Below are 121,201 nucleotides of genomic sequence, written 5' to 3'. Positions count from 1 at the left end.
AATTGTCTGTTCATTTTTGCAATTAAGCATTACATTTATTTACTTTTATTTACTAGGTTTACACAAAAATCGTGAACTCAATCCTTTTTTTTTACAGTTAAAGGGATAGTTCTCCCAAAAATTAAAATTCTGTCATAATTTACTCGCACTGCATTTGTTCCAAACCTGTAGGATTTTTTTCTTTCTCTTTTTTTTTCTGCTGAGCACAAAGGAAGATATTTTGAAGAATATGGGTAACCAAACAGGCCCAGGGCCCCATTGACTTCCATAGGATGGAACGATATAGCCTCATAATATATATATATATATATATATATATATATATATATATATATATATATATATATATATATATATATATAATACACACGGAGGTCAATGGGGTCCATAAACTGTTTGGTTTCCGACCTTCTTTAAAATCTTATCTTTTGTGTTCAGCAGAGGAAAGAAACTCATACAGGTATGAAAAAACTTGAGGTGATAGAATTTTCATTTTTGTGTGAACTCTCTCTTTAAAATAGAATACTGAAAAATATGAACATAAAAGCTGATTAAAAATAAATACTATAATAAATAATACTAAAATGACACATTAAAGAAAACTTTAGCAAGAGCCTGGCATTGAGGCAGTGGGTTTTACACTGCTCTCTTTTAGTTCAGAATTCACTTTAAACCGTTGAAAAGAAGTAGACAACATAATTCCTAAAATTGATCATTTATAAGAAAGTATGGTTTGGGTTGAATATAAACTTTTCCCTTCTAATTTTTTTCTTTCATGACTGATGTGTATTTATGTGGTTTGTAGAAATGTTATTTTAGATCTTCTTGGCCTAAAGTCATCATTGAGGCTGTTTGACAAAAATACTGCGTGAATGTTAACTTTTAACTTTAACTTTAAAGGGATAGTTCTCCCAAAAATCTGTCAATTATGCACCCACGCGTAATTCCAGACCAGCACGCTTCCTTCTCTGGAACACAAAAAGAAGATATTTTGAATTGTCACAGTGACTTTTTTTTTCGTACAATGCAAGTCAATGGGGTCCAATGTTGCTTGTACCCACTGACATTCAAATATCTGCATTTCACTGAAGAAAGGAAGTCCTGCAGATTCTTTTTGTTTTTCCTTTTTATTTTGGGGTGAACTATCTGTTTATAGCGATCCATCTCACAGTCTTGGAAATGCTTATTGCAGTAGGATTTTGGATTACATTTCTTGTCATGATTCTTCCAGTGTTGTGTAATGTGGAGTATCTGATGTTAAACATTATAATGTGAAGCGATTTCAAGAATCTTCACATCATTTGACATTTCCCATAAATAATCTTAATATCGCAAGCCAAAACATATAAAATTCTACTTGTGTCCAGTAACGATTCCTTGATCTTAGGCATTCACTGACCGACATGTGACAATGACAACTCCCAGAAGAGAAAAGAGGCCGCAATATGCAGTTGGGAACACAAATTGGAGCTTTGAAAAATAGCAGAACCGCTGTCAGTACCGGGCCTAATGAGCCCAAACCGGTTTATTCTGTAGATAAGCAATGCCTTAACTCAGTCTGCCATACTGGACACATGGTTTCAATCTAATTTGGCCCTTATTAGTTGGAAACTGTAAAATAGTGTAATTAGTGCTTGTGGGGTAAAAGAGTAGTCTGTAGACCATTAGATGTACTGGACTCCTAAAATACCCAGAAAGTGTCCCCTGAGAGACATAACAAAGGCCTATCTCTTTGAGTTTTTCTTTTTCTTCTCCTCTCTTGGCCATTGCTTACTTTCAATGTGAACCAGCTGTGACCTCTGGAACCTTTAGTGTCACCCTGTGTGTGCGTGTTTGTATGTTTCTGAATGTGTGTTTTATTACCTGTTGGATCGATAATTATTTAAGGTGTTTGCAACTGGTGTCCTTACACTTTGATCTTGCTTTGCTTAATCAGTTGTCTTTAAAGCAAGACCTTGTAAGTACCTAGTTGCGTTATATTTTAATTTTATACTGGGTACAGTATATCCAGTGGTGTGCCATGCTATACGTCATTTAAAACTATTTAAACAGCAATTTGATAGTTCTGTTTATGCATGCAGCTTATTAAATATGAGACTACATCGAACATAGCCAACATTGTTATTTTAAACGACTATTTAAAATATATATTTCACTCTAACAGGCACAAATCACAAATAAGTGAATGAAGTAGTGAAAAAAAATGGTACTCACCTAAATCTTTATATAAAATCATATGTAAATGTATGATTACAGCTTTTTTTTTTTTTTTTTTTTAAATCTTAGTCTTTGTTCTGTCACGGGGGTCTTACTGGGGCAAGTTGTCACATAATTTGCAAAGCGTGCAAAGGCAATTTCATGAATTAAATTTGATAGACAAAATAAAAATGTTTTATTTTTCCTTTTTAATCTATAATGTCATTTATGATTTTTTTTACAATTAAAAAGCGCAATATTCTGCTACGTTCATCAGTTTATAACTGGGCATATTGGATAACGTTAGGCCTATTGACCCTGATTATTTCATTATTTGAATCAAGATAATGAAATAGACATTGCATCCACAATTTATACGAATATACAGAAATGTGCCGTGTTTAAAATCGTCCCAATAAGTACTATCCTAATCTAGTTCGCCTTTCAACAAAAATATTCCACATTAGCCTACATTAGCGTTAGCCTACAACCTATTATACACAGACAGCTCGCTATTATTGCAATCTGTTTTTGCTTTCTTTACAAAAATTTGGGATCTTATTTTAAGCTCTCTGAATCTTTCGTTTAATTTATTTTTGTTGTAATTTATTTATTAATGAGTGGTGGCGGTTGAAGTAACTTAAACGCGACAAAACTATTTTGGTGGTGATTTTTGTTGTTGTTGTTGTTGTTGTTTTAGTGCACGTATAGCAGCTCAAACCGGTTACGGGTGCTTTAAGTTTTTTTTGTTTTGTTTTTCCATAAAGTGCTTACAACACAAAGTGTTCATACAAACATTAATAATTATTTTCATTAACGTGAACCTTTTAAAATACGTTTATAAGTAATTAAAAGTTCACTTTGGTAATCACCCAGGTGGCTCTGCTTTACTCCCAGGCGCTTCTGACGAGCTGACGGTTTATCAGGCCTCGATATCTCCGAGAATTCGGATCGCGTTCATGATTAGGCTATATGATGGGAGTGCATGGATAATCGGTTGTCATAATCCCACAGGGTTTTATAAACAAGCCTTTAAGATAGGGACAGTCACATGATCATCCGGATCATGATGGCTCCTGTCAGAGAGTGTTCAGCATTTCGGGTATCCCATGCGGCAGTAGCAGACCGTCTTGAAGAGGCGGCAGTGGCAGAAGGCGCACTGATCGCAACACACCGAGCTCGGGGTCTTACAGCTGCTCCACAGCGGCACACAGTTCGGCGGCGGAGGAGGTCTCTTTATTCGGTTACTTAATTTCTGAAAAGTATACAATTAAAACATGCATTTAAATGTGCTGCTTCAGCTTCGGACAAATTATGTACCAGGGTTATAACATAAAAATAAAGAGGAACCCATTCAATAGCCTATTTATGATGAAAATTATTTGCATTAAAAAGTTACAAATTACGACCCCTGGTATGGCGTCTATTAGCTAGGCTACTCCATGACCAACGAAACGAATGCGCCTCTAAATAAACTTTGTTAGGAGACAGAAGTGTCAGAGAAGAGCTTGACATGTGGCGTGTGAAGAAAAGCAAAAAACATCCAGGTAAATATCAAGCTGTCATTTTGACATTTTATGAAAATAGTAGCCTATGTAAGTGTGTAAATTTCCAGCTATGAAATTAGCCTCAGCAAAACAAAGGAGTCGACCATATTTTATTTCCGTAATGTTCAAAATGTAGGCTAATTTTCACCACAGACTGTCAATAAACAATAGGCCTACATTCGAAATCTATTTAAAATATTTTAATAAACATAGGCTGTATAATGAATAAAAGGTGAACAGTTTATATAGACTAAATTTGTTTTCATCACAAATATTTAATTAGACATTTTTATTATCAGCATATTATCAACTTAAACATTTTAAATCTCTATGAACTGAATTAAACATCCTTATGCATTATTGTATGGGTCAATGCATTAAAGCTGTTTATATATATCAGTTAATTGAATATATAACAATTTATTACAAACCTTTTTTGGTTTCTTTTCCAGTTTCTTGTTCTTCTTAGGTGTTTTTGAAAGCCCTTCGATAATGGAAAATACAAATCAATTTGAAAGTTGAAGTTTTAAGTTTCTAAATGAGTAACAAAGAAGTGTTAAACAGAGAATGATTTATTCCGATGTGAATTTTAATTTGTACAATTTGTAGCAATTTATTTACTACTTGATTAATAATGGTGATCATTTGTTTTGTATATTATTTTCACAACTTGTGTGTTCGAGAAAGAAGCCTTACCGACTATGAGCACAGGAGGTGCATCTGTTCGGTTATTGACTTGTAAGCTGATGCTTGTTTGGTTGGAGCTGTATTGTTCCTCCATAAGCATGTGTGTGTGTACCGTGACACAGCAGGCTAAACAGAGCAGCAAACAGCACAGCAACAATGACGGACTCATATTAGGACTTCACCCTGCACAAAACAATAGTTTAAAAACAGAATCAGAAACAAAAAAGTGCTGATTCCGTGATGATCACACACACATGCACACACACAAACAGAATTAGATCAGGATGTTTAAACTTTGTATAAATATTTAAAGTCTTTAAATTCTTGCCTTGCAATTTTAAAGCCCAAAACAAATCATAAAAGTAAACACGAGAGAGAACTAGCCCGTATGAATTTGCTTTCAAATTTGTCCAAACTGAAGCTCAAATGGTTGTGAGATGTTAGACATACAGCAAACATATTCATTTGTCATCATGCACAACATCAGAACATTTACACACTATAAGAAGCAGTTTAATGCTATAGTTAGAATTATAACCTCTAGATTTTGCACAAAACCACAGCAGAGTCATTTCTATATAGGCCAAATAGCAAGTAAAACTAGGACTGTTATATTCCTGTGTTCAATATTAGTTCCTACAACCGAGAACAGTTTTCACAAAAATCACACACTCAGTTCGAATATAAAATTTGCTTACAGTGTACAGTATTTCTAATGGCATTTGATCACAGTTTATCATTTCTCACCATGTTTAACCTCCTTTTTCTGACAATCTCCTGTTTTTTTTTTATATCCTCTTTCACAGTGCATTCAAAACCGATACCCAAGGTAATCTTCAGGAGTCGGCGTTTACAAACTGACCTGTCCTGGTGAGTAATGGGACACCCCGTTTTCCCTTTTTGTGGCTGGCTTGAGATATTCCCCGCTCCCCTGCTGAGACTGAGAGAGAAATGTCAGACAGACTTTTTAGTCAGGAAATTCAGAAAGGGGCGAAATGATAAAAATTAAGCAGGGGCGGATCCTACGTCCAGACGGAGCAGAGGGAGAGAGAGAGAGAGGGTGAGGGCTAAGTGTATGTGTATATAGTGGGCTGAATAAGTGTTTGCACTAAAAAAAAGTTGCTTATAAATGTGTGAATGTCATAAACACTTTTGTCTGAATGAAAATGAGTAAACTGTGGATATACAGTTCAAATTAAAGCATTTGTCAGACTTTATTGGAACATGTTCATATTTAATGTGATGAACTACCTGTGTGAAATTCGAACACCAATGAAAATGTAAAGTCACCATGGAATCAAAATTTACAAATCTTATTTTTTATGAAATATTGCAGGATTTATCCATGCACATCATTATTTATTTATTTTATTCAGTGCCTTGTTATCTTTAACCCTCTGGACCTCTTTGGTCCTCTTTGGAGTTGACCAAAAAAATGTACGTTTTGAATTTATTTATTTTTTTGTTTCAACAGAATGGGATGACACTTGGTGACTTTTGTCGCATTAGCTATGTGAACTCACAAAAAAATCATGGACATGATTCAGATATGTTAAAGGGTCGAAAAATAAAAAGTAAAACTTGGTACCTTGCAGTCAAAATGAACCGACATTGGAAATGAATATGAAAAACATAAAAAATATGAATACGAATCTTTTGGTGGTACCTTGCAAGACCTTGCAAATGTGTGAAATAAAATCAACAATTCAACCCCAATGCAGAATGCACAGACAAAAATTACATTAATTACAAAATGTTTGTATGAAGTGTTTAGAATTATCGCTATCCATTCCTTATTTTGTTAGGTTTTTTAATTATCAATCAAATATTGAGTAACAAAAATGCTTTTCATGTGTTCCCTTTCTAACTAAATTTTAATGTTTGATTGCAACCATAATGCAAAACCTGATGCATATCTAACAAAAAATATCCTAACCTTGACAAAAATGTATAAATATACAGTATATCTAAATGCAAAAAAATATATAAGTAAGACATTATGTCTAAAAAACAACTCTTTATATATTTATAGGGAGCTAGGTGGTTACACCATGACATTACACAAGTTTTAATTGTTTTAACGCCTCCAGATGCCACTACTCTCACTTAAAAAAAATGATTTTAAAGGCCTTCGCTCTATTTTAATCTGAAATATTGCATCTATTGAAAAATAATTAATCAAAAGAACTTCCTCTCTTTCTGGCAGCAACATCTCTTCTCTGATGACGTGTGTAACTGGCGTGAGAGCGGGGCATCCTTACTCACATGAGATGCACCAATAGAAAACCACAACCAACAATAATTATACACAGAAAACCACAAGCTGAGGTAATTTACTGTTTTTCCTCTTAGGGGATGTATGATTGCTGCAAGATCATCTGAGCAAATTATCAAAAGAACATGCATTTGGATGTTCATTTGAAATGGATTTGTTGTATGCATGCATTTTCAACACAATGGCACTATTCAGGCGTTTCACGACACTTTCAACAACAGTTTCTGCCCAGTATCTTAAGTTGTAGTAACATCTCACCTTCTGACCTTGGAAGCAAATGTTCATAACAAAATCACGTATTTGCAAACCTTGTTCTCCAAAGATTTTTCCTAAGAGAATGCCCAGATGTTACAAATAGATTCAATGTGAACTGTTTACTTTAAATGATATAATCGGATGTATAAAAGGAATCAATCACTCATCAATCCATTCATCACATTTATTTCTATAGCACATTTGAAAACAACACATGTTGGCCAAAGTGCTTTACAAACCGGGACCTAATATATTCATACAACCCGCATGAGACCCAGTCCAAAACAAATACAAAAATGACTAAATTAAATCCAGTTGAGTGCAAGTGTGAGCAAGTAGTCATTAAGTGAGATTTAAAAACACCAAGAGAGGTACGGGATCAGGATCTAATCATGTCAGTATTGTTTTTTGTATTGTTTTTTTGGCTGGTTCAATGGTGGTGACATTACGTTCACATATTTAATGCCAAAGTATGCAGTTCATTAGGAATAAGTCTGTTGTTTGCTCATCTGGACGTTGTCAGAGGCTTGGAAACTTTTGTAAAATCAAAGCCATGGAACTGCAAGTGGGGAAAGTCAACCAAGTGAGTGCCGAACATTGCTCTCAGGGGATTTTGGAAACCTTTGAATTGTCCAGAATGAAGAGATGCCGTAAATGTGGGTTTGACAGGGTCTGGACAAGCTAAGAAAGCATGTGTTTCTCAGCCACTTATTTTCTGTCATTAACACCAGTTTTCTGGGGTGCAATTATCAGAACTTGTGCGAGACTGAAAATTGTGCCAGCTGGGTGCAAAAGCATACGATCCAAACCAAAACAAAACATAACTGTAAAGGCCTGTGATTCTAATAACAAAAAGTAGTACGGTTTCACCGTCTGTTCTATAGAATATATTCTCTGAAAACAAATCTTAGTATCCTATCCTATTTTTGAAACCTTCTTTTATTATGAAAATGTTATTTTCCATACAACAAAAATGCACGGTGATCACTGGGTATCATGTTGGTAGTGATTTTGCCTTTTTTAATTACATTATTATTATTATTATTTTTAAGAGATCAAGTTTTAAACCGTGTTTCCTTTGCACGCTAGCTAAACATTAACATCTCTCACATCTATCTCGATGTGATTCACGAATGGCTCATGTTTTATAAGCTTGGTGATAAACTGGTTGCAGTCAGTTTGATTTAGTTGCTAAAGAAAGTTGTATAATAAATGACATTATAAAACTATAATTCTCTTGATATGAAGTGATTTAATATGAACAGATTTTCAGATCTTGCCTATTTAAAATTATTTGCAGAATTTGTGATCTTTTCTTAATGCTTTGTTCTCTGTAACACTTCAAATAATTCATTCTTGTTCCTTATTTAAGGTGATTTTAACTGCATATTCAATAGATGTGACTTTTCTTTTATTCATGCAAATTTATTTTGTATATTTTTAATATGTCTATATTCAAAAAATGTGCTGTGCACACGTATGATTTTGAAAAACGCAAAATTAGTTAAATATGTATTTAAGTTTTATAGCACAGTGAAATCAGGGTCCAAGAGAATAAAAAAAACTAAGTGTTTTGTTTGATTCAGGACTTTGGTTTGATAAACAAATTCTGTTGTTAAATCATGTTTCTTCTATTTATGACACCTTAGAAAAAGTTCAATCTTTTCTCTCTTTGAAGAACTTTGAAATATTTATTCATGCATTCATTGCTTTGAGTCTTGATTATGGCAATTCACTTGAAGTTAACCATTCATCCATTGAGCGTCTACAAACGGTTCAGAATGCTGTGGCTCGGCTGTTGACCGGTAGTCGAATATTTGATCACATTACTCCTATTTTAATTTCTTTGCACTGGCTACCCGTTAAATTGAGAATAGAATGTAAAATTATAGTTTTCGTTTTTAAATCAATAAAAGGCCTAGCACCAGGTGATCTTTCTGACATGCTACGTTCTCACAGCCCATCTAGGTCACTTCGGTCCGGGGATCTTGGATCGCTCTCTGTCCGCACGTCTATAGGCTAAAACATATGGGACCGAGCTTTTGCGATAGCAGGCCCTAAACTTTGGAATAGCTTCTACCGGTATGGATCCGATCTGTGTCATCTCTCTCTATTTTCAAATCAAAGCTTAAAACTCACTTATTTACTGTGGCTTTTACTATTTGATGAATTATTTAGTTTTGTGTACTTAATTCTGTTTGCTCTTATTGATTATAAAGCTCTGTACAGCACTTTGTTTTTTTTTTTTTGGTTTTTTTAAATGTGCTTTTTAAATAAACAATGAATGAATAAAAAAATTCATCACAAACTCACAAACATTTTAATGAATAAGAATTTGTTTGTTGGTATAATAAATGAAATAAGCAATAATAATAAAAAAGCATTTTAATTTGGCCAATTTCTGGCCATGTTACACATTATTACACATTAAGTCACACGTTATTTTTGTAAGTCACACATTTTCAGTGAAATACGAGATTTTATAAATGGACGTATTTTTTACTAGTTTTCCTTTACCGTTTATAAGATAAAAGAATAAACTAAAACAGTATTCAATTCTAAGTATGAAGTGATATAAAACAGAAATGCCCACATAACGGAAAAGACATGGGATAATTCAGTAAGAACTGACACCAAATATACTGTGATGCGTGACTCGACATGTGTTTCCATTTGTTGAAGCTATTATGTAGTTTGGTAGTACCATGGGTAGAGAAACCTTTGATTTCAACATATACATTTAGTTTCAAAGCCATATTCCTATCCAGTTTCCGAAATCACAGAATCTCTGAGATCAGTGAAAAACTGCATCATGCATTTAAGTGCCCACAGATTCGAAATAGTTCGCTATCTGTCAACCTAATTTAAGGTTTTCTCGCTATTCTCCGATGCCTGTGACACGTGTATATTTTCAGTTTCAGTGTTAATGCTATACATATAAACTTGAAATGGGCCTATAATGAAAATAAGACGTCTCGGCATAGCTTCAGTGTTTTGATTAGTAATGTTTATAGTCTAAAAACAAGGCCGAACCTCTACGAGAACTAAAGTAACAGAGATTTATTACATTAAAAATGACAGAAATACATAGGCTACCTAGTATAATACACAATAAAAGTAATGATCCGGTTTTGTGAACATATAGCCTAGACATTTTTCTGGCTGTTAAAAAGCCCAAAAGAGGACCTCATGTAACCTTCATGATAAAGGCAACACAAATGAAGACAGAGAGAGACACAAAAGAGAGAGAAAGAGTCAGAGGGAAGGAATAAGACACATTTTACCTTCTGCACATATTGGATTTTCTTGTCTGGATTTCCCTCCCATGCTCAAAAAGCATAAACTACTTATTTCCTATAAGCAGATTTACACATGAATACATTTTCTTTCACTTCACAGCTTGCGGTAAGAGCGCTCTTTTACCGGGAAAATCGAGCTGCTCAGAGCAAATGTAGTATGGAGAATGCATACATTAGCGGTGATCCACCCCATACACCCTGAAAAATACCACTGCTGACCTCTTTAGCATCTATACTGTCATGATATATTACATTTAGGGGTTCAAGCTGCGACTCTTCCTCTTGAGACACACGCTTTAAAGCCTTAAGCTGCACAACAGAAACCAAACATTAAACACCACATTATTAGACTTTCAGCAAAGGGTTTGAGTTAAAAATATCTTAATTTTAGAGAGTTTTGAACTATAGGTCTAGGTGTTTTTAACCCTTTTAAAACCCTTTATACCGTTAGACAATAGATAGAAAATAATCTCATATATAATAATTATATATTTTTATACAACATCACATATAAAAATAAATATAAAGAAATGTTACAATTCATAACAGGTGTTTAGGAAAGTAATGTGGTGGTTACTGTTGCTATAGGCCTAATAAATGGAACAGACCTTTTTACCTCAGGGGCTGTATTTGATCTAAAAAAAAAGTGAAAAGTTCACATTTATGTGCTCTATGATTGCATGTAACATTGTAACATGACATTGTTATTAAGAAGCAGACAGGAAAGGATGAAGCAAGGGTTTAGCTCTCTGGGAGCCAGGAATCCCACCGCAATTTTAAACAGATTAGAGGAATAAAATGGTTTGCAAGCCAGTATGTACATAAAGAACAAAAGTACCCAGGTTCAACTCTGGAGCAGGGGTCTGAAGATAAGATATTGTAGTGTAGATTCATAGAATGTGAAACCCCAGATACCTCCTCAAGCCATGCAGTTAGAAACCAATGTGAGCATTATTTCCCAAGATTTACTTAACTCTTAAGAGTCTTTCTTCCAGCTCACTCATTTGTTCATGTAAACACTCTCAAGCTTGTGTCAGCATGAAGGGTTTTGGTTCATGAGCTCCAAATAATCTGCCCAAACAAGACATGAAGGGACTGGGGAGTTCTGTAATCCCCAACTGTCGAAGTCACATTTCTGTGTGAAAACATCTCTGTGCCACAACTGTTTTAGTTAAATATAGTCATTTTAAAGTTTAAGTAACAAACGTTGAGAAAAATGGGCTATATGTCACTCTGGTCTTCCCTACGTAGATTTGCAGGCCAAAACTACAACTTCCATCATGCAATGCGCCTAGGCCAATCTAACGCGCATGCGTACGGAGCTCCGCCCGGACTGTCGCGAGCCACTCGCATTTCGAGGAAAGGTGTACCGTGAAGAATAGTCTATTATAACGCTTATTTTCTTCTTCTTGGGTTTTCACAACAACCCGAAACCATGTCAGGAGACGAGGTTAGTAAACAATCGTTGTTTTAGAAAGATTATCTGTTAATTTATGTTTAATTAATTAGACATTCAAAAGAGAAGGACAATCGGGCCTACTAGTAAAGGCTGCGAGGAAGCATGTGCACAGCTCGTCTTTTCTAGATCATTTTGTCATTTGTCAGCTAGTTAGATATAAATATCTTACGCTTCTTTAACAGTCTTGCCATTTTATTGACAAAAGGTAATATTGTACCACCATGGAAAATTAGACATGATAACGTTTTTTTGTGTGGGTTTTTTTACATTTAACTTACCGTAGTAATACAGGCTAGCGTTAGTTCGACAGGTATTGGGGTACTATCGTGTTTGTTTGGACGAGGTAATAACATGTTATTTTGGACGAGTACTGTGTTTTATTAGTCCTCATAATACAACCATGTTTTTTAGATATTTACTGTGGCACTACCATGTATTGTAGACGTTTCTCGGTAATTCTTGTTTTGTGGTACCATTGTTTCTACAACGTTACTGTGTTTTCAGACACATATCATGGTATTCCTGAATAATCATACAAATACCATGCTATATAAATATGGTAATTATTCAATAAACAGCGTTCCATACAAACAAGTGTAGTAAAGTACCAAGTAGCATCATTTCCACCGGAAGAACATTCCCTCAGGAACTAGTGACTGGGGTGGTATCGTTACTCAGCTTCGACTTTAGGGACCAGGGAAGTTCTGGGTAAATATGTTCTCCTCAGATAGTCCTAGTGTTGCCAACTCTAGCAAGACAAATAAGCAATCGCAGCTTCAAAAACAAGCCCAATATTATTTATTATCATCAATATTATTTATCAATATAATTTTTTTATCAATAAATGAGCCTGCAACATATTAAACTGAAACCACTCTGAGTTTTAAATCATTTGAATTTTACAAAAATCATTAAATTGCAACAAAGCAGGAAGGCATGCATATCCTCCGATCACGTGAGCAGAATGGGTTTGGAGATGGAAAAGGAGAAAAAGTGACATAAACCCATCCAAGTTAGTACACACACATTAGGAGTAGTGAACACACATACACACGGCACCGTGTTAAAGGCAAGAGCACGCTGCAATATAGACACACATCCTCCTGGGACCCAGGAATAGACTTTTGTCCACTGTAGTGGACATTATATTTTAGTGAATTTCTCTGACACCATACATGTCACAACCTGGATGTCCTGTAAAGAGCACATTCAGGACTTTCCAGAGACACCAAATGTTTGGAGGTTTCACCATGAAAACAACTTCTCCTTGGTCTTTAAAAATGTCTGACATTAATTTAGTGATCAAATGTAGGAAATATGATAATATATTGTAATTATAATTTAAATCGGACTACTTTTCAAATTGTATTTCATAAACCAACATCTCAGGAAAATGTTATGGGGTTTCAAATAAAAAAAATTTACATTCTGTTACAAAACAGGGCATTGATTTTATACATGTCCACTGTAGGGGACATCAGGACTTAAATCATGTTTATCAGGCATTTTGGGAGACACAAGAAGTGAATATGGAAATAAATTATACATCAATATTCCTATGAAATATTAGATGTTATTAAAATGTTGCCAATTATTACTCAAATTATTACACTTCTTTTTCCATTAAATGTTGCTCCAAGAACACATTAATGTGCAAATTAGATACGGTGTATAGATACATTGCATTGAATGGGAATATTAATTTATGGGAATCACCTTTATACATATTTTGGTTAAAAAAAATCCTGAAACCCCAAAATTTATTGGTGATTGAAAAAAAAATCCCATTGTTTTTGCCTATACATATAATTTCATGTCATTTTATTTTTTAAACAACTTAGTCCTGGTGTCGACTACAGAGGACATAGCATAACATGAATAAAATATTATTTTTCAAAAATTTTTTTTTTTACCATTTGTTTCTTGTGCTCTAAACAATGATGACATGAAAAAAAAACTAAATTCAAAAAATGTTTTTTTTTCTGGGTCTCAGGAGGATATTATAATAAAATAAATTCAAACCATAGACCTACCTACTGATAGCATTAGTATACTTGTTTTTTTGTTAGCCTATAGCCTGTAATGAAAAATACATTGAAAAAAATATTTTTAAATTACATGCCTCTCCTCCTTGCACCATCCATCAGCTCGCATGTTTCCTCTCCAGCTCTGTTCAGCTCTGTTCATCTCTGTTCATCTCTGTTGGTGGCATTGTTTGTTAAAGGGTTAGTTCACCCCAAAATGAAAATTCAGTCATTAATTACTCACCCTTATGTCGTTCCAATCCTGTAAGACCTTCGTTCATCTTTGGAACACAAATTAAGATATTTTTGATGAAATTCGAGAGCTTTCTGTCCATCCATACACTGCAACTTATTACCAATTTCAGGGTCGAGAAAGGTAGTAAATGTAAGGAAAATGTAAAGAAAAAAAGTTGCTTGTCATATTTTCCTAACAAGCAACCACATTTTTTAAAATAAGCCCAAAAACCTGTGATTATTATTATTTATTTTTTACCCCAAAAAATTATAATTAATAGAGTGGATTATTGACGGACTTGACCGCTATGGAAAGTCCCTGCTCGTGAGGTAGTACTTTTTCAATGTTCTGGAACTTTTGGGATTGGGAACTGGACATGATGATTGGTTGACTCTGCAGCATTTTATTTCAACCACCAATTTTAAAAATCTGTTGCGGTGCATGCAGTAAGAGTTGTTTGCTGTTCGAATCAGCAACAGGTCATGGGGAAAATAAGTTCCTGGGACAAACTGTTCCAGGACACGTGGCTTTTGAGGACTATGTGAATGTACATTTCTGCACCATGGTATATATCAAAGTAGTGTAGTATTACCATGTGATTCCCGTCCAGAGAATTTTCACATTTATTGTCTTGTAATTCCTCTGTGATCACATTTGAACTGTTCATTATTCAGATGCTGTAAATGACAACTTCAGTTTTTTTACTCGGATAATTAAATAAGCTTTAGTATGATTAGTAGGATTAGTTCTGATTAGTTCTCATTAGGACATGTCTTTTGACAGCCTGTGTTCAATGTTGTGTCATTATTAAACTCCTATTATCATCCTTCCAGATGATATTTGATCCCACTATGACCAAGAAGAAGAAGAAAAAGAAGAAGCCTTTCATGCTGGAGGAAGATGGTGGTGAGGGAGAAGAAGGCCAACAATTGGAAACAAAAGAGACTGAGGCTGACGGGGGCGAGGAGAAAGAGTTCGATCTTGATGATGATGATGGGGGGAGGAAGAGAGGTGAAACACATGCCGTTCTATTGTGCATTAGTGCTGTTGCTTTTTTTTTCACTGCCTACTTAACCATAGTAGTATGAGGGGTATACAGGATAGAAGCTTGTTTGTGGGATAAAATCTTGCAATTCTGACTTTTTTCTCAATTGCAAGTTATAAAGGCAGAATACTGAGATATATTATCTTGCAATTGCGAGAGAGAAAAAATTAAGAATTGTGAAATAGTCACAACCTGTTTTAATTTTTTGTTTCGTGGTGGAAACAAGCTTCCATAATATAGAGTAGTGAACACAAATCAGTATTATTATGGGCTTTTCACACCTGCCATTATTTATGGATAGTGAATGAATGCCTAATTTTCCCTAGCATTTCCTACAAGCCATTTTGATTTTTACAATTTAAATCCAATAAAAATAAAACGCTGTATATATAAACTTGAACAATCACTCCAAGGCAGTTTTAAGAGGCCAAAAAAGATCAGCTCTCTTTGCATTTACAACAACAACAAGTAACAAATTACAAATAACCCAAAAAGTGAACTTAAATCTTTTTTGATCAATAATCAAGGTATGTTTTCCAAGCTGACTCACTTCTTGTCAGCTTGGCTTCTTCGCTTCCACTTTTGACTCGCATTACTCACTTTTACAACATGAAACAACACAAATATTTTTTTGCATCAATATAACAATGAATTGTAATAAACAGCAGTATTTGATTCTCGATTTTAAATCAGATTTCGATTTGATGTATGAATAGATTTGATTCTAGTTTACTGTTTTGTTACTTTTCTTATTTGACTGCAGTAGACAGTTTAATAGATCTTGAAGAAAACATCTCACTGAATTAAATGTAAACCTTGAAATGTATTGTTTATTCTACTCCATTTTAGTCAACCCAATATTATAAAACAAAAATCATTACACTTGGCTTGCAGTCTTCTTTAATAAAACAAGGCAACCCTGAGACAAAAAGAAAAACTACTTAGTACATAAATACAATGAATTGATACAAAAATAAAAACTTTTGCAAATATAAAACTGGTAAATAAATGAAAATAAATAAACAATAGGACAATAAACAATAGAAAAAAAATCAGGTACAGTAGCCTAGTTTTATTTAACATGTCTTAAGAAATTCTATAGAAATTGAATAATTAAATGTATTAAATTGACTCTTCACTGTTGAATATAAATCGATTCATAATGAAGATACCAGTGATTTAGTCAAAAGCAGAAAGGGATTTTCTTCTTTTTTTTTTAATTAACATTAATGAAACGGATGGCAACATATTAGGCTGCTGTCCCTTTAAGAACAAATGCATGGATCTAATATGTTACACATCTGATTTATTCCCAACTGTTTATGTTTGTGTAGAACTTAACAGACTGTGTTGTGAGATGTGAATACTTCACACAATGTGCATTTTTACATAATTGTGTGTGTATTTCACCATTCAAGCACAATAAGCTGTGAAAGAAACCTGAATTCGGGATTGCATGCATCTGAGAGACAGTATCTGTGCCACATTGAGTCTTTTTATGCAGCTTATTGTGATTTTAATAACACTGTCTCAATAACTTTTAGTACTGCAAAGTTAAAGACGTAACACTTTATATTTGAAATTTGTGATTCGTTACGAATCGACGGAACATATAATTCATATGTGAATTGATCCCCCCCCACCCCTAGCATTTGCCTGTTACCTGACACACTTCTATGTTGATTCAATGAAATTAGCTAAAAAAAAAAAATTCCAGTGTAAAATTGGCTAAAGAAATGTAATAGCCACATAAAAAGTGTTCGATTCTAACATTGACAAAAGAATAATATGCAATATTGTTATTAAATATTTATTGCAAAAATCCAATATATTCCTAATCGTTGCTTTGCACACTGAATGTTGATTGCTTCTCAGTGAAATCTTGTGTAATCCAAAAGGTGTGGTTTGTTAATTATTTCTTTTGGTGATGATCCAGAAACATCAGATGACCTGGATGACTTAAACTTCTTCAACCAGAAGAAAAAGAAAAAGAAGTCCAAAAAAGAGAAGATTTTTGATGCCGAGCTTGAGGAAGGAATGAAGGTCAGTTGATTGTTGCATATGTATAGTTGTTAAACTGTTGATTGTTTTCATTGCCGTAATTGCTTGTCAGTGAAAGATGTTTTGATCATGAACGCGCTACCTTTCTTGTAGACTTGGTTTCCTTTAAAATATAAATTGATAACTGAGCAATCACATCAGAGTCTTTGCATTTGGAGCCCACCGACAGCTGTTGTCATGCATCGTCGTGGACTAACTAAATTGCAAATTTCCAAAAGGAGCTGAAGATCGAAACAGAGCCATCAGAAACACAAGAGGATGATGACTTAATGCTGCCTAAGAAGAAGAAACATAGAAAAGTCCGAGATTTTCAAGAGGACACAGACAGTCAAAGCAAAGATGATAGTAAGTACATGACTTCAGTGGAGCGCTTTTTGTAAATAACTGCAATCTAATCCCTGCAAAGCTGCAATACGAAACAAACTGTTGTATAAAGTGCTATACAAATAAAGCTGACTTAACTTGAATGTTTGTGTGTAAGGTGTCGAAGATGACGACAGTAAAACCATCGATGATATCACGTTCAGCTCACAGACAGGCCCTGCCTGGGCAGGATCGGAGAGAGACTACACATACGATGAGGTGAATGGGAGCTTTTACTTCCAAGCTTGCGGAACATGTGTGCACGTTTTAGGTGATAACTTGATGAAGGACCTGAGACTGCTGCCATCTGGTGCTTTTCTTGGCAGAACAGCTTTTCTCTGCTAACTTCTCTTTTATGCGACATGTTTGGAATTACTACAGCTGGTGTCAAGATGAGTTTTAGTGGATGTATGAAGTTGGTTCTCATCAAGTTCACACAGGTGTAGATCATCACGTTAACTCAAACGTTTGACAACCAGAACCTGTCACAATACTTTTACACAATGTCTTTGTTTTAAACAATGTTGCTATTTTGTTATCTCATGCAAAGACAGCCATATATTAAGGATAGCATAATTGTCCAAGTACTTTTTGGGACTGCTCTACATTTAATACAATTATGTAAACAGAACTTACTATTATAGCATATGCTCTTGAAAACTTTTAACTAAATAATCATTGCCATAGAGTTTGTACACTATGTTCTGTAGACAATGACTGCTCTCAATTAAAACTGACTGAAAATATCACATTATTTTAGCTTTTGAATAGAGTCTTTAACATCATGCGGGAAAAAAATCCAGACATGGTGGCAGGAGAAAAGAGAAAGTTTGTGATGAAGCCGCCTCAAGTTGTCAGGGTCGGCACAAAGAAGACCTCCTTCGTAAACTTCACAGACATCTGCAAACTGTGAGTCAAAACTCAAAATTGTCAAGCTGTTTTATAGAGTTGTAATTCAACTTTTTGTTTATGATACTGAGTTTGATTTTCTCTGAACAACTGGAAAGTGAGCCATTATTTTTGCCTTTCTGTTGGGCATTTCAATAGCTGCCAATCAAAAATATTAATATCACATATTTGCAAATGCAATCTTTATTTTGTATGGTTCTTAACAGTACTTTTTTTTTCTTTTTTTTTTGTCAGGTTGCATCGACAGCCAAAACATCTTTTGGCGTTTTTGCTAGCTGAGTTAGGTACAAGGTGAGTTTATTTTATATTGTTATTGGCTCTTCCCGTGAAAGGCTACAACTTGGTGTCTTGGGCACAAATCCCATGATTTCATTACTAGATATTCAACTATTAGATATGTTTGGTAAAATGTTATCTAGCATAAAACTAACATGGCATGACAAGTAGCTAGTTTCCTGCACCTTAAAATGGTGGGGGGTTTTTTGTTTGTTTTTTATATATATATTTTTTAGGCAACCATTAAAACATTTGACTTCGGACAGCTTGACTTCGATACTGGTTCCTGAATTATACTTTTTCGATACCAATTTTATGAAATCAGTTTTAACAAGATTACATTACAGATTGCCTAAAAACACCTTTGATTTATTATTTTCAGTTTGGTGACTTTTTTATTTTATTTTATTTTTTAACATACTCAGACTCATATAGGCCACTGGGGGGCCGAATATACGCCTCACGCTCAAGCTTGCCGCAAAGCACTGGCAAAAGTAGCCTAATGATTATGAATGTGTCAGAAAAAAATAGCAAGGAGACATTTTAATTGTTTATTAATAAACTAGTGTCAGTGTTGGCCTCAAAGATGAAGGTGACATTCAGTGACTCATCAACTCTCCAGTTAATGTCACGATACCAAAATTCCAGTAGTCGGTACTCGGTACCAATACCATTAAAATTTTATGGTTCTCGGTACCAATTTTGGTACCACAGCAAAATCTGGTGGAACTATTTTCCGACGTAATTTTCAAAAAATCATTAATTGTAATCAAGGTTAAAAAATTTTTTTTTAGTTCATATCGTCCAGCCCTAGATTTCGATTTGAATTGGTTAGTTTAAAAGTAGACATTTCAGGCTTTGTATAGATATATTTCTCATGTGTGTGAGGAAAGTAGCCTGTTCTCTGAGTTTCGGTTAAAGGGATAGTTCACCCAAAAATGAAAATGCTGTCATCATTTACTCTTCCTCAAGTTGTTCCAAACCTGTATGACTTTCTTTCTTCTGCTGAACACAAAAGAAGATATTTTGAAGAAAGTCAGTAACCAAACGACTGATGGACCCCATTGACTTCCATAGTAGGAAAAAAAAAATACTATGGAAGTCAACGGGGACCAGCAACTGTTTAATTACCAACCTTCTTTAAAATATCTTCTTTTGTGTTCAGCAGAAGAAAGAAAGTCATACAGGTTTGGAACAACTTGAGGAAGAGTAAATGATGACAGCATATTTTATTTTTGGGTGAACTATCCCTTTAATTTATGTGACTCGCTCTAGTTGTTCTTGCAGTCCAAGACGGAGCAACTTTCTGCTAAGTTTATTCCGTGCACTGTCAAGTGCTTCATCAGATTTGTCGTGTTGCTGGTCTCGTCGCAAATATTGCATCGTGCGCTTTTGGCAAAGTGGTTCCTCTCACTAACTATTTGCTGCAAAAGAGTTTCTGGCACCGTTTTGTACCATGTTCATGGAAAGAGTCTATTGTGATGTTCTGTCCTTATGCAATCTGAAAGTGAATTATTATTCTGTTTTATGGAGAGCACCACTAAACCAATGTTTTTTCTTTGTCAGTGATCATTAACCTTGCAAAATATCGTACTGGTGTCTGGCAAGCTCTCGGTTTATTTTTCCAGTGTCTCTGTGCGACTGAAACCCTCCGTCAGAACACTTCATTTTCACTTTTTGCTGGAGGCGTTTCACATAATGTCAGAGAAACCTGAATCATTTGAGAAAGGCATTGCTGCTCTAAAGGGAGCGACTGACCTTGTGAACGTTTCAAAAGGCATTATTAAAAGATTTCCAGGCTGATTTCAGTGCTCAACGCTCATTTCAGCACCTCGTTGTGTCCACTGACATGCATCTCAGATGACACGTGAAACGAAATCCATCGATTTTGCCTCCTGGATATTTACAGATGATTGTAGTTTTGAAAGAGATCAGTCTTACACTTGTAGAATTCTTCTTTCTGTTTCTGGAAACTGGAAGTTTGCGATTTGGAAAGAATATTGAAAATAATTGGTGGTGTTTTTAACCTAAAAGAAGCCTTTTTTATTTTAGAAATGCACTAAACACTGTATTCACTTTTCAGCGGGTCCATAGATGGAAACAATCAGCTCGTCATCAAAGGCAGATTCCAGCAGAAACAGATAGAGAATGTCTTAAGAAGATATATAAGTGAGTTTTATTTGACTGTTCTTAAACGTACAGTAGTTGTGACTCGTAACAAGCCCATAATATTTTTCATGCTTAGTATATTATAATCAATATTTATAGAAATATTTTTTATCTTAAGTGTGTGTGTCTATATATAGACTTTGGAAACATTACATGTTAATGTTTTAATGTTTTACCAAGGCTGCATTTATTTCATTAAAAGAAATCCAGTAAAAAGTAATATTGCAAAAAATTCTTACAAATAAAAAGAGACTGTTTTCTATTTGAATATACTTTAAAATGTAATTTATTCCTGTGACACAAAGCTACATTTTCAGCATCGTTGCTGATTTGCTGCTCAACAAAAATGTCTTATTATTATTATTATTATTATTACTATTATTATCAATATTGAAAAGTTTTTGCTGCTTAACATTTTTGTTGAAACTGGGATACCATTCAAACATTTGTGGGATGATTATTCATCAAGGATGCGTTAAACTGGTAAAAAGTGACAGTAAAGACATTTATAATGTTCTAAGAGATTTCTGTTTAATAAATGCTTTAATAAATGTAATAAATAAACTTAAATGCAAATAAATGCTGTTCATTGATCTATTCATCAAAAAATCCTGATGAAACATCACCATTTCCACAAAAATATGCAGCACAACTATTTTCAACATTGATGATGAAGATTATAAATGTTTCTTGAGCAACAAATCAGAATGTTAGAATGATTTCTGAAGGATCATGTGACTGATGCGAAGCTGAATTTTCAGCATCATTACTCCAGTCTTCAAAGGAAAAACGTACATTTTAAAATATATTCAAATAGAAAAGTTTATTTTAATTTGTAATAATATTTAGCAATTTTGATCAAATAAATGCTGCCTTGGTGAGCATGAGAGACTTCTTTCAATAAGTTGCTGCTCTGCATTACATGAGGAAAAAACAACGAACTGATTTTGTTTTGCAGAGGAGTATGTGACATGCCACACGTGTCGGTCTCCTGACACAATCTTGCAGAAGGACACACGTCTTTATTTCCTGCAGTGCGAGACGTGTCACTCCCGCTGTTCCGTTGCCAGCATCAAGACCGGATTCCAGGCGGTGACGGGCAAGAGAGCGCAGATGCGTGCCAAAGCCAACTAACGCCTGTCCCTCGACCATCACACACCTTATACGGCCCATCTGAACACCTGCACTCCACGGCCAAACTCAACACATCCACTCACACGCGGGTTCCTACGGAATCTCTGCGCTGTTCAGGAAGTCTGAAATTTCTAACCGAGATCTCGGCCATCTCAAGTACAACACTTAATTTCCTTCGGCTCCAAATTGCCTTGTATGCACATGGAGGGAGGTTTGATTTGTTGGGTCTGGCTGTGGAGCAGTGCTGTGAGATGTGAACAGAGAACACGGAGCCTGGAGGATTTTATGAATGAACTGTTGGTGAAATTTGTTGTTGCTGTATTAACCTGCAGAGAAACAATTTAAATAAAATGCATACCAGCTGGGCAAACATGTGCAGTCTATGTTTCTGTGAAGAAGTACGTCTTGTCTAGAGAGACTGGACGTGATCAAGAAAGGAGCATTTATTTGCTTGAAATGTACTGTATCTTTTATTATGATTCTGTAAACAGACACTTCTATTCAGCCTCCTACGTTTTTCTGTACTTTAAAGGGATGAATGTTGATTAAACATCTCTTAAAAGAACTGGAATAACACTTATTTTTTTAAATGAATATGAAAAATATGAGTTAGCCTGGATCATTCTCTATATGCAATGTTTTTTCTGCTCCTGGTGAAAATTATTGAATTTAAAGTGTTGCTGCGCAGTTGTCATAGAATAGTAAAATATTACAATAATGTTAATAAAGGGTATTGTGGGTGTTTTATACTTAAAATGTTAGCGTGATAGTTACTCTGAAAAATGTGATGTAAATTTGGTCTTTTTAAGAAAGTTGTGGCTGTAGTCTTTTCTTCTGTCCAAATGAATCCACCAGGCCTGTTTAAGCTCCAAAGAGCCTCAAAATCCCACTGACATAAATCAAGGAAAGTTATTTCGACACCGAGCATTCCAGTGTATTCCTAAACATGTGATACTTTTACACAAATACCCTCAGGGCAGTGGGCCTCTTTGTGAACCAACACAATTGTTTATGTGACTGCTCAAAGTATGACAGCTGAGTAAGTGTTTGATATGTCAGTCAGTCGTCCTGGAGCAAAACGCATAGGGGAAAAAAATAAATATGAAACACGACCCTCAGTGTGCACGATCTGGACAGATCAGTTTTTTTGCACCACATTAGATATGTTGAAGAATGCAGTGTGAATTTCTTTTTCTTATGTTACTTCCTTTACAAAAGGCTCATGGCACAGACTGTATTGGCACTGAAAATGAAGCTTAAGGAGAAATCACTAGCACTGGTCAAATTGCTTCCTAATGCAAGATCTGTATTAATTGCCACATGTTTTAGACCTGGCTATTTTCAATTTTTTGTTTTGCGTGTTAAAGTAGTTCCATTCAACCAGCATGTGTGCTTGGACCTTGATTAAAGTCATTACCAGCTCCAGGGACTAGACTGGTTAACATCCTCGATCACTCACACAAGGTTACAGGGATGAATAATGAGCATGGTTTTGACTGGCCCGGACATGGCTGTCTCTGCTGCGTGGGAGGACACGTGTTGGAGTGCAATACAAGTAAGTCCGTCGGGCCGCTATTCTTTGAGTGTTGTGCACCTAAAACTGAACTTATCTCGATAGCGGATGCCAGAGCGTTTAAGTGGCATTTAGTTGTTAATCTAATGCCATATGTTTCAGTTTGACATGCTTAATACCTTAAACTGATTGCTAAATTTCTTTGCATCGTGTCATTATCTTTAATTATGGGGTCCATGTCTCACAGCTTGGACGTCAGATACTATAAATCACATGCAGAACTTACTTGGATGGTCCTGAATCCTAACCTCTACTACTTGCATATCCTTATATAACTCATTATATCTCTCAATTTTCCCCCTCTAAATTCAAAAGCCAGTTGCATGAACAGCTGTTATATCAATACTGTTAAAGGGATATAGCTTAACAACTAGCCTAGCAGTTACCAAAGTGATCAGTCTAATTTTTAAGTTCTCAAACCAAACCTTTTTATGGAACTGACTTATGGCCAGCCTTTAAATTATTATAATTTTTTTCCCCGAAGAGCTTGTCATTGGGTGTTTGTTAGATTCTTGAGGATCTTTATAAAAAGTTTTTAAAAAATAATAATGATCATAATAAAAAAAAATGTCTAACAGGACAATCTGAGGTCTGTGTTACTTCTACTGAATTTAGCTACATTATCCATAAATAATTAGAAGACTAACAAAGTGCAGTAAATGTTAAAACTATTTTAGCACATTGTTAGCGTGAATTATCATGCTGCTAGCATGTTTTCGCACATTGCTAACATGAATTAGCATGTTGCTATATTTTTTTTAACAAGTTGCATGCTGGTTGCATGTTTCAGCATGTTGTTAACATGATTTAGCACCTCGCTAACATGTTTTAACATGTTGCTGCTAACATGTTTTAGCATATTGCTAGCATGACTTATCACATTGTCCTAGGATAGTCAGTACGCTTTGTTGGTGATAGACAGCTTCAATACCCTATAATTCGTATTGTACTAAAGTTTTAACTACCTCATTGAAATCAGATTTTTTGTAGATTTACGAAAACCTCAAGTCTGATTCAGTTAGAAAAGATATAGCATACAAAGTCAGAACGGTCAGAAGGCCTGACCCGAGTTTGGTGGTTGGAGCTTGAAAACTCTTGGAGATACTGTTTAAAATTTAGTCTTAGAAGAAGCAGCTTAAATAGTAGATCAGTATGCTGGCATTGTCAAGCCAACATAATAATATAACAACAAATACCAGTTTTGAGCTAGAGATGGTGTGGAGGTGCACTAAAATCAAGCCCCGTCCCCTTTTCAATATTCGCTTCGATGCGCTTTCCAGGTCACAGACTTAAAAACAAGGTACGGGATGGTATGTGATTCCCATTCACCCCTGTAGCAGTTTCCTGGCTGTACATTCTAGCCTGCACAGTCCAGTTGAGCTGTTACCTGCGATAGCTGGAACTCCAGAAAGTCCTACAACTGAGAATAAAATTTTGATGAAATAGATAGGACAGATCTTTTCTTCAGTATTGCGACATGCATCAAGAGTGTGATGGATTATCGAAAAAGAAAATATAAAGGGTTGGTACTTGGTTCTATTAAACGATTTTGAAATGTGCACTCAAATAGTGGAGGCAGATGAACACGCGCTTACAGGGGCGGGGTTTAACTGGACAGTGATTGGAGGAGTCCCGCATACATCATCATAGAGACGTCTGTCGTTTTCACTGCATAGTTAAGACATTTTGAGTAAACATTAAAAGGTCATTGTTTTTAAATGAAACATGCATGGATGAATTATTATAATATAATACCTCTATAATATGCCTTTAGATGTTATAGCCTGAAGGAAGTAAAACTTCACAAATCGTATTGACAGCGTCCACTGGATCAAATCTTTTAAATAAGGCAATTGTGTTTTTTCTCTAAACTTTTTGGACCTCTGCTTGTGGAGGAGTTGCGATATAGCGCGCTTCCCTGTACAGAGATTGCATTTACTGAAAGTTCTCTCCCATCCAGACCTCACAGGTTTCAGAAAGTAGAGACTTCTTTAATCCTCGTATTGGCATATCTAATGGAGTGAGAATACATCTCTTGTCTTAAAGGTAAAGATTAGACAAGGTGCTGAGGATTACTCGATGCATCTGCATTCAAACAGGTGTTTCACAAGTCATCATAGTTTATTTACATCTGTAAATATCTCTTGCAGTCTCGAAAGTGCAAGCAGAAGAAATATGCACATGTAATTAAAAATAGCCAACCTTTCTGATTCCGACTGGCATATAAATAAAACGAAAAACATTTCTGGAAAAGCACAAACAGACAGGAAAGAAGGGAGGACAGAAACAGAATGAGGGTATTTACATATGAGGCGCCCAGATGTATAGAAAAAAAAAGCATGTTAATTGTGTTTTCTGGGGAGCATGAGTGCAGAATGTCTGTGAAATTGATCCTCTTTTGATGTCACGTGTGTGTGTGTGTGATGTTGTTGCTCTCAGGAACTGTGGCCTGTTTGTGATGGATTCCTCGGGGACGTCATCCCCGTCTCCCTCCTACCAAACAGCTAGTTTAGCTGTCCGTCTCATTGACAGCTGATGCTGGAGTTTGACGGCGCCTGTTGGTTTCAGTGTCTTCCCGCTGAGTCTGTGGTATTAAAAAAGTTTCCAGTCGACAGTGTTTTCCAACTCCCTGCTGTAATAAATACAAGAAAAGGAAGACAAGCATTAAGATGTGCTAGTGAAGAAAAACAGATACAAGAGCCTTGTACAAAGCAGGGGAGATGAAATAAAGAGAGCTTGCTGGATCTCGGTCAATTCGCTCATGTGGTTTTATTCTTCCTTAATTCCCTTTAAAGCTAAAAAAAAAAAACATTTATAAAAGTATTTTCTGCTGAATTATAAGGACAACTAAAGCAGCAAACATAAAAAACACACACTCAGAAATCAATATATCAGATTAAATGTACAGAACTACAACCTAAATGCTCTTTTGAAAGTCTATGCATGTTTGTACCAATTACCATTCAGAGAGTGTGAAATCGATCGAGATTTTCTAAACAGCTAACCTGAAGTTCTCTATGGTCCAGGACTTTCAAGATGAATTAGTTCACTCGTGCACTCAGAACCTCAAAGCCATGTGGATCAATCTCACAAAATCGGTCAAGAACATGCTTGGGTCATACATCTTTTATTATTATTATTATTTGTGTAATAAAAATGATACAAAATACTTAAAGAAACGATTAATTATTAATTTCCATTTTTTTCATTGAAACTATTTTTGACGTGACAATTAAGCACATTCCCCCTCACAATTCTCTATATTTATATTTGTTAAATATTTTATTTCTTATATATTGAATACCTGACTCCTGTGCTGAGGTTTTTTACGGTTTAACTAAAATTACCCAATGGATTCAAACACACACACGTTGTGTTTTCATGTTTTATGGGGACTTTCCATAGCCATAGACATGATTTTTATACTGTACAAACTGTATATTCTATCCCACTACACTAACCCTACCCCAAAACGGACCCTGCATTCTGCATTTTTACATTTTCAAAAAACATCACATGGAGTCTGTGCGCATTCAGGTTGAAGTCCCAACTGGGATAGAAAAACAAGTGCACGCACACACACATACACACATACAAATGTGTTTTACGGATTCAAATATATATATTTTTAACTTAATACAGTTCATTATTACACAGTGCGGGCAGAAAAATGTGCTTGATGGTCATAAAAGTAATGTAATAATACAAAAATAAAATAAATGTATGCTTTATTTTCTAAATGCAAAAATATAATTTATTACTCGGGTAAAATATGACCTGGGAGTTTTTTTTGTGTGTGTGTGAGATTCAACCACAGCTAACATAAACTTCCTCTGAAAGGCTTCTAATGCCGATCATTTCATCGAGGGAAGCGCGACCAATTGCTAATTTGTGGCCAATATGATGGTAACTTTGAATTGACCTTTCAGGGCAACTGCAGTGGTTAGAATAAGAGGAGGCGGAAGCCGTGTTACTGGTGCAATAAGATTGTGGTCACGCACATTAGTCAGACAAACAGAGCGTTGATCCACAAACAACACACAGAAGGATCAGGTGGAAGCAGCCATCAGATTCCACACTGTCCCGTGCGTTCGTGTAGCCAAACATATGGCAAAGTTTAGAGCGAAACAGAAGTTGAGCCGCTACACCTTGAAAACAGATTAGTAAGAATAACCACAGCTATTTCCCTTCATTTTGATAAACTTTATGCTCATAGGTCACAGACGCTGTATCCAAGCAAGTATGTGAAGCTCGCTCAGACCACCGAAGACGGACCTGATAGAGCAACGGCAACCAAATTACTCCAAGCAGAATGAAACCCTTATGACATTTACTTGGCAAACACCAAGCAGCATTTTCTGTCTGCCTAAAAACATAAGAGATATTTGACCTCTGGAGAATGTACAAAAATGTATTTTGGGATGTAGAACTCATCTTTTGGATGCTGTCTGGAGTTCTTTTGCCAGTGAATTTAGAAATACATTCATAAGCCAACACTGTAAATCTGACTCGAATTTTAACAGTTTAACATTATCCAGTGAATTCCAGTTTAATTTTTTTTTTAAAGTCCTAAATTAATGAATTACAATTTAATTATTTTGAATAAAAATAAAAGTGGATCGTCAATATATTTGTTCAAAAAAAAAAAAAAATTGGGGTCAATAAGATTTATTGTTTAAAAGAAGTTACTTTTATTCAACATGGAACAATTTAATTGAGCAAGACATTCATAATGTTACAAAGGATTCCTATTATTTAACTATTTTGAACTCTCTATTTATCAAAGAATCCTGAAATAAAAACACGTATTATGGTTTCCACAAAAATAGTCCACAAAATCATCTAAAGCATCAAATCATCATATTAGAACGATTTCTGAAGGATCACGTGACACTGAAGACTGGAGGAATGATGCTGAAAATTCAGCTTTGCATCACTGGAATAAATTACATTTTAAAATATATTAGAAAACAGCTATTTTAAATTGTAATAATATTTCACAATATTATGGTTTTTACTGTATTTGGTGAGCAGAAGACTTGCAAAAACATTAAAAAAAAATCTTACAGACCCCAAAATTTATACATATGAAATATTGTTAAACGTTTTAAATCCTCTCTTTGTGAGATGTTTAGCTTGAAAAGTTAGCTTTTTGTCAGGAACAAAACCCTAATAATTTCCTGCTGTCATGCTTAATGGATCTTTAGTGACTCCAATTTGAGCTCAAATTACTCCATGAAAGCAGATTTAGTGGTTTGTACTCACTAACTTCAATTTTACAATCTGTTTTCTGCATGATGAGCAATCTTGGTTAGATCTTGAAAGTCAAGCCTGGAAACTTGTAAAACATCTCATGGTTTGAATTATCACTGATCCAAGAATCCACTGTCCCAGCATTGAGTTCTTGCCTTTTATTGAAGAACTGAATCCATTTCAGATATGTGATTGTTTTCCTGAAGAGAGGAGAGATAAGAAATCATATTTAGGAGACTGTTAAACTTTAATGTGTGAGTGTTTGATGATTTATAAACTGATACATCTCCATTGTTTTTGCACTGTTTTTTAAGCACACCCTCCTCTTTTTATAGTTATTTTCTCCAGAACAATATCATTTCCATTCCCCATATACTGTACATGTCTTCCTCCCTCTATCCATACATGATGTATCTCACCATGTCCTCGTCGCACTCCTCGTGTGTGTGGTCCTCGCTCTCCTCCACATCACTGTTCTGCAGGTCCTCTGACTCGGAGCCCGACTCGTCCTGGGACAGTTCGCTCTTCACCTCATCTGCCTTCTGCAACTCTGCACACGGGAACGTTTAAAAACGAACATCACATTTTTGGAAATGGAACCTTTACACAAAACCAGAAAAGTTTTTTTTTGTTGAGTATTATATTTGATACATCAGGCTTTTATGGCTCATATACTACGATTTAGTGAGAATATGGAGCTCATGTTGAGGAGGAAAGAAATGTGCAATTTGGTGCAGTTGCTGATATTTACAGTGGTGGACAGAATTAATGGCACCCCTGGTAAATATGATCAAAAATGGCTGTAAAAAAATAAATCTGCATTGTTTATCCTTTTGATCTTTCATTCAAAATATTTGCAAAAATCTAACCTTTCATTGAAGTAAAAGAATTGAAAGTGGGGAGGAAATCACATTATGAAATAAATGATTGTTATGAATAAATTCGTCATATTTAAACTCCTGTGAAACAAGAAGTCATAGCTAGACAATTTCATGTTCCTAGTCACCTTGGTGTGCTAAAAAAAGGTAAATATTAATGGGAATATACTTCAGAGATATTTTACTCGTAAAAAATTCAAGGGGTGCCAATAATTGTGGATGACGTGTTTTGGAGAAAAACATTTATTTCATAATGTGATTTCCTCCCCACTTTCAATTCTTTTACTTCAATGAAAGGTTAGATTTTTGCCAATTTTTTGAATGAAAGATCAAAAGGATAAACAATGCAGATTTATTTTTTTACAGCCATTTTTGCATTTTTTCACACTATATCTCTCAATAATATGTTTTAGTAAAATTAGAGAGACATCAAATCAAAAAATTATTTATTGCTAATTCCCCATCTTATTAGGACACAAATAATACAATTTCATGTTTTTTTTTTTTTTAAACATGACTTATTTTTGATTTTAATATTTGTATCTCAGGATACGTCGCCCCTTTGGGGGTATGAATTCATTAAACAATAAATATATTGCCTATTTATGAATATATTAACCTACTGTATCATATTTAATATGCAAATTTCTAGGGCTTATAAATTATCAATATGACCAAACCTTTGCTTAAAAACCTGTTGTACACAATCTACTTTATGCCTTCTGATTGATAGTTCATACTTTTTTTTTTTGTTGTTGCTCTAAAATGTTTAATGGTTTTTATAAAGTAAAATGTTAGATAAACATTTACTGGACTGAAGCAACTTGGGTCTGCTTGATTATTTATACACCATTTTTTCTTTTTACATTTGAAATTCTTTTTACATTTTATCATGTTAATATCAAATATGACACAAAAGGCTTTTTGGCCTTGACATTTTAAATCGACATTTATTTGTCCATCTCTCTCTTTGCAATTAATTGCATATATAAGCCATAAAAGCCTGATGTATGAAATATGATACTCAACAAAAACACATGCAAATCTCTCTGTGTGTGTGTATATATATAAATATGTATATATATATATACACACACAGGTTTGCATGTGTTTTTTGTTGAGTATAATATTTCACACAAACACACACATATAAATATATGTATGTATGTGTATGTGTGTGTGAAATACGATACTAAAACAAACCCGCATGCAAACCTGTGTGTGTATGTGTGTGTGCGTGTGTGTGTGTGTGAGAATTCATCATCATATATATATATTTTTAAGTTGGAGGGCCTGTAGCTTCATTGGAGTGCGGCCCAAAGGATTGAACTGATTTTATAAAACAGGCCACAAAAAAATTATGAAGTCTATAGACCATAGAGTCTACTTCAAACCCCTAAAAGGGCGACGTGTCCCCTGAGATACAAACATTTACAGACAGATTATGACATTTTTTAACATAAACGTAATAAGCTAACGCTTACCAACAACTTTTTAAACATGCAAGTCCCTTGCAAATAGTTTTTACATATGTGAAATATATCAACTTTTATGAAGGGGAGTGGATTTCCCACTACAGGTGGTCACGTTGTTTTTAAATTCCCGAGAGATAAATAAAGAATGTATAAACCAGTAACCAGATCTAAATATTCACAACAAACACTCTTTCAACATGAAACCAAGAAATGAGACCTACACTTTTACTGCCTCTCCCCACAGCCTCTCAAATGTTTGTATCCCCCAGGATACAATAAACTTTATAGGGTTAATGAAGTGTCTTTGCAATGCTTAAACGCAGCGTCTGTGTCAGAATGCATTGGGGATTATCTGTTCTCTTCGTCATGAAGAATCACCATCCAAATTCTCACATCCAATAAACAACCAAGACATCTCTGTACAGACACAATTCCAGAGCAGTCATGTAAAAAAAAAAAAAAAAAAAAACTGGTTTACTATTGCCAAAGTGAAGAAAAACTTGGAGCTTGCTTTAATTTACAAAGTTCTGAGAATCCCAGAGTAAGTGCTAGTCGTCGTTCCACCCTTTAAACCGTCTCGTCCTCAACAGTCACAATGAGCTTGGCTGTGCACAGAGTGACATCATCATTGATTAGACTCGAGCCATTAGCCACATCATATCAACTCGTACACATACGAGGCAGGAGAACGAAGCTGGTTTCCGTGTGTAAATAAACACGAGAGGCACGTTACGTTCTGCCGTAATGCTTGTCAAATGCTGATGTGAAACAGAGGGACAAATCTGCGAAGTTTGATTGGAGCCACTGAGCCGTGAAAGTGTTGAGCCTGGTGTGACCCTGCAGTGCCGCGCTGAATCAGCGCTTTACACTCGCTCACTGCTGAGTGTGTTTGTGCGGACAGTAAAATGGGGTTTCCATATGATTAAAAAAGCCCTTTGAAAGCTTTTCTCAAAAAAGAATTACTGAGAGAAAGGTATAACTGGCAGAAAGAGGCATATTTTGATGAAATCGTTTCTAATAGAATACAATCTTGATTTATCACCAAACAACCACACTAGTATTGAACAGATTCTGTCCTACAGAATAATACAGTATTGTGTGCGTACAGTATAAATGCACATTTAAGTTTGGGGTGACTTTATTCAGCAAGGATGCCTTAAATTGAGTAAAGACTTTTACATTATTAAAAAAGAAATGTGCATAATATAAGAAACATAATAAGAAATAAGGCACATAATAAGAAATGTGTCTCGTCAAACTTTTTGTTCAAAAGAAAGTAAAAAAAAAGCTTTTTTTTTAAATAGTATTTTCTTGTAATAATGTGTGTTACAAAGGATTTCTACTATTTAAGTATTTAAACTCTCTATTTATCAAATAATCCTGAAATAAAAACATGTATTATGGTTTCCACAAAAAAAGTTGTTTCAACGGTTGTTTGTTTCTTCAACAGCAAATCAGCATATTAGAAGTGACACTGAAGACTGGAGTAATGATACTGAAAATTCAGCTCTGCATCACAGGAATACATTACATTTTCATCTTAAAATAACTGTTTTCTAATACATTTTAAATTGTAATAATATTTATTTATATAATACGTGTTTTACTGTATTTGTTGAGCAGAAACCCCCAAAATATATATATATATTTATATTTATATTATAACATCTCTCTTTGTGAGATGTTTAGCTTGAAAAGTTAGCTTTTCGTCAGAAAAAACCCTAATAATTTCCTGCTGTGATGCTTAATGGATCTTTAGTGACTCCAAATTGAGCTCAACAAATTGCTCCATGAAAGCAGATTTAGTGGTCAGTTTCCACTAAAATATGAAGCAGCACAACGGTTTTAAATATTGTCAATATTTTTGACAAATCGAAAGTTCAAAAGGATAGCATTTATTTGAAATATAATTTTATTGTAACAATGTACAAGGTTTGCTGTAACTTTTGATAAATTTAATGCATCCTTGCGGAATAAAAGTATCCATTTCTTTTTAATAAAAATCGTACTGACCTCAAACCTTTGAACGGTGAGTGTGTGTGTATAGGAGGTATATGACATGGCACCTGCGGTACAGCATTTGTCCTCTGTGATCTGGTCAAGACGTCCCAGCAACGCGTCGATGTTGGACTTGATCTGCGTCAGTTCTGATTTGATAGCTTGCAGCTCTGTAGATTTCACTGCTCACACGTACACACAAGATTAACAAGAGAACACAATGTTTTAGTTTAAATCAGGTTTATATATTGCCATAAAACCAAAAACAGAAATAAAAGCAGTGCACTAGTATTCTGACTCCCAAGACAAATGTTTTTTCTGCTGCTATATTGAAACATCCTAAATCCTAAACCTGACATGCTAATCGGTCAAATGGCTCAAAGGCCGGTTCAAGAGTTTATCCAGTCCATTAGTCATAAGTGAGTGCACTGGCTCTGAAGAAGAAGATAGAATCAAGATACAAATCTGGAATCCTGACCATGAACTCACTTAAAATACCAGTTGAACTCACACTTGTGTTTGACAGAGCTGTTGGGAAGGAGAGTGGATCTGGTCAGGAGCTTGACAGGTAATGACTTCACCCTGCGGACAACCGGCACTGCCACACGGGGGCGCTTTACTGGAACTGCTCTGGGCACTGGTGATACTCTGCCTCGGTACTCAAACAGTCTGGAGACAGAAAGACAGATATGAAGAAACTAACTGCTTCATGCAACTACATTACTATCTATGAGCATATCTGGGTCATGTTGTATTAGTGAAGTTATTTTTTTTTTTAAACCAATTAATTAAAAAAGGTTTACTGTGTTCAAGAAATCGTATTTTCCCAAAGTAAACAATAAAAACACCATAACCCCTCCATTTTCAATTTACATATGTGAGTTTGTTGATGACAGATTTGAAAAATATAACTGACAATCCAACATATGCATCATTAAAGTTCACCAATAAAGCACTGCATTATTTTTTAAAACATTTTTTTGCTCCCATCTTGTTAAATTCAAAAGGTTTGGGGGTCAGTGCAAAAAATGGCAAATTTTTCTTCCATATCTTTATGGTGTCATAGATATAAAAAACTATTTTGTGAAAAATGAATTCCAAAAATTCAGCATTTTGTCAGAATGTGAAAGTTCGAGTAAATGTGTGTGTATATATATACAAATATTTACATATACATATATATATATGTGTGTTTACACTTGAATATCATAATAATTCATTATAATTGCATATATCAAAGTACTACGGTATTAAATAGTGTTGTTATCATTAAACTAAAACTAAAATAATTTAAAATGTAAATTGAAATAAAGCTGAACTAAAACAAAATATAAATATTTGATGTTAAACTTAAACAAATTAGAAATGTTGCCTTAGCAACTACACTGTAAAAACAAACTTTTTGGTATAGTAATATATATTAAATTAACCATCATAATTTTTACTTTATAAAATTAAAATTCAATTAGAACTAGAATTTTCTAAGTAAAATTTTAAATATCTACACATTTAATTCATGTAATAAATTAACTGGTTGGAAAGAGTAAATCTTATTATATATTTGCTTGTAATATTTAAACATTTTATAGTCACTTCACATAAACATAGTAATTTTAAGTAAATTTTAATCGAAAAGTATAGCGCGTTTGAATCCGCACATGCGTCACGTCACGTGTTTGAACAAGACAGTCTAACTGCCACTTTGGGTCAGACGGATTGGCGAGCTGCTGCGTGGCTTCTTTTTGTCGTGTTTGAGGTAAGTTTGTCTTTCTTTTTTACATTTAATAAAACATGGGTCTGTGTGGATTTTGCTTGATTCTTGTTTACTTGACTCAATAAACATTAATGCTCATCTTATAACATGACCTCATATTCATATTAGTGTAACGCGTCTGGGTTATCCATAGTACATTAAGTTAGCTGCTAACGTTATAACCCTTACATTTCACTTCCTACATCGTATATTTAATCGGAGAAGTTTTCAATAGTTTTATAGATTCACAAAGCACTGTTTTTCGTGTAAAAAATTCTAACTGATTGGATACCATTGTAACTTCTAACGTTAGTAACGTTAGCTTGCTTACATTCGGCCTAAAAATTAACGTTAACCACTTTCCTGCTGAATTTTCTTTCTGAATATTGCCCAGGAAGGTCTACACATAAAGTTTAAAAAAATTCAATCTCACTAAATCGTGCATAAATGAGGTCTAAAAATAAGCAGGACTGCGTTTCTAAAAGCATCGTGCGGTAAGTTGATCGTAGAGATCATTGGTGGCAATCATGGGTCAAGTACACAGCAGCTAACGTTAATCATGTTAACGTTACTTGGGCATCGCCATGTTAGTATTATGTGTATGTGTTCATTCTGTTGTGATAATGAAGTCATTTTCTATTTTTGTTTCTCAAAATAATTTTTTTTTCTTCTAAACTATGCAGGAGGAAAGCTGCAGTGACATCATTCAGCACATCATTAATACTGGTTGTCCATGGTGCTGGTGGAGAAGATCCAATCGATGTATCCATCCTTCTTAAAGGACAAGTTCGGTATTTTACACTTAAAGCCCTGTTTTCAGATCATTTCTGATGAAATAGAATGGTTAAGATTGAAATTTGGACACATCTTGCTGGACCGAAAATTTTCGGTTTCTGTGGTAGCACCCCCCCACCTCCACAATGGCTGCATAGGTGCACTGGAACAATCCTTCCTAAAACGCATTAAACTTTTGTTTACAAAGACGTGAAACTCACCGAGTGGTCAGGGGTGTTCACTGATATGCTCACACAAAAGTCGCTGCAAAAGATGCTTTCCAACAGGTTTTATCGTAGTTTTTTTATCGTAACTCTATTGACTTGTATTGGATGTGCTGTGAGGTACGGTATTACTCTGCCAACGGAAATGGGGTTGTTTGTATTCTTTCTGTAGTCTTATGCACAACTCAACGGAAGAATGTACGGATGTGAGGCATTTGGTAAAATAGGTCCACAGTTTTACAACGAATGGTAAAGCACCTGTTGGAAAGCATCTTTTGCAGCGATTTTTGTGTGAGTATATCAGTGAACACCCCTGACCACTCGGTGAGTTTCACGTCTTTGTAAACGAAAGTTTAATGCGTTTTAGGATTGTTCCAGTGCACATATACAGCCATTGTGGAGGTGTGGGGGTGCTACTATTGAAACCTAAAATTCTCAGGACAGCAGCATGTGTCCAAATTTCAATCTTAACCGTTCTATTTCATCAGAAACGATCTGAAAACAGGGCTTTAAGTGTAAAATACCGAACTTGTCCTTTAAACTCTCCCCAAAAGTTCAAAGATTGAAGATGAAGTTGTATTAAAGGGTTGTTCACTTTGAAATAAAATTTTGGTATGTTTTAGCTTACCTCAAGGGCATCCAAGATGTAGGTGTCTTTGTTTCCGCAGTAGTTTCAATTTTGATATTTTTAGGTCAAACTGTTCTTGTCTGACAGTCATATCATGCAGGTACTATGGTCACTGTCTCAAAGAGCAAGCTCAGAGAAGTCCAAATTAAACAATTCCCCATCGTAAGTACACATTGATGGCCTAAGACACGGAACGAGCGGTTTGTGTGAGAAAACAAACAGTATTTATATCGTTTTTACCTCTTGTACACTTTTCGGCGCTTGCGCAGACTAAGCCAGAACGCGCGCACACGTCACACACCAGGAAGCGCGCGCGCCGTCAGATCACTCGGACGTGGTTGTGTACAAGAGGTAAAAACGATATAAATACTGTTCGTTTTCTCACACAAACCGCTCGTTTCGTGTCTTAGGCCATCAATGTGTACTTACGATGGGGAATCGTTTAATTTGGACTTCTCTGAGCTTGCTCTTTGAGACCGTGACCATAGTACCTGCATGATATGACTGTCAGACAAGAACAGTTTGACCTAAAAATATCAAAATTGAAACTACTGCGGAAAAAAAGACACCTACATCTTGGCTGCCCTTCAGGTAAGCTAAAACATACCAAAATTTAATTTCAAAGTGAACTATCCCTTTAAATGCTATAGTATGATAGAACCGTTTAAACATTTAGCTGTTGATGTTTTAGTACATAAAAGTTGTAATGGTATTCTTTAAAGTTCACTATTTCAGAGTGCTGTTTTGAATGTTTTGCATGATTTTTTTAAAATACATTTTTATGTTTAAAACAAGGGTTACAGTATAATTCTGAAGTTTTACTGAATGCACCTGTCAAGAGATGACTGTGAATGTCCATTTTTGTATGAAGAATATTTTTTGATGACTGAAAAATAAATAAACTGTTTAATTGTATTTTAATTGTGATTTGTGAAAAATATAGAGAAAATTTTAATTTATGTTCATGATTATTTATAAAAAGGAAATTAGGCAATGTTTACATAATTGTAGGGAGTATTATAATTTCATAAAACTAAGTAAATGAAAACAAAAAAAATTAAATAAAATCTACTTATCTACTTCATTAAATGGTAAGATTTACTTAATAATTTCATAAAAGCAAGCTTCCTAATTATAAAACAATAAATAAACTTTACTTAATTACTTTAAATAAATATAGCTTCTAAATGAAATGTAAATAGGTAATTTTTACTTAATTTCTTCATGAGCGTTACGTTCAATACTAAGTAGATTTTACTTGATAATGACACGTAAGTTGTACTTGATATTATAGCAGTAAAATTTACTTAAAATATACTTGTGCAAATTGTTACGAGGATTTTATTAAGTAAATCTTACAAGTAGTTTTTTTCAGTGTAACTGAAATAATTAAGTTTAAGTACAAAAATTACTAAAACGAAAACAGAAATAGAAATAAAACTAAATAAATACTAAGAAAAAGGACATAACAAAATGACTAAAACTTGAAGATATTAAAATAAAAAGTTAAATCAAAATATGAATAAATACTATAATAATATATAAATAATACTAAAGTAACACTGGTATTGTCATTAAATTTTTTGGGGGTAAATCCATGTTGTTAAAATATGCCTAGATAGAATTTTTATCCTTAAATAGTTTTGGGGAAAGTAAAAGCAAAGTGTGATCTTTGAGCAGAGCGTGTTTGAAGTTCTTCCGATCAGAGAATATCTGCTTTCATCCATCATCCATCGACTCTTCATGAACAGAACGAGAGATGTTTCTGACTCAGAGGAGCTCGCAGCTACATCTCGCATATACTGAGAGTGTTCGTCTCTGCATTGTGGCACGCAAGCCGAAATTTGGCCCAAAGTGAATCCAATCACTATCAAACATGAAGGAGGTGATGTGGCAAGAATAAAGTGGGAGAAGATACTTTTGCCTTCAAAGAGAAGAACGTCTGCTGCCCAGACAGGAACCTAAAAGCAACCAGCTGGCCTCCCACATGCAATCTATGCAGCTTTATTGACTGATCCGCAATCCAAGAGATTAAATTATTGGATGCGTTTGCTGAAAAATATCGACTGCAGTCAGTGTCGCCCTAAGACAGCTGTAAGTCAGGGAGCAGAGATCACAAGAGAGATATCAATAAACATGTCAGCTCATCATATGGACGCAATATCCCTTACATCTGCAAACAAGTACATCCAGCTGAGTCTCTCAGCAGGGTTTCCATAGCTACCGAAAAGGGACGCCGGCCAACCGTGCGCTCGCCAAGCCAAAGTTTGCTTAACGGGTCGTGGAGGGAGTTCTTGTGAAATGCATATTTTTTCTCTGTCTGTCTTTCTTTCTGCAGCTTACAGCTGTGTGTGAGTGTTTTTACGAGTTCCTTTAGATTCAGCCAAGTTGACATGAGAAAATGTATTATGACAGGAAGAGTCGTGCTAGGGAGAGAACTCTGTGCTTGACTTCATTATAAGTCACTGGGTCACTGCACTAAAAATGGTCCCACATAAAGCCTGGGTGCCGAGTTAAGAGTTCAGGTCAGCCTATTTTAGCGTGAGCAAAAAGTGCTTTTTGCACTCAATCAATCAAGCACTGGTTAAGCATCTTGGTTACACCCACTGAGCGGGAGAATGCTTTCAGCGAAAACACACAATGCATCTAAAACGGGAAAGAGCTTTGAGATTGACTGTACAAATTGATTCCAAGAAATCTGAGGAATATTTCATAGACTGAAGAAAGCTACAGAAAAGAGAAGCAATCGCTGCAGTTCACAGAAACAAAAAACTGGACTCCAGCGAAACGTGGATTGGCAGTTATCATTTTGTGTCAATATGTTGAATTTTGGGGTAAAATCATACCCTATATATTGTATTGTTATATATTGTATCTATTGACAACTCTATTTACCATCTTACTGTATATTCTGCATAATATTGGATGACAAAAAACACTGACACAAAAGTTTAAGAGCTGGATGATGTGATGTTCATTGTAGATTACCTACATTTCAACAAAAGCATTTGTGAAAAATCATGGACTCACCTGTCATAGAAGTCATCTCTGTAGTAATCATAGTCAAAATCATAACCACTGCAGGGATTAAAAACACAAAATGCATCATTTTGAATATAAGTGATAAGAAAATACATTTTCAACATAAAAGGGAGACTGAAGTTGTAACTGTAATTAGTCATTTTCAACTTAGATACTATGAAGTCTTCACTTGATATAAAGCTATTAAATATTTTCAGCATTATTGAAACTGAAAAAGATACACATTATGTGTCACACTATATGGGGCAAGTTGTCACAATGCTAACACACGTTAGAACGATTTATATACTTTTATTTGAAATGCTAAAATCTAAAATAAAAAGCAGTAAAACATAGTACTGTTCAACTTGTTTCTAATTTAATGTATTTTGAAATGTGATTTATTCCTGTGATGAATTTTCAGCATCATTACTCCAGTCTTCAGTGTCACATGATCCTTCAGAAATCATTCTAATGCTGATTTGCTGCTCAAGAAACATTACTTATAATCAATGTTGAAAACAGTTGCTTAATATTTTTGTGAAGACCGTGATACATTTTTTCAGGATTCTTCAATGAATATAAAGTTAAAAACAACAGTATTTTTTTTTTGTGTGTGTAATATTATAATTGTCTTTACTGTGACTTTTGATCAATATAATGTGTCCTTACAGAATAAAAGTAAATCTCTCTTTTTGCAAAATCTCAAAAAAACTTCCTGACCCCAAACTTTGAACGGTAGTGTATGTATATTTAAAAAGTAGACTATTCAAAAAACAAATATTTAAGCAATGAAACATTTATGAAACATAAATCATGCAAACTGGAAAAATACTGTATCAATCCATTTTTTGACCAACAAACTGTGATTAATGAAATGTGTAAAATTACAATTTATACAACACATATGACAAATTGCCCCGGTCTCTCCTATACAGTATCTAAATGTGTTTATGTGTGGTTTGTTGCTAAATATATTGTTGAGTTGGTTAATAATACACACTGTAATATTATATTAAATGTTCTGCAATCACCTGTATAATGTCGCTGCGGTCCTCTTTAGTCCTTTAGGCCTGTTGGGTTTGGGTTCACCTGCCATGTTAATATCTGTGAATATAAGCGGAAAACACACTTTCAGTCTAAAGTATCTATAATCGTCTTAAGAAATGCAGATTTTAAAAACTAATTATATAAAAATGATCACTGAGCAGACATACATAATCAAACAATGACAGATGGCAGAAGCCTTTCAAAATGACATCTGCAGCTATTTGATAATTGCAAGTTACCGGGGCACTTGGGGCTGTTATCTAATGACTCTGTAATTATCATGGTGCACTGACATCACGGACACTTGTCATTAAGTGGGAGTGCTCTGATTTGCATAACCACATGCTCGTTGTGTCCACCAGAGGGCACTCCACACCCACTCAACTAGCCTGGAATGATCCCGCGTCTCCGGCCACACTTCAGCCTCCTTGGCTTCCACTTTATAACAGCAATGACAGGATGAGAAGCAGAAAGAGAATAATGGATAGCTGCCTCTGAAGCAATGGAAGACATAGCTCTGTCACCACATTTCATATTTTGAGCACTCGAGTGAATAGAGAAGTGAGGTCTGAGACAGCGAGAGGTGCTTGTGTTTGAGGGAGAGCTGTCAGCTGCAGCTCCGGGACTGATTGGCCAGTGGAGAACGAGTGGGGCCGCATGAGTGACAGGTCACCGGGGCTGTCAAGCGGAAGCCAAAGGCTCCGTGGAGCGAGAAACAGCAGCTAATCTGACTGCCCAAAAAAACATGTATGTCATCAAGCAGCTGCGGAGGGCTGGAGGGCAAAAGAGAGACAGAGAAACAAAGATTGGAACAGAAGGAGACAGAGATCGAACTAAACAGACGGGATTGAGCAGGGACAAGAGAGAGATAGAGACGTGGAAGAAAGAAGCGAGCAAATGAACAACTGTCTGATGTCCTCGGCGTGACACGAACACCTGCCGCTGACACACCTGTCCTGTTCCTCATTTATCTGAGGGGGGCGGGGTCGGCCCATCGGTTGCCTGGATACCAGCCCAGCTGAGAAACCAATCAGTGTCTAGAGGTCACCTCGTAGAGGACACGCCATTACCGGCTGGCATGATGAGGCTTAAAACTACTTGATAACTGAAATAGCACTGCGATAAATAATATGACCCCCCCCATTGACTGCGCGTAATTCATTTGAAGGGTGGCACACGCTAAAGACACAGATATAGATTTCCCAGAATCTAGTGGGCTAAGTATGTACTGTATTGTAGGAATTGTTTATTATCTGTAATGAGTTGCTCCGAACACTGAGGCTATGTTTAAAACATACTGCAATACGACTCTTAACATTTCCAGTTGCATAATAGCGTATAATGTTTTTCTGTATGGAAAAATGTCAGGTATAGCCTACAGCAGTGCATACTGTACGGAATACTGTATCCCACAATGCAACTTTCCATTCCCAGAGTGATGATTGAACTATAATAACTAGGGGTGTGACGAGACGCTTACTCCACGAGACGAGACGAGACACGAGATTGGGTTCACGAGAACGAGACAAGACGAGATTTTTACACAATTTTTAAGAAATCCTCAATGATGAAATATATGAATGGAAAATAGTCTTTTATTCAACTGAAAATCACAAAATGCAAAACAATTTAGGTGCATTTTGAAATCAACTTGTAATGAATGTTATTTTACTTCTATTTTAATTAATTCTATGCAGTAAAGGACATGCAAACACTGCAAAATGTTTTGCTATAAACTCTACCGTCTGGCTTCTCCCCTGTACGATTTCATATGAGAAATCTAACTCCTTTCCACAAATCGAACATAAAAAAAAAATAAAACAGTATAAATAAAATAAATATAAATAACTGAAATAACACTTTAAATGCAAACAGTAAGTGTGTATCCATATTCAAAGTACTGCTCTCTCAAAACTACAAGTTCAAACAGAAACAATTTTTTTCTTCAAGCATGAAAAAGAGATAAATTAACTACACAGAACAGACTAAGATTATGGTCATGTTCTTTTTCAAGAATATAAGCATGTCGACGATTTCTGGCAGCAGTTGAGACCTTTGGGCAGTAACTAGGGCTGCACGATATGAGGAAAAGCTGCGATGTGCGATAACATTGTTTAATATTGCGATGTCGATATTGTGATATGTGAATGTTAGCTATACTGTTCCCATGTCTTAGTGCTTTAATAGGTTCTTTGCGCGATAGGTCAAATGTTTATTACCTGCCTGGTTCAGATTACACTATTTTAGCGCGATTTTGGCACGATCCGTTTCGTGGAGATTCGTAAAGGACAACGGGCGTCGGGACGCAAGATTCGATCGTTTCATTTCGTATAGTGTGTCATAGTGGGCGACAACCTACGCGTCTGCGATGCTTCAGGACATCACGACAGAAAGACTAGCATGTTTAATTTTAACGGTCCTCCACGACGGGTTGAGTGTGTGCGAGAGTGAGTGTGCGCGAGTGAGTGAGAGTGCGAGCAACAGTGAGTGTGCGCGCGCGGGAGTGAGCGTGTGTGTGTGTGCGTGCGCGAGTGAGTGAGTGAGCGAGGGACAGTGATTGTGTGTGTGTGCGCGGAGTGTGTGTGTGATTGGCCCGGCACACAAATGATTTAAAAGTGGCAGGGGCATCTTCAATATTTCACCCTCACGCTCCATCACGCTGACATCACAACAACTCACGAGACAATAAAGTTTCACCTCGACGAGAAGTCTCGTCGCGTTTTAATCTCGCGAGATCTCGTAACACGAGATCTCGTCACACCCCTAATAATAACAGTTGATTATTAACATCTCCTTCTGGACTTGCTATTTGATCAGACTGCTGTTTAATAAACATTTCTAACTAAATATTGTTTTAAATAAATAAATACAATTATTATTTTATTAATGTTTAATTAGGCTATTATTATCAGTAGTACTAGTAGCAGTGTTACTAGAGTATGTAAATATAACAAGAAAAAAAAAAATGTTTCTTCAATATAACTCCTGTTTTAAATATTTATCATTGCATACATATTTCACATACAATAAACAATAGTAGGCAGCATCCAGTAATCAGTATATTATACTATATAATCAGTACCAGTTCACAGTATATAAACATAACTCTCTCTATATATATAATTATAGTTATTATTATTTATTATATTAATGTTTCTGTTCTGTTTAAACTACTGTTTGAAATGTTTATCAATGCATACATATTTCACGTACAATAAAGAAATAGAAGGCAGTATCCATTAATTAGTGTATAATAGTAAATAATCAGTACTTAATAAATAAATATAAATTGTATTATTATTATTATTATTATATAATAAATAATTATTATTACAGTACATAAAAATAACAACTCTTCTCTCTATATACATATTTATATAAAATTATTATTATTATTTATTATATTCATGTTTCTGTTCTGTTTAAACTACTTCATACATCTTATTTTACATACTATAAAAAAGCAATAGGGAGTATCCAGTAATTTGTATGCTATTATTCCATTCCAAACAAATCCACACTGGCATAGTGTATGCTTACATATTTATCTCTTGTAAGTGCCTCACTTTTAAAATATGAATCAATACAAGCATTCGACAACTACATGAAAAAGTTCAGTGCAACCTCAGAATTGATGGAGGTCAAGTGCCCTGAAGAGTGGAGAATGATCCTGTCCCATTGGCCACCTTATAGCCTAATGCTGATCTACTTGCAGTGCACTATATTGACCTCCGTCTGACCCTCCACAGTGATGGCCACAGGAAACTGTCATCAATAGATATTAATCTTAACAGTGTCATGGGGCTCGCTCTTGGCAGCACTCATGGGGCTAACCAAACACTCTACAGGGTGATTAAAAAGTCAGCTTGCTCCGACAGCAGATGCTGTGCACTTTTTTTAACCTCGGAGAGATGTCATTCAAACAGGATATATAACTAGGGTAACCAGACGTCACGTTTTTCAGATCTATTTTTAGTGTCCCGACTCTATGAAAAAATCATGTTTTGTCCCGTATTTCATCTTTCCTAAACTTTCTTTATTTCTGAGTGATAGAGCGAGTAGTAATCTTGTGTCACGCAAGAATAGCCTAATCAAAGATAGCCAATAACGTCATAGTATATTTTGTAGAACAAATCATCCAATCACAGTTCTCTATCGATTAACTTGCAGTTAGTGAAGGCAGGATCCGGCATCAGTGTCAGTTATAGAAAGCGCAAGCGAGATCAATTCGGACGCGAAGACGCTGTGCTAATTATAGCACAAAAAAAAAAAACCCATCAGAGGGTATGTATAAAGAAACAGTATACACTGAAATGTGGACAGCTGACTCAGTGTAACAGCAATGAAGGCAATGCTTTTCGTTTTCGTTAGACTACATACATTTTTTATATACAGTAGTGGCCAAAAGTGATGTCTGAAGAGGATAATTTGATTGCACTTTATTTTAGTTATATTGTACTTAGCCAAATAAGTACTGATTAATTAACTACATGTACTTACTATAGAGGTACATTTAGGGTTAGCGTTTGGTTTAGGGTTAGTTACTTGTAATTATGCATAATTTACTGTTATTACTATAGTAAGTACTTGTAGTAATGCTTAACTACGTCACCTTAAATTAACTTTAGTGACCAAAATAAACAAACAACACAATGGAAGTAAAGCGGCAGCCCCTCATGAACGTCTGCACATATAAACCAAACCAAAACAACAACAACATCAGGGCTGGTCTTCTCTTGTCCTTCACTGTCATCGCTCCTCCTGTTATCCTCTGAGACCGGAGGAGTTAATGAGCTCATTAACACTCGCACCACCAGCCTTCCTCCATTTCCAAAGCTCTTTGCCCTGCCCTGCTTGCCACAATGTCCATTTTCCTAGGCCAGACATCATTTTTGGCCACTACTCTAGCTAACATTACTGTCATGTGTGCGGTGTGGCGGTGAGGGTGCCTGTCCGTCCCTTATACCACTCATCACCCTATACATAACACACCCATACGGTATACCAGCAGATTCATTTTATTGTCCAACTCACCGAGGGTCTGTCCAGCAAGCACACGTCCATTTTCTCCAATGACTGCTCCACGAGCGTGTCTCTCATTGGCGTATTGAATGAAGGCGTAGCCTTTGTGAACCGAGCAGCCCAAAACTCTGCCATATTTGGAGAAGATCGTCTCAACGTCGCTCTTTTTCACCACCGCTGTGTTCAGGTTGCCAATAAACACGCGCGAGTTGATAGATTTGGGGTCATTTTTGTTGGTAATGTTGCTCGTCTGGACTTTCAGTGACATCTTGGTTAAAATGTGAACAGCAGTCTGGGGAAGAAACAGATCATGAAAGTTTAGACCTTTTGCATACAGTGAAATGAACAAACCATATTCATGATTGGAACATACAGTACATAAAGCTCAATTTTGAAGATTTCTTAGAAAAGATGACTTAAAAATCAAGAAACGAGTGGTGTTACATTTACTTTTGTGGTGGTTAAACTTTCATTAAATGTGTAAAATCAAAGAAATAAGAAATATATCAATTAAAAACAAATAGTTAACTTTTAACCAATTCAAATTATAATAATTACAATTAATTAAATGTATTATTAATATGTATTATTTATAAAATAAATATTATTGATGATAATAATAATCAATAATTATTATTTTAACATTTTATCATCATTATCATTATAAAATAATAACCCATATTAGTTAACATAATATTAACATTATTATTATTAGTAGTAGTAGTAGTAGCAGCAGTAGCAATAATAATAATAGTAATAAATAATAATAAAAAAAGATAATAAAAAAACTCATTCCAGGCCCATCCATAGTGAGCCATAATAGATAGGCCTATATCTGAGGCTGTAAAGGTGCTGACTGTGACTGTGAGCAAACATGAATCAAGCTGATTATGGACACGCCCTGACCTATATATCGCTTAATTAATGAGGAAGTGATCAAAGCTCTCCTGACACCAGCACTGCACATCTGATGTACATTTCTCATGGGTGAGATTGGCTACACCCTACGCAGTGAAAGAAGACAGGACAGTAATTAGCTCACTGATCAAAGTGTTAATGATAGGCCATAAGAAAGAACAATCACACATGAGATCTCTGTAGTGTCTCAGTTGTTTCTCCTAGATTGCAATGGGATTCAACTGAGAGCAAAGGGAACTTTTGCTTAAGTCTCCTCTAGAGTTTCATAAAGATATCTCAATAATGACTCCATTTACTGTACATGCGATTATAATGAGATTTAGGTCATATTACGATTAAACTTTACGTTACGTAAACACAATACTTAGATCAAATTGATGCAATTAAGCTCATAATCGTAGTAACCATAATCATAAAATGTGACACAATAAACAGGCATGTAAACTCTTTAAGTCGTCATGCGCAGATTCGTTAACAAAGTGGTAAAGAATGCTTCACAATCTTTGTGATGCTGAAAAAACTGAGTTCATGTTGACAACGTTGCACGACATGAATGTAATGCAGTATATTGATGGTCAAAAACATACAGTAAATGAAGACAGTTTAGGCGCATCACCAAAAAAATCCAATACGTCCATAGAAACCACATTTCTTAATGAATAAACACAATGAAAATTGCATGTAAACAGGAGTTAAGAGGTTTGCTTTTGTCATCTAAATATCTCACTGCGGTTAAGTCTACCCTGATTATTGGAAATAAATCTCATGGGAAAACGTAAGTATTTTACGAGGTGTATGAATTTTGATTCGTACAAAAACGTTCGATTTTGAAAAAAGGAATCTCATTATGAAGGACCACCCCTAACCCCGCCACTGGGATTTAAACAGATTATACGAAAACGTACGAATGAGATCATACGAATTAGCCACCAATTCAGCAAAACGTAAAATAGTTATGCATTGCCGTGAGATTGTGCTGGAAAAATCACATTACTGATGCACATGCAAACATAGTCAATGTTTCAAACAATCCTTAGATTTACCAAGATATCAAAGTCTAGGGCGAATGAAATGCCTTATTTTGCTTAGGACACCAAAAGACCCAGAACCGCTACTCTTCATGACACCCACTATTCACAATCAAATCAATTCCCATTGGATACATTACAGTGAAGTAAAATGGACTGCGTTTCATGAGCTACAAAAGAGCAACCGCCAATCAATTAAGTTTTCCTCTGAGAAGACTTATGCTTCATAAGTTTCATAGTGAGGTGACATAAGAAGTTAAGAGTATTTGGAGCTTATTATGAGGACAGAAAAGAAGTCTGAGGTTGAAAGACGCGGTTCTTCTGAGTGGCCCATTGAGCTGCTGTTCCTTATTAGCAGCGTTGGAGTCCGACTGAATGTGAAATCAGGGGAGAGTGAAGACCAAACTGCAAGGTCAGAGTCAACTGACTGGTTCCCAGGTATGAGAGAAATAAGGTACTTTGAGGGCCGTTCAGTCCACAGCTTCCCTCCGACAGTGTCTGTTAATCACACAACATTCTCAGAGCAAGCGAACAGGAAGGTCATTTAGTGTGAAAGAGACGTTTCCCCTCTAATTACTTGCGCCTCTGTATATCTCGCATTGGTGAGGATTGTACAGGTCTTTGAAGCCTGTGCTGCCTTTCCTTTCTCCTTGTTATGAGGACTAAAGGTTTTTGAACTGTGCTTTTTACTGCACTCTATCATCCCGCTCGCAGAAATAACCAGGCAATTCGTTGCATTGCTCAGACTCGCCTTTAAAACCCTGCCTCCGTGGGACCCATTAACACCTGCTAAAGAGTTTTCTAAAGAGTCTGGTTGTTGAAAGTGTCAAATGGTTTAGGGATCGTGGAATGTAATTAAATGATCGATTAGACTGGGAAAATACTGGAGCAGATTCCTCCATCAAGCCGTTTTGGACAGCATCCTGACAGAAGCATTCATGCGGATGAAAGACTCACACTACCTCCGGCTAACTTAATGAGCTGTGGGTTTGCAGCACTTCCATTTTTCCTCATTATGTCATTCACACAATTAACCCATTCAAGCGTACTATTCTGCATGAGTCTTATCAAAGAACTAAAACAAGGATGCACCATTTTGGATATTTTTATCAGATAAAAAAACAAAAAAACAACAGCAGGCGGATACTGATACTGGAATTACACATTTAAATAAACACATAATATTATAATAATATATAAACAAACATGGTGTTCAAAAGTTTGGGGTTGATAATAATAAATCTCTTATGCTCACCAAGGCTCACCAGTTTTAAATCAAAATACATCAAAAACAGTAATATTTTGAAATATTATTACAATTAAAATAACTGCTTTCTATTTGAACATATTTTAAAAATGTAATTTATTCCTGTGATGTCAAAGCTGAATCACATGATCCTTCAGAAATTATTCTAATATGCTGATTTGCTGCTCAAGAAACATTTATTTTTATTATCAATGTTGAAAACAGTTGTGCTGCTTAATATATTTGTGAAAACCACGATAAAAAGATTTTTCAGGATTTAGAAAGTTCCAAAGAATTTATTGAAAAAGAAATTTTATTCCGACATAAATGTCTTTAATGTCACTTTTGATCACTTAATTTTGATTACGTTTGATCTATTATTTTATTCAAATAATAATAATATTTTCAGAAATATAAGAGTCTCTTATTTAATCTCTAAACAATAAACCCAGTTGTGGAACAGTGGAAAAACATAACATTATTACTATCAAAACGGCATGTAAACATTAAAGAATTTATAAAAAACTTAAGAACTTCAGTGAACTTAAAAGCATTCTCTTTTTACAGCAAAAATAAGCCTTTTGCTCTTTCACAGCTCAGTCTGTTTGATTTTGTATTGCATAAGACACAGCTGTGGTCCAAATGAATTAAGAAAAATTCTAGCCATGAAACACGTATTTTGCATTGTTTTATTAAAAATGTATTTGATAATAGAATTATTCATTTACTTTGGTCACTCACAGACTCCTGTGAGATGCAATACCTTTCACTCGTTTTGGTGATTTAATGCAAGTAATATATTGCATATGTCTCACCACATGACGTTAAGGGAAAAAAATACTTAAAGATAAATACTTCAGATAAAAGTTACTTTCACCAAAAAAAGAGGAGAACTGTGCATGTTATGCCATATCATTATGGCTATATCTTCACTATAAATATCACTATTCTTTTGATGATCAACAACATCCATCTAACTCATACTAGAAGCATCCAACATGCCTTTCATTTGCAGATTTCATTCATTTTCATTGATTAGATTATGAGTAGAAAAAAAACCTACACAATGCAATAAATGTATACCTCAAAGTATTAAAATTATTAATGGTTGATTATTAATATTCAGCAATTTTCATGCTTACAGACACTATGCTAATCGTTTTAATTCGATCAATAATTGTCTGATACATCAGTGCATCTCAACAAGTATAGCTGGCATATTTAACGTGGTGAGCACAGGGAACTGTTTTTAACAGTGTAATGGATGAAATGAACAGAGCAGAGATTGAATTGGATAGAGTCCAGGCCAAACAGAAAAGCGGTCTGTCAGGAATAGACACACATACACACACACACACACACACACACACACACACACACACACACACACCTCTCTCTCATACTGTACTGAGGTAAGCATGTGACTCTGGCACGCAAATGTTTGACTCTCCAGAGATTTGGCAGCGCTGTCCCACCACACGAGTGTCCCAGAAGCAGCCGCTTGCATTGCACAACACACTAATACCAGGTTATTAAAATGTCCGGGGGCTGGATGGATGATCATCTGCCTTTACTGCTGACCTGAAGCCTGTTCTGCATTAGTAACAGTCCAGGTTAAAGTGTATTAGAGGTTTGCATCTGAAACTCAACTCTCAGCACATTCAGCATACTGATAATGTGCTCACATTGATTTACTCATAATGGATTCAACAATTCTAAATAATATTAAAAGACTATGGATTCGGTCTACACTATAGAAAATATTAGTAATTTGGAAAATGCTCTACAAAACATGTTAAAGGAGAAGTTCACTTTTAAAATGAAAATTCTGTCATCATATAATCACCCTCATGTTTCAAACCTGTATGAATTTCTTTTTTCTGCTGAACAGAAAGGAAGAATGTCAGTAACCAGACAGTTTTTGGGTCCCATTGACTTCCATAGTATATTTTTTTCCTACTATGGAAGTCAATGGGACCCAAAAACTGCCTGGTTACTGATATTCTTCTAAATATCTTCCTTTCTGTTCAGCAGAAGAAAGAAATTCATACAGGTTTGAAACAACATGAGGGTGATTATATGATGACAGAATTTTCATTTTAAAAGTGAACTTCTCCTTTAATTGGTTAAAAGTAATATACAGTTAAATATTTTAACAAGACAATGCACTTTTGCATGCATATTTTTACTGATATTGTTTTATTAAATACACACACACACACACACACACACACACACACACACACACACACACACACACACACACACACACAGTAGTGAGTACTGCACATGGGTGCTAGGGATAATTTATATTCTATTTGAGCTTGTGCCAAAATCATCTCTGTCAGTAATGGTATTTTACAGACAGGCAAGTGTGTTTGGAGGTCACTTAATAGCTCGAAATGAGACCACCTGCCCCTCCCCGCACGTACAAACCACTGACATTGCCGAAACAAGCATGAAACTGTCTGGTACCTTTCCCTGAGATGTTGATAGCCCTGTGCTGGAATCAAACAGCATCAAATTCTGTTTGGAAGCAGCACTTTGGGAATTAGGTTCCCTCCACGGTTGCTTAAGGCAACTAAATGAGAGTCTGAGCATTGAGGAAAGCATCAATTCCTCAGCCAATCAGCTCCTCAGGTGCTTTGTATCGGGTGCAGAATGCACAATTGTGGTGTGAGCAGAGACATAAAGAGATTTTTGTTTCATTTGAGTGTTAAAGGAATAAACCCCAAAACAGTTACACAACTTGCATTTTGAGGAATGTACTGAGTGAGCTGCATTTCCCAAAAGTCATCATAAACAAAAGTAGATCGAAGCAACGACACTGGGAAAAAAACAAGGTGTAGAAACAATTTTCACTCCGAATTAAACATGTAGTTTTGAAGTAGAAAGACCGAAATAGCATCTTCTTGTATAAAGTACTCCAATAATCTTTGTTCTATCTACAACTTTGAAAAAATATTTTTTATTTGTATGAATGATCTTGCCCAAAGCATTGCACCTTAGGTAATGCTTGAAAATTGTTGTAGATCTACAGTGAGGAAAATAAGTATTTGAACACCCTGCTATTTTGCAAGTTCTCCCACTTGGAAATCATGGAGGGGTCTGAAATTGTCATCGTATGTGCATGTCCACTGTGAGAGACATAATCTAAAAAAAAATATCCAGAAATCACAATATATGATTTTATAAATATTTATTTGTATGATACAGCTGCAAATAAGTATTTGAACACCTGTCTATCAGCTAGAATTCTGACCCTCAAAGACCTGTTAGTCTGCCTTTAAAATGTCCACCTCCACTCCATTTATTATCCTAAATTAGATGCACCTGTTTGAGGTCGTTAGCTGCATAAAGACACCTGTCCACCCCATACAATCAGTAAGAATCCAACTACTAACATGGCCAAGACAAAAGAGCTGTCCAAAGACACTAGAGACAAAATTGTACACCTCCACAAGGCTGGAAAGGGCTACGGGGAAATTGCCAAGCAGCTTGGTGAAAAAAGGTCCACTGTTGGAGCAATCATTAGAAAATGGAAGAAGCTAAACATGACTGTCATTCTCCCTCGGACTGGGGCTCCATGCAAGATCTCACCTCGTGGGGTCTCAATGATCCTAAGAAAGGTGAGAAATCAGCCCAGAACTACACGGGAGGAGCTGGTCAATGACCTGAAAAGAGCTGGGACCACCGTTTCCAAGGTTACTGTTGGTAATACACTAAGACGTCATGGTTTGAAATCATGCATGGCACGGAAGGTTCCCCTGCTTAAACCAGCACATGTCAAGGCCCGTCTTAAGTTTGCCAATGACCATTTGGATGATCCAGAGGAGTCATAGGAGAAAGTCATGTGGTCAGATGAGACCAAAATAGAACTTTTTGGTCATAATTCCACTAAACGTGTTTGGAGGAAGAAGAATGATGAGTACCATCCCAAGAACACCATCCCTACTGTGAAGCATGGGGGTGGTAGCATCATGCTTTGGGGGTGTTTTTCTGCACATGGGACAGGGCGACTGCACTGTATTAAGGAGAGGATGACCGGGGCCATGTATTGCGAGATTTTGGGGAACAACCTCCTTCCCTCAGTTAGAGCATTGAAGATGGGTCGAGGCTGGGTCTTCCAACATGACAATGACCCGAAGCACACAGCCAGGATAACCAAGGAGTGGCTCTGTAAGAAGCATATCAAGGTTCTGGCGTGGCCTAGCCAGTCTCCAGACCTAAACCCAATAGAGAATCTTTGGAGGGAGCTCAAACTCTGTGTTTCTCAGCGACAGCCCAGAAACCTGACTGATCTAGAGAAGATCTGTGTGGAGGAGTGGGCCAAAATCCCTCCTGCAGTGTGTGCAAACCTGGTGAAAAACTACAGGAAACGTTTGACCTCTGTAATTGCAAACAAAGGCTACTGTACCAAATATTAACACTGATTTTCTCAGGTGTTCAAATACTTATTTGCAGCTGTATCACACAAATAAATAGTTAAAAAATCATACATTGTGATTTCTTTTTTTTTTTTTTTTTTTTGATTATGTCTCTCACAGTGGACATGCACCTACGATGACAATTTCAGACCCCTCCATGATTTCTAAGTGGGAGAACTTGCAAAATAGCAGGGTGTTCAAATACTTATTTTCCTCACTGTATGAAGTGACAAACCACAAAATTACACCTAAAATGGATGGTTCACCCAAAAATTGTGTCATTATTTATATATATACAGGTGCTGGTCATAAAATTAGAATATCATCAAAAAGTTGATTTATTTCAAGAATTCAACTTAACAGGTGAAACTAATATATTATATAGACTCATTACATGCAAAGTGAGATATTTCAAGCCTTTATTTGTTATAATTTTGATTATTATGTCTTCCAGCTTATGAAACCCACGAAATCAAAATCCCAGAAAATAAGAATATTACATGAAATCACACAGTAATTACACAGTAATACCATGGTCATTGAACCAGGTTTTGGTTCTTTTGGCAGTGTGGGCAGGTGCAAATCCTGCTGGAAAATGAAGGAAGCATGAAGTGCTCTGAAAATGTCCTGGTAGACGGCTGCGTTGACTCTGGATTTAATAAAGCACAGTGGACCAAAGTCCTCTTTTCTGATGAGAGCAAATTTTGCATCTCATTTGGAAACCAAGGTCCCAGAGTCTGGAGGAAGAATGGAGAGGCACACAATCCAAGATGCTTGAAGTCCAGTGTGAAGTTTCCACAGTCTGTGTTGGTTTGGGGAGCCATGTCATCGGCTGGTGTTGGTCCACTGTGCTGTCCACTCAACGCAGCCGTCTACCAGGACATTTTCAGAGCACTTCATGCTTCCTTCAGCAGACAAGCTTTATGGAGATGCTGACTTCATTTTCCAGCAGGATTTGCACCTGCCCATTTTTTCATTTTTGGGTGAACTTCCTTTAAAACAGTTTCTATGAGTTACACTTAATGCAGTGTCCAATGTAACTCATTAATATATTTTTTAAATCAATAATTCAAATAATATTCAATAAATGCATTAAATACATGAATATGTAAATAAACTAATTTGTGTTTGTACAAACGAAGTGGGGGCGGGACTGTTGCAGACAACTGTATAAATGAGATTCAGAGGAAAAACGGCCAAATATTGCACATCTTGACTTGTTTTTTTCCTCTTCCTTTCTGACACCCAAGGGTGTCAGTTGTGCAGCAGTGCTGTCACGGTTATCACTCCGGGGAGTAAAGAGCAGACCAGCGCTTGATTGGTGAATGTCCCTCAAGCGTAGCTCTCCCCTCCCTATTGTGCACACCTCAATACTGGCAACAAAGAGAACCTCAAAATTCAGCTTTGATCACAGGAATAAATTACATTTGAAAATATATTCAAATATAAAACAGTTATTTTAGATTGTAATGATATTACACTATTATGGTTTTTACTTTATTCTTGATCAAATAAATGTAGCCTTCATGAGCATTAGAGACTTCTTTCAAAAACTCTTACTTTTTGAATGGTATAGTGTTTTTATATATAGAAAATTAGGTTGAATATTTAAGAATTTGTAAAAAAAAATTCTCATTAGTTAAATTACAACTATTTACAACACTAAGCAAAAAAAAAAAAAAAACAGTAAGACTCTTAAGTAGCACTTAAGCACATATTCATGAGAGATGCAGGTGAAAAGTTGCAAATATTGACAATTTTACAGAAAAAACATGCAGTTGCAAGTTACATTTCAAACAGGCATCATAAAAGCAATCTACAACTCTTTGACTTTTTCAGTTTCTTCCTCACACACAACTATCATGCAGAATATATAGTGCACAAGTCACATGGACCAATTTTATAATAAATTAGGGGGGTGTTATTGTGATTTTGGAGATTGACAGCCTCTTTCACCTTCATTATATTAAACACAATGGCCAGGACATTCCTTAAAATTTCTCCTTTTGTGTTCCACAGAAGAGAGAAAGTCAAATGAGTCTGCAGTGACACAAGGGTGAGCAAATGATGGCAGAATTTTCTTTTTTAGATGAACTATCCCTTTGAACCAAGCGGCATGGCAGCTGAGGAATATACACACGGTTGGTGGCTGTTTGTGTCAAATTTATATTTCTACCGCCCCCCCTGAAAAAAAAAAAACAGGCACGCATCCGCTCCAAATACTCTATTTTCTTTTTTCTGGACTCTGAGGGCAGGTGTTGGCCGAGATAAAAGAGAACGCAGAATAAACGAGTGTGCTTGTAATGATGAGGTCCCTTCTCATCCCTTCTTTTCCTTCTCTCTATCTCAGTTCACTAATTTCCCGTCAGTGTCTGATGTCTTGCTTATTACCAATGGCCTCTGAATCCACAGAATAATTAGCAGAGGAAAATAAACACAGGGTGCTCACAGATGCATGAAGGTCATTGGGTGTCATACTTCACTGTGAGCTGGATGACGAGGGATATGTGCTGCAGACGAACGGATGACAGTATTGATTATTTTTCTTCCCCGTTTGAGTTATTGGATCTGTGCTGTGGTTGCATGTCCTGATGCTAAGAGAGAGGGTCGGCAGCACTGGGAAATATGATTCTAATGTTCGGCACCAGCTATGTTTTTGTGTGTATGTATGTGGGGTTATATACGTCTGTGTGTTGTTTGAGATACATGCACCTATATGTCAAGTTCACTGTGATTAGTCATAAAAACAAAAGCAGAGAGAAGGAAATAGCTTCGTCTCTTTTGTGCAGTAGGGTTTCTTTTTTCAATACATGAACAATTGGGTGTTGGTGTGTCGGCAATCTTGGCATGCCTGCATGAAAATAAAAATCACGAAACAAAGAGGACTGGGTCTTAACAAATATGATGGCAAGAAAGTTTCCAGTCGTTTAAAATAACTAATAATTAAATATTATTATATTTATTAACATTTGCATTTGGCATGGTTTAATATTTTAACAAAATGTATTTTAATTATGCAATATCACATTCATAGCGAGTACTGTAGTCTATGTTGCTGCGTATGACCATAGACTGTAAAAAAAGATGGACGACGCCCCTTCGCTCTCTTCCATTGATGAGAACTGAAGCCGCCAGAGTCCCGATATGGCGCTGACATATTGGAACTTGAGTCTGCGCAGTAGCGATCTCGGGACCAGACCTGCGCAGTAGTGAGCAGGAAGTAAAGCCGCGAAATCAACGCTCCGCCCTCACTCTCGCAGAATGCACTCAGGTAGAGTGGATTCTGCACACTTTTTTAAAAATTGATTGCAGTACGTCAAGAGGCTTGTTAAAATAAAGTAAATACAATCTCCTCAGTCCTCCGAAGATCCCGAAAAAAATGTCCGTTGGTGCTTCAGTGACTACTTCGCTCAGTGAACCTGTCAATCACAGCTGTCAGTCATGACGTTACACCACCGCATCACGTAACTAACTAAAAAACAACTTATTTTTGAAACAGACACTTGAACTCACATCAGCGTGATAAAAACGACAGCAAATGAAAGAAACCACCTTTGGAAAAAAGATATTTGAAGTGTAATTTAATTGTTTAGTTGGTCTCACGTCCCGTTGAATAACATGGGGAGGCGGGGCTTATGACCTATACTAGGACCAGTCACCGGGGGGCGATCGAGACGTTTTGGCTTCACTTTTCAGGGCTTGTGCGCCACGCTTGCGTATGACACACAGAGAAAGTCACTTGTTGCCACCTATTGGCCTAATGATGTAACCTGAAGATTGGCACCACTAATACACAGACAAAATCCTGAAAAATACATAAGCCAGTTCCAAGGGTCAGAGGGCCTGATTAGCTAATGGCATAGATTTTACAGCTTTATATAAAAAAACAAAAATAAATGATTCACACAAAATTAACTGCACAAACAAATACATAACACTTTAAACCTCCTGATGTTCCGATCTCCATGCAATGATCGTAATCCAAATAAATTGCATAAATATTTAGAAATACGTTGAGCTCTTAAAAGTCTATCAGATTTTTTCATGATCTGAGCATTGAAAACGTAGTACCTTCAAACATCCACTGCCTACCTCTTATTACAGATGTGCAACTCCCAAAGAAGGTAGAATTAAAGTCAAATGTAGAGAAAAAAGACTTCTGTCTGCCTTCCTAAGGTAAAATCAGACTCTTTTCACCCCCCATGGATAAGTGCAAAATGTTCTGTATCAAACCAAAGCACATACAAAAATATTAATAAAAAGACACCTATTTTACATAAACTCATCCAAGTATGCCCAGAGACAGAGAAGACCTTTTCCTCGAGACAGCTCTAAATGGCTTCAGGCTACATCTGTTATTGCTGATAAAGTCTTGCTTTGGCTCTTCCAACCAGATATATCATAAAATTACTGGGCTTTAGGACTGTTCCTTTGGGAAGTCTGACTTTCCACATCCTTTACTGAACACTACTAAATCAACAAAGCAGCAGCACTTCTGTGGCCTTTGTAGCCTAGCAAGGCCAGAGGGCACACCATCACTAAGACGCCAGGGAAGATTTGGACCCTCTGGCAATTTTTGTTCAAGTTGCCGGGGCCGGTCCTTGGTTTATCAGAGTTAATGCAGATTTAATGTCGCAAAGACTCTCACCCCCTCTCGTTCTGTATGCATGCGGATTTTAGAATGGAAATAACAAGAGAAGTGCTTCAAACTGTACATAATAAGACAAAAACAACCTATTCCATTAGCCTCATGTTCACATACGGATTCAAAACAAATGAGCCTAAAGCAAAATTGCCCAAAGCATCTCGGCCTCTTGTTTTAAATATGTGTCTCGGTAAGAATAGAGACCGTTTCAATAGTTTTATTTACAAGAAGAGCTTTTAGTAACAAAGCTTGTAAAAAACATGTAAAACTTGAATGCAATGTAAGTCACTTTAGATAAAAGCATCTACCAAATACATAAATGTAAATGTCTTGAGCTTTGAGATTTAAGTCAGGATGTCACCACTTTTGGAACAAGCTAAAAATACTGAGAATAACATAGCAACCATAGAGAAACACCCTGGCAACCTCCCAAAACAAAAGCAGTGGCGGCGACCTTTGCAAGGTCAAGCACATTTTCTTCAGAAGATGTAGGCTAAAAATCTAGTTTAGTTGTTTATGATGGTGAATACATTTAAGCACTTTTCATTGGTTAACATAATGTCTACAAACCACATTTTAGGAAGTCTTGGCAGACACTTTCGTACTCAACTGATATGAAAGTGCACATATTGTGTATAAGACTTGAAGCTGCTGTAAGCATTTTTTAATATAAAGGCTCTCTGCCAATGGCATCATTTGGAGCGGAATATCAGTTTGACTCGGAAGAAACTTTTTTCCACTTTTTTGAAAACCCCTGTGCCCCTGATAAACCATGATACAGTGTTTATTTAGGATTCTTTGATGAATAGAAAGTTCAGAACAGCATTTATTTTAAATAGAACATTCTGTAACAATGTAAAAGTCTTTACTGCCACTTTACTTGATTTAGATCAATTTAATGCATCCTTGACAAAAAAATAAAATCTTACTGACCCAAATTTTTGAACGGTAGTGTGTGTGTGAAAATATAGTCAAGTCAAGTTACCTTTATTTCTATAGTGCTTTATACAATACAAATGGTTTTAATGCAGCTTTACAGTGATAACAGGAAAATGATGCATTTCGGCTGTTGTTCAGCTGAAGTCAGTTCAGTGTTGATTCAGTTCTGTTGTAAAGATCATCAGTTATTAAATTAGCTTATTTAATCTACAGTATAAACCAGTTCTGCAAAAAGTGATCGTCCAGCTCAGTTCAATTCTCATTCAACAGCGTCAGTACAGTCAGATCAATAATATTGTCAATATCAATAATACTAAGCAAGCCAAAGGCGACAGTGGCAAGGAACCCAAACTCCATCAGGTGACAGAATGGAGAAAAAAACCTTGGAAGAAACCAACACACACACACACACACACACACACACAAATCCTAATCTTTAGAGTAAACATTAGGTCAAAGAATCAAGGATGACCCAAGCAGAAAGCACTGACCTGACAACTGCATCAGCACACACATCAATTAACTAGACCTCACGAGAACAGCACAGCCATTCTCTCTGACAAGCAACAGTAACATTCACCCAAGCTCATGCAATTCACTTTACTGCCAGTGAGACTAAAAAAGCAGCATTTTAAAGACCACCCAGCAGACTGCTATATATATCGCATGTGTTGACTGCTGGACCATTTGTCAGGATGTGACAATCCATGTGTGGATTAACGCAGAGGGACTAACTGGTGCTGGGCGAAAGAAAACGTCAATGGTTTATGACAAACAAATCCAAATTTTGAGAGTAACCACAGGCTGTGCTGCCCATTTATTTCTTCTGAAAGTGTTTAGTATTCTGCTGGATTAGAATATCGTAAATAATGCACACTGGCCTATATAAAAACATCTGTTGTTTTGGGCGTCTTTGTAGATCTTTTAAAATCCCAGAACCTGAATTGAGGTGTTTTTCCCTCAAATCGCCGGATGATAGAAGAGAAAAACACCGGCAACACTTTAGATTAGGGAACACATAGTTACTATTAACTAGTTGCTTATTAACGTGCATATTACTAGCATACTGGCTGTTAAAGTACATATTAATGCCTTATTCTGCATGACCTTATTCTAGGTCACTTAACCACTACAACAACTAACTTATTTACTATCAATAAGCAGTAATTAGGAGTTAACATGTGTTCCCTAATCTAAAGTGTTACCAAAACGCCAAAATGTGCTGTAACAAATAGTCTAACATTAGAAGACAATTAGACAATGTTCTGTTTGGATTGTGGTACATGTGCAAAGCTTGTGACGTTTTCTGCATTCATTATAAGTTCCCAATCAGTCTTTAATGCATGAATTGCTCATTCAGAAAATGGTTTAATTCTAGTTGTAGATTTGAAAATCATGCTTCCCCCGTTATTGTTGAATCACGGAAGCTACACCAGATATTTTGCCAAGAGATCTCTATTTATTATTTGTATACATGTATCAGACAGAGAGAAACAGGCATAGACGAATAAGGCTACATGAGAGGTGGTCTTCATTTCAGATTTCTCTGTTTCCCATTTTTCTATCCTCTCACCTCATCATGCCAGCTGTAATTGGTTTCTCTGGGTTTCTCCTCCCTCACCCCCTCATGCCTTTATGTTTCTCTGTGTTTCTCCTTTCTCACTCGCTCATGCCTTTGAGTCAGTACAGTAAGGATTGAGCTTATATACACCACTGAGGGATTAAAAAAATTCCTTGTAAAGTAGAAAAAAGGCATCAGTTGAAACATTCCTTTCCTTGTAAAGAACTTGAAGTATCATCATCAGTGGAACATCTCTGCTCAGTGAACGTTGCATTGCACACATACCTCTAAGCAAAATATATACTCTCCCAGCTCCCCTCCTTGTGTCTAAAATCTGATCCATAAACACGTGTCCATGCATCTATAGTCTAACTCATGCATTTTAAACTTCATAAGATAATACAACTAATTATGAATACTAATAAAGAATAATAATACAGATACATAATATTAAATAATGAAATTATATTAAAAGATGAAATTTTAGTCTTTAGTTTTTGCCATAACTCTTAAAGCAAACCGCGGACATTCGCTCTTTTTCTAAGATTGTGTCGTATTCACACAACAATACAGGTTTGATTTAGTTTTATGTTTCTAGAGCAAAACTATTCAGATTCACTTCTCTCGCCCGATCGGCACGCGACTGCAGCCACTCCAATCAAGGAGAATATGCAGATGAACTATTGTACAACTATTTACAGCATATTTCACCAGTGGGGGTCTTTCAAGCACAGCACGCACAGGATAACTGGTCACCATAGTAACACACCAACATAAAAGCCCTTCATTTGTAGCATGATAAGAAACGGGAGGAAAAGTCTCTAAAATAAATGTTTACCTTCTAAATGAAAAATGCTTTGAAGTCAATTGCATTTGCAGCTCATTTCACTTCAGTATTGGGATGTATTTATAAGTGAGAAAGCATATACTGTATCAGAATGAAACCAAACCTGAATGTGAATTTGATTTTGAGGGTCTACTCTTCTTCTTTTTTTTCGGGATATGGAGGCAAGGGGCCCTATCTTGCACCCAGCGCAATTGACTTTGTACACTGACGCATGTATCATTCCTATTTTGCACCCGCACAAAGCGCGCTTTTCCCTCCACAGAAGCACGTCGCTAAACTAGGGAATGAACTTGCGCTCCCTGGGCGGTTCAGCGCAAAAAAGGAGGCGTGTTCCGGCGCAAACGTTCCTTCATGCTATTTTGCAGGTTTAGAAAACAATTGCGCCACTAACCAGGAAAAAATAGTTTAAAGTCAGTGGCGCGTTGCGCATGTTATTCATATACTATTTTAAGGGCGCATGCTTGGCCATAATCAATGTAGCGTGTGCACAACGCGCATACACTTTGATTCTCTCATCTACACAGAAGCAGCAGTTTTCATTTTTGCAAATCATACATTATGATAGATAGATAGATAGATAGATAGATAGACAATTTATTATAAAAGCATACATCTAGCTTACACATTTACCCAAATTATCATACGCCTTTTTAACCGAAGTTAATTTGGGTGTGTTTCTCCATCCCCAACGTCCCTGACGAGAGCGTTGCTCTCCTTGGCTGTGAACCGCTCCTGGCGCGCGTCTGGCAAATCCGCCGTTATAATAGGAATCCGCTTTAGAACAAAGCGCGTCTGCTCTTAAAGGGAATGTGAGATGACGCTCTGATTGGTTTATTTCACGTTACGCCCAAACCACACCTATGAATAATGAAGCTACTTCAGACCAACCCATTTTAGATTTGCGCCTGGCGCAAGAGTCATTTATCCCGCTGGGAAAATAGCAACAGCGCCCAAGACCCGCCCACAAAGTCACTTGCGCTTTGCGCTTTGACACTTGCGTTTCAGATCGTTAAAATAGGGCCCAAAAGGTCTAATTGATTTGTGAAGCACTTACATCAGTATATATCTCACTGGAAACATTTCTTTATCAGATCTATCATTATTTGGTTTTAATGCCATAATTCAATTGCCTTAAAGTTCTCTAGAATTATTGTAAAAAGAAACTTTTTTGCACAGCCTCTGTGTTGTTAGTCAAAAAGATGTTTCAGAGATGATGCAAGTTATTACATTTTCATGGAAGCTCTAAAAAAAAGTTTTTTTTCTTTTGAATAACATGCAGCAATACGTTGTTCACAATAGTGTCATTTTTATAAACATGTCTATATAGTTTTTATTAATTTTTATTTCAGTTTTAGTTTTTTTAGTACATCAAGTCAAACTAAATGAAAATGAGAAATGTTGCCTTGCCAACTAGCTGAAATAAAAATAAGTTTATTTTTTTATATTTTATTTTAAATGTAAACGTATGCTACGCCCTATGTTATTATTTGTCTGGGGTTGTTAATTTAGTTAGATTATAAATCGTTTTTGTTTATATCTAGTAAGATTGGTTTTGGTTTTTGCTTCTTTCTTTGATTTGGCACGGTCTAGTTCTTTTCTCTTTACCTCTTTCATTTGTGAACCTTTTCCTTGGTTATGATTTGTATATAAGTTGTACATTTATGTAAATAAGTATCTTGGGGTATTCTTTTCATCTCGTTTCTCACTGTAATAAATGATCACTTTACCTAAATTAGACTGGTTTGTGTGAGATGTTTTCCAGTACACGTTCAGTGTTTTGATGTTGCACGCCTTATTCTCCCAAGACTTAAAAGGTTTGTAACAACGTAAAAGGAAAATATATTTTTTATGGTTTTAGTTGCAGTTGTAGTTTCAGTTACAGTAATATTAACCCTGTGCACCTGCTAAATGCATTAGGAGAGAATATAGGGTCAAATTTTAATTTAAAACAATACAGGGTTGTTTATAGTGACAAATTATTCTCTGTGGCCTTTTCTCAGGCAGAAAATCCCTAAATAAAATACCCTGAAATAATTTTGTTTTCTTTATTTCTACAAAATCAGGGATAATCACACTTAGAGGACATTTTTATGGTATTAATTTGCCAAATATAGAATTTGCTTGTGGTTGTGTAAAATTTGCATATTCAAATACAAATGCTAATCCTTGTATTTGCTGACAAACAGCATTTTGCGGATGTAAATCCACATCAGATTTGTTGTGCACGTAAACTTCCTCCACTGTAGTGCGTAATGATCCATAGTAACAGTTCAGGCAATTGAATTACTTATCTTTACTGTCTAATAAACTACAAACTTTCTATGCTACAACAACAACAACAACAACAACAACAACACAGCACTCACTGACATAATGTCATCTATTTTTTATAGATCAAATGAATCATTCATTATATAACCTTCTCTTCCCAAATTCAATTAAAGCTCCTTCCTCCAATGGTGACTGCTGTTCCCAGTCCTGCCCGCCCCCTTGACACCTCCCGGTCTATTTATCATTGGCTGTTGTTGCTGCCCGTCTCAATCACTTTGCTTTCCTCCCCTAGTTTGGGTATGATGAACGAGCTGAAGGGACTCTCATCTATCTGCTCGGCACCTCCATTTATCGCTGTGGCTGAAAAATAGATGGTGTATGAAGTGTAATTTGGTGCTGTAGCGAGGCTTCTGTCCCAGTGGATGTGTCATGGGACTTTGATTAAATCCTTCTTATAGGAAATCGATACATTCTTCATTAGGCCTCTCCTTCTACAAGCCTATGCCTTTTCCTTCTTATGCATCTAACCCACACACATAGATGAGGGGGAGAAGGGAAGAATATTTGGGTGGGTGGATGTTGGGGATAGTTGGGGGCTAAAAGGCGGAACGCCAGGAGTGGATAAAAAAGGGTAGCCTGACCCAGTAGAGAAAAAAAGAGAAAAGTGATGGGAATGCTGAATATGAGTGAAAAAGAAAATGAAGCCACCTTCTTTAATGCATACAATTAAATTATATACTAAATAACTTTAAAGAAAACATACTTTTATTCAGGTTCAAGGATGCATTAAATTGATCAAAATTGACCAAAACAATTACAATGTTACAAATGATTTCTATTCCCAATAAATGCTGTTATTTGGAACTTTCTATTCATCAAAGAATCCCGAAAGATCCTATAAGTGTCACAGTTTCCACAAAAATATTAAGAAGCTGTTTTGAACATTGATAATATACTGTGTCTTGAGCAGCATATCAGCATATTAGAATGGTTTTTGAAGGATCATGTGACACTCAAGAACAGCTATTTTAAATTGTAATAATATCTAATTTTTGATCAGTTAAATGGAGAAGAGACTTTTATTCATTGTTTTTTATTATTATTATGTAACAACACATTATAAAACTAATATTATAAAATGGTTAGTTCATACTCAAGCAAGCGTATAAACTTTCTTGCGAATCAAGGGATTATTTTTTCTAAATTTGGCATTTCCATCACTCGTTTCTGATGTGATACTTCAAAATGGGTCACCACATAAAACCGTGATGGAAACATAGGGCCCTATTTTAACGATCTAAGCGCATTGGTCTAAAACGCACGCTGCAAGTTCACTTAGGGCGTGTCCGAATCCACTTTTGCTAGTTTAACGACGGGGAAAATGGTCGGTGCACTAGGCGCGTGGTCTAAAAGTGTTGTCCCTATTCTCATAATGAGTAATGGGTGTGTTTTGGGATTTACGTGCGTTAAACCAATCAGAGTCTCATCTCCCATTCCCTTTAGATTCCCGTCTCCAGAGCGCAAACCATCAAACCCACAAGCAGACCATCTATGGGACAAGCCGGATTCCACCATATCTTTATGTACACAATAATAATTTTTTACATTGTAATCCTTTTATTTTAAATATTTGCCATGTTTGTGTGCTGCTGTGCGTCCCTGTGTGTTTAATAAGCAGAGTGTATGCGCGTTCTGGACCCGCCACATAAAGAAATATTGCGCCATTGACCAACTGAAACCTAGTCTAAAGTCAATGGCGCAATATTTTTTTATGTGGCGAGTCCACAACGTGCGTACACTCTGTCTATCTCTGACAGATTTCAGTCTATTTCTGTTGCCTCAAAATAGCAACGCGCCAACAAAGCGCCAGAACACACCTCGTTTTCAGACTAGCACGACCATGGGCGCACAAATAGGCGCAAATGCATTTGCTATTTAAACAACGTGGCGCAGGACGTGAAAATGATAACTGCGTCGGACTGAAACTAGCAAAAAACACTTGCGTCGCGCTTGCCGCTGCATTGCGCCTGGTGTAAGATAAGGGCCCATAGTGTGAAAGGCACTATATAAATAAGAAAGACTTGACAAAAAATTGTGGTATTTATAGGAAGATATAGAAGTCAGCTGCCTATGTTTTTAAAGTCCTCCCTGAGAGACACCTAATTCCCTTCATGCATGTCACACGCTGCACACCACACGACTCTAGTGGATTAAACCGAATCAGAAAAGATCAGCAGTCGATATTCCAAATGCTAAATGGCTGGCACACGCAAGCAGTGCCGCTAGTCATGAATTGAAAGAGAGAGAATAAGAGAAACAAAAATCACTGCTAATGACCAGCACTTGCCATATGGGTGGGACAGACACTGAGGCACATGCTTTCATCCGAACAGACCAAAACTTGACCGCATGACTCACTCTGCAAGCCAAATGCCTCAAAGGTGCTGCACAAATGGATTTATGAGGCCAAATTTACAAAGAACATCAGGTTTTCATTCTATAAATGAGATCTATCACAGCACCTCGCCTCTAAACACACTGGCCAAACAGCTATAAAAACTTTATTGGCAATAAGTAACAAGCAGCGTTTAAACTTTGCAGGTCGTACGTACCATACAGAATACTTTAAACTCCCTGGACAAGTTACTGAGTTAAATAATTTGAAAGGCCAGAAATAAAACTCCTCCCCGTTTCCAGCCCTGGACAAAATATTTAATTTATCTCCCCCTGTTGATAGACTGTCTGGCCTGCGCTGGCCTAACATAAGGCCGACCTCTGCCAGAGGTATTTTAATGAGTTTGTGAGTGTCACCTGCTGTCAATTTCAATTTGAGGTGAAGAACTCCCTGGAGGCTAATTTGCTCTTGCAGGCAGTACGTTACTTCCAATTGGCAGCTATACCAGCGGACGCTGCATGCTTTGTAAGCACCAATATCTCTCTTTATGTCTCTCTTACTCTATCAGACACACAGGCTGCATCCCAATTCTAACTTGGGGTATTATGCAAATTTGCTATACATATGAAATACCCATATGACTACATGTGCAAAATGTGAATATACAATGTGAATTAGCCCATAATGCAATGCACACAACTTCATGTTGCATTTTCTGTGTGTTGAATTGACTTATTTTTCGATTTTTGATGAAGCATGTTTTTAGGTATGCAGGTGTGCTTGTGATGTAATAACAACAAAATGACATTAAATTACACTACAGTTCAAAAGATTGCATTTTTTAAAAAGATGGATGCATTCATTTGATCAAACATGACATTAAAGGATTTATAATATTACTAAAGATTTTATTAAAAAATGCTTTTCTTTTGGTAATTCTATTCATTAAAGAATCCAAAAAAAATAAAAAAAATATTACATTGATAGTAATAAGAAATGTTTCTTGAGCAACAAATCAGCATATTAGAATGATTTCTGAAGGATCATGCAACTCTGAAGACTGGAGTAATGATGCTGAAAATTCAGCTTTGACATCACAGGAAAAAAATACATTTTAAACCATATTAAAGTAGAAAACAGTTATTTTACATTGTAATAATATTGCACAATATGACTGTTTTTACTGTATTTTTGATCAAATAAATGCAGCCTTGGTGAGCATAATAGACTTCTTTCAAAAACGTCTAACCGATCCCAAAATTTGAATGGTAATCTATATTATATTATAACATAAACAATTTAACATGGTACCTGAAGAACTTACACTTAAAGGGGTCATCGGATGCCCATTTTCCACAAGTTGGTATGATTCTTTAGGGTCTTCACGTAAAGTTTGTAACATACTTTGGTTAAAATGCCTCAATGGTTGTGTAAAACAACACCCTTTTACCTCCTCAAAAATAGCTCAGTTCACAGCGACCTGTTTCGGTGCATGTCTCTAAAAAAATTTAACAAAAAAAAGGAGTGAATGGATTTTTTTCATTGTATGGTGGTTGTGTCCACACACTGCAAAGACACATTTATATGCAAACACCATGTAAAAGTGAATTTTGCATCCGATGACCCCTTTAAAAGAGCCACCCAGCAAACAGTTCTTGTTTTATTTTTCAACCTCAGCTACATTTGGCATTCTGTATACAAGGAAAATAGGCGTATTCAGAAGCAAAGAGCATCTTTTTCTTGACTCATTATTGGACTGAACTGCCAAAAGCTGACATATTTATCCTCATCGCAAGTGCACCCATATTTAATGTAATTGTGACCCACCAGTCCATAAATATTGCTCAAAAGTATGCACTTTCCTTTCAGAAGCATACTTTTGGTGTGAAGTACAAGTATGTGAACTGCGATGCAGCCATACACACTAATGCTAAGCCTTCTTCCCGCTCTTGCCTCCTTCTCCCCCAAGCCATGTCTATTTATCTCATCTTTCTTCTCCTCCTTCCCTCTTCTTTCTTTCTTTGACTTGCTGAAGGGGAGGTTCATTATGTGCTCCCCGTCTCAAGGTTTTGTGGCTGACACTCAAGGTTTCTGCTCAGCTTACTGGATCATCCATCAGAGCGAAGCTGCCCGTGCTGCTTTCATTGCGCGACGATTCAGAAACTCTTCACAAATGATGTGAAGGGAGAAAAAAAAGGGGAACACCAGCTCGGGGTTACAGGTTGCTTGACTGAGCTCGTTAACACAAGGAAGTCTATAATAGTATATTATAATATAATTGATCCATTTGCATTCCCATTCATCTCAACAGCATTATAAGGCATGGCTTCGCAGACAAGGTTTAGATTAAGCAAGGATTAGGCCTTAGTTTAATTAGGACATTTAAGTAGTTTTTATAAACATGCCTTATAAAAAACATTAGTGTGCATCTTGAGACAAAGCAATATTGCAAGATATTGTTAAGAGTTGGTTTAAGTTAAGACAGCTCAAACATGTATTTTAGTCTGAGCATAGGCTTTTAAAGTGTGTGCTTTATATGGGAACACCAGTATCAGAAAGCTTTGTAGGTTTTACTTAATTCTATGACATTGATATTTACGCTTTAATCGATTTCTACAAGATTAAATTGAGTACTAATATAGAATTTACTATAAATTCTTTAAAAACTTATTCAGGTTACATTTGTTTTCTCTGTAGTATTTACTTCACCACACAAATATTATTATTTTTCAGTGTTGTCAGTGAAACCGGGGGTAAAAAAAGAAACTGTATTGAGCCTGTTGGGACATTTTTGGGGTTATTTTTTCCATGGTTGAGTAGTTTTTGTGTTACAATCCAGCCGTTGGATTAATGGCTGGGTCAATCTCACTGATAGTTGAAACAATACATCCCTCCCCCACCATCTGACATAACAACAACCCAGCCTTACGGGTAAGCTAGTATTCCTGTAAAAAATATGCACAACCATTTTTGTACCAGCAGTGGGTTGCAAAACAACCCAAATTGGGTTATTTTCAATCCAATGGTTTTCAGAGTGCACTTGTGTGTGGTTGTCGCAATCTAAAATTATGGGCGCTCATTTTTAGATGTAATTGTTGTTTTTTTAAACAGAAAACTATACGTCATGACAACATTTACTGATTGCATTGACAACTTTAAGTGTACTTTAGTCTTTTTGATTGACACCTGTCACATCACCTTGCTCAGACCCGTCACAGCCATTTCAAGATCACAGACGTGCATACAAAATGAAATTCAGATCTCAATCATTGGCGTCACAATACCATCTCTTCAGTTAATCACACACTTGCATATTTATTAAATTAATAGATAGTTAATGGACCGTTAAATTAAACTGTATCCTATTTTTTTGCGCACAATAAACGTCTTTTGCTCGCCTTGCCTCTCCTGAGCCACCGCTGCTGCCGTTTTCCGCAGTCTGATACTCTCTCGGGCTGTTGTCAGAATAAAGAGGCATTCTGTGCACTTCTCTCTGATGTCTGTGACCCGAAGAGAGGAGAGGAGAGAAGACAGCAAGATACTTAAAAGACACTGCTCTGGGAGAAGGAGGAAGAGGGAGCAGGGAGGAGACAGAGAGTGCGAGAGACATAAGGTATGAGAAAGGAAGAAGAGGAGAGGTACAAAGAAATGTTTGCTCTGTCTCTGCGCTCCTGAGCCTCAGAACAATGAAAAGAGACTAACCTACATTAACAAAGAACTGTGATTTGAAACATATACAGCCACAATAAGAATGTAAAAAAAGCTGAGGAAAGGAGCATGGCAAAGAATTGTGATGACGTTATAGTCATATGGGCTTCTGGAAAAGTGCATTTCTAACTACAAAAGGCTTTTTGAATCAAGTTGGAGTTGAGTATTCATAGAAGTAGAATAGCTAGTACAATTTTGACCCCTTTTTGAAAAGTGTTAATTGCAAAATAGTTCAGCACTAATAGTGGCGAGATGTATTACATTTGATAAAGAGCTGATGAATACAGAAATGATAAAGAAAGAAAATAAATCTGTTTTTTGGTTTGTCACCAAACAAAGTGACATCTGAATATCTTGTAGTTGCAGTAGTTTGGGTGTCAAAAAAATGAAAATGGCAGCCAGTCATTGTATTTTAGTCATACAAATTAATTGATCAGATTTGTCTAATAAAGGAGTTTTAACCTTTATGACGCATGGACCTTATACATTATACACTCACCGGCCACTTTATTAGGTACACCTTGCTAGTACCGGGTTGGACCCCCTTTTGCCTTCAGAACTGCCTTAATTTTTCGTGGCATAGTTTCAACAAGATGCTGGAAACATTCCTGAGATTTTGGTCCATACTGACATGATAGCATCCCGTAATTTCTGCAGATTTGTGCATGCACATCCAAGATATGAATCTCCCGATCCACCACATCCCAAAGCTGCTCTATTGGATTGAGATCTGGTGACTGGAGGCCATTTGAGTATAGTGAACTAGTGAAACCAGTTTGAGATGATATGATCTTTGTGACATGGCACAGTATCCTGCTGGAAGTGGCCATCAGAAGATGGGGACACTGTAGTCATAAGCCGCTTTCCGACCAAGTAGTTACAGGAACTTAGTTATAGGAACTGTCCACTTCTAAACAGTTCTATGAACTACTCTCCCCCAAACTCGGTTTTGCTGTTTGCGTTCGCACTGGCCAAGTGACCATAGGAACTGGTAGGAGGGGTAAAGGAGTGACGCAAGAACGGCGACTTTTATTTTGACGGAGCGACAGACCTTTTTTTTTTGACGGCGCTGAAAACGCCAGAGCAAACAATGCTCGCATTCTCTGTGTTCATTAGTTAGCGATCTGTCTAACAGTACTGTTTAACATGTTATTAGATAGAATTGTTATAGAAAGTAGACAGTATATGAAAAAAAGTTATTAGCCTATGCCGTGTGGTTGATGTCCAGTGTTGCTAGCTGAGCAGAAATACATAATCATGTTTGACTTGGTCCCCTCAAAGTTGCGTTGGATTTTCTCTTCAGCATAAAGGTTTAGAGGCCCATCTATCACTGTTTTCCATGTTTGTATCTAGTTTCTGGAGTAAATATATAGGCTATAATCTGTGTGTTTACATATAGCTGTTTTAAAAATGGCAGGTGCTGGTGTTTTGCGTACGTTCAGTCATCAGCGTACACTAATGTCACGGGTAGTTCCTATAGTGCTGGTTTAGACCCTACTCTGAAGTAGGAGCTAAATTAGTACCTCCAAATGGAGTTCCTAGTTCCTAGTCGGCGTGTTCGCACCGCAGGAACATACGGGTACTTTAGCCAATAGTTCTAGGAACTGTGAAAAGGTTCCTCCGGTCAGAAAGCGGCTATACAGGGATGGACATGGTCAGCAATAATACTCAGGTAGACTGTGGCGTTTAAACAATGCTCAGTTGGTACTAAGGTGCCAAGAAAAAATCCCCCTCACCATTCAATCACCACCAGCGGCCTGAATCGATGATGAATCCATGCTTTAATGTTGTTTACGCCAAATTCTGACTCTACCATCTGAATGTCGCAGCAGAAATCGAGACTCATCAGACTAGGCAACGTATTTCCAATCTTCTATTGTCCAATTTTGGTGAGCCTGTGTGAATTGTAGCCTCAGTTTGCTGTTCTTAGCTGACAGGAGTGGCACCCAGTGTCTTCTGCTGCTGTAGCTCTTCTGCTTCAAGGTTTGACGTATTGTGCGTTCAGAGATAATCTTGTAGATATTTGAGTTACTGTTGCCTTTCAGCTCGAACCAGTCTGGCCATTCTGACCTCTGGCATCAACAAGTAATTTCTACCCACAGAACTGCCACTCACTGAATATTTTCTCTTTTTTGGACCATTTTCTGTAAACCCTAGAGATGATTGTGCATGAAAATCCAAGCAGATCAGCAGTTTCTGAAATGCTCAGACCAGCCCACCTGGCACCAACAACCATGCCACGTTCAAAGTCACTTAAATCATCTTTCTTCCCCATTCTGATGCTCAGTTTGAACTTCAGCAGATTGCCTTGACCATGTTGAGTTGCTGCAATGTGATTAGGTGATTAAATATTTGCGTTCACGAGCAGTTGAATAGGTGTACCTAATAAAGTGACCGGTGAGTGTGTAATTCTTAACAGATCATTAGACAATTCATTAACCCTTATATACCTGATTTACATTTTAGGGACTTTATATTACATTTAATTTATGGACTTTAATTTATATTTATATAAATGATGTACAAAATTGTGGGTGTCATGTCTCATAGCAGCAATATTTTAATGGATGGGTTAATATAGCAATTACAAAAAGTGACAATTTGTGTGTATATATCACCTCCCCAGACTCTCTGAATTATATTTTTAGTATTTGGTATGTTATATGGTTACATGTAAAAGTCTTTTCCTTCTTCTATGGTTTATGGTCATCAGCGTATTGTTTGGTCGCACTGCAGATGGTGGTTCTTCGAGTACAGACTCTATTAATTCAATACTAATTTAAAGAACCTGTTTTGCCTCAGACAATTTAGATGATCATAAACAGACCAGAATGAAGAAAAATAGGACATCTGCATTTTCTTTTTGACGCACATTGAATACAGATGTTCTTTTATAGAGTAAAAAAACAAAAAAACAATATTGAAATAATTACACCAACCCTCGAGGCTCAGCATTAGTCAGCATATTAACACTTACAGCATCAGCAGTAATCAATTAGAGCAATCATCCGAGGGCTCAATGAACTATTTATTGACCCCTGTGTCAATACAGTGACCTTGGTTAATCTCAAAAGGAAATCCATATTGTTTAGCTATGATTTTAAATTGCTTCACATTTGCCCACAATAAATGTCAAAGCCTTTAATTCAGAGCCAGTGGCTTGCCTTGTAGTATCAAAATCCTTGCTTCAAAAGTTCATGGCTAAATTTGAGCGCAAAACCATATGAATGATTATCCACTCAATTATCTTTCTCTCTGTTTGAACTCGGTCGAATGCTGATCCACCCGCAATATGAAATAACAGGGTATTCATAATACACAGAGCAAAAGCTGCGGCGATTGTTTAGAGAGGGGGAGCAATAGAAATGGTTCAACTGAAGCGTGTCTGATTGCAACACTGCGTTGATTTGGTTTCTGTGCCATACGGCCATAATGCCGCGGTCATTCCGATAGCTTGCAAATCATCGCTATAATTACTTCTTGCCAAATCCAGATGAAGATCCTTATTTCAGATTAATTATCTTAATCACAGCATATCAGAGTCAGATGAAGCCACAGCGATGTGTGATGACATTGAAAGGGCAGCGACGTCTGAGACATTCTGATAATTATGCACGGGCAGGGATCCGGTGACAAAACAAATCAGTTAAATTCATCTCTGAAGTGGAACTAGTGTTTGGATTATGCAAATGTATTGTATGATTGTGACAAGAAAATGGGTTAAAATCACACATTTGTTGAACTGAAACTCGCATTTTCCATCCACTTAGAGTTAACCATTACCTTACTATTTAACTTGATAACAATTTTGAATATTTATATTCAAAGCATGTTTGAATATGAACCACATTTTTGGTCCTTGGAGGGACATAAGTCCCTTATTCGTATCACATCTTTATGTACGCCTATGATTCTTTGCAGAATCTTAATGAGCTGTTTGAAGTGTTAAACTATCAAACTGTGTAACCATCGCCTTCCCTAGTGACTTCTTGGCCTCAACGGTATGTAAATGAATCCAAACACATTTAATAATTAACAATGAACAGTTTGTCACCATATTCAATTCATTTTTCAACTTTACTAAAACATTAGGCCACCTTGCTTTATACCACAGTATGTGATCAAACATACAATGGAGCACAATGCAAAAGTATTGTGTTACTTAATGTCAAGTAAGGCAATCATTTTCCTAGTATGCAACTACAGAAAGGAGAAATATTGACCAACCGCATGGTCAACATTATTTTTTCCTTAAAGCAAGAAATAATGCCATTCATGAATAAATAATTTACAGTGGTTTTCTGTATCAAGTGTGCTGGGCAATAGCTACAGTATTTCCAAATCAAAGGCTGACAGCCGGCAGTCTGTATTGCTGGCAGGAGATGTTGAGGAACAATAGGGCATCCCAGGGAACTGCTCTGTTCATGCTTTATGTTATAGATTTCCAGTACGCAACCTGTAGAATTTTTTTTGATGAATTCCCAACAGTTCGCTGTACTGACACGGGTGATGATTCTGAATACAGGAAGGCGGTGGACATTTTTTACTGTAAATACATTTGTTAAAGTAGTAAAACGGTAATGCATACTGAATAGTGTGCTATATAATCAGAGTACTGTTCGACAAATTAGCTTATTTTTAAATTTGCACCATAACATTTTTTCAAATACGTAACATTACTTAATACAATGGAACACTTCTCCCTTATATAACATCATGTACGCTACCATTCAAAAGTTTACAGCTTGTAAGATTTTTTTAAAATGTTTTGGAAAGAAGTCTCATGTTCTCCAGTGCTGTGCTTGATCAAAAATACAGTAAAAACAGTAATATTGTGAAATAACATTACAGTTGTGATCTATGTTTAATATATTTTAAAATATAATGCATTCATGTGATGCAAAGCTGAATTTGCAGCATCAAATCTCATCTTGGATCATTACAGTCTTCAGTGTCACATGATCCTTCAAAAATCATTCTAAAAATAAAAAAGTGACATGACATGTAGCCAAGTATGGAATCCCATACATATTTGTGCTCTGCAATTCACCCATCCAAGTGCACACACAGCAGTGAGTACTGAACACACACACACATACACACACACAAACCCGGAGCAGGTTTTTTTGCTATGTTGCCGGGGAGCGAATGGGGGTTATGTGTCTTGCTCAAGGGCACCTCAGTTGTGGGTAATGAGAGCGGAAGAGAGTGCTGTTCATTCACTCCCCCCACTTATATTTCCTGCTGGTACTGAGACTCGAACCCACAAGCTTCGGGTTACGAGTCCAACTCTCAACTGCCCCCTAATGTGCAGATTTTTTGCTCAAGAAACATTTATTATTATTATCAATGTTGAAAACAGTTGTGCTGCTTAATATTTTTGAGGAAACCATGTTTATATTTTGTTTTTTAACCCTCTGAGGTCGACAAACGCGCCGACGCGTTTTGCCGGATTTTCTCCACATTGTAGCACTATAAACTTAAATTACTCCATCATTTATGGTCATACAGAAAAAAGAAATATAAAAAAAGAATCTGTGATATTTCTCCTTTTGTATGTGTCCACTTACAATCAAATCAAAACATTGTGCTTTTGTAAAATAAAGAAAATAAACAGGGTGTGCTTTCTGCCTCTCCGTCGCGGTGAACTTTTTTTTCTTGAGCACGTCTATAAACTGAAACAAAACTCAGCGAATACTTGTCACACATTTATGAGCCATATACCTTTATAAACATTTAAGTGTGTACTTTTAAATGATCGGATTCAAAACGAAAACAAATATTCTCTGTTTAAGTAATTTGTATAAAACCAACAAGATGTCCAGCTTCTCAAACGCTTGCTCATTACAGTTAATTTGGCCACGCCTACTCGCGCAAAAGATATTCACATGCAAATCTCCACATGGAACGCGAACGCGCTCGTTACCTCAACAACAAAACACTTCACTTCACTTTTCGTCGAGTTTGAAAGACGTGCCTGAGCTTACATTGGATTTAGGCTACCTCAGAAGAAGAAGAACGCGATTTGAAGACAAGAAAGATAAGGTAAGAAATTCTTACATAGCCTAGTTTGTTATTGTTGCATAAATGTCACGTTGCAGCTGAACTGTTGCTAGATATATGGGGAATATTATAATATTTAGACCCGTGTTTACTGTGTTTGTGGATATCTGCTCAAACATAGATATGTTTATGGTAACCATAATGTTTTATATTTGAGAGTGATCGCGTTTGAATGTATCATATTTTGCAAGCGATCGCGTTTGAATGTATCATATTTTGCAAGCGATCGCGTTTGAATGTATCATATTTTGGATGAAAGCAAAACGCACCAAACGGCTTCATGTTTTTATTATTATCTCATTTCATATCATCATAACGGATGGAAACATTTGAAGTAACATGATAATCAATATATTTTTCTCTAGCTTCTTTTGGAAGATTTATAGGCTGCTATAGGTTATTTATTGTTATTATTATTTTATCCGCACTGCGCATATACCTTATGCCTACAAGGCACAACAAACCTGGTGTTCATTATATTATATATCGTTGGAAACGTGTGTGTGTGTGTGTGTGTATTCTGTGAATTTTAAAAAGGAATTTTAAAAAGCAATTTTAACCAGAAAAATCTAATATTTATTTCCAAAATCGTGCAGGCCTTTCTCTTGATATCAGTATGTTCACTTTTTTTTTTTTCAGGTCCCAGATGCCACTGAGGACTTCAACATTCACATGAGTCTCAGTACGTGAACATGGTAAAGTGAAAATCTTGGAAATGAAAGGTATGTACAATGTTTTTAGGAATGGCACAAAGGTCTCTGTCTTTGAAGTGCTTTTTTGGCATTTGTTGTGTATCTTTGGATTATGTTGTGTTGTAAATAAATCCAAACAATTTAAAAGCCATTATTTTTTAAATCTCCTCATTTACAGTATTGTGCAAGGTTGCTCAGAATGATAGGGGCCTGATAGCTCCTAATAGGGCCGTTAGGGGAGGGTCTTTGTCTTTCTCAGGTGAGAAAAGCTTACATATTAATGAGCTCTCGCATAAGGCTTTTTCACACAAAACACGTCGTAAAATTTTTAAATCAATATATTGTCTTATCTGAATGAGCAGTCAGGGTGATTTTCACATAGTTTTGCAGCAAATATTCTAGGCTACGTCATACAATTTTCAAAAGTCTTGTGAAGAAATAATCAGTATGGGTTTCATGGCCTTATTTCAGTGAGAATTTTTTTTTGTATTTTCAAAAACCACGCATAAATGTCATTATCTCAAAACTACAAACTTTTACATACATGCTGCTGATATATTATTGTAGCAGAGTTTGTGCTGAATACAGTGTAATTAGACTTTAGCCATGAAAATGTCACAAGTAACAGAAATAACCAGAAATGTCAGAGCATGTCAGAACACCTCCAGGGCCCAGAAAACAGCTCAGACCTCAGAGGGTTAAATTTCAGGATTCTCTGATGAATAGAAAGTTCAAAAGAACAGCATTTATTTGAAATAGAAATCTTTTATAACATTATTAATGTCTTTAATGTCACTTTTGATCAGTTTAATGCATTGTTGCTAAATAAAAGCAATAATATCTTTCAAAAATCTTACTGACCCTAATCTTTTGAATGGTAGTGTACTTTTTTGGCCAAATGCACGATAACATGCCATTTACTTTTTAACACCCTAACCTCACAGCGACAAGTTTTCCACCACTCAGATGTAAAAATCGAATTATGGTCACACTGAAACACCAGGCACAACACTGCAGCACAAAGAAACAAGTACAGGCTGGATGAACATTATTAGTCCCTTGTACCAAATGATTCCTCTTTAGCAGTGTCATCTCAGATCTGTCTAAGACTGAGTGGGCTGAGATGGTAGACATGTCGAAGGCTGCACTAACTTACCATTCGCTCTACAAACAGATATATGAGGCTGAGAAGCACCCTGTGGTATTAATTAGCCAGTCGCTGATCCTGCTTCACTGTACAGTGGCAGTCAATGCTAATGCAGAAGGACCAGGATGTTTGGCATGTGGCCAGATCCGGTGAATAACATCCCCCTCCAATTACATTTTCCTCCTCTCCATGTCCTTCAACTTAGGACCAGTCATGAAATCAAGATGGTAACCTTTGTACTATGGAAAATCTTTTGAGATTTACATGCAACATTCATATGCTGTCTATCAATCCATTCAACCATGTATATCCATCCATCCATCCATCCATCCATCCATCCATCTATCCAGTCAAATCTATTTTTAATACACATGCAAAAAAAAAAAACAGACATTCAGTGTTGTACAATAAAATAACAGCAATGGTAACAAAATCCATCCATCCATCCATCCATCCATCCATCCATCTATCTGCCAAGAGCTATACAATAAAAATAACAGCAATGTGAAAAATAATCTAAATAAAGTAGTATCATTATAAAATAACCAGAGAATCTATCAAAGGATAAACTATCAAAGAAGAATCTATCAAATGAGCTAATGGTTACACCACTCCAAAACAACAGGAGTTACCAAAAAAAAAAGTTGACATATCCAGGTGAAAATGTAAACTGAAGAGTCTGATTTAACCTGCCAATTGTCTCTCAGGGGAGTAGAGAAGTCAAGAGAGCAGTCAGTAGAAAGACTGGCCTCTTGAATTTATCATGCCTGGAATCAATGGTTCTTCAGTCTCTAGCTACTTGTTAGTAGAGATCAAACCACCTTTTGAGGTCTCTGGAAATAGAGGCGGGGAACCTCAATGACCCTAACCTTAACACAGACGCAACCGCGCCGCCATACAGAACACAGAAGTGTGTCGAACCCTGAAGATACTGTCCTCCTGTGATAATTTACTCCTACCTGCATTGCAATGGATTAATTAGGCCTGCAGAGAGCTCTGGCACTGCGAACAATCATTTACAAGAGGCTGGAGGGGTCTTACCATCCCAAGCTAATTGGCACAACAATCAAGAGTGCTTTTAACAGAGGTGAGAGCGGGAAATAAAAAAACGTGGAAATTTGATAAATGGACACAGACAAAGAAAAGACACTTCAAGAGAAAGAGATATCTCTGTCTGAAATCTACACTGTAAAAATTATTTTTTAACCTGTAAATAAAAACAAAAATGAAAGGAGTATGATACACAAGGAAATACTATTTCATGTTTAACTCAATGTGCTAAGTTCAGTTTCTTTGCAATTAATTTCTAAGTGAAAACTGCTTTAATAATTTTTTTTTTTCTTCAGTGTATAGTTTTCTGTGACTGGCTAATAGGAACAACATTTTTATTGACCAATCAGATTTTAGGGATACAGAAAGGGTTAGGTTTAGGCTTATATCTTTATCAACCAATAATTTCCCTGTGATTTAAGCGGTGACTTTAAGAGGACAAAATACGTTGATCCATGAAATACATGTTTGTGCATTTTAAAACATTGAAACAGAATGAAATGAAACAGAATTCAAGATTACCCAACACGATGTGATGCAATGGCGAAAGACACATGAGTACACAGACCAACAATTAAAAAAGTAATGTATCTTGCGGGAAAAGTCCTTTCATTTTAGGCAGCTCTACAAGATAATAAGCAAAAGACCTAAAAGATTAAACAACAACAAGACCTCAATGTCATTGGTATTACAATGTAAAGAATATGACATTTGTTCCAAGACCTTGTGCATTAGGGATTAATGTGTTATTTCATTAGATGCATTGATGCGACAAGTAGGGGATGTAGAAAATCACCTCTGCTGCAATGAGATTTTGATTGTGTCTATGGCAGTTTGAAACTGGCAATCTATCCTCAAAGCAATCTGCAAAGCAGCCATTCTTCTCCTCTCCCTCCCCGCCCGTCCTCTCAGGGGGAAAACCAGTGTAACTCTTTATAAAGAGTCAAACAACCAGACCTAAACAACCGCAAAGAATGTTTAGCAGGGCAGAAAGTGCTGTTTCCTCACTGATATCACACGCCAAACCTACTCTGCCACAAAGACTTGTGTTCACAAAGCAATTAGATGGGAACAGTGCTAGTGCTAGTGCAATGATAATGAGTTGTTGTCATCTGCAATCAAACTATTAATTTCTTTCAAATTATAAAATTATAAAACACCTTTAATTAATCGTTCTGGGTTGTACTTCAAAGAACGAGCCAATTAATTTGATCAAGGCACAGTACAGTAAACCATGTGTATTTATTCATATATATATATATATATATATATATATATATATATATATATATATATATATACAGTATATATATATATAATGCATGTCTTTCAGCGTTTTTCAATAAATTAACAAAAAAAGAAATATTACTTTTTAATGATGGCACAAATAAATAGAATCTGGACTAATGTGGAATTAAAGTATAATCAGAAATAAAAACGGAAACATTGGGCAACAAGTCAAATGACACGAAAACAGTGGCCAAATAAAGACATCTCGATATTCACTGTGAATATTCAATATACTGTATCACTCAGTCCTAACAACTAGCATGATAAATATAAAGGGAACGCATTCATATTATTGCAGACACAACAATCCCAAATATCCTAAAACAGTCCATAGTCTGTCACAATTTAAGGGCTCTATCGCTGATCGATTTTCATTTACATTTCAATCTGCTTGCTTTCACCAACTGTCTGAAACAGTCACTTTTCCTCTGAGAGCTGCACCCACTCCCAGAGTTTTAGACACTTGCCAATTGTTCTCCGTTCATTTCACAAGCCTAAATACATAAATTACTCCCACCAAAATTAAAAACCCCATCCAAACAAAGTAATGGGAATCTTTGCATATTTATGAAAACTGGAAGAGCTCTCCATCAACGTGGGTTTGGTGCTGCTGATCTCACTCTCGATAGCTTCCATTAATATGCACACCGCACGTATTTTTGAAGTGGGTTCGTGTGACGGCGCGCTGACTTCTGTCAAACTCCACAAACACTCCACATCAACAGACTGCAGATAATAATAGAGATAATAGCGGGTTGAAGTGTTGTTTTGTGACGTTAACGTGTGGACCTCGTCTACTCTGGCTCTTCTCAACAAGTGTCTACGTCCCTGAAATCTTTCTGCGTCCAGGTCCGGTAGAAAGGGCGTGTCTGACCCGTCAATCAAATTTGTTTATGGCGCTGCTGTTGGCCAGCTACATGCTGACATTGCTGCTGCCGTGAGACCTGGCGAACCTGCCAGGAACAGAAGACCATCCATCAAGCCGACAGTCAGGCAATACAAACCACTCGGAGGGCGAGAACACACACGTCCTTCCAGTACCAGATTTATCGCCCTCATATATTCGCTCCACTGATGGATACCTCATGAATGCCCTATCAGAATAGCTGGATTAAAGCCCCACCCACAATGTCATTCTTCACTCTCACTGGCTTGTACATCAGCAAAAAAGGTCATCTTATGTTATTATTATTATTATTTTTTTTTTATCATGGTATGAAAGCTAGCATTTCAAAATTTCATTTCCAATTTTCTCATTCTATAAGTGTTTTCTTGACCTTTCTACTACCTATATTTGTAGAGAGATGGGAACAGGGTCAGGAAATGACAAAAGCTGGATTCAAACTTGAATCGCCTATAAATAAGCCTTAAAATATCAGAATGTGAGCAAACCGCAAACCCACGGCCCTGATGCCACTATTAAAGCAACAATTAGACACTTAAAACAACGTGTTACAGTGATTGGTTTATAATTTAAATAATTAAATCTATCAGAATTCAATATGTAAATGTAAATCCTAATTTAAAGGAATAGCACACACACATAAAAATCTTTCATCATTTACTCACCTCATGTCGTTCCATATCTGTATGACTTTCTTCTGTGGAACATAAGAAAAGATATTTTGAGAAATGTGTTTTGTTTTTTGGTCCATACAATGAAAGTCAATGAGCTCCACATTCTACAAAATATCTTCTTTGGCGTTACACAAAAGAAAGCAATGCAAACTGGGTTTTGAACGACAAAAGGGTATATGATGACAGAATTTAAATTTTTTGGGGGAGTAATATGGTTTAAATAAATCAAATTATATAAATAAAATAGCTAGATACAGTTCTAGCCTAATTAATGGCATGCAAAATAGCAACTTGGCTCATTATATATACAACAAAACTGAATGTGGCTCATCCAATCAGAAATAAGATTCTGAACAACGCATTTTGCAAAACAGTTTGAATAACAGGAAAAATGCTGCACATTACAAACAATAGCAAATATACATCTTTAAATCCATGCTGAAATATCACGTTAACTGTAAACGGAAGTGTACGATACAAACAGAATGACTGTAAATAACAAGCCAAGATACTTATGACAACAAATAACCTGACAAGAAAGAATTCTGACAAAAACTTTTTATATTAATCAGCCTTTTAAAAAAAATAGCAGCAACATTTCCAGAAGAATCAATCACAGATGTGGTGCTCTGACAGTTGTTTAAGAAACTCTTTATTAGACGAGCGCACTCACTTTCACATAACTGCTGATGTCTTTTTTTGCTGAAGTAGCAGCATTTTAATTCTGAAGGATTACAAAATGCAAAAAAACCCCCAAATATCATTAAATTTCCATTATACTTTGTTCCTTGCACTTGTCATCCTCATCATTTCATCCTCTTTTCTTTCTTACACTCTCATTCTGTTCCAAAACCTAGTGCGCCTTCACAAACAATTTTTTCCCCCCGTGCATAAGGTATACACAGTATCTTAATTTTGTTGTCTTCTAAGAATATATTCACCATTGAAAAGCTAGGGGTCTCTAAGAAGTCTTTTCATGCTCACCAAGGAACAAGGAATGTGAAATATTACAATTTAAAATAACTATTTTATATTTGAATTTTAAAACAAATTTATTCATATGATGCAAAGCTGAATTTTCAGCATCATTACTCCTTCAGATCCTTCAGAAATCATTCTAACCTGCAGCTGCTGCTGCAACATTATAAATGTCTTTACTGTCACTTTTGATCAATTTAATACTTCCTTGCTAAAGTACCCCAAATTCATGATGAGAAGAGAAAAGCTGACCTTAATTAAACAAAAAAAGTACCAGTAGAAATTGTTAGTATGTCCTATTTACTTTTATGTTTGAATATTGTGCCAACATGCGAATGCCAAACTCCACTGAAATCTTTTGAATCGTGTCTGTCATGCAGAGCGTATTCCATTGCAAACACTGATTATGTAGGCAGTAGGCAATGAGGCAACACACTAGGTTTCGAAAACAGAGCTTTTGTCTGTTTTCATGCTTGTTTTAGTCCTCACCTCAGACATTTCAAAGGCTAACACTGTATCTAAAGGGAAACCTGTGGAAATGTATTTATACATTCGGCGTCCCAGAATTGAATCAGAACCAAACATCATAACTGAGATGGCTCTATATTGAATTATGGTTCTCTGAAGCACGTTGAGTAGATTCTCATATTTTTTTCCAGGCTGACTGCAGAGCATCTATAGTACCTGAGATAAAAAAGACAACATATGGGCTAGATTCACTGACTTGAATATGTATAAAACATCTAAGAAAGAGATCATCTACAAAACCTTTGCTGTGATGTGCTTGAGGCTGATAACTCAAACCAAGATGAAAACAGAAATAAACGTGGTGAAATTATTTGATTGCTACAGTATATGAAAAGAGGGACCTGCACAATGACATCAAAGCAAACATTGAGGGGATATTGTTTTGACAATATTTGCAGACTTTCAAAGAACAAGTGGATGGACACGGACATTAAAGTCAACACAAAATGGCATTCCACTTCTGCATATTTCCAGGTAAAACGTGATGTTCTGTCAGGAGTTTATATTTGTCTATATATGATATGCATTTTTTCTTTAGAATAACATGCACTGGTGAATCATGCACAATAACATGTATGAAAAAAATATGTTACTGGTCTTATCCAATTTGTTTTCATGAGAAAAATTTAAAGAGGAAAGGAAAGAAATGAAATGAAAAAATGTCATTCCTTAGCAGCTGTCAAACGTAGCTATGTTTTATCTTGTGTTATTCAGTAAATGTTCTGCCTATAACGCAGGGAGGAAATAATATATTGTTCCTGTCTTGGCCAGTTGTACTGCAGATCAGCTGTGAAATTCTTCATTGTTGTTTAAAGCAGGTACAACAAGCATATCCAGACACTAGACCAGAGCTGCTCAACCAGAGCCGGGTTCTTTGAAGAGGCTAGAGACGCAGTGCCTCTTCAAAAACATTTGAAAAAAAAAAAAAAAAGATAGTACCACAATAAAGCAAAGCAAATATTATGAAATATGAGATCAAATAGTATTTAACACCCACACCCTGATATCTCTCTCTTTCTGGCTTGTCGAATTCCGACCATGCGACCACAATGGGACCTCTGACCATGTTGAGACTGGGTTCACCATTCTTTGACATCTGTGTGATATAGTATGTGTGCAACCAAAAGATCATCAACCCATTTTCATCCTGTCCCAAGACTAAAAAGTGTGGTGGAGAGCTTTTAGGGCTTGACAGATTAAAAAATTAAATTAAAAAAATACCCCACATCAAGCAACCACCATTGCTGAACTGAGCTTTTCATTATCACCTCCATAGAGGTTCATTAAGGGACAGCATATATATATAAAGAGTGCCATCTGAAATTTTCTTATAGAATGATGATTTTTATCAAGCTCGTATTTTTAAATTCAGCAATTTAACTCAAATGGCAATGAAAATGACCTATTAATTGTCATTTAAGTGAAATTACTGAACTTAAAAATACGAGCTTGATAAAAATGATCATTCTATAAGAAAATTTCAGATGGAACTTAGAGGCTTTTGCATCTGAACTCTTCATATATATATACTTAATATATAACTTTTGAACTGCAGTATGTGTGTGTGTGTGTGTGTGTATATGTTTCTATCATGACAACTCTCTAAAGATTTTTAGCATGGTAATGGATTTGACAATGTTAATGTATTTGGTCTTGGCAGAAGCTCATTGGCTGCAGAGGTGACATGAACCAATCAGCTTGCACCAAGTAGTTAACGCTGTAAATATCATCAGCTTGCGTTTAGGACCCATCAGCCTTCGCCATCTTATACACATACTACAGTTCAAAAGTTTGGGGTCAGAAAGATTTTTTGAAAGACATTAATACTTTTATTCAGGAAGGATGCATTAATTTGATCAAAGTTAAAGGGGTCATATAATGGTACATGCACTTTTACAAGTTGATTGTACTGAAATGTGTGTTGGCAGTGCCTGTACACAACCATCATAAAATGATAAAAATCCATCCAGTGTTTTTTTTTTAATCTTCTTATATGTTTCCTCCTGTCTCAAATCAAGCTGTTCGATATTGTGACGTCACAATATCGACGCCCCTCCCACGATGGGTGATTGACAGCAGCGTTTCAAACACAGACCCGCCCTCGCGCCCTCGTGAGCGAGCTGTCAATCATAGCACGCGCCGACGCGCGTTCATTGTTGATAGCTGGAGTGCTGAGTAGAATGGCGTCTAACGATTGTGGTGTTCTGTTCTTGGGTGTAATAACGAACACAGCAGTCATATTGATGATGTTTCTAAATCCGAACAGCTGAAGACGCAGTGGCTGAGTTTGTTTTCGAAGGGAATATTCCCCACGATCAACGTCAATGCTGTCATGTTTGCGCAAATCATTTCACCAGACTGCTTTACAAACGAGGGTCAGTATAAAGCCGTTTTTGCTAAGAAGCTGCTCCTGAAAAAAGGATCAGTACCAACTATTCGTGTTCCTGCTTCACCTCCAGAAGAACAAGTGAGTGTAACGTTTTATTAACCTTTATATTAATCTTTATATTAATCTTTGCAAATAGCTTGCACGCTTCACGATGAATGTGGCTATTTTTACACTCAGGGTACATTATGGCATGTTTTCTATGTACGACGTTCTCAATATAATTCATAATCCCACGTTTATAATGAACAACGCGTTATGGTTTTTGTATTATTATTACAAACGGTGAACGCACAGAACAGAGGGGCGGGGTGAGCAAAGCTCATTATCATTTAAAGACACATGCACTGAAACGGCGTGCTGAAAACAGAGCTGTTTTTGACCAGGTAAAATGAGTGTTTTCTTACAATACTAATGATAATTTTTAATTAAAGTATATTACAAACTTTTAATTTAGACCCTAAAGAATCATATTAGCTTGTACAAAAATGACATTATATGACCCCTTTAAAGTCTTTCAACAACTCACAGAATAAATCTCACAAAAATGTATCAATTTAGTTTAGTGTGTTTGCACTGCCAGTGCTTTTGATACAACGATTGTGGTTCTTCTATAAATACAATTCATGCCATCTCTGTGCAGTGCCGTATTGTCTAAAAACGTTTTGTGTCTGCCAAGTGTTTTCGATCTCTCAAACATGTAACCTTGACAACATATCCATGATAAGGCCATAGCACTATCATCTTCATACATAGTATATGAACTAAAATCTGAATCTGATTAGCTGAAGTCTCAAGGTCTTGAGTGGGAGCTGTGTGTGACTGTGAAAAGTGTTGAAAACACAGAGCACGAGAAGAGAAAGGATGCTGTTGGACAATGAGCAAGCAAGGCCACATATCCAAGACTGCAAAATGATTTGTTTAAACTTCTGTCTGTTCCAAGAGATGAGCCTTTGAATACATATGTAGAAATTACATTTTTGCAGAAGTATTACTCAATAGTTAATAGAACTATTGAGTAATAACTACGCTGCACTGTGCTACTTGCGTTTGGGTGGGTGGGGGGGTTCTCATGTCACATTTGTGTTGTTCCATTTACATCCATAATTTCGGGAAGTCTTTGAACCTCGCAAAGACAAACTAAAGGCTTTGCATGAAGGGAACTCCAGTGGAGCACTGATACCCAGCACAATACAAACAGACTTTGTAATACCGGCGAGTACACATTACGATCACATATTTACCTTGCTTTGGTGATGTTTAGATGATGTACACACAGTTGTCTCAGCATTTGCATTGCAAACCAGTGAGAATTTGCTGAGATAGCAAGTGGAATCAATGATGGAATCAATGATGAAACCCAGTGGAAATGTGTGGCTTTTATTTCAAGGTTTTTTTTGTTTACTTTTGTATGATGTCCAATATAAAATCCTGAAGCAAAACCAGGTTTTAAGGCAGTTTAACAGAGAATTGAGCTCTGAATTAAAACATTTGAATCCTACCTGGCACTGACCACTGGCTGAGCAAATTAATTTAAGGGATTGTACACACACACACACACACACACACACACACACACACACACACACACACACACACACACACACACACCTTCTCGGTAGTCTAAGCAGTGAGATACTTTAATGTGCATACACACCGTGATGCCTGGCAGATTTTAAAAGGCTGTGACTTAAACTAAACTGGGCTCTGCTTCTATATAGGGGCAGACGGAGGACAGCCAGAACTCTAAACGCCACTTTAACGTTGTACCGCTCTGAGATAGGGAAAATATTTGGTCCTCAAACAGCCTAGAGTGTGACAGATGCAATCTGAACTTGTCAGCACAGCCAAGAGATAGCTGGGACCACTAAAATACAGTGACATGAAAATAACAACTGTATGTTTGTTCCCAACATCTTCATGTATGACACAATATGTCTTGTTATTCACAACACAAGGTGGTTAAGATGCGGGCAAGGTGTCATTTTCTCCTCTCGTTGCACATATTTACTATTTTCATTGCATCTTTATTCAGCATGTGGAAAATTACATACTTGTAAAGCCAACTAGTTGGTGGGATACCTGAACAACTAGTCAACAATCAGATGCATTTACTAGAGATATATTGGTAACACTTTACAATAAGAGTCCATTAGTTAACATTAGTTAATGCATTAACTAACATACACAATACATTTTCGCAGGTCCCCTTATATTGAAAAGCGCCGACATGTTTCTACAATAGCCCTAAACGGACAAATGCGTTTCGTTACTATGTTGTTCTTCGTGCAGGGAAGCTAGCTAAAGTCAACGAATAAAACACTGACACAATGATGAACAAGTAAAAATAATATTAACAATAACATTGTTTTATTGAATAATAAAGTAAACCTAATTTCTAAATTTGTCTTTGTAAAGAAACCTCATTGCTTAACTGGCTACTCTCTGCTGTCTCAGACGACGACATCTTTTCCCGTCGGCTACTGTAACTTTTGATGGTTGCAATCCGCAAAAAATCACACACTGCACCTTTAAGTAATATTAACAGATACAAATTTTGATTTTAATAATGTATTAGTAAATTTAAAAATAACATTAACTAAGAACTTAACTTAAGTTGCTTTAGAAGTATTTTAATTGTTAGTTCATGTTAACTAATGTAGTTAACAACTGTTAACACCCTTATTTTAAAGGACAACTCCAGTGAAAAATGAACCTAGGGGTAATTAACACATGGTTACCGAGTCGATCGTTCCTTGGGATGCGTTTTCATGAAAATCGAATGTAAAGAGTTTTATCTTTAAAAACAGATTAGCTCATAACGCTAGTATATGGGGCACAGAGTAAGTAAAAGTAAATCGCTAGTTAATACCACTAACAAGGCTCAAAATAGCCTCACACTAACACAGTAGCATAATGAAGGTTCCTACATGCAAACCGAAGCATTGAGAACTTTGTTAGTGTACAGACAGTTTAATAAGAAGATAGTTTATAAAGACAGTACATTACGCGTTTACAGACAGGATCCTGGAAAACAGACTCGACTAGTTGAGTCACAAACGCCGTGCTACGTTAGATTTCACAAACGTAATTCCTATCAACAAGCTCACTTAGCACGGCGTTCGTGACTCGATTGGTTGAGACTGTTCCCCAAGATGGATCCTGTCTGTAAACGCGTAATGTACTGTCTTTATAAAGTATCTTCTTATTAAACTGTCTGTACACTTACAAAGTTCTCAATGCTTCGGTTTGCATGTAGGGACCTTCATTATGCTACCGTGTTAGTGTGAGGCTATTTTGAGCCTTGTTAGTGGTATTAACTAGCGATTTACTTTTACTTACTCTGTGCCCCATATACTAGCGTTATAAGCCAAACTGTTTTTAGAGATAAAACTCTTTACATTCGATTTTCATGAAAACGCATCCCAGGGAAAGATCGACTCGGTAACCATGTGTTAATTACCCCTAGGTTCATTTTTCACCGGAGTTGTCCTTTAAAGTGTTACAGATATATTTATTTAATTAATTTATTATTTAAATACATTTATATTTAAGTAAATGCCTATATTTTCATATATTAATTATTAATAAAAGTAAGTAAGTTTATTAAAAATTGACAAAAGTTTAGTATATTAATAACTTAAAAATACATATAATAAATATTTGTACACACACACACACACACACACAGAAGTATGTCAAATTACAGAAGTGAAATATGTTACCGAAACATTTTGAATTTAAAGGGGATGATTTTAGGCATGCATCCACACACAAAAAAAATCTTTCTAACTCACTATCTGACTAGTCATCCCCTTCATAGCTGACTAGTATAGTACACTGTGTTTTGCTGATCCAGTCCATTATTTCCATTGTTTTAGGCTTCTTAGTGATCAGTTCCAGGCCAAACTTCATGTCTCAGTACGCTGATCCTCCTCCACAGCTGAGTGATGAAAACTAGATTTATTTTTGCTAGAAGGTTATCCTTCAGGGCAGTTCAAAGGCCCCTCAAAATCTCCACATTACATTGACATGGCTGTGAAATCTTCAGTTTCACATCCCTACCTTGGGCAAAGAGATACAGCGAGCACAGCTGGACTTGGCCTAGTTAGTATTCCGCTTGACTGTAGGGTACAACACTGGGGTTTATAGTGTTCTACTGACAGTAAAGGTCAGACCTCAATGGGCAAGCAATCTGTTAAGCCCTCTTCAACTGTGTACTGCACACACACACACACACACACACACACTCACAAAGACTCACAAATACACACAGGGCAAGATTACATGACTTGGACCAGTTCCTCAGACACAATCACACTCTTCACTCACATGCACAATAAGTCTCTCTCTCTCACTTGATCTACTGCTCACGCACATACCAGCATATGGGCAATTCCAGCGTTATGGACAAGACATTTGCAGTCAAAACTTGAAATATAAATTCTCATAGAACGTATTCATTACCAATATATTGAACCATGAGTTTATATTTACAGTGAAGTCTAGCCACCAAAAACATATCAGTCTATAAATGTGTTTTATATTTTAGATGAGGGAAATACACATGCATTACGGATGGAACAAAAAAAATAATAATAGAGAACATATTTTGTAGACTTCCTGTGAATTATAATGCACAAACCAGAAACAACAATATGCACTGAATGCAGAAGGTTTGGCTCTCCACAGAACATAAAATATCTATTTTATTTCACTGTTATGGACGTGACAGTTCTGAAAGCGTAATTTATTAGACTATGGAAACACATATAAAATGCTTTAAAAACTTTAAAAGAAACCTAGTGGGTATTTAAACTACCAAACTTTGACCTCAGTTAATTGACTTAAAAACTGAAATTGTACTGCAAATGGTTATGAATTATTTATAGCATGCGATTATATAGCATGCGTTCACGCCATCTCTCATGCTGTTAAGTGTAACCAGTGTGGGACCCGCATTAAAATAAATCTACTCCATACATCAGAGACAGATGCAGTTGTGACCAAAAAACTGTATTTGACGTTTTTTAAATGATCTAACTGCTGCTCCAATTTGGTGTTGAACATTAGTTGTTGATCAAGATCATTTAAAATGGTGGCTGTCATAAAAACTTGTTTTAATGAGACCTTTATTCAAACATACATTTAATAATTACTAAGATACAAAACAGGTCAAGTAAAAATATGCTGAATATAGGCTATAATATCGTACAAATATTTATAAAAATGCTACTCTCTAGAGTTCATTTATGAATACATTAAATGTTTATCATATCAGAGTTGAAATCATCTGGGTTTTTTTTCTTAATTCATAATATAAATAATATGTAAGGATTATTCAATTCAATTTGATGGAATTTTACTATACAATTGCAATTTGGAAATCTTCAAAAAAGGCTTAATTTTTTTGAGTGCTATTCAAATACGGCAAGAACAATAACATTGTAGCGATCTGTAGACTAAATCCACATGATGTTCTCGCTGATATTAGAATGTCATTTCTAAAATGTTATTAGAATAAATTAATTACCTAGTTCTGGCATGAAACTCTAGATGGCGCATGGCTGATAAGTCTTTGACTCATTTGGTAGCGACCACATCATTATCTACATAGCACAGCTGATTGCTTTTGCATCAAGTCAAGTCAAGTCACATTTATTTATATAACGCTTTTTACAATACAGATTGTTTAAAAGCAGCTTTACAGAGATAACAGGAAAATAATGCAAAAAAGTTTGTTTCCAGAAGAAAATAGCTTCACAGTCCAGCTTAAGTAAGTTCAGTGATGTTTCATTTTTGTTGTAAAAAAGTTAATTTAGTTCATTAATATATATATAGGCGCTCTGTAGTAAACCGTCATCGTCCAGCTCAGTTCAGTTCTTGTATAATGGTGTCAATGCAGGCAGATCAATATTATTGCTGAATATTAGCGTCCAGTGAGCTGCAGCTCAACATTCAAACAAATGCCGGTTTGTTGCTGTTAGCAGTATGCAGAAACCCTCCACCTTCCCCAGCTCCACCTGTATAGATCTGCTACGGGGGTTAAATCATGTATAGCAGCAGCGGCAGCATGTCTTACATGCTCACAGCAGCATGTCTGTGAATGTATTGGCAGTAACAAGTCTCTATACTAGCTCTGCAGCAGATCTATCCGCCAAGACCAAATACATCAACGTTGCCATATCCATTACCATGCCAATGTCTATTACCATACCAATCTCCCAAGAGTTGTCATGACAGAATTTCTAAAATGTTATGATATGCCAAGCCTGAAACAGATCACTGCAATAGGCCTTCACAGTATATCAGTAATCATCAACGTGGTAAACATGCACGCCGGGCCAATAGCTATGGCTATGCATATGATTTAATACGAAGCGTCTGTAACGGTCACGTCCATAACACATTATTATGGTTGCACACAGCAAAGGAGGAAGATGAGTTGTTGATCATAATACGAATTAACATAATTTGGCTGTGTATAGAACATTTCTAGTTAATTGCATTTATAATTATTATGATATAAACAATCTTTAAAACGTTACAGATGTGACACAGCACTGAAGCGTTGTGACTTCATAAATCTAGCCCCTATGAATCCAGAAATCATCACAGTTATGATAAGTGTATTTATTTCTCAGACAAGTCTCCATCTTTCTACAAAATGCTTCCTGTTGACATAAATGTAAAAAAATGGCCAGCCTTCGATCTCTCTTTTGAAAACATTAAATATGGTTGAATGAAAATGTTGTACTATTGTACTATTGGTGGATTGGCAATTTCCTTCAAATTTATATTAAAGTATGTCAGTGCAGTAAAATACAGGCCTAAATGCACAACTTGAATAGGGTTTTGTTCTTTTGGTAAAAACTAAATTTGTTTCATGGTATGGTTGACATTTGCAAGGAACTGCTCATATGAGTGAATCATATGGAAAAACATGTTTGGTTTATATGCTCCCAAAATCAAAAGAAAAATAAGAAATTATATTTTCCATAAAGAAAATGAAGCCTGACTATTTTAATAAGAAATAAACACTTTTATTCTTAAAATTTAAATTTAAAATCTGCAGTGCGTCTAGATATTTTTATTATGTTTTATTTATTTTCCTATTACTCTCAATGATTGCATTTTAATACATGATTAAATTATGTAAAATAAACGGCTAAAATAACTCTAAAAAAATGGGATAAAATGGAAGTCTGACTTTTTGGGGTTGGGGGGGGGGGGGGATTCACACATCAAAGGCCTTTGGAGTTTAGCTTAATTCTTCCAATATGGTTTGCAGTAGATAACGAACAGTATGATAGTTTCATTCAAATACCACAGAGAATATGATCTGATTGGAAAGGGCCGTTTAAATGTGCATATACCAGCTTTTGTTTACATGTAATCTGTGTCAGTACAACATACCTCATAATGTAATAGAAAATCATCACTGAATCTTTGAAATGGAAGCGTAAAATGCAATGTCATGGATAAAGGCAAGCAAGCCCTGCTTCCAAACAAACACACCGCACAAATATATGTCTAGATTTAGAATAAATACAAAATATTTGTATGTTGTCTCCAAGCACACAAACAGCAGCAGTAAAGAAAAGGTTCACTATTGTCAGACCATAAATCTAGCCAAAAATGTCCATAGATTTACATTGAATGATACCAGACACATATCTAGAGACCAGAATATGTCAAAGACTTGGTGTTGGGCACTTTTGACTTAGACCAGTAACAGACTAGAACATCCAGCAGTGTGGAGGTGATTTCTGCATGGGTAAAGATTGCTCACATTGTCACATTGTAAATATAGCTGGCAATTTATAGCAAAAAAAAAAAAAGATTGTAGAAAACAATCTGAAATTAAATATATAAACTTTAAAGTGGAGGTGCACATTCATGAACAAACATACATACACAAAATCAATATAGCTAAATTTAAAAACATAATCAAATGGATAGTAAAAAAATCTTGATAAATAAATATCCCTTTGGAGTTGTACCGCAAGACACTGCCAAGCCATTACGGTTACGGTTGCAGCTCATAGAAAATGCAGGATTGCAGATCAGTGTAGTGTATCATGAAAGAAATACTATACAAAAAGCCTGTGGATGTCCTTGAAGTCTGCTAGAAAAACACAGAATTAAAAAAAAAGAAGAAAGAAAGAAGCTTCTATGGATGGGATGAAAACATCTGATTGCTTGTATGAGATAATTAGAAGTACATGTTTTCCGTGACCACCGCTGCTTTTCACTCCCAAGTTAAAAGCATTTCACTCCGGGTATTATTAAGACGCATTGCATAAGAGAAATGTGGCCAAGAAACGATAACTGAGAGACAGATTGAGACTAGAGCAGAAAGATGGAAGGAAGAGGTATGGACTGCAAAAATACTATTTAAAAAATACACATTTTTCAAATGCTGACATATTTTGGTCAGGTGAGTATAAAAAAAGGCATGCCTGAACTAGTAATTCTGTACAAATTGGTCGATATGCAGTCAGTCGCATCTCGAAACAGGCAAAAAAACTATAAATACAAGTAGAAAAAAATATAAAGTAAAATTAATGAAACATCAAGCAAAAATATGCCAACGCAGAAAGCAAAAATGACTTGGTAAGAATAATTGAATAAGCTGAAATGTCCAGCCACTAAAAAAATTATAATAATCAACGGCTTGGAGGAATAGTTCAGCCAAAAATAAAAGTGTAAATGATTCTTTCAACATTTACTAATCTTCATGTTTCTCCAAAACTCATATGACTTTCTTTCTGACAATGAAAGCATATGTGGACAGGGTCAGTTCAGCTCCATAATTGAAAAAAGGCCCATAAATGGAGTCCATATTATTTGTGATATATTACTAAGTCTTCTGAAGTCATGCGACAGCTTCTGTGAGGAACAGACAGAATTTTAGAGTAACAGAACTTTAATTTTTTGGATGATCTGTTCCATTAAAATTAAGCAATGTAAATGTTTTATACAATTGGAAACATTTTGTACTCCAGTGTAGTAATGCTGGTGAATTAGATCACAATCCATCATAACTCATGAAGATACTACTGGTAATGTCATTTTTAGTGCAGCTTTCATAACGCCAATATTATATGGAGTCTGATAGATATGCGCGATGGCCTCTGAAATCCATTTAGTGAAGCAGTCAAAGTGAAACACAGATTCTGACTCTCCTTAAGAGGTGTATGAGGCCGAAGGGGGTGGGTGGGGGGTGGGGGGTATCTCTGCAAGCTGGTCGGCTGAACAAATCCAGTTTAAGCAATGAATGGGACATCCACACAGCAATTCCATTTCCACCAGCCATATGGTGAGGGGACTATATACCTGCCTTTCCATCAAACATAATTGACAATAAAACACATTAAAGCCCACATAGAGTGCAGCAAGTTCAGTCTCTTATCAGCTGGTGTGTACTTCCGTGTCTTGCTGAAGGAAAGTGCTAATTCCGACTCGTCAATCTAAAAATACCATCCACATTTCAGAACCCCTTGGCCTGTGACATTTCAGTGTCGGAACTTGCCACCGGGACTCGCCTGGATCACTCTGCCCCTCTAATCTGATGCTAACTGTTTTTGAATATTCTAGCTGATCCAAACACTTGAAAATTGCTGAAAGGTCACTGGCACAAACACAAAGCTGACAATATTTCCCCTTCACTCACTTTGCCAAGGTCACCCTAACTCTCTATTGGAATTTTTTTTTTAATTTGCATGTCCTGTTATTAAACTCGTGTAAATCTCATAGAGAACATCTCCTTCAAAGACCAATTCACTCTTAAAAATAAAAGTTCAGCAAAGACCCACTTGCTTTGCAGGAACATCTTTGGTCTTTCATTTATCATGGATATTAGTACATGTATATTACATTTATCACACACACACACACACACACACACACATATATATATATATATATATATATATATATATACAGAGTAATGTATCAGTCAAAAAGGGCTTAGTTCATTGTTTTTGAAGCAGCATAGAGCTTTAGAGCTTAAAAATGTTCTGCAATGGCATGGTAAAAACAAAAACATTCTCCAGGCATTGCACTGTTAACCCTTTACTAAAACCTTTTTTTGTTTGTGTGTGTGTGTGTGTGTGGGACTAAGATCTAAGGAGAAAAGCAACGAGGCACTGTTCTGAATCCGTCACTTAGATGTTGATTTCCATAGTCTTATTTAAATGTATGACTCAGTTATCAAATTCACACTCAATAACAACATGCACATGTATGAAGATAAAGCTCCTCCAGGGCATCTTGCTTCATTAGCCAAGCCAACTGTGGGCTTTCAATTGACAGAGTTTATAAATGGGTAAAGATTGCATTTTTGACTTCACCCCAGGTTACAGGACAGTATGAAAGACGGCAGTGATATCTCAATTGGAGCTACTGAAAAGGGTGTGAAGAATGACTAAATAAAGTGTCTGACATGAGCAATTTTGCTCATTATTTTTCAAAGGTGTCTTCATACATGCAGCACCTATAAATTATGGTATCAAGAGTATGTGCCAAGTCGTCTCCAAGTGTCATTCAAAGCTTGAAAGGTTCAGTAAAGGAACGCCTGACATCCTGACTTAAGGACTTAATTGAGCAACAGAATGCTTGACAGGAGAAATGTGCAATGACATATCATCAGAGACAGTCAAACGAGAGAGTGAAAACATCTGCAATTTATGTATTCCACAGCCATTTCAGAGCTTGCCAGAGACATCTAGTACAGGAGCTCTGGAGAAGCATCCCTGGATAAATGTTGCAGGACTAGATTCACCGACCAAAACGCTGGTTTTACAATGTCTCGACATCTAAAATTGATATCTAATGTTTCAAATGCATGACATTTCCATGTCTATCAGGACTATCCACCTTTTCCAAGCTCAGCTTTTCAATGCACATGAATGCTTTTATCAAATGGAAGTTGTGAATCCAAAGTACATGCCCCAGATTTTTCCAAAGTTCCTCATGTTTGTGGTCCAATACGTGGCCCCTCTGGCTATCCAGTCCTGCAGGCTGAATTAGTTATTGGATACATCACACCATTAAAGAAGATTAACCGGGATTAGTGGAAACCCTTAGAGACACTCATTAAAAGAAGCTAAGTGTAAATGCTGTAGGGTACAAGATGTGCTAGCTGGATTACGCTCAGATTTATCACGGTAAAAGGCAGACTGAAAATATGCTCCACTGAGATGTTATGATTTTATGCAGAAACTTCCATCGTGCAAGTCTTACTCAAAAATGTATTCAAATAACAGCTGAGGATATCAAAGGGATACATCAAACTTTCAAAGATGCAGACGTGATTTCATAAGGTGAAGAATCACTATTTGTAACCGATGGTGATTAACTCGAGCAAGGAATGTAGAAAAAAATTCATTAACATCTCATCTTTACATCTCTAAGCCTGTACAGCATTCAAAAGGCAGAGTGGCGGACAGGCTCAAAGTCTCATTCTTCAATAATCATATTAACATTTAACAAGAAATTCCCTTTGACTAGTTCTAAAGCTTTACCTTCAGCCATTTCATGGAAGCAGATATTGAATTATGAAATAATTTTCATAAAAAATGAATCAAATTCAATTTCATCTCTCTCATTCACTGTTCATTTTCATGTCATGGAAGGCTGTTGTACTAACCGCGAGCCTCATTTGGAAGGACTCTTTTCAAGGAACCCCACAGAATGGAGACCTCTAAGGGTCAAGTAGCCAAATTATCCATTCAAGAGGAAAATAATAGAATAATTACACCAAGAGACAGTTTCTGTGACCATAAAGTTCAGGACCTATTCCAGGAACCAGAAACATTAAATACTTACATCTATTTTTAAGTGGCATCTCTAGACTCTTCCAAACTTTACTGTGCTAAAGTAAAAATGCAAGGTGATTGTGATTGGCTTGTAAAAATACATTTGCTATGCAGTTAAAGTGAATTACTGAAATAATCTTTAAAGCATATTTAAAGGAAAAGTTGAAAATATGATACACAGTAGTAGTCATCAAAAGTCATCAGAGTTGAAAGCTTCTATATAAAACAATAGACTGCTTTAATTGATAGAGGAGCAGCAGGACATGCCCCAGCACCAATGCTTATAATAAGCAATTCATGAAGAAGAAAATAAATCAACAGGTCTATCCAAGTAACAGCAGTCAAGACAGCAGCAGATACACATGACTTGGATGTCTTTGCATTGACAAGGACAAAGGAGATGAGCCCAAAGTAACACAATTATCTTCTTTTCTTTTCACCCTTTTCCGCTGCCATTAAGGGAGAATTAATTGACACATTATCTTCCCATTAAGTGGTGATTTTCCTATCAGATACAGCCACTAGTGATAACAGGACAGCAACACACACTCATTCATTTCTCCTTCAGGATTACACGCTATACCTGAGGACAGAGGTAAATGTTTTTCTGCACTGATGTAATGTGCTATTCCTAAATCAATTTAGGATTGGACTGCAGATGGCCAATTTACTCAATTTTAAAAAAAATTACTACCTGTTCATAATTGCACACATTTTGCAAATGTCGTGAAAAATAATGTGAACTACAACGGTCAGACAAACCACATTCACTATGTCCTCATCGTGTATGTCTATGGATGCAATATTAAAAAATATTTTTTGGTGGAAATCCCAATTAAGTGAATATAGGGATGGATTTTTAATATTTAAAAGAATTTTGATACTATTAATAAACAGATAAATAAATAAATAAATTTTAATAATGAATTTCACTACTGTGAATAATTGGCAATTAATTTGCCTTTTCTCTAATAAAAATGTTTCAAACAAAAGATGTTTTCTTGCAAATATTGTTTTAGTTGGTAAATACGTTTTTACTGTGTCCTTGATATCTTAACAAAAAAAAGTTCCTTCACGATATAAATTATTCCTGCTATATTGTATTATTAATTAAGACATGATATAAATTGAACTGACTGAGCATGACTGAATATTTTTGTATTATTAATATTAATCATTTGAAGCTATATATAATCCTCAAATAATGCATTAATATAAATAATACAAAAATATGCTCTACAACCTTATTATAACATTTAAGTTCTGAGCTTGACCAGATCACATTCCTGAAAGTCTGATATACCATTTTAATGAAATACTTCCTTACAAAAGCATATTACATATTCACGAGTTACAGACTTCAAAAGGTACTGCAGAAGAGAAATGACCCTGCAACCAGGCAGAAAACAGCAAAGTCTGAGATCTGAAGTCCCAAGGTTCATGTTCCTGAAGAGAAGAGATTTTAAAGCTCAATACGCATCTCATCTGGAATATCCTGAATGAATCTGTGTGCCAAAGATGGGGATTGAACGCTGATGCATCCTTTCTTACCCAAGACCATATACATGTAAGCAGCTCTTCTGGGTGTGAAGCTTAAGGTCTTTCTTCATCTGTGCATGTTGTTTGTTGGCAGAAACAAGCAGGCGAAAAAAAACTGAATTCCATGCGATGGAACGGTTTCTCTTGTAAATGATTCAAGGATCAGTCATGCCTGATTAGGCCTGAGCCAGAGATATTGGAGAAAATGGAGGGCTTGTGTACTTCTGAGCCCCGCTGAAGCTGACTGACAACAGTGGGCTTCCAACATGTTCGATACTGTAGACGGCAAAGCAAGCTTTTATTTGATGCACAATAAAAGCTTGTAATGCTCTATTCTTTACCAAATTGGTTCAGACAAGATGACACAATGAAGAGAAGAAAGGCATGATGGGATATGACTTGGGCTGTGTCAACAAAAAGTCAATCAAAAACAGAAACAAAGACTCAGCATTGAAGCAGTTTCTTTTAACCTCTATAGAACATTATACACAAACGAACAAATTCCTAGTAAAGAACGTTACTAACATTACGATTTTACTTCCCAATGTAATAATACATAACAAATATATTTGCATATTTTGAAAAAAAATCATAATCTAAAAAATATATGTTTTGCCGTATGTGTAGTCACATAGACAATAAGCTTGCCCAATAAGAGATGAAAAGCAGCAGCGAGAGACTGAAGGTTTTTGGCACGCAGTGGCAAAAGTCTTGTCACATGTCATATTGTAGCAGCAAAGGGTTCCTTCATTAATTCAAAAGCTTGACCCCGGGGGGTACGAGCAACGACTCATGAACTATAGAACCTGACAGGAATGTGCACCACCAGAGCTTGGCAGTAATGCATTTACTAAGCTAGATAAAGCATGGACAATGCATCTCAATTTTCTCACCCAAAATTTAATCACAGCTTTTAGCATTTTTTTTAATGTTATAAGCCACTGTAGCATGTTACTGCATTTTTGCTGTGCATATGTACAGTGTTTTGTTGCTCAGGGATTGCTCTTTTTATAGCTCAGGAGACTTACCCCCGTTTGAGCTGTTTTAACTGAAAGCAACTTGCACTGGAGTATCTTAAAAAATGTCAGTGCCACTGTTTTGTCTCAAGATTCACACCAGTAATGTTGTTTTCTAAGGCACGTTTATAAAGGCTACTTAAGGCCTAATCCCTGCTTAATCTAAGCCCTGTCTGTGAAACCAGGCCATACTGTTTAAACATAATTGAGATGTCAGTTCATTCACTTTCATTTAAATATCAAATTTGTCTTAGATTATTCTGGGAAGAAATATTAACACCACTGTTGACATACAGTACATTAAGAGTAAAGAGCTACAAAACTGTGAACAACGTATAGCTTAGATAACTTGGTGAGAAATATTTGAGCCTACATCGAGATGTCTGACATTTGAGTGCAGACCATGCAGATTGTCACTGATCTCTTCTAAAACTCATGTGAAATTATTGGAGCCTTAGGAGATAAAACCCCCTCAGAAGCAGTAGACCTACAGTATAGGCAAAGTAGACTTTAAACACAGCATATAATATGAAAACATGTATTTTTGATTCTGTATTTTGCTTCATGCAGTAGAATCATATTTCTACATGCCAAAACAACAACAACAACAACAAAACCAATATTGTCACAAAGATGAAAAACTTTGCAAGACAGGTTGACAATCTTTGTATAATGGCCTCTGGCAGATGAGGTTTAGATGTGGAAAGGTCGTGACACTCTCACACGTATCTCTAAGTGCTGTTATTTTAAGAAAACAGCTGAATAGTACAAGATCCTTCTGATGTCTTTGAGAACTTACAGTCATACAGTGAGTTGCATTTTCCATCTCTAATCAAAAAAAAAAAAAAAAAAGAACAGTTCAAAAAACAAAAGTAAAAGTGATTTGCAATCGAAATGATCAGAATATTACACAGGAATGTAGCAAATATTTGTGCAAATTATGTCCTTATTATAAAGTATAACACTTGCAGCAATTCTACTTAGGTGCCAGAATGTTTAATATTTCATTAGAAATGTTTGTGTTTTCTGTTTTTTAGACAAGCTGGTGCAAAGAGTGAGAGATAGTGGGTACAGTCTCAGTGTAATACATCACTAAACACACACACACACACACACACGCACACACACACACACACAAAGACACACACACACACACACACACACACACACACACACACACACACACACACACGCATGCACACACGCACACACACGCACGCACACACACAGAGAAAGAGAGGGAGCCTAAATTAACCCATAACTCATGGCAGAGGTCAGGCCTTCTTATATAGAAAATATTCCTTTCAGCAAATACTGCAGGAAAAGAACATTTATTATTGATAGAAAAACACCCAGCAATATATAATAAACAGATGACTTGGCTTAAAGCTCACTGGAATTCCATCCATCAAATAAATGTTCTCTTCATCTAGCAAAATTGACTACTGTCATGAGCTTTGTACAATGGACAAGACCACTTCTGTAAATAAGCCACAGGCCGAGGTTAAACTGAGCCGGACTGACACATACCCCATAGACTTGGAGAATATATGTATATTAAATATTTGTATATCCATATGAGTGCGTTTATTTATTAATTATGCTGTTTAGGTAGGGTTGTTCATTTTCTAGGAAATATTTGTAGGGTTCTAAAGTTCATTTTAATGCAAAAAGTGCCTTACTTTACTGTAAACACCCTATATGTACGTACATCATAAATAAGAGGTTTATGTTAAACATTTAACATACACTACCGTTCAAAAGTTTGGGGTCGGTACAATTTTTTAGGCTTTTGAGAGAAGTCTCTTCTGCTCACCAAGGCTGCATTTATTTTAAATAAAACATTTATTTAAAAAACATTAATATCGTGAAATATTATTATATACTTATAATCTATTCATTTATAATCTATATTTTAAAATATTTACATTTGAATATTCATGTATTTAAATTTACAAATTATATTTAATTTATTCACGTGATGGCAAATAATAGAAAGTTCAAAATAACAGCATTTATTTGAAATAGTAATCTTTTGTTACTTTTCAGTAAATATCTTTTTTTACAAATCACATTTGCAAATGCATTTTGCTAAATAAAAGTATTAATTTATTTCTTTAAAAAATAAAAAAAATCAAATAAAATAAAAAATCCTACTGACTCCAAACTCTTAACCAGTAGCATATGTTATTTTGCTTTCATCCACCTCCGAAATCCCAATTTAACTGCTGGCTGCAGGCCCCCCATGTGGGTAGCGTTCCAAGGATAGGCTTACTCATTTCCATGAAACACATCAGATATATTCACTGGAAGCTCATTTAGTTCTTACTTTAAAAAAATGATCTTTTACCAAATGTACATAATTGTGTCTGATTGGCAAAGCATGGGCCTAATTGCAGTCCTGGTGAGGCAGGTGATGGAAATAGCTCATGAAATTGACTTCAAAAGAAGTTCTTGTCTTCCCTTCCGTAGATATGAATGAATCCTGACTGCTAATTTAACTTAAGTGAAGCAGTGTATGGTTTTCTGTAGCCTCCTCTCTCTCTTAGTAAGCAAGATTTGCCATGCTCTCTGGCCAGTGTTGCGGCCGATGTTTGACATATCTGAACACACAAACAACATTTTCATGAAATTTTCACAGAGGTGAATCTATAATTCACGTGCCCTCTCTTAGCTGGTGCTGATTAGAGAGAGACGCTGGAATCACTGCCAGGATCTGCTCACCGCATCTCTGATGCACATTTACCATTCAAAACACTTTCATCAAGACTCTCGTTCCAGACATTTTTGACTAAAATGCCAAACCGACCTTGTTGCAGTGCTTCCTCTAATTAATGCTCATTCAAGACTTTACACATTTAGCTCAGTTCGTCTAAAAATACTCAACCCACTCACATTCAAAACAAATTTGCAAATAATATTCTCAAGATTGCAAGATTGTTTGCTGTTTAGTGACTGAATGAAGAGTGATTTTATATGCATGCATTGAAAAGTTAATTAGCTACAAATTTACTGATATTACACAGATTGTATAAACACAAAATCACATACACAAAAGCCTTTCAGTTCGACTTAAAGCTGCAGTCCGTAGGTTTTCCTCTTTGTCGCCATCTCTGTTCGAAATCTGCAATTGCAGTTTTTTGCGGAATTATCAACTTTAAGTGGGTTGTGCCTTGGCACGGCACAGCACGGGTGAATCCAATGTTTTGAGGAGAATGTGCGGCTGTCATTCGCCACGTCGGTGTGGATACTGTCATTTGCAATCACAGATTCTACTTTTTTTAATTATGACCAACATAAGAATTTTCACCGGAAAATGTTGTCTAAACAAGTAACATCCACTTTTGTTCTGACCAATTAAGGGGATAAAAGCATTGCAGTAAATCACACTGATTAAATCTAACGATCGTTTATCATATGACGTCAAACCGTGCAAATTATACTTTGTTCTCAAATTGTTAATGTTAACAACATCAGCACTGCGTGACTACATTTAATGCCCTTCCGATATTATCCTTGTTTTCGCATGAGCCCGTTTGCAGTCTCTTTTTTCAGTAGCAACTCCAAAGTCTGAAGTCTTTTTCATTTTACAACGAGTAAATCTACAGTTGTCGCTGGTGATTGTCGTTTGAACCTTTCTGGATCCGCCATCAAATTGATAAGTTTCAAGTGCTGTGAGAAAAGGCTATAAATCTCCACCTCCAACATCCTCAAACGCAATATAGCCTACTAGCCGAGACACCTTCTTTATGTGTACAGATGTGACGTAATGATGCAAAGACATGCTCGAATTTCCCGCGGAAATTCACCAGTACTGCTGGAATTAAAAACATTATTACAAGCTTACTGTTTTGAATCGAGCTAAGGCAAGCAGATAGTAGGGTTGTGCCGATAGACGATAGTATCGTGTATCGACGATAGACAGAGATATCGCCGATGGCAGATGCCTTTGACGATATCAATACGATAATTGGCTCGTTTTTCCATTAATGTATTAAATCATTATTATTATTATGAAGCTAGTATAGTTATTAAATTAATTAGGAACTACAATTATATTTGCCTTGCCTAAATTCATAACGACATCACCACATAACCACACTTGCGCCATATCACGCGCGTATGAGGACTCCTCAAAGAAAATGTTTTTAAAACAGACAAAACAAAAACTAACGTTACATCCCACAACGAAATTTCATTGCAAGGTGATCCATTCACAAATTGTCAAGAGTGCTTTAACAGACGCATAATTTTTATACAGAGCCTAGATGAAGACGCGGCATCGTTGTTCGTCAGTAGCCTATTTTGTTTCCATAGCACATTAACAAAATATTTAATGACACGAATAACACTAAAAACAATACAATTACAAAATATTAATTATAATAATAATATCAATAAAATGATAGGCCGCCTAGGCCTAATAAAAGTCTTTAGTTCACGAAGCATCTGTGAAACTCTGCCATCTGTGAAAATCACAAGCAACTTCAAACTTGTTTAACAAGAAATATTCTTCTAATTTTTTCGCTGTCAATAATGTAAGTCCACAAGAGAAATATTCAGCCAGTAAATTAAGATAGTTGCTGTAGCCTACCGTTATCCACCGTCGACTCTGAGAGAACGTGCTGTTAATGCAGCGAAAGCTCTGTCCGTTTCTGCTTTCGTTTTCAGGGATTGACCGCGTTTACATGCACGTTATTAACTCGATTATGCTGAATAAACTGACAATGCATGTGGTCATGTAAACGGATTAACCCGTTTTCCTTTATCAGAGTCAAGTCATAAGTTTAAGTCGGCGTATAACCGATCGACTTTTAGATTTTTGCCTCTGATTTCTCCTGGCATTTAAAACACCTGCGTTATTGAAGTGCGGTGCGCATGTGAAGTGCATCCAGACAGAGAGAGCACTGGTAGGAGGACATATATCGCAGACTCCGACTCTTTCTTGAATCAAGAAATTAAAACGTGTTCACATCTCGTCAAACAGTCAAAATGCTGCAGATCTGTAACGGCATGAGAGGATAATGTGTGTCCGTAAATTTCCCGCTGACATGTTGAAATACTCCGAGTCAGATACAAGAATGATTAGGATCTTTTTTTTACCTCACTATACCAGGAAATAACCTGATTTAGCCTATTAATAAACACTCCACCTTTGCTAGCAAAATAGAAAAAAGATTCTCATTTAAAACGAAGTAATAAAACAAGCAAATTGATGAGTAAATAAGCAAGTTAATAATCAAATAAGTAAGCCCCGCCCCCTCACGATAATATCGTGTATCGCCGATCTCACAGGCTGACGATAGGACGATATGAAAATGGAGCATATCGCGCAACCCTAGCAGATAGTTTTGAACACTGGCTGGTTATGTACTTGCCAAAAAAAGTTACGGAATGCAGCTTTAATATAGGCAGTCTAGAAGTATAAGCATGCTGTCCAAACTCTTCAAATGTACAACTTTATTGCTTAGAGGATAGAAAGGAATTTTTCATTTTAGTATCAACTTTGTCTTAGATACCCATCCTAATATTTCTAAGGAGAAATAGAAAATTGACATAAATGAGACCTCCATTGACATACTGTAATACTAAACAGCTATAAAAATGTATGTGAATAGCATAGCTCCGACAATTTGGTCTTGAAATGTCATTACTGAAGACTGATTGCAGACTCTCGGCATATATGAGCACTTATTATGAACTCTTATGAAACTCTACAGTGGAGACTTAAGATGAGAACTTCTAAAAAGAAGGAAACTTCAGCAAACTGGCCATTTGCACTGCCTTTAATCTCTGTCTACAGTTCAGGTAAAACAACTGAGATATCAGAGATCTCATTTGTGATATTTCTTTCCTTATTCCTTGGCTATTCAATTTTAAAGGTGCTGTAAGCAATGTTTTTAATACCACATATAAAATGTGCTGTACTGAATCTGACAGATATAACTGAAATAGGTGCCCCGAGAAATTACACCCATCTTTGTAACTGCCCTGTAGGCTTTGCAAAGAGCATAAAAAGTTAAGGAGTGAGTCACGCTTTTTTTTTTTTTTTTGCCATTTATGAACAACTTCTCTCTGTGAATCATTTTGTGCATTCTGGCTTTCTGATATTTAACACCTTTAACATTAAATGCTTTCAATTCTGACAAACCAATTCCGATAACTAGAGTGATAAACCAATGATGGAAGACCTACTGAAATCAACACCTCAACACAAACTAAGGAAATCAACTAACCACTAAAACTTCCATCAAACCAGTTTTTAGCAATATAGGGGCCGTTCACACAGAACGCATTTTTGCTTTTAAAAACATGAGATGCTACACAATAGTATCTAATTGCAGGTGAAGGTAGAGTCGAGAAAGTTGCACTTCTTTTAGCTTGACATGGCGTCTTAGAAGGGACCTATTATGCCCTTTTACAAAGTCTTGGTTTAGTTTTTGGGGTCTACTAGAATAGGTTTTCATGCTTGAATGTTCAAAAAACACATTGTTTTCTACATATTTGACATTGTTTCAGCACCTCTTGTCCCTGTCTGTCTGTAACGCTCTGTTTAGTTCCTGTCTCTATGAAGCCCCTCCTTCTGAAAAGCACAATGAGCTCTGATTGGTCATCTGAACCAGTGTGGCGTCATAGGTCAATCACTTTGAGCGTGTTTTGTAAATGTCATGCCTTGGGTGGGAATTATTTAAATGAGGAATTTTGTGACACGTTCTCGGAAGAAAACTCAAGACTACAATCGAGGCGTTTTAGGGAGTTAAGAAACACTGCGCACTGATATAGAGAATACTGTAACTCCCTTTGGAGTGACTTTGTAACTTTGCAGACCTTTTTCATGCTCAAACAGCAACATGACACACTAAAGAAAGATAAAAATGTAAAACAGCATAATACATCCTCTCTTTAAAAAATGTATAATGGTCAAAGACGACCATCTAGTGCATGTTTACATAGAAAAACAATTAAAAATCAGCGCAAAATTAATTCTGTATGAACCGGCCCTTACAGTATGTGTCTAAAAACATGTAGTGGCTTTAAAATCCCCTCTCAGGATTTGCAGAGAACATGCACGCTGCTTTGGGCACAATGAGAGTTCTGCACTAAAGCTCTGCTAACATTTATCAGTAAACGCTGAACTTTAACACCTCTGCTCAGATCAAACATGCTCAGATCAGTCTATGTTTGTAGAGACTCATGCTTGAGAGCCGAAGTTGCACATACCTCTCTCTTCTGTGACCAGGGGACGGATGTGGATATGCTGCTTGGTCCCAGCGCTTGTGACCTGGAGTGTGTGAGGGATCCTGCGGTTTAAAACAAAGCAAATACTTTAAGTAGCAGGATTTCAGCAGCTGAACATGAGAACACAAGAATAATATTACATTTTCAGATTTAAAAAAATAGTTGTGTATGCAGATCTCACTGCCTCAATGATGTGGGTGGTTATCAGGGTGTTGCGATAAAGTTGCTAGGGTTTTCTGAATGGTTGCTTATTAGCACAAGTCAAAAGAGGAACTCAGTGTGAGTCTATGGCCGAGGTATACAATCCTGTTTCTAGAGGGCCACTGTTAAACACCTGAACCAGCTACAGTAATAAAGGTCTTACTAGGCATGCTAGAAACTTCCAGGCAGGTTTGTTGAGGCAGGTTGGGGTTAAACTGTGGGACAGTGGCCTTCCAGGAGCAGGTTTGAACACCCCTGGTCTATGCAAATTTTTCACCCAAGTGAAAATAGCAAGCCTGATCACTAAGTACAAGCTGCATGATTTGAGGCATCATTCATGTCTGCAACACAGCGAGGAAATGTGGATTTAAATAGTTAAGGTTCATGGTTTCTATGAGTAACAATAATGCATGATAAAATTTGTTTTACAATCTCCGGTTCACAAGCAATTTTACTTTTACTATGGAATTTTCCATTGAAAAAACATAACTTTTTCAATCCAATGTCTCTCTCTTGACCCTTGGAGATTCATCATGTGCCTCCTCTTTCACAGTCACGCCTAATGGAAACTTCCATTGACAGCATAACTCATGAGTAACTTGAGATATTCCATCATTTCAATCATGAAGATGCTGACAAACATAAGCCTGTTTCACATCAAGGCCAGCCAAATGTAGACTCAAGCGGAGGACGATCAATCTAAGCACACTTCTGATGTTTAATTCTGAATGTGTCGCAGGGGCTTTATCGTGGGATTAGTTGTTTGGGTGGCGGTAGCCACTGACATTTGAGGAGCATTCCAGTCATACAATATCCCGTGTGCTCAGCCACTGCCCCCTGCTGCAATAAGCACTGACAGTCACGCCACGCATCCTTCCCAAAACATCAGTCAGTAACATTAACTGAAAAAGAAATGTTAGACGACATCAAACACTGAAGTTGAAATGCCAAACATTTAGAATCAAATGGTATAATTATTTAATGAATAAATAAACAAATGAAAAGACATTGTGGTTGGCAGAACTTTACCATAAAAACATCAACTGAAAAAGAAATGTTAGACGACATCAAACACTGAAGTTGAAATGCCAAAAAATTTGAATCAAATGGTATAATTATTTAATGAATAAATAAACAAATGAAAAGACATTGTGGTTGGCAGAACTTAACCATAAAAACACCATTGTGATGTTACAAACATTAGAGGATGGCGTTTTGGTGACTATATACAGTATTCGGCATTAAAGGTAGGGTAGGCAATTTTTTTCATAAACACTGTTATTCTGGTCAAAACTCTCTTCACATCCTGATAGCAATCAATAATACAAGTGGTCGAAATATTTAAAAAATGCACATTTATCTTCTGTGGAGGTCTCAGGAGCAAAACATTGCATCCAATCATTGCATTCGCTCCAAATGCAATGATGGATGTCCTACCTGCCTGTTAGCGTATGTATTTCCATACGTCCGCGCAGTCATCACACGACATCAGTGCGAACGAACAGCAGCCACCTTTTACAGTTCCTCCTGAACCAAAACAACGAGCTCATACTGCGTTCAGGCCATGTTGTAACCGTAATTACGAGATGACAACAAGTGACGTTCTACCCGGAGCTGTTCACGTACTCAGACTTGGATTTATGCATTTCTCTGGCAACACTATTAACGCCGAAATGAACCTGCAGCAATCAGATGGTACAAGTCAGAGTTCTGTCTGTTGTTTATGTTCATTATTATTGTAATGTTATGTGCTTTGAGACATGACGCTGTGACACTTGGCTGAATCTGCTCCGGCTGTGTGCGATGTGTGTGTTCATGTGTTTTGAAGGAGGCGAGGCTTTGGAGACCCTCTGAAGGGAGGGTGTATCTAACGCTTTTAAAGCTAGCTTGCTATTGCTAGCCGCTCTGAAATTGCCTACCCTACCTTTAAATTATAGAACGTTATGTAATATAATATACAAACCATTTGGGCTTAAAATCAGTAAGTTACTGTAAATAATAACAAACACAAACATTATTGCAACAATGCAATAAACTTACTAAATATAATAAAATGGACACTCAAATGTATAGACAATTTATGGCAAGAAACTCTTTTAAAAAATAAAACCAAAACAAATGTGATGTTTCATGCAGGGAAATTAGAACACAATTTTTTTTTACATAAATTTTGACACAACAACCACATCTTAACAATATTTTACCATAAATGCATTGGCCTACATAAAGAAATGCCTTGTTGTACACTTTTGACACTTGACTGGCTGACTGAATTCATCACACATCACAGAGACCTAGATTATGTTAAGAGCACAACTGCAAATTTACTCATAAAACTTTCATGTAATCTAAATTTTTAATTCATTATGTGCTTGATATGACAGAATTAATTAATTAGTCTGATAACCTTTTTTCATTTTTGATATTCTAAAAGTATGAGTACGGAACGTGAAAAAGCTTGAAAAACAAAAATACCCATGAGACTTTAATATTCCTGACATTTAGCTGGCTTAAAGTAATTTTTGCCACTGGCTTTTGATGGAAGAAAAAAAAAGTAATGACTAATAATATCTGAACTTTTCACAACAAAGCTGCAAGCTAATGCAAATATATGCAACTGCCATGTCAATGTCCAATCAGTGGTGCTGCTAACTACTTAAAGCAGGGTTATATTTAGTATCTTGAACATTGGACACAACAATATAGAGTACATTTCTAGAAGTCGAGAAATACTTAAAAGCAATACTAAACAACCACCTTAAGACAAGTGTGAACACTTATGAATAAATAAGCTGCTTTGAATAAAAATGTAAATAGTATTCTTTTTCTTGTATACACAAACATATTTTACTATATTTCAAACATATAAACTCCGTGAATTTTGTCTTAATGTGTAGATTTTACTTTAATTTTAATGCATGGAGCCATTGTTTTATTAAAAGCCTCACTTTTAGTGCTGGCACTGTATTCTGTTATTTGAATTCAGTAGCTGTGAGTGGTCAACTTGAGGTGGATATCCATAGGCAACTAATGCCCTAGATAAGCTAACGGCAGTACAAGTGGAGAAAGACCGTAACTGACCAACCAAAACAACAAAAATCACCCCCAAAACACTGTTCACAGTCACATCTCTGCCTTCAAAGGAATATTCTGTTATTTACAACTTAATGACAAAGACATCAAGTTATGCATAACCGGGAAAATTCCTTTATGCCATGACAAGATAAAGATAATGGTGTCCTTCAAACTCTTTTATGAAAAAATACAAGTGCATCATTGGGAGGGCATGAGCAATACAAAGCATTACTGTAGAAATGTATGAACAAATGGCTTAAAGTGCTTCACTGTGTTTTTGAAGGTCAAACTGTATGTTTTTTTTTTATTACTAAAATGTATGGCAAAAAAGTATACCTTCGACAAATGCAATAATGGACTTTTTTTTTAAGTGAAAGTGCATGCACTGAAGACCTTATAGAGACATGGAGGTCTTTCAAGAGAAGCAAGTGGGTGCATTTATGTCTATAGAGACAAGAAGCATTGGAAAAGAGACGGGAGAAAACATTTGACTCTTGTTTGTCATGACCTCCAAATAAAGTCTTGTGGCAGCTGAAGTGGCACCGTGGGCAGAAATACATCTCAATCTTCAACTTTTTTTGTTCTTTACCACGTCAATTACAAAATGACGTCCGTCACATTTCTAGTGTTCGTCACCTTTAGGTTGAACATGACCAACAAACATACCTTAAACAAGTTCTGAATGCATATATTTTATTTTAGTTCAGGGACATTGCACATCACAAACCTTTATTAGGTCCAGTTACATCATCTACAGATCAAACTGTTGCACTTGTAATTAGATGCAATTATAAGGCCACAGCTGACTTGCAAGAATCTTGCACAAGGTAAAACAGTGATCCATAGACTGCATTTTTGGGACCATATAGCATGTTTCCAGTCAGCTGTGCTGCGCATGATGCCCAAATATGTTGCCTAAGTAGACAGCTCACTACGTTTTGAGACACAGCCAGTAAATCACAGAAGCAATTTCACAACATGCTTGAAGGGTCATTCCACAAATAGGGTGCCTTTGCTGTCCCTATAGTGCTAATATGTGTAAACAATGTCTTACACCAGCTTTTACTATGTGCTATTACAGTATATTATGCATTTTCCAACACATCAACAATTTTTCCCATATTCTTTTATAGGCTATATACATTGAATACTGAATATATGTAGAAATATCAGCATAAAAACTTAAAATGTCACTTTTATAAAAGCATTCAGTAACTAAAGTATAACAGCATACATTTGGCTTGAGATGGCATAATGCTGTATTAACACTTAAAATATTTTTGTCTGACAGATCTTGAAAAAGACATTTACTTTTATAAGCTTTTTAAAAGGAAAAAGCACACATTTCGTGGAATGCCCATGAAAACAGACTTCATCATCAAACTAAATCAAGTCAACGTATGTGCGCAGCATGTCCACATTCCCAGTCTCTTAACACATAACATGGATAAGTGCTGTAGAATAATAGCAGATCTAGGGTGTTATTCAACAGTCCAGACGTGTTTAAATGTTCGCAGAGATCTGCAGTGGAGGAGTCGCGCGCTGCGCTGCATTGACACGCGCTCCAAAACACACTGACATCACATCAGTCCGCACAAAAAAAAAAAAGAAAAAAAAGAAGAAATATTTTGGATAAAAAAAAATATATATATCGCTCCACATCTTTGAAACATAACTGTGCTCTCAAAACTGGGAAAATAAAAAATAAGAAAAATGTTCTCACTGAGGTAATTCGTCAAGAACAGCATACATGTCCAACTGATAAATACAAAGAACGAAAGAAAAACAAAAATTAAAAGCAAAACAAAATCGTTGCTCCTACACGGGATATTGCACAAAATAAAGAAACGAATACACTCAAAAATTAACTACCAAAGTTAACCAAAACCTGACGTTCCCCCTCTCCAAGAAGGTAAAACATTAAAAACCGTCTGTCAGTTGAATTCAGAAGAAGAACAAAATTCAAGCACTTCTCAAATCAAAAGAGGACGAAGAGAAGAGGTAAAGATGAAGAAAAGAGAAAATTAAAAGAAAGTACTCACCGGTGAAAATGTCAGAGAGCAAAAATGTTGAAAGAGCAACAAGAGCAAGTGAGTGAGGAGGAGCTGTCAGTGTCAGCGGCGCAGTGACCGGGGAAAGCAGCGGCTCAACAGTATAAACAGTGCTGGTGTGGAGCAAACCATCGCGACTGCGCAGGGGGAGACACAGACACATCATGGATCTACTTAAAGGTGCACCCAGTAATTTTGTAATTAAACTCAGTCATTTGCAAATTAAAAAGTTTAACACGTAAGTAATGCACAGTGTTTTGATAAATAGCATTAAAATGATATTTACTCACATGAGATGAAGAGTCCAGTCACACAAGCCTTCTAAAAAGGTGTTTAAATTATTTTTAATTTTTTATGGCAACATAACAGACATTTTATACAACCCCATTTGGAGACAGGCATAAAATGGTACAAATATAAGACAGACAGTTTAAAGGTTCCACAGCCTCTAAATAGGCATATATTTGAAAAAGAACATGCATAAGGTCTTATGTCCTGTAGATAGAGTTTTTCCAATCGTTGTTGATATGGGTAAGAAAATTATATATATACACAGATATCAATAAATTACGGTTATTAGTGTTATATATAATTTTTGTTACCATGTTTTACACTACTTATTACACTAGCTGTTTTATTCTACATGGTGAGTTGAAATCACATAACTAGCTGTCATGCAATTGAATGTTAATAATTCAACAGTCTGCCAAGTATTCCTATAGCACTTCTATCCAGTGCTCAAACCCAATAAACATATTACGCCTCAGTTCAGGACAGTGATGTGTACATTTTTGTGCAGTGGTTGTCCAGACAATACATTTATCATTTTAATTTATGGTTCAGAACTGTCGTAAAAAATCATTGTGACAACCTTCAGAAAATAACGTCAACCATTTCAGCATGTTGTCACAACATTGCAGCAATATTCTGTTTGCTGGGTTTTTATAAATACTATGTGAAATAACCATAACTATGTTTAGAATAGCATACTGATATACTACTGTTTCTGCAGAAAATACATTTCATACTGTACTGCACAAAAAACATGCATAGTATGGCAGCTATGTTATTTCAAAAACTGAGAAGGTCTATTGTCTTATAACTTTGAGAGAGACACTTCACGTATCCAGACCTTCAGACTGATGGTAGAAGGTCTGGAGTCCAGAGCAGCTTTCATTGGCCCAGGATCGCCCAGAGGCCATCTGACTGATATGTAAAGCAACCAATCACAGTTCATTTTGTTCCGCATCATGTTTAGGGGAGTGAAAATGTAACGTCGATGTCCCTACAATAACAGACAGGTGTGAAAAACTCTTGGACGTATTTTAAAGAGTCTATGCAATGAACTTTACATATTCACATACTTTCGAAAATCCAGCATTTAGTTGATCCTGATAAGTGCACATTGTCACAGTTTTAAACACGACGGGTTTCTTCTTCCATGAGGGGGTTTGGCATCACGGCGGCTTTGTTTCCAGGTGGCCCGTTAAAATACGCAACACACACGTCTCCCGGAAATCCTGTAAAATTCCACCAGTCAGATGACGACGATGTCGAAACTCCTGAAGTGTTTCCAATTTTGTGTGTCATATAAATCAGACGTTGACCCAACAGTCCTTGGCCATGACGTCTGAGGCCAAGACTGAGGGGCACTAGGTAAAATATTTCAATTTGTAGCAATGTCAGATTACAAAACTTGTTGGACTATTTATGTGCACATCAAATATCTTGAGAGATTAAAAACTGTATTCATAACTATTATATAGTTTCTTAGGAAAAAACAACAATCAAAAGTTCACACCACACCACACAAACAGTTTATCTGCATGTACACACACACAGACACACACACACACAGCCATGCCTCTCTTAAAGATATGAGACAATGCCAGAAAGCGACACTTAGGGCAAGGATTACCAAGATGTTTTTTCTCTGGTATTTACCATATCTCCGTGGGGCTTATGCACCCATTTCACATCTATTTTTTGTTTATGTTGTGATGGAGACATCATACTGTGTGCAAGCAACAGCTTAGCCTAGAGCCCAGAGCTACAAGATAAAATTAAACTGAAAGCTCAAGATTTTAATTCAGTTCCTCAGAGGGAAGTAAAAATTTATCAGGACAAGCAAATATAGATATGCCACTATTAATGATAACATGGGAGGTAAGAGGCATAGGTGACACTCTGAGGGAGTGTGGGAGGAAAAAATGGGAACTGCGAAGGGGTGACAGAGTAGAAAAGGAAAATGGAAAGGCAGTAAGTGAGAAAACAACTGAATGAGGATTTAGGAAACAACCTACCAAAAACAGAAGAGCAGCAGAGAGAGAATTCCAAGCATCAATAACGCACATTAGTCCTTGCACATCTGCTCCAGTTGAAACTCCTCCAAATTCACAGCTTCTCACCATCCCTTGAGAGTTTAACTCTCTCCATTGTGCTCTCAAGATTTGTTGAATCCTGTTAACGGGGAAAAAAACACTAAAGAAGTGGAGACAAAAGACTGGATATCTGTGTAGATTTGTCACACTCTGATTTGCTTATTTAAAACGCACTGAGAAACAGAAGCTAAATGCCACATAGGTCCTCTGAGAAAACACCACAACAGTATCAAAAAGAGCCTAGATTTTATGCTCGCCGGTAAGAGGGCTGAGAGAAATCATTATAGAACAAAGACAAAAAAGAAGACTTGGAATTTCGTCAAACATGTTTGCAACTTCTTTCCTTCCAGTCAGTCATTAGTCACAAAGGCAATGCTGATGCCGTGGCAGTATTTCAAAAGCAACAACTTAGGTAACACAAAAACCCGAGCTGGTGGTAGCCCAAGATAGCCTGTAACTCAGCCTGAAGGCCAGAATCATAAATATACAGTGTTTGGGTGAGGGTGTTTGACATTTTTCCAGTGAAATAAATGGTTCACACTGGGTGTATTACTCATTCTACTGAATAATAGAGGCTAAAAGAGGTCTGGACTGTCAAAACCCTGATAGCGATACTTCCTCTTACGTTGTTCTTGCTTAAAAAATCAGGTGGAAATATCCAATGCTAATTTGGTTGTTTTATTTAACTCGTCATCCAGAGGTAATTATGCATTGCAGAGCGATGGCTGGCCGTTAACTAATACGGCCCCTCGCTGCCTGTAAACATATTGACGAATCAGGAGTCTCAATAATTCTTTGACGCTGCACTGAACACCTAAAGTCAACACTGAGGGACCTTTTAAATGAGGACAATCCTGGGCATGTACAAAAAGGAAAGGTCAGATGATGCCACAGCACCGGAGATCATGTGTTAACACATCATCAAACACAAGGCGGATAGTGTGATGGAGGTGAAGACGACTGAGAAACTGCCAGATGTCCAGGATTGCTCTGCCCTTTCTGTTGAGCTCTGAAAACAAGCTGGAACAAAAAGGGAAAAATAAGACAATGGACATTTTACAAAATGGTTAAAGGGATTAAAGCGATAGTTCACCTGAAAAAACCTTATTCCCAAACCTTTAGGACTTTTAGTCCTTTAGACCTTTAGGTAGATTTGAACACTGGAGCCATTGTTGCGAAATCATATTTAGAAATATCTTATTTTTTGTTCCGCAGAAGACCAAATCATGTCAGAATTGTCATTTTTGGGGGAACCATCCCTTAAAGAATGATTTGAATAATGAGTCTTTAGTACATTGTAAAAAAAATGGTGTGAAAAAATTTCTCACTCAGAAATTGCAAGTAAATTTCACAAAACGAATACAAAGAAACAGCAAGTGATGTGAAATATTGAAGTAGAAAGACTAGAAAGACTCAAACAGTGTGAAAATATACAAAGTAGATTGCATTCTTATGATGTTTATCATTGAACAGTCAGTGGCTGTGGGTTGAACTTTAGGTTAATGAGCTACTCAATAATGTATTGATATATTCCTCAGGTCAGTGCTGCACAAGGATCTATCTCAATGACGCGTGAAGTCAGAGGTTATAACCTTAAAATATAATGCACGTTAATCTCACACCTGTCTACCTGATGTAATGTGTGTGTTTCTTCCTATACTAAAGCAAATAATTCACATACCTGAACATCTGACAGGAGTTTAAGGTCCAAGGGTACAAGGCTGCAATTTAATTTAATTTTGTTATGGCATCAAACAGTGCACTGCATATCTAAGCTATCTGTTCATTGCATATCTAAAAGCTTTTAGAAGAATGTTTAAAAAATGAAAAACTGTGGAATTGAATCACACTTTTGATGTTTGTTTGCTCAGATTTGGTCTGTTGATATGTCGCAGTGCACACAGGAACATAAGCGTTCTTGGTTCACACATCATTGATGTAGGAATGGCAGAATGGCAAGGGTACATTGAAAACGAGGACTATTGTAAGAGGGCTAATGTAGCACACTAAATTTCACCAATCATGATACTCTGCGCATGCGGGATAGATTCTCTGTCTGCCAGAGAAAAGGAGGTTGGATCATTTCACCCCATTAGAAACCCCCCCCACAAATGTCTATTTTTGTTCTGCTTCCTGAAGTTCTGATGTCTCTGAATGAAAGTTTATGCTTATTATATCTTTATACTCTTAAGGCAAGACACCCCAGTTGAACACGGTAAAAAAAAAAAAAAAAAAAAAAAAAAAAATCACCATACTTCACCAGTTGATTGATTACATTAATAATTGCAAACATTTTTTGTATTAAAAGTTTTCTGAAATGTTATGTTAAAATATGCAAATGAGGTGCAATCTAATTAAATATGCAGTTTTTGCCTGTAGTGTTTCCCCTTAAAAGTAAAGGTTCTTTATTTGCATTGATGGTTCCATGAAGGACCTTTAACATCCATGGAAACGTTCATACCATAAAAGGTTCTTTATAGTGAAAAAAAGTTCTTTAGATCTTTAAAATGTTCTTTAAATTAGCAAAAAAAAATATCTTTTAAGAACTGTTTACTGAAAGGTTCTTTGGGGAACCAAAAAGGGTTCATCACTGTGAAAACAAATTTTTGGAACCTTTATTTTTAAGAGTGTAGGTTTTTGATTATATGTTATTGTGTATGAAATAAGATTTATATTACCTGTATTAATCTTACCCTCGATTAAAGTTTGGAATCGCGTCTCTAATTCTGAAATCTTCTGTCAGACTTCTATCTTCCATTTCCCTGCATTTATCACACGTGAATCCCTTGCCACTGACAGAGAAGGCTACAGTACCTTAAACTCGTGACAAGCAGTGCAAGCAACAATAACAGAAAATTCTATGACCGTGTTTGTTGATTGATTCCGACTTATCACAGTTGTTTGATTGGTTCGTAAAAGATGGGAAGAGAGAAGAGACAGTAAACACGAATGACAAGTTAACAGGCTAGCGAAATGCTAACGCATTGTGCTAGCGATTTACATCAAAAGCTAGCAAGCAGTGTCAGAATAAAGTGATAGATAATATCAGATATATGGTGGATTAAATTATATTTAGCAGTTTAAATGACAAAGAATGACAGCAACATAGAGATTCAAAACAAAGCTACACAGAGCTACAACCACTCAGCTATTCTGAAGAGATGACATGGGCTGATAGCCAGTAGGATCCCTGTGTCCCATCTTTAAAAGTATTCATTCTCTCCCACCATAAACGAAGTCCATAAGATGTGTGGTATTGACACTAGTGGACTTTATTTGGCATTTGCTGAAAAGTGCCTGCCCCTCCTTTCAATGACTTCTCCAGTTACCTGATAGCAGGGAGTCCCTGGCATTTAAGAAGGGTCACACATTGAGGACAGTAGTGTATAGATCTTAGACCAGACTGGTATTTCAAAGAGGTAATGTTGAGCCAATTTGTCAGCTACTCACAACATGCAGTAACATCTGTACTCTGTAACATCTTAATACTGGCATCTCATCTCAATTCACACCTTCAGGGAGGCAATTCCTGCTGTGCCTGCAAGTCTCCTGAAACCCCAGTGCTCAAATGTCTTTAAATACCAGGGATTCCCCATCATAATACACGTGAGAAAGCTGCTGTGCTGAAAAAAAAAAATTGCTTAAAAAAAATGCTTACATCTATATATGCCTTTAGAAAAGCAGGTCAATAGACTACAGTAGAGCTTTAGCAGAGTAAAAAAATATTCATCCAAAACTCTCTGATGTCTACTGTAAGCCAGTCAACCTAAAAATAAATTCCATGGTAACATCTAAATGACCTGGTTTTACAGTCAAATCAATTATTTAACATATCAAACAGAAACCTGGCTATCCAGGGTTATATTTTACTTGATAAAAGTCATTTTTAAGTATCAGAAATGGCTCTTTGAGGTAACAATGGCACGTTTGTAGTTTGTAGTGACGTTTTTATTCATTTTGACTCTTACATCTGGATAAGGTACTTTGTTATGCACTTGTCAAACAACAAACCCTAACTGTTTGAATGATAAAAGAAGCAAAACAAATGGACATTGACAAAGCATTTTTGTGTATTTCTTGCTATCATAATAGACTCAAGAGAAAAAAATATATCTTTTTGTTGTGTGAAGTTTATTAAAATATGTATTTTCCGTATCAGCTTGATTGTCTTGCTGTGTTCAGTCTAACGGCACTAGACGTCTGTCCTTCATAATCTGAGGATGGGTCCACTACATGCACAAGTAAAATACTTAAAAATGCACATTATTTACTGTTACAATGGTCCAGCCAAGGTCATATGAATATAACCGACCTTTATGCAGTTCTAGTTTACTCAATTAAGTTATAAATTTAATTGGCATGGGTAATGACTGCCAAATGACGTGACATGTCAAAGATATTTGCAGTACAATCTAAAAAAAACAGTAAAAGGGTCAATGAGCAAAAACTGTAAAATCCTTGCTTTTCCCTATTCCCATTATTTAAGCCTTTATGTACAGTAAACACAACTGTTAAAAAAAAGAAAAAAAAAGAAACACTATGATGTTTCAATTATTTACCATGCTATAGGCAGATGACATTACTCTTCTAATCAAACGAGCACATCAGGAACATTGTGTTCTGTGCCATTTAATATATAATATCATGCTGTGCAGTCGGAACAACAAGAGACATGACAAGAGACATGAATGTTATAAAGTAAAGAATGATTGAAGACAGCATATTCAACTCACAAATAAGGCTGTCTCAGTAGTACAATATTCCTGCACAGGGAAATTAAGTGTCTCAGAAACAGAAAATAAAAATAGGCTACGTCTAAATAAGAGACTGCCGACTTTCGATAATTCAAAAGACTTTCGTGAACTTAGACTAGATGTCTACTGCAACAAACTGCTCACCAACTTTCATCCATCTACCTTCTATCCATCTATTCAGATGTTCAGTAAATTAAGGTGAAAGCTCTCAACAATGAGGATGGCCAAACAAAAGCTTAAGTGCTGAGATGGACTGCTGGTGCACTTTAGAGAAAATTGCGTTTATCTGACAAAAGTGGTATGATAGACAATGAGAAAAATATAATTAATTTGCTCTGTGCTGCGAATGTCAACAAAACACATCTGCATGAAGACCAGTGATGTGTACTTCATTCAACAGAATAGAAAGTTAGTGTACTAGAGTTGTCAATAGATTTAGGGTGTTTACTTGACCAAAAAAAAAAAAAACGTTTTTCCTTTACGTTTTTGAAAGTTACATGTACAGACGTTGCAAAGTTGTCAAAACGATCCCTGTTCACACAGATTTGCGAAAAGTAATAAAAACGCTGTATTTTGCTGCCTGGCCAGTAGTTGGCGATTTCACTTTTCTTTTGTAAAGAAACACGAAGCATGATGTCACCGTTTTCACAAATTAGCATTTTTGTAGTTTACACAGAGGCGATAACGGTATAATTTTCAAAAACTTGCACTCTGAAATATGTTTTCAAAAGTTTGGGTTTTCAGGCCCCCAAAAACGCTGTTGTCATGTAAATGAACGGCCAAAATGCAAAAAAAGGTTTCAGTTTTTAGTTGGTGTCGTGTAAACTCCCCCTTCATTTTGTACAGAATTGATTAACCCACTCTCAGAAGAAAAGGTTCAATATAAAACCTTGAAGGGTTCTGTCTGGTGCTAAACTCTTTCCCCACCATGGACAGAATTTTTCCCGCTTTCCGTGTTTTCACTGTTATACGGTAGGGGGCGCTATGACATCTTCTGAAAGAGTACTGAATATCCAGATCAAAACACATGCGAAGAAGAAGCAGATGCATATGTAAAATAACAGGATCATCAACATTAAATATAAATCAAAACTGAATGAAATGTGGACCCAGGACGAGGTGTAGGACTGTGCAAGCATTAGGGGTGTTGGTGGACTCGATCTATGTTTTGATCATTGTTCTGAATCCCATCCAGAAGTAGCCTAGTCTTTGACAAAAATGATTTTCTCAGCTTTTGACTCAAAATGTTGCCTTTTATTAAACTTACCCACATTCACTTGTTGATAATTTTTTATATATATATATTCATTCAACAAAATATTCTGGGGGCCATGACATTTTTGTGAAAATGGTAAAAAAACGCTGGCGGTGGCTGGCAACTTTCTTTTTTTTTTTTTATGCTGGCGGAAAAGAGTTAATATATAGAACATTTTAGGCGTTCCCATCATGGGATCATTTTATGGATTTTTTGTTTTAATTAATTTTGTTTTCATTGATTTTTACATTTACTTAAATGTTATGAATTTAGCAGCTCCTAAACATATGTATCATTTAAAAAGAGTTTAGCACCACCAACCCCTAATCAAACACACCTGAACAAGCCAATCAATGTCTTCATGATTACTAGAAAGTTACTTATCAGTGTTGGAGGAGCTAAACTCTGAAGTTGCCTATCCCTGATTTAGGACATTTATCTTTATATAGAACCCTTTTGGCATAAAGTTTTTTTTTTCTCTCTCTCTTATTGACTCAAGCAACCTAGGGTTCTATATAGAACCTAACTTTCTCTTTCACTTATGCTGTCCACATGCAAAACAAAACGGACTTCTCTAACGTAAATAAA

General features: G+C 36.2%; 3 protein-coding genes across 11 annotated transcripts; 1 reads left to right on the top strand and 2 right to left on the bottom strand.

The window, feature by feature from the left end:
- Positions 1–780: 780 nt before the first annotated feature.
- On the bottom strand, positions 781–5,365 carry asip1 (agouti signaling protein 1). The gene is made up of 4 exons (XM_084129134.1): positions 5,293–5,365; positions 4,440–4,613; positions 4,175–4,227; positions 781–3,451 (listed from the first exon to the last, which is right to left on the bottom strand). Exons 2-4 carry the CDS (start codon positions 4,597–4,599, stop codon positions 3,287–3,289), a joined length of 378 nt encoding a protein of 125 aa, XP_083985260.1. The 5' UTR covers positions 4,600–4,613; positions 5,293–5,365; the 3' UTR covers positions 781–3,286.
- Positions 5,366–11,412: 6,047 nt separating this feature from the next.
- Positions 11,413–22,304, top strand: eif2s2 (eukaryotic translation initiation factor 2, subunit 2 beta). The gene is made up of 9 exons (XM_084128894.1): positions 11,413–11,709; positions 14,811–14,988; positions 16,959–17,065; positions 17,302–17,428; positions 17,565–17,665; positions 18,207–18,355; positions 18,590–18,646; positions 20,715–20,800; positions 21,759–22,304. Exons 1-9 carry the CDS (start codon positions 11,695–11,697, stop codon positions 21,932–21,934), a joined length of 996 nt encoding a protein of 331 aa, XP_083985020.1. The 5' UTR covers positions 11,413–11,694; the 3' UTR covers positions 21,935–22,304.
- Positions 22,305–25,609: 3,305 nt separating this feature from the next.
- raly (RALY heterogeneous nuclear ribonucleoprotein) lies at positions 25,610–112,343 on the bottom strand. Of its 9 annotated transcripts, none has more exons than XR_014608231.1 (11): positions 112,215–112,341; positions 106,879–106,958; positions 81,380–81,411; positions 45,596–45,875; positions 40,546–40,618; positions 39,521–39,568; positions 33,623–33,780; positions 33,180–33,293; positions 29,180–29,310; positions 28,773–28,960; positions 25,610–26,139 (listed from the first exon to the last, which is right to left on the bottom strand). XR_014608231.1 is itself a non-coding variant. In XM_084128895.1 (11 exons), the coding sequence occupies exons 3-10, from the start codon at positions 81,392–81,394 to the stop codon at positions 28,919–28,921; spliced, it is 861 nt and encodes a 286-aa protein (XP_083985021.1). In that variant the 5' UTR covers positions 81,395–81,411; positions 106,879–106,958; positions 112,215–112,343; the 3' UTR covers positions 25,610–26,139; positions 28,916–28,918. The 9 variants fall into 9 exon arrangements, 5 of the variants coding, with proteins under 5 accessions (XP_083985021.1, XP_083985022.1, XP_083985023.1 ...); XR_014608232.1 differs by having other exon boundaries at positions 106,879–107,999; positions 112,215–112,299; XM_084128895.1 differs by having other exon boundaries at positions 28,916–28,960; positions 112,215–112,343.
- Between the last annotated feature and the right edge of the window lie 8,858 nt (positions 112,344–121,201).

Source organism: Abramis brama, assembly GCF_963993115.1.
Source record: "Abramis brama genome assembly, chromosome: 11".
Taxonomy (NCBI): Eukaryota; Metazoa; Chordata; class Actinopteri; order Cypriniformes; family Leuciscidae; genus Abramis; species Abramis brama.
This window is presented reverse-complemented; position numbering and strand designations above follow the sequence as displayed.

What these genes read in the sequence shown, in the direction of transcription:
- asip1 (XM_084129134.1), bottom strand. Translation starts at nt 4,599, where the DNA reads ATGAGTCCGTCATTGTTGCTGTGCTGTTTGCTGCTCTGTTTAGCCTGC. An exon ending in ACCTCCTGTGCTCATAGTCG is followed by an intron (nt 4,228 to 4,439) that starts GTAAGGCTTCTT and finishes CCATTATCGAAG; the next exon opens with GGCTTTCAAAAACACCTAAG. An exon ending in TGGAAAAGAAACCAAAAAAG is followed by an intron (nt 3,452 to 4,174) that starts GTTTGTAATAAA and finishes TATACTTTTCAG; the next exon opens with AAATTAAGTAACCGAATAAA.
- raly (XM_084128895.1), bottom strand. An exon ending in ACCGCAGCGACATTATACAG is followed by an intron (nt 39,569 to 40,545) that starts GTGATTGCAGAA and finishes TAATCCCTGCAG; the next exon opens with TGGTTATGATTTTGACTATG. An exon ending in CAGCTCTGTCAAACACAAGT is followed by an intron (nt 33,294 to 33,622) that starts GTGAGTTCAACT and finishes ACGTGTGAGCAG; the next exon opens with TGAAATCTACAGAGCTGCAA.
- eif2s2 (XM_084128894.1), top strand. An exon ending in TGATGGGGGGAGGAAGAGAG is followed by an intron (nt 14,989 to 16,958) that starts GTGAAACACATG and finishes GTGATGATCCAG; the next exon opens with AAACATCAGATGACCTGGAT. An exon ending in AGCTTGAGGAAGGAATGAAG is followed by an intron (nt 17,066 to 17,301) that starts GTCAGTTGATTG and finishes AATTTCCAAAAG; the next exon opens with GAGCTGAAGATCGAAACAGA.